Genomic DNA, 133903 nt, shown 5'->3' with positions numbered 1-133903 from the left:
AATTAAAAACCCGTCTTAGATGAAATCTCATAAAGGTCTGTGAATATATATTTAGGGCACTTTTTTTTTAACTTGTTAAACCTCGGAATTTACAAAAATGTCAACTTATTTGCAATAAAAACTAGAGATATCCTATGTTAGGTAATCACCAGCCACCACGCCCTCTATAATCACACTTATAAAAAAAAACTTTTTTATGTTTCGATAACATAGATGCAGTTCAGATAAGGCTCTAAGGATATTGTGTCTAGTAACAACAACAACAGCGAGTCTTTATGACTTGCATCACGCTCACACAGCATACACATTCACTGTCACGCATACATGCCACATAGACCCTCAGTCTGTCTGTCGCTGGCCTGGAAAGCAGACAGATCTGACAGATGATAGAACGAACTGTGTGGAATTATAAATTGACTTCTGTGGTAAGTAAATACAACCTGAGGCAGACGGCTGTAGAGGGAGGCAGACGACAGGACTAGACATCCAGACTTCACAGAAATGAAAGGTAAAAAGACGAGTTCCCGTTTGGTATATTGCTGATAATTGTTCCTGCGTCTGCTATCAGAACCAGGTGAGCTGGTCTTTAATTCAGGGGTTAATATATTAATGGATATTGAAAAGAATGGTAAGAAACGCGTTTGAAGTTTTTCTTAGGTAACGTAATTTGTAGATTAAGGAGGGGGGGGGGGTAATTGTGTAGGTCTGTGGCTGCGTGCGTTAGTGACGTCCTGGCTTTCTCTGTTTCTTTCTCTCGGTCTCTCTGTCCCTCTCTTTCTCTCTCTGTCTCTAGCTGCTCTCTTTTTTCTGTTCTCTACGTTCGTCTGTAAATTTCGAAGGTAAGCGTCGCCTTTTCTGTGGAGGCTTGAGGTATGAAGAAACACGGTTGAAATAAAAAAAAGGGGGGGGGGGGCTAGATGAATGTAATGTTTAAAAAACAGGATTGGAGTTGTGTGTGTGTGTGTGTGTGTGTGTGTGTGTGTGTGTGGAGTTTGGAGGGAGGCGGACGGCGAGCCGAGACCCCCCTCTCTCTATCTCAGGCCCCTTCAGCTTGGCGTCTGAATTTCTTGTCCCCCGGCGACGCGTGGTCCGCCAGCCATGTTTGCTTTTTGTGATTGTAACGATTTACGACTCCGCGAAAGTGGAAGAGGGGCCATAACTGCACTGCCGCGCCGTTGCACGAGCGACAACTCTCTACTTGAGCTGCCTTTGGTTACCTCCCCGGACTGGCAATTTTTATTTCCTTCTTCTTTGTTCAACACAATTAGCTTGTATTTGTATAGCTCAATGAGCTTAAAAATGTAAAATAATTGGTGTACCGAAACAGTCATTAAGGGAATGACACTTCATAAAAGTAACAATAAAATTTAACTTATATTGTTTTCATACATCAATTGCGTATGTATGAACGAAAAGGTCAAATGATGTATAAAATAAATCAACTCTTGAATGAGTACGCCTACATAACAACTACATTCCAGTGATTCATCTCTAAACAGGGTCGGCCCTAAGCCACTGCAACCTTTGCGGCCGCAGTGTGCCCACACTTTCATAGGCCCCGCGCTAATTCTATGTGTAAATTTAAAAATTAAACAATTATTACTTATATATATATAAACAGGGTTTCCGCCGCCATATGAAATTACAAAATATCCGAAAACGTCTTGAAAATCTTCTGAAATTATTAGAATCTCCTGAAAAATTGACAAAATAGTCATTTTGGGGTGCCAATCCCACGCGAGATAAAAAAAAACCCAGCATTGTCAGCTTTCCTTTAATAAAACTTATTGACATTACGCTTATCTCAGTTCAGACTGGGACCATAGGGCCGCAATAGTTAGGACCTGCCCTGTATCAAAAATATTTGCAATGCTGCGCCTAAAGAATTACGATCAGAGGGTCCCTGCAATACGAGGACTAAAGGTTTGGAACTCGCTTACCATTGTAAAAACGGACATAAACCTGACAAGTCACACAATTAGAAGCTTTAATAGTTTACCTGGGAGAACTAAATGAAATTTACACCTCAAAAGATTATTTTTTTTTTTAATTCTTAATTTTATGACAAATTCTTTCCACAGTTGGTCAAAAAAAAGCAAAGGACGTACATTTGCTCCTAGGTCAAGAATTGGGAAGAGAGAGAGAGAGAGAGAGAGAGAGAGAGAGAGAGAGAGAACACAGAAAACATTTGTAATTGTAACATATCACTGCTAAATATTTAATAAACCACAAAACGGTACAGAATGTATATTTAAATGGTCATTGGGATCAAGGCCGGTTAGCTCAGTTGGTTAGAGCGTCGTGCTAATAACGCGAATGTCGTGGGTTCGATCCCCATACTGGCCATATTTTTTTTTTTTTTTTTGGTTATCGATTCTGGAATCTGATGGACAGGCTTTGTTTCATGTTTGAATTAGGGTTTATTTCTGAGTTTATTATAACCGGAATATTCCCCCCTTTTCTGCCCTTTTTTTAATTCAATAAATGGGACATATTTTAACGACCCCCTAACATACGTTATAACACATAAACTAGTGTATCTGTTATAAAAAAAAACAAACTTAACGGCCCGTTTGATAGAAAGCTTGTGGTTTTTCACGCCTATTGCGATGGTCAAGTTGCGAATCTGTCAAAACCGGTTTATAGTGAGCGACTAAGAGGTTAAAGGAACCTGTGTACAAAATTTCCTGCGAATCCGAACTACAGTTGATGAGATTTTTTGTTTATCAATCCGTCAGTCAGTCAGTCAGTCAGTGGTATTTCGCACTTCTAGATTTGGCTAAAATTAAGTTGAAATTATACAATATCTCTATTTTTCGAAGTCCTAAGTTCTGCTACAATCTTTCGAGTGATTTTTATGCCATTAAAAAAAAACAAAAAACTGCGTACTTTAAACAAAAAAAAATGTGCCTTTTTCTTTACTGTTATTATCCTGCAAAGTATCATACTAAAATTACTCCCAATTGTGGTATTAGCAGAAATGGTGGTGACTAATGATCCTCAACGTTTCTTGGAATATTTTCATGACTTGTCCAAGGGCAGACTACTGCAGACCTGCCACAACATCAGAACATGTATCAGTTGACACTTTAATGAATCACTATCTTGACAGCGCAAAAGAATCTGAAACTCATTTAATAATGATAATAATAACAATAACAATACCGGTAATAACAAGGATAATGATAATAATACAATGTATTGACACCTACATGATATTGACAGGCTCACTAGAAAACGTTTAACGAAATTTCGCTGCCTCCAGCCCAGGTCTTCCACCAAACGGCTATATCTTCGTATGACGATTTGGCAGCCACAAGAGCTACAACTATGTTTAGAAAGCTTCTATCAACTCAAATTTGACTGTAGGGTAAAAAGTTTGAACATTTTTGTTTCCAATTTCTAATTCTCGGATCAAGATCAAACTTTTTCATTAAGCCTGACAAAACATGAACCAATAAAAAAAAATTTAACAATGAGTTAACTAAGTGTTGGTGATTTTTTTTTTAATTATTTTGTTTGATTTCGAAATAAGAGGAATAAATGCTACTTAATGAAAGATGTGGATATTTCTATAGATTTAGTCTCCTTATCACGTTTTGACACGTTTTTTTTTCACGTTTTTTTTTCACATTTCCCATTCTCGGATCAAGTTGAAATTTTGCACAATTATTCATACTCGATATCAATACACGAATCAATCCAAAAATTAATCAAATAGTTAATCATTTAGTACTAACTAATTAATTAATTATGTTTTATAATAGCAAACAGGGGATAAACCCTGTAATTTTTCAGATAAATGGCGGTAATTAACGTTTTTTTCCCTTAGAAAAGCTTTTTTTTTTTTTTTCTATTGCTTGTTAGTTCTCCACTATCTTAAGACATATCTAACTGGCAGCCTCGTCTGGGAATATACGCTTCGGAATGTGTCCAGGATGGCCCCGAGTTCGAACCCTTGCCTTCCTCTTTGGAATAAGACGAAATAATCTTCATGACTGAAGCAACGTCCGACAATAGTTTTTTTTTTCCAAATCTAACAAGAAAATATTTAAAAATACTTGTAAAAAAAAAAGCTTACATTAAGTGTATCAGTTAGTTTGGATCAGTCATGTGATTAAATTCGTATTAGATCTAGAATAAAAATTAAAAAAAAAAACATTTATAAAAATAATTTAAAAAGGTTGAACAACATGAATTCGAACTCATGGCTCAAGCCTCCTCAGGTTTTTCAAGCCAACATTGTAACCACCCTGCTAGTGGAGAGCTTATGAACATGAAAGATTTTATAGTTAACAATTTTTTTCTATAGTCTCATCCTATTTTTCAGGTTTGTGTTCACTAAGACTCAGGATACGACCTATAGACGGGACTACTACAGCTTATACCATTTCTTCAGTCAATTACAATTTCTTTCCCTTGTTTGAGACACCAAACAAAATAATTTATTACCAATAGCTAATTAACTAATTTTTTGTTATTCTTTTGTTTTCAGATAAAAGAAATAATTGTGCAAATATTCTACTTGATCCGAGATTGGGTGTCGGAGAAATAACGAGTACAATTTTTGGCCAGACAGACAGAGTTGATATAAGCTTTGTAAAAATACGCCCCTTCCCCAAAAGATCAAATGTAGAGTGCCTCTCTTGTGCCAAAACAAAAATGTCACCAGCTTAATAAAAAAGACAAAAACGCCCTTCTAAAATACTCACCAAATGCAATGATTCACATTACTGCCCATAAGTATATCTTCTTCTTTGACTTTTGTACACGGTCACTACCTTTGAGACAGAGAAAAAGTAGTTAGATCTAAATTCAATTTCATGGAATGTTTAAACATAATTTAATATATGCATCCCTATTAGTCCCTTTAAGTTGGCTCTAAGTAGGTCATACTAGATCTTACTTTTCTGCCAAACCAGTGTCTATGTTTCTGTAATCTGCATACCTTGTCCCAAACCCCTGTCACCGCATTGTCTAGCAGACGTCATGTCTACCGGATCCACTTGACACTTGGATCTCCATGTAATCATTTCGTTTTTTTCCCTCTTAAGTATTATTATTTTATTAGTTTGGAGAAACACCCAGGGTCGACCCTATATATCACAGAGATATCAAGCATGCACAGATAACTAGAACCACAAGGGCAAATCTATTTATAAAGGCAGATAACTTCAGCTTTTATTTCATTAAACAAGGAAAGGGATTAAAGAAGAACCAATGCCGCAGTATCTCAGTACAGTATTGCAACAATGCCTAATTATGAGCGGGCTGAAAACGAAAAGGAACATTTGGACAGGCCACAATAATTGGGCAGGACGTGGTTGTAATTAAAAAAAAAATCTAAACTACTATAACTATAATGTAGACTTTATTACCCTTATTCGATATCAAACAAAATACTTAATAATCAATAATTAACTAACTAATTGATTATTTTTTAGCCGCCCCCGAAAGGGGAAAAGATGCTATTAGTTTTGTGTGAAATGTCTGTCCGTCTGTCCGTCCGTCCCGTTTAGATTTCGTAAACTAGAAAAGATAGTGAAAATCCAACATCTTAATATTTTAGTCCATTCAAAGTTCTGATACAACGCCTACTTTTTTATTTTCTAAAAGAGAAAAATCTAATTTTTTAAATCACTTATGCAAGCAGTTTTTCATAAAAATACACCACTTTTACAACTATTCACTATTAATAGTAACAAACAAGGGAGGCTCTTTAGTATTCTTTACCATTCAAAACATGAGCTTCACACGACCAGCAATACGACGGCAGGCATCGACTAAATCGTGGTGAATAAGACTTGTGACTTGAACTTAATTCATCTAGTCGACCAGCCAGATTTATATCCCTCGGCCACCTGGTCCCATGACACAAAGAAAACCGAACCGGTCAAAGATTCCCAGTGCATTCTTCTATCGCCAAACTTTTTAAAAAGATACTTCCCCTTTGTCCCCCCCCCCCTGTTTATATGTCAAATTCCAAGTAAAAACTCGGGTTGATTAAGCCATTGACTGCCTCCACTTATCCCCCAGTCGGCGAGAACAAGTGCTTTGACGGATACATTCCCGCGACTCGGAGGTCGCTGCTTGTCTTGTTAGATTGTACCCGCACGAAAATTATGGAGTGGGACCCACCAGTTGCTTTACCACGCCCATGACAGACCCTCCACAATAACCTATCGCCCCTCTTCCCTCCCACGAATAAAGCCTGAGCTGTGGATCAACTTAGCAGGGGGAACAATGACAATTCTTTAAGCGCAGGGGGGATGCTACATCAGACACAGCAGGTCGACCTCATCAGGCCGTAATTAGGAGTTTGGCTTGGTATTCTTAGAGCGTTGGGTTTCACCATTTGTTCCAATCTATTATAGCCAGCAACGCTGTGATGAACCCCTACGAAGGGCGATAAATCAATCTGCTAAGGAACGTCACACGCCTGGGCCATGGATAAACAATAACAAGCAGGCAGCTTATTTCCCGTCATTCTTCGCATAAAAAAAAAGTTACCCTATCATTTTGTTTTCATGAAACTATATATTGATATGATGTTTATATCTGTAGGCTACACTATTATTTCTGAAAAATTGAATACTGTTATCTTATCTTATAAAATACAGACGTTACTTCAAAAAAGAAGATGGTTACGATCATCACGACCTTCGCGTGTTTCTATGTCAATCTAGTCATGCATGTTAATTAATGACCTAAATTCTGCCAAGTCACTGGTTTTCCTGGCTGACTCAGGCAACCCATTCCATGCTCTAATAGCACTACGGAAGAAAATATTGTACAAATTTGCTCTAGAATATGGAACACAGAATGTGTCTTTATCTTTGTGTCTTTCTGAGTATTTCATTAGATTTTGTATTTGAAGATTAGGGTTCTATGTTTTATGTATAACTGCTATTTTATTCTAGAGTCTTCTCTCCTGAAGGCTTTCTAAATTTATTGATTTTAATAAAGGTGTTACTCTAGTCAACTGTGAATAATTGTTTGTCTGTTCCAGCTTCTTAATGTTTTCTTGAGTTGTGAGATCCCAAACAGGGGACGCATATTCTATTTTAGATTTATGTCCTTATTTGATTTGTAGAAATTTCTTTTAATAAATCCTAATGCATAGACTTATATATTATATCATAGACTGGAAACCGGAAACAAATTCTTATCCGCGATTGATCGATTCACAGACCTAAATATATATATATATGTATAGATTTTTATGTACGTAAACTCTTTTATAAGCTCTAAGGGGAGTCGCCCCAATCAATCTTTTCTGTCTTAGAAAAGTATTGATCTTTAGCTTTCAAAGTTGAGAAATAATGCAAAATCCTTTCTCGGATATTCACGCAAATATATGAAACAAAACCATTTCCTGTTTGTTTCCATTGAGATAATGTTTCAAAAATCCTAGATCGAAATAATTCATGTTGATTTAAATCATCTTATGTACATTTAAATAGCTTGATTACCTAGATCTTTCTACATTATGTATCTAAAAATTGCAAAATAATAATTATGAGACGAGAGTACTCTTATTTTTGATGTTCAATTACTAGATCTAGATCTAAAAATTCAAAAATTCAATTATATGTTACATAGGTTAGAGTTTTAAAAAAAACAAAAAAACTTTACTTCTTTTAACTACTTTACAAAACAACGCCTTGATCCAACTTTCTAAAAAAAAAAAATTCACGACATTTTTTGTAGTGTTAAAAAATCTCCATGTCCAGTCTAGAGTAGTATATATAAGTCTATGTCCTAATGCTTTGTTTGATTTTTTAATAGCTTCATCAATATGGGGATTCCATGACAGTTTTTTTCATTTATTATTATGAGTTTTTAGTCTGTGTTACTAGTCAACTATGAATAAGGTAAGAGGTGGGCCTATTTTTCTGAGTGGAAAGACATGCTCCAATTTGATTCACATTTCTGTAATTCATCTAATTCTCTTTGTACAGTTTATCTTATTTGTTTTTATTGTTCAATATATTAAGCAATCGTCTGCAAATAATCTGACATTTGTTCCTGAACTAATGCAATTTGGTAAATAATTTATGAAAATTAAAAATAGTAGTGGACCCAAGACTGTTCCTTGAGGTACAACTAGGTTTACTGTAATAGGTGTTGATTTAGAGCCATTTATTATTACAGTTTGTTCTCTCCATATCAGAAAATTCGAAATCCATTGATGTAATGATGTATAACAGAATAGACATTTACTGCTTTTGGGGTGTACAATTTGTATGGAGGGCAAAATTAAAAAAAAAATACATTCTGTAAACCAGTGTTTCCCAAACTTTTACCTTAAAGGGAACACTTCGCACATTCTGAGAATTTAGCGGAAAAAAATTGCTTATTTTTACAGAGACTAGTTAATTATTGCAGTATTCGTGGAACACATATTCAGGCCTCGCGGAACACAGTTTTGGAAACACATCTGTTAACAATACTTAAAAATTGTCCAGCAATATTTTCTCTATTTTTTTTTCTTTCACTGTCATTCCGTCATTCCCTCTCAGTTTGATCGTACGTTTGTTTGAAAACGAGTGTGTACTACTGTGTACAAACTCTTAAGGATTCGTACCAACGCCAAGAAACTTGTAGATACTACTACAGATTACTCGGCTATGAAAACTATGAACTAGTAAACAAAAACTACAAATTATATATATCATGGGCGTAGCCAGCCACAGAGCAAAATATAAAAATATACCCCTCCCCCCTGAAATGAACCCCCCCCCCCACAGCGGGGGGTCGGAGTTTAGTGACTGATCTTTTGCTTTAATTTTGTTTATTTTATGTGAAATTTTAATACTAAACCATCACTTACCCTAGCACAACCAAGGGGGGTTTTGAGTTTTAAAACCCCCCTACCAAAGGGTTATGAGTTGGAACCCCCCTACCAGGGGGGTCTTGAGGGGTTTTGAGTTTGAAACCCCCTACCAAGGGGTTTTGAGTTTGAAACCCCATACCAGGGGGGGGTTGAGTTTAAACCCCCTTACCAGGGGTTTTGAGTTTAAAACCCCCTACCAGGGATTTTGAGTTCTAAACTCCCTACCAGTGGGTTTTGAGTTTGAAAACCCCTACCAGGGGGGTTTTACAGGGGGGTTTTAAGTTTAAAACCCCTACCAGGGGGTTTTGAGTTTGAAACCCACTACCAAGGGGTTTAGAGTTTAAACCCCCCTACCAGGGGGGTTTGCATTTATATCCCCCTCTTCTATAAAACAAAAAAATGCAAACGACAATCCCGTAATTCCAAGAGCACATCTAAGGAAGGTTTTGATTTTAAAACCCTCTTCAAAATTTACGATAAACCCCTCTTCAATATAAAAAAGCAAATTACACAGTCAAAATTGTATGAGCGTAGCCAAAGGGGTTTTGAGTTTAAAACCCTCTTCAGCTGGGTTTGAAGCCTAAAATACATCTTCAATATAAAAAAAAAAAGCAAATTACGCACTCAAAATGCTATGAGCATAGCCAAAGGGGTTTTTAGTTTAAACCCCCCACTAGCGTGGTTTGAAGCTAAAAAATAAATCTTCAAAATAAAAAAAAAAAACAAATTTCGCAATCAAAATGCTATTAGCTTAGCCAAGCCAATGGGGGGTTTTGAGTTTCAACCCCTCTTCCAGATGGCTTTTTTAAAACCCCTCAAGATAGTTTTGAGTTTAAAATCCCCCTCCAGTGCGTTTTAATCTTGAAAGCCTCTCTCTTCAATATTATTTCTACAGTCACCAAATTCTATGACAGAAGCTAAATGTGGTTTTGAATTTAAAAAAAAACAACAACTCCAGATATATTTTAGTTTAAAAACCCCCAACAGATGATTTTGACGATAAAACTTCCATTTTCGATATAACATCTAAAGCAATATAGTCATCTAATTCCAAGATCGTAGTCAAGAGAAGTTACACATGTCTACCAGTGGCTGGGCTCCATTAATTAAGTGCAATGAAATTGAAAGCACTAAATGTGGCTCTACTAAGATGGCTAAGACGGATCTTAGAATTCAGTTATAGAGATAGGGCTTAAATCAAGGAAATCCTAGGCCGAAGTGGGAGTCGACCCCTTAGTAAGGTTGTAAAAGAGCGTCACATGAGTTTTGAGGGACATGTTCTCCGACAAAATGAATTACGCATAATAAGAATTGCGATGACATCCTCGTACAACTTGTCGCCACACTTTCATGGAGGTCCTCAGAGCAGGTGGGAAGAGGCTTCAAACATTGCCAGTGACAGATTTTTGTTGAAACAGCTTGACGGCAAATGCGTCGAACGGCGCGGGAGGGTCTAAGTCAGTAAGAATAGCACATTAGGTTTTTGAAATAAAACTTTTTAATAGCAAAATAATGCACTGTAGGTACCTCATCGATCAGGATATGCATTTAGTTGGCTTTCAATACCAGAAATAGTGCTTGGCGGCGGGGCTTCGCCCCCCACTGGGGGAACTCTCAGCGCTCCTCAAGACCCCTTGATGACAAGGCCTAGGAATCTATAATTTTTTCACTAACTCCAGGAACCTATTCTCGGGCACAATAAACGTGTTTCAAAAGAATGAAGGGTCAGAATGTAATAGAGATTAATTAAGTGCACACACACACACACACACGTCCATCCATACAAACATATATATATATATAATTCCCCCCCCCCCCCCCCAAAAAAAAAAAAACAACATTGTCGATAATCCTGATTGGTTTGAAAGCACAAACTCACAGCCCGACCTACCAACGAACCCTTTAGGTGGAGCAATAAATGTCCACTATCAATCTCGTGAAAGCCATAATCTTGGTGAAGTCCATTGTTTGTATTCATCACTGCATTATATAGAGGCAGAGGTGTAGCAAGCATAGCATTCAATAACATGTTAGCTTTTTGTTCTTATTTAATTTGTAGAAATTTCTTTTAATACATCCTAATGCTTTGTTTGATTTTTTAAAAAATAAGTTCATCAATATGAAATATGGTACTGTAGTTTTTTATTTATTATAACACCTAGGTATTTCGAGTATTTTTTAGTCTGTGTAACTGGTTTGCCATGAATAAGATAAGTGGTATTTATTTAGTTTAGTATGTGCCATTTTTCTGGGTGGAAAAAACATGCTACAATTTGATTCCCATTTCTGTAATTGATCTAATTCTCTTTGTAAAATATCTGTATCTTGTGTTGTTTTGATTGTTCTATATTTTATGCAATCATCTGCAAATAGTCTGACTTTTGTTCTTTCTTTTGCTCTGTACATGCTAAATACAGTATTTCTGTTTTAAAGCAAAAGTAAACGCTTTAAATAAAAAGGTAAATACTTAATTTAGTAATACAAATATTGTTTTTATAACATTATTTTTATTTTAGATCACAAAAACCAGAAAGGATATTGAAACATCAATATTATGATATTTTAGATGTTACAAAGTTCTCATGCACCCTTTCTACAACTATTCACTGCTAATAGTAAGAAAACACAGGAGGCTAATATTCACAGGGAAGACAACCCACGTGCATAATATTTCAACATTAAAGTGGAAGGTGTTTGTTTCCTTGTTTCTAAACTAATGTTAAAAGAGAAACTAGGCATTTAGTATGTATATAAGTAGAATTTAATTTAAAAATGTATAAGCAGTGTTTCATACTATACGCGTGGAGTTCGGTTGCTCCGACAGAACATTCACAATTAAACAATCAATAAAATGTTTGCTCGAGAATATTCTTTGGCCTTGTAACTGTGTATCCAAGGTCATTACATACAAAACAAGGGAGATGATACAAGTTCTATGCATTCCTTAACAGAGTAAGTAAACTCATGCGTTGACTGCCATATTTAAATAGAGTTTTTGCTATTAACTGTTGTATATTTTAAATATCATTTTTTCAATTTAATTACTGATGTGCAAAAGTAAATAACAGATGGTAACATATTTTAAAACAAGGATTAAAAAGCTTTTCATAAAGCAATTTGTATGTAGCCGTAAAAAAACGCATTAAAGTCGAAATGTTTTGTATTCAAATACCACAGAGACGCACCTTTTATTTAATACTGGCCACCAATATGTCACAATTTATGGACCACCATTTCTGGTGTCTGAGAAAATCAATATCTAGGGAGATTTTACTTTGCGACAATTTCTCTGTTGGTAAAAAAAAAATTAATATTCTTGACAAACCTGGATTTCTGAAATATATTGAGCTTATGATAGTATATGTGTCTGTAGACCACACATGCATGGACAGTAGCAAAAATGATGGTGGAGAAATAAATTGTTGCAAAATTCGTATATGTTAAAAAAAAAATAATTATGCACATAAATTTTACATTTTAAAAGTGAATCATTATACAAAGGTTTGTTGAAATATCATAAGTTTATGTTTGATGTTCAATATTAGAACAACAGAAGTAAACAATATTTAAATAAAATGGTCAAAGTCTGACCTTGTATTTATTTGTTAGAGTTATTCTTCGTTTCGATGACTTGAGTTCTTACATATTGGCTTATTGATCTCTTATTTTGACTTGCTGGCCTAATGCTTCATATCGATTTGGTTTTCTGTTGAATCAAATAAGATTTTTCATTTCTTCCTTCCAACCTAGCTGGTCCTTGTAGATCAAATCTTTGGTTTTACTCTCTTCACACTCACAAGGTGTGGCCCACGTGGGTGCGTACATGTCTTCAAAAGTAATATCTAAATAAAAAAGCTTTTTTTTTCATTATTTGTATTCACCCAGTATAGCTAGGAAATATATATAGTATAGCTAGGAAATATATATAGTATAGCTAGGAAATATATATAGTATAGCTAGGAAATATATATAGTAAAGCTAGGAAATATATATAGTATAGCTAGGAAATATAAGTAAGGGCCATAAATTACCACAGGACAAACTTGTGGCACTTTGAGTGGGGACTCAAAACCGTAGCAAAAAGTATGATTTTTTCCCACCTTGTCATATTTCAAAGACTTGCCATCACATTGCACTGAAAAATGGCTTCTTTTGAAAGATTATTATAAGTCCTTTAATTATATCATCATCATGTTCCCTTTGCGTGCCTTGCCACTCTCCACTGTCTCTTGCTAGTTTTTAATGACTTCCCGGCTCTTTCCTCTCTGCTTCTCCTTTGTGGGCTCCCATCTCGCCTCTTGACTGTTTAGTGTTTTAGCAATGGTTTCCTAAACAGAATTTTTTTTCCATGGACATGTTGTTAGCATATGGAAAAAAAAACAACTTATGTCCAGTGAAGGGTGATACACATCCAAATACATGAATATGGGATGAGAAATAAATATTTAGTGTTCATATAATTATTTTTTTAAAGAAAAATACAATTCGAAAATGTCTGTATTAGAGATTGACAATGGTTACACACAAAGTTGTATAGATGATAATTAAAAAAAATATATTTCGGAATAGACAAGCACAAAGCTAGGGGTCTATCGAGCTGTCCCCCCCCCCCCTACATTGCTCTATGCCTCAGAAACGTGGACAGTATAAAGAAAACATGCAAAAAAGTTAGCCACTTCCACAAGATCTGTCTCAGAAAAAATACTGAATGTTAATTAAATAGCAAGAAAAAAAACCCTGATACTGAAGTCCTTCGAAGAGCGGTCCAGCAAAGCATCCTCACAATCCTGATGGAGTCCCAGATGCGATGGGCAGGACACATTTGCAGAATGGAAGACCGCAGCATCCCTAAACGACTTCTGTTTGGCCAATTTAGGGAAGGAAAGCGATCATAAGGTGGACCAAGAAAACGCTTCAAGGACACTCAAAGCTTCTCTGAAAGCGTTCAGCATTAACCTTGCCACCTGGGAGACAGAAGCACATAGCGTCGCGCTGTGAAAACTGGCGCATAAATTGCAGAGGACAAGAGAACAGCGCTGGCAGAAGAAAAGCGTCAGAGAAAATAAGCAAGGCCAATGACACTAGCTCCAGAGAAATTACCTGCCCAGAGTGCAGCCGAACAATTCGGTCTCACAAAGGTCTCACCAGCCACATGAGGAGGCACAAAACCCCAATGCAGTGCCATCAGCCCCCTGAATAACAAAAATGGTCATCATCGAACCACGATGGATATAGATAATATAACTTAACATACATAATTCCTTCTTTTAGCAGGGCCGGCCTAAGGCATAGGCAAACTAGGTAGCCACCAAGGGCCTCCTTTGGCTAGGGGCCTTGGACAGGTTTCGAAACAATTTTTTTTTTTGATAATAAAAATAGCGAAACTGTTGTCCAATGTTATTTGTTGAGTTTTCAATCAATTGTGGAATTTATTTTTTCGCTCTTTTCTCTTTAATTTTTCTATTTCATTTGGGGGCCTCCAAATTTACTTCGCTTAGTGCTCCCAATTATCTCAGGCCGGCCCTGCTATCAGCTCAAACTTCCATCTCTAAGTCAGAAAAAGTCAAAAAAATTTTATTATGACAACTTTTCTTTATCCAAATCGAACTGAAAATTCGCACATAAACTTGAGCTGCTTGACAACACATTTATACAATTTTAAAAAGATCACTTTACTGTCATTGATTGCTGCTTATTTTACATTATGTGGATATAAGTTCACTTCAATTAGATCATTGATTCGATCCCCATACTAGCCAATTTTTTTCTCTATTTTTCATTGACAATATTACCATATTATTTAAACATATAGTAGAAGTTGTTTTAAAATAGAAATGTTAGGATGCATGAATTCCAATTGAATATGAGTAACTCTTTAGCAGTTCGTGTCCTTTTTCTCTAAGCCAAGTGGTTGGTCTTTCTCATATTTTCTTGGATCTTTAAGGAAACACATGAATCCTTTTCCCTAGTGCCATTAGATTATAAAATAGGTTGCCTGAAAACTGAAGACATTGCAGAGCCTAAGTCTCTAATTAACGTGTAGGCATTATGACTAGAACAACATATGGGTACCCGTAGGAAGTAGGACATCTTCTCTTTTCAAGTAACGTCTGTAATTTATAAGATAAGAATGGTTGTCTCAACACTCTCACACTGTCACCAGAATAGAGGCCATTCTTAATCAGTCATTATAGAAATCACATTGTTTTAAAGTATTTAGAAAGATTAGATTTATCTTGCTTCATTTTTCTTTTTATTTAATTGAAAAGAAACAAATTTTGTTTCATTTATTTCTTCGTTGACTTTTTACGTCATATTTTTTAAAAACTTGCACTGTTACCTTTCTTTTAAATCACTATTTCCTATAATACGTTAAACATGGTTAAAGTTAAGTAATCAAGTTCCCCATTCATCCCTTGCGATCTATGGGGCAGATGATGTAAAGGTCATCTGTTACAGTGGTCCACGGTGAACGAGGGAGTCATGTGGGCAGCACAACGAACAACCGCCTTTACTTTCCCTAACTACTCATGAGACTGGGTGGACTAAGAGGCGCCGTAAGATCCCGAAAGTAAAAAATCCCAGTCTTCACCAGGATTCGAACTCGGGACCCAGGTTCGGAAGCCATCTCGCATCCTAAACATGGTTAAACTATGTGATTGCTAACTCTAAACTTTGAATAGAGTTCACTTAATGGATCGACAAGTCGAAAAACTAAACAAAACTTTCTAGAATTATGAATTTATTTCATGTTTACATATTGATTTCCTAACCGTGACCCATATCTCTACATTAGCATTAGTGAACTCTCACAGTCAGGACCGGATTGATGGAACGGCAGGCGGGGCTGCTACATCCCCGCGGGGTATCCACAAAAAGATAAAAATATATCCAAATTTTGACGGGCCAGAAACTGTTAAGTTGTTTTTTTCTTCTATCATTTTTTTTTTTTCATTTTACGGCTGGCAAAAATGTCGTGATTAAGAAGTATGTTTGTAGCTTGGTCGGAATAAGTAAATACAGCTCCGTATTTACGACAGTGCGGTCAGTGCGTCTACCAAGGGCCTTACTCTCCACAAATACAAAAATAGGACTGAAAACTTCATATTAAATACTGAGATTAAATTTACAAGAACTCTATTTCTTTACTATCCAGGCTCTCTGCAAACTGCACCATACACCACCAACGTAAAGAACTTGACAACTCAGGGCTCCAAAATAACGTAAAGGTTTAATGTCCATAAATAACAGCCAATACTGTACAATTGGCAGCACGTAGAACAGATAACAAATATCTAGCCGTACCGACGTACCAACTCTTGCACTGGCCTCTCCGTCTCGTTCCGGGCTTGCACTGTGTTCAACAGTTCAGGACTGACTTCACACACTGGGCTCGTTGTGTCGGACTCGATCACAGACCAAGATCAAGACGCCAGTCGTCTCAAATGTAATTTACAGTACTCCGCACTGAACCGACGTAATGCTCCGTACAGAACCACATCGATGAACTGTGCTGTAGTCGACCGTGTTCTGAACCCCTGCCGTGAACCTTCTCTCGTGAACCGTCTTGACTGCGACACCTCCGCTCTTTATATAGGGTCCCTGCTGGCCTTCTAGAACCATCGCTCGACGTTTCTAGCTTCGTCACATGACTACATCCCTCGTGACGCCCCTGAGCTCTGTTCACGACGGCGATCCTTCCCGAACCGTCCTGTTGACACTCGACTTGGCTGACCGTCGTAACTCGTCACGGTTGACCGCTCGTCTAGCGCTGGCCTGGGGCGATTTGCGTCGGCTGACTACACTCACACCACTACCCCCATCTGTGCCACCACCAGGTTTATAACAATACTAAAATATAGCCAGCTTTTAGATAGAAGTATTTGAATAAGTAAATGAATCTTTAATCAAGATTTCCAAACAGTGTAGGCAGGGCCGGTCTTAGGCCACTGCAACCTATGCGGTCGCAGTGGGCCCCGCGCTTTCATAGGCCCCTTAACAGCAAAATATATACGAAAAATTCCTGGAAATAACCTGGACTTATTAAAATTTCCTGAAAACTCATAAAAAATAGACAAAATTATCATTTGTGTGTGTCATTCATTATGGAAAACGCCATTCCTACGCGCGATTAAAAAAAAAAGACAGTGTCAGATTTCATGCAATAAAATGTAATAATCGGACGAATTTTTCCCATAACCGGAAGTTCCAATACCGTATTTACTTTTATAATCACTGGCATATAAATATGCCATAGGTTGCAAGATTGGTAAAGTAAAATTAACTTGATCGCAATTTTGTACTTAGAAAAGAATAAATAAAATGCAAAGCCGAATTTATTTTCTAATACAAAATCTTAATTTTCACTTATTATCCTTATTCCCACCCAGACTAGGCCCCGCGCAATTAGCTTCGCATAGGGCCCCGCAATCGCTAGGACCGGCCCTGAGTGTAGGGGCCTCTACAAAAATCCTGCCCCGGGGCTTCCAAATACTTAAATCCGGCCCTGCTCACATTTGTTCACTGTCATGTCTTTCTCTCATTCTCTCTCATCTGCTCATAATTTTCGTTTTCCCTCTCTCTCTCTCACACACACATAAACAAACACATCTTCTCACTCTTTCTTTTAAGCCTATTTCTCTCTTCCTATTGAAACTCAACTTTAGCATTTCTCACTATGGCTATCACTTTAAGAAACTTTGATTTGACTTTTTTTTTTAAATTCACTTTGCAACACGTCATACGTACACCTGTTCACCGTGTTCATAATTCATGTGTGTGTTTTCTCCCTTTACTTTAATGCTAATTTTCTCACAGCCTCGTCTTTGTTCAAATTTAAACGTGGTTAAGGTTCTTGACACTACTTTTTAGGCGCGTAGGATTCAAAGGGACGTAATGCTTTAAAAAACAAACAAACATAAATCCAAGTAGATCTTCGTCTGCTGAATATATTAATTCTTAAGAGAGTAACAAAAAAAATTGAGAAGGCTTTTTAAATATGTTACATTTAATATTAATCAGGTTACATACAAAAATAATAATGAAAGAAGATAAAAATATGAAATTACCGGAAAAGTTTATTAGCAGAAACCAATAACTCCTTTTGTCTTTTCTTTGTTTCTTTGTGCCATCAAATGCTAAATGTTCCACAAAGAAACTCATTATTGTGTGACAGTGTAAAATATCTAATATGCGTGGAAATTACGGTTTGACGAGAAGGCGCTTTTTAAACTATGCCTTTAAGATCGATATGGCAGCCCCATCTAAAACAGAATAGTTTCCGAGAAAAACTCAATTTTACATTTATTAAAATTACTTTTTTTTTTCTATTTCGAATTTTATCAACAAGTATTAAAAATTACTGTTTCCGGCTATTCCAATTTTCGCCCGTATTCTATGAATAAAGAACTATCATTTAGTGACTCACAAAATGGTTGTGTGTTTTAAGGAGAAAGATTTGATTCTCCTATTATTTTTTTTCCACATCCACCCTGCCATGTCATTGAAATTCATTATGGCGAGACTCCTGATGAGCTAACGAGTAACTGTTTCACATCGGTTGTCGCACTGTGTATAAGTTAGAGAGTAGCCCTCTATATCCTATTTAGTGTCGCCCTCTAAATCACAGAGAGTGTAGCACAGGACTCTAACTTTTTTTTTTCAGAAAAAGAAATGCAGAAACTTGTGTTCAATATTATTGTTGGAGTCCACTAGGTTTTAAATCTATAATGTCATTTTCTAGATTTAGGGGCCAAAGACCTTAAGTTATTTCTGGCCAGCCCTAATCTAAAACACATTTAGAGGATGCCAACTAGATTGTATTTAGTGGTATCATTTTCATTATTTCCAGTTTGTTTTAAATTTAAAACTTATTTCAAGTACATACATTTTTTTTTTCTCTCTGATAGAGTATGAAATACAATCCTAAAATGAATATTCTAAGGGACACTAACAGGTTTTCTCATATACTGGTATTCAAATTATTATCAGTATTAACATTATATGGCAGTCAACATCAAACATTATAAAGCTTTGGTTCTGGTTAGGGTGTAGTAGTTTGTAATTCTGTCTCACTATGGCTTTAGGTAGACAGTAATGTAAACCTAATGTTGCATGTATGGAACGCCAATTAATTCATGTCTATGGCTTTGATTCAGAAGATTTAGGAAAATAAAAACAACATTCCAAGCAATGAAAGTTATTCACTTCAGTATTTATTTCAAGTTCATGAAAAAATAGTGTTTTATTTTATAACACATTCAGTTATATTACAAGAGAAATCAATATAATATTAGTGCATAGGTATTATTAACATTATGAAACAAAGTACTTGGAATTATGATGTATTTACAATGCAAACAAACCAAATGCCTTCTTCCAACAATGCAATAGCAAACCTGATTGAATAGGAGCTGAATACAAAACAACAATTAGAAACAATGAACAGTCCCCCGTACATAACCACTGTACACCATTTAAAGTTATACATATCTTTGGCTTCTGTGTTATCAATGAAGTATACACTAGAACAAGAACTGAATGGAGTAGCAGGATGGAAGCTTTAAGATGATAAGAGTTTTAGTGGTAATAACAATGATATGTAACAACTGGAATCATACAAAGTACAGACATAATTTCACTTGAAGAAATGACTAAAAATGATGTTTTAGCTGCTAAACCACATAATAGTTATAATAGTTTTAGGAGTCTGAAGTGAAATATTTCAGCGCCCTAAACTTTTCAAACAACATATATATATATAATATATATAATAACAATTATTATATCATTATGAGTGAAAATACAGTAACAATAAGGTAGCTAATAAAATATGATTGGTCAAAATATACATTTTTATTTTCCAGATCTATTTAAAATTACATAATAAATTGAAGATAATTACATTCCAGCATGTAGTCGCTGAATGAACTCTTTGTGTTGTGTCTGTTCTATGTATGTGTATGTTTCTGTTTGTTGTCCATAAGGATCCATAACGCAGTCTTAGTCTTACAGCTAAAACCCCTCAAACAGACAAATCAAATGTTTTAACATTCCACTAAAATTAATACTCAAATACCAAATTTTTTTATAGAGATCTATCTTACAATCTAAAAAAAAAAGTTAAAGATGGGACATAATAATGATAAATTTAGTAATGCCTTAATTATTGTCAATTATTTCCCTTTTACATTTAAACTGGTGTACACTTACAACATGATTTTGAGATCTAAAAATTACATTGGAAAAACATTTATACAACCATCCGTGGGAAGCGATTGCATTTTATTGCAAGCTGCTGGCAGAACTATTCACTAAATCTATTTTTGTATACAATTATTCTATTTGCACCATCTGTAAATTATAAGTTGTTGTTTTTTGTTTGTTTATTATTTAAAATGAATTTAAATTCTAGATGATTACCCTACTACTTAGTGTAAAAGATAGAATTGCTAAGTATGGTGATTTTCAATCTAGTAATTCTTTTCATACATTAATTTCAAAGACCATTTTTGGCAATTGTACTATTGGAATTGGATATAGTGTAAGAATTGTTTAACTTTGTTAATGAATTATCAGGAAAACAGGCCACTGATTCATTTACATTTTCAATTTATATGACAACAAAAATCATGTCTTTTTAGAGAGTTGAGAAAAAGGTGAAACAGATTATTTTCAAAGTAAAACTGTAGACAAAATTGTTGCATCCCGCCTGTTGAACAATCATGAAGAGATCAGGGTGGACTTCTAAAGATTTTTCTTCAAAACTTTGTCAAAGAGATTGTGCATTTCAACGATGCCCTTCATTACAACTCACAATGCCAACTCACAGTTGTTATGGTCAAGTAAATCAAATTTGATATCCCACAATGCCAACTCACAGTTGTTATGGTCAAGGAAATCAAATTTGATATCCCACAATGCCAACTCACAGTTGTTATGGTCAAGGAAATCAAATGTGATAAGGCACTTTCAATCAACAAACTAAAAAGTATATCCATTTTGAATCTAATTAACATATTTCTTTGTTCCACACAGATATTATTATACTGTTAAATGTTACATTTTTAGTAAACATATTGCATCTAACTTTTTACAATATTGCAGCTACATAAAAATAAATTGTAGGCTTCCATTTAGATGAAAAGAACAAACTTGCTTTACAGTCATACATGTTTAAGTAGTTGCATCATTGTATGGCCTGAACATTATAACAAATAGTGTACAGCTAGCTTAAAAACATTGGAACAAAAAAAAAAACTAGTAAAGAAAAAATAAATATAACTTCTTGATGTAAACGTTGAAAGAAATAAAAATAAATAAGTGAATATTATTGACACATTGTTGAAAGGTATTATGATTTCATGATAATTTTATTTGCTAACAAGACAACATGAACTCTGCATTCTTAAGACTTGCAAAATAACTTGTTGTTTTTTCTGTTCAATCTTACCAACTTAAAACATTCTATCCTTTAAATAGCTCTCCCAAATTCAAATATTCTGCTTTGTTTTAATAAAAACTTCTGCATTGAGATGGACCATACATGTTTCATTACATAAACCTTGGAAAAGCTTTTTGTAGCACATACAAATATTAAAAAATTCACTGAAAAATACATATTAGTTGATGCTTGTTTATTGGCCTTTACCCATTTAGAATCATATTGAATAGTCAATTTTGATTCATTATTAACATTTACCAAGAGAAATTTCTTAAAGACAATTACTAGTGGTGCAAAGGCTTAACATTTTGAACATAAATAGAGGCTATAATGGATTAAGTGTGATGATTCAACTGATTACATTCAAATCACCTTAAAATCAAAATACTTTATATAGGATAAAAATTGTAATGCATAGACTATTATTAAAAATACATTAAAAGGAGTAAAATTTATATTATACTTAGTAAATACACAATATCGTAGAAATATATCAAAGATATTAGTATTTAAAATTAGATCTAGCTGTTACACATATATTAGAATGAGTATTTGCTTTCACTATTTAATTACTACACATGTAGCTAATAGTATTGTATCTTTAAAAAAAAACACTATTTTATTTTAAAATTTCAGCTATGTACAAATAAATTATACTTTAAGTTCTAAGTTTGGGACTTATCGACCAATTATTTTAAATCTTTAACTTATAGCTATTAAACCTAGTCATCCGTTTATCAACCTTTCATTTAATTAAAGTTTTTTTGTTTTTTTATTAAAACTAGGTGCATTTAATCTAAAATTTCATCACATTTAATATGTTTCACAGTAGCAAGATACACACTGGCATAAATAGTGAAAAGATCAGAATTGTGAAAACAAGAAAACAATCATTTTAAATTTGAACAATGTTTGCCTATATTTCTTCTGTCTCACATTTTGTACCTTTCTGTTAATTGAACCATATTAGTTCTGAATGAATGCAGCATTTGAAATGTTAGCGCTAGCTTTTTTTTTTACAATTCCTCCATTCAGCTTGCACATTCATGGGCAAAACCTAGGTGGAACCTGGACACAGATCTTGAAATGACTAATGATTTTCCTAGAAATTTGGTTTGGTGTATATCTTTGGGGGAAAAAAAATACTAGCTATCTGTACATACTTGGAAAACTCTAGTTTTTTTAATTTTTCAAAGTATAAAAAAAAAATTTTAATTTGGCTAGAAGGCTAGAAAATCTTTATCTTGAACAGACTACATCTTTCACTATTTCCGCTAAAGAGTTTTATAAATAAATAGATGCAATTATTGTTAATCTTTGGAATGGGAGATATAATGTTTTAATTATATAACATATTATATTGTATTTATGGTTCAACCTTTAATTGATAATGCCTAAATCAAGTTTTTACTTAATAGAAATATTTTCTTACAATGAAATTGTTTGTTCAAAACTGAAGTATTTGTATGCAACCTTTACATTCATAATCTTATAAAAATAGAAACAGACAACTACAATTGAATAAAAAATTATGTATAAAAAGTTACATTAATAAATCTAAGTTATAAGATGAAATGGGGCTGTGGATTCTAAAGCTATTTCTAAAAGTCCAACCAGTGCTGCTAAAACTAATGCACCAATTGCTTTCAAATAGTGAACACATTAAACAATCATTGAAATCTAATCCTTGGAATACATTGAGTAATAGAAGCTCAGAGGAAATTGCAGAATAAGTGAAAAATAATTTAGTAGCACCTGATCAACATATTCTGAACAAGATTTACATCTAATTCACTTGTTGTTTATGGAGTTGTTTTTTTTTTAGGTGTGAGAGAAGATTTGTATATTGTCACACACCCAATTGCTCTCAATAGTAGAATTAATTTCCTTTGTTGGAATGCTTAAGATGAGTTGCTTCTTTTGTAGGGTGGTCCAAAATCTAGAGGATGGGGGGCTCTTTTATTTAACAAGTCTATGAATCACCATCCTCTAACATATCAGGGAATTCATTGTCATTCACAGAAGAGCCATCAATCATTTTACGCTCCCAAAATGCTGTCCTTGCAGAAATGCATCCACTTTTGATCCTGGGCGTGCTTTTCTTCACTGTATCAGCATCTTTGGATGCAGGAGTGTGTATGAGGAGTTTAGGCTGTGAGCCCTGATTGTTCACTGGAGGCTGTGGAGCCTTCACTGCCTTCATGGAAGTCAGAAGGTGAGGGTGGTGCTGCTGAGAGGCAGTGATGTCAGTCTCTGGGTAAATTAGCACAGGCTCTTTGTCAGCTTTCACATCAATGTAGGTTAATGTGTGTGGTTGTTGCTTGCCAGTGTCAAGAGTGGATGGAGCCAGTGGGACAGGAAATGAGATGGAAGTGGATGAGCTGCCCAATTTCAGTGTGGCAGTTGAGGAAACTTTGGGCGTCTCTCCAGGTACACAGAGCAAGTTTGGAGTTGAAGATGAAAGCTCTGTCTTTTGATTTGATGCTCGCAGCTTCTCCAGTTTTTCTTTGGGTACACTTCTAGCTGTAATACTATGCACCTGAAACAAGTGAACAAAAGTCAATACTTTATTTTTTATAATGATAAGTAATCAGTAAAATTTTAAAGTTTCTATTGAAATCACATACTGTATTAATTAATTAATTAATAATAGTACTGTAAAATGTTTCCCCAACCAAATAAACAAAACAAATAATTAAGGCACAATTAAACATGAAAATAGGAACAGTCAAAGATGTGTGTGAGAAACTAAAATAAATTATAAGTAGAAATGTAAATTTTGACAAACGGAGGAATAAAAAAAGTGATATTACACATTAATCTCTTTATTATCAATTGTTTTATCTACTGAAGGTTATATTTTTACACTAATCATTTTATTTAATTAAATATATTTTTGATGCAGATAAAAAAAATGCCAAAATGTAATGAGTTAAAAGCAATTGATGAAAATGACAAAATAGAGAATCACAATAAACAACAATGAAACAAACTAGAGTAGAAAAGAAAAATATAAGGACGAAAATCTAAAAGAAATTGACAAAAGCTGAAAAGACCTAGTAATGTCTAAAAATAGAAAACGAACATGCAGTAGCAGCCTAAATAGCTGACGATCAGTTAAAATTAGTTACAAATGTCTTATAATATATCAAAGAAAATATATCAATACTTTTATTAAGCATCATATAGAACTAGCTATTTATTATCAAAGTGCATGTATATATATATTTGTATATATATTGATATTCTTATGAATATGTAATGATATGTAAATGTTAAGCATCATATTATTAATCTTTTTAAGCCTTTTCTAAAATGTATAGGCAATATTAGCAACTATAGAAAACCGATAATACCTTAAAAAATCACAGTTTAATTTTTTTTTTGAAGATTTAAGAAACACACACACACACACACATGCATGCCAAGTGTATGTCAAAGACTAGGAATCAATCATTTGTTATATACATTGAAATGTGCATGCAGAGTTGTGTACCTTGTTAACTATACATGAGGCAAGGAAATGACTTACTTGATGAGCTGACTCGCCCTGAAAGTTGTATTAACCATATAATGAGATGAAGGAATAACAAAAACAAACTAAATCAATGAAAAGAACTCAATGAAATGAAAAGCAGTGAGATATATGTCAAGAGTAAATATGGGAGCAGTTCACAGCAAAGCAAAACTAAGGGAAAAATAATAAAGATCTGTATGATGTGATCTACAAAATTAAAATTCTATAAAAAGAAAATGGCATTTGCAATATATATTTTTTAAATGTATTATAATTTGAAAACAGAAATAAAAAAAAAAAAAGACTTATTAAATATAATAGGAAACACTTATAATAAAATAGCCAGGGTTAATTTATGGACAAAAAAAAATTAAACTTTGATTCTTGATTTTGAGAGAAATAATTATCAATCTGTGATGCCATGGAATTCTTAATTTAATTTTCAGATTTAAAGTGAGAAAAACAAATGCCTACAAAATTTTCTTCAAATAATAAACTTGGGAGTAGGCTGCTGACATTGCCAGTGACAGACCTTGCCACCCAAGGCGACGAATGGGGCACGAGGATCTAAGCCTAAGTAAGTAAGACCAGGTCTTAATGTATGAATATCAATTGTGTAATGTTGTGGATAATTATCTTCAATTAATAACTAAAAAAAAGCATAACACAAGTTTAGTCCTATATTGAACCAATGATGATATATTAATTGTTCCCTTAACACTAAAACTCTGTTGGACAAACATTGAAGTATAAATTATCATTTCTATTCTTTAAGGTGAACAATACTGATTAAATAGTAGAAATGATAATCAGGATATTAAAAATAAAGCCAGCCAAGATTGTTTTAAGGTTAAATTTGGCTTGAAAAAAAACACAAATATAATTCTAAAAACTATTAGAAAAAAATCTAGCCCACAAAAAAATGTTTGCAATTTTAATAAGTCAAGTGTCAGTATATGAGAAGTTTTTTTTTTTTTTTTTGTTATAAAAGAAAATTGAGAAAAAAATCTCTACTCTAAAACTCACCAAACATTTATCAAAACTAATTAAATTGCTTTTTTGCTCTGCCGGTTAAAATAATTTTCTGTTTTTGTTGAAATGAAAAAAAAAAAAAGAAAATCAACATTGATGTCAAGTAATATTTTTAAAAAAAATGCAGATATTTCCCCAGTCAATTTTTTTTCAGTAGACAGTTGGCAACAAATATTGTCTAGACTTGAACATCAGCACTTGGACACTGGGAAATGTTTTTAGTTTTTTGTACAAAAGTAAATGCAATACTAACTTTATTTTTTTAACTATTAAAAATGTATTTGTAAATATTGGTAATTGTAGGCCTACACATTTTCAAAAAAATTTTTTTCTAATATTATTTATAGTAAACAGTTTAATATCTAATATTACATTTTAGTTTAATGTATTTACTTTATTCAAATCAAATGTAAATTATTATTAAAAGTTGACAAATTATCAGGTAGCCTAACAGAGACTCTGTAGATTTTCATAACAAATAGTAGTAGCCAAACCAGTGGTACTTTGATGATTATATGACATGCTTATATTTTGTGTACCATTTGTGGGATACCAATTCTGTTGAGAACCAACACCCCCATCACATGCTATTTGACTAATTCATAATACCATTTATAGAGTGTACTAATGTGATGATGGCCTTTCAAACAGCAGTCAGACAAATAATATATAAAAGCTATGTTTCTGTTTCTGAGCAATTGCAATCATCGCTAAAGTGGTAATCAAAAAGTTTTTGAAATCAAATAGTTTGGTAGCAAATTAAGCATGTTAGGATAGGTCATAGCAATCATGTCTAAGAAATAGAAGGAAAAGTATTCCCATATTTATCTTTAGTGGGTAAAAAGACACTAAAGTAATTTTTTAACTATTTTATGTTGAACATTATATGGATAAAAGTTTTCCACATAAATTGTTCTCACAAAATAAGTTTTAGGTTGAAATATTAGCTTTGCTACTGTTCTGTGGCCCAACATCACAAATATTCCATTATAAAAACATTCAGTAGTTATGCCTTACCCTTTTGAAATTGCCATCACCCAGATCTTCTTCTTTGACATTGGAAAACATGGCTCGCAGTTTATTGACAGATGGAAGCTCAATACTTCCATCAGTGTTGAACTCTGTCCTACTTTCTGGCACTTCATCTTCACTGGTGTGGCCAACCATGTGAACAGGAGCTGGTCGCTCCAACTTGGAGCTGACAGACACACCAGAATCAATTGACTGGCGAGGAGAAGATGCTTGACTGTCCCCTTTGATGCTAGTGAGATTGATATCCACATTGTTGACCTCAATTGTAGGCTGTTTGTTGAAGAAACACAGTTGTGTTGTTTTTTAATATTAGTTTAAAAATGTATATAAATAAAGAAATAATCAAAGTTGATATTAACATTTATTTTGTTACAATTACTTTATCCAAAGTGAGCATATTTTTTGTTGCAATTTTTGTTGTATTTCTATCCCAAGTGAGCATATTTTTTGTGAAACACATTATAATTCAATTTATATTAACAAACATAACATAGGCTCAAGGCACAATGAGAAAATGACAGACATAATAAGAGTTTAAATGACAAACTAATCTAAATACGTTTTAAACAGGCAGGTCTTAATGTTCTTCTGTTCTTCTTAAATGTAGTGAGACATGGTTTGTCTGAGCTCAAAGGGGAGCAAGTTCCAAACGTTTGGTCCATGTACCGAAAAAGCCCTAAAACTGTAACATTTGAGGGGAAAACACAGCACAACTAGCAGCCTTGAGTACAGGGACATATAGAAAGATCAGCTCACTAAGGTACAAGGGCATTTCTCAAGTCAACATAAATAGATAATATATGTATTTATACCTTATTAATAGAATTGGGTAAGTTGACAATTTCAGCTTGTGGAGAAAAGGGATCCAAATTCACAGACCACTTTTTCTTCTCAGAGTTCTGTTGAACTTCAAAGTCCCTACTGAAAGAAAGTTTTGTGAAAGGAGCTTTTGCCTGTTCTAGGTCCGACTCTATGTTGTCCCTAGAGCTAGAGTTGGAAGAAAATGAACTTGCTAGTGAGGTAGAGATATCCTGGAGCGATGCTCCTTTCCCGCTGTCGAAGGAGGTATTGATTATGTTTATTGTATCATTTTGATTAAAATCTCTTCTTGGGAGATTATTGGGTACCAACTTGGTCAAATGGTCTCCATTGCTGACTAATAATTTGGTAAAATGTTCAGATTTTGGCCGATTGATTTCCTTGGGTGATAAGGATGCCACAGCATCAACTGGTTTCGTTTTTCGAATAGAGAACTCTAAAGTTGATTTGACTGGTGCATCCTGTATTGGTGCATGACTAGAAAGTGGGAAATCATCCAGAGTGTCTGGAAGTCCTAAATCATCTACTACTGCCTGTAAATGATCTGTGATGTGTCCTGAAAAAGATTCATACTGGTCTGGCAACTTGCCAATCGTAATGTCAGATGATGATTTCTCTTGTTGAATTATTTCTTCTGCTGCCTCCAGTAGGTTTAATGTACTAGGGGAGAACAATCTGGAATTTTTTGTTGACTGATCCTGGATAATCAGAAAATAATACCATTAAAATATTATTCAATTTCTTGAATTAAAAAAAGACTACAATAAAACACAAGAATTTAACAATACTCCAGTAAATGAACTAAAAAATTTGTCTAACAACATAAGCAATTATAGAAAAATTTTAATCTGTTGTTTTTGTATTTGCAATTCATATAAAAAAAAAAAGAATTCTAAACAAACTATTTTTTTTTTTACTGAAACAACTATATAAATATAAATAATTTTAAAAGTATAATTTTATGCTGTAAAAAAAAAAAAGACATTTCATATTTGTATTAAGGGTTAATAATATTTTCAAGCATTTTGCATCTGATTATTAGCTTTTGGGAACTAAAAGCAAAAAAAAAAAAACAAGAAAAAAGGTTTGAAGTAATAAAAATCATGTTTTTTTAAAATAATTTTAAAATATTTATAAAAGTGTTGTTTTATTAACCTTGAAAATATGAAATAAATCACCAATTTTGACCAATAATTTTTTTTTTCTAAGTTAAAATCACTTCCACCATCACTTTGATATTTCTAACTGAATGTAAGGTACTAATTGGTATAACTTAGATATCATATGAAATACAGACGTTAATTCAAAAAAGAAGAAGATTACATCCTACAAATGTTCCTAGGTCAATCTAGTCATGCATGTTAACCACCTATAACTTAAATTCTACAACCTATTCCATACTCTAATAGCACTAGGGAAGAAGGAGCAGTTGTACAGATTAGTCCTAGCATATGGAACGAGGAACGTGTCTTTCTGAGTATTTTATTAGGTTTTGTTTTTTGTATTTGAAGATTTTGGTTCAATGTTTTATGTATAATTGCTACTTTAGAGTCTTCTATCCTGAAGGATTTCAATAGCAAAGTAAAAATTCTCTGGGAAGATTTAAGCACATAGCTCATAATGTTTCCAGCTGCACATTATGGACTTCATTCCTTTCACTAAGCCAAGAGTAAAACAGCAAGCAGCAGATGAAGCAATGTTCTTCTGTAGCTTTCTACCTACCATGTGACTAGGTTTACACTCGGTCCATTCCCTACCATGGCTGACTAGGGAGGACAAAACTACCTCAAGGCTTTTAACTTTGACCTCCAATGCTAGCACAGCATAATGTAGAGCTGATAGCTGTTAATTTAGTCATCAAGTTTGAGCAGTTACATCTAGCTGATGGCATTGTTAGGCTTTACTAATTTAAATACATTTGTAATATTCTAAGATGGATCCAGCCACTAACAAATGCAATAAAACAACAAGGGAGGAAACATGAAGACGCATTTTCAGTCATTTCAATTGAAGACTATTGGCATATAAAATTAAAGAAATATATATATAAATTGATACTGAATATCATATCATATTTATAAATATATAATTGTAAGAAAAATTAATACCAAAGACCTTTTCTATATATCAATTAAGAAATGTATGACCCATTGATGCTAATAGTTTGTAAAATGATAAGTCTCTAATAATCCAATTGTAAACATCTACTCTCTTTTCACAATTAAAATTGTTACCTAGTTACCATTATATACAGTGCAATGCCTTTGCACTAAGTATCACATTTCATTTCTCCCTATCTTCTATTTGAGTACTGTGTTACTAAGTTATTAGATTTGACACATTTCATAGAATTTCATTAGAAAATTTAACGAGATCAATTAAATTTTAATTTAATATTGAGATTGTACTGTTAAAGCAGTTGTTTTGAATACATTTATAAAACCCAGATTAGAGAATATTATTATGAGGATGAAAATGAAGCTTTAAAAATAATTTACCCTTTTTGCATCCTCCTTCATTTTCTCAGACTCTTCTTCAATATTCCTTTGTGCTAAACTTAGTTTACTGTCTAGGTGGTTGACAGGAAGCAGATTTTCTTGATCAAGACTGAGATTTCTTGAGGCAGCTGTTGAAGTTTTGGGAGCTGATGATAAGTAAGATTTTAAAAGACTTGATCTGGAGGACATTTTGTCAGAATCGGAGTCTGATGCCCCTGAGGTTGTCATTGATGAGTGCCTTTGTTTTTTAACTGGTGCGTCTGAAACAACAAATAATATCAGATAATAGCAAGGAGAAAAATTTCACCAATAAAAATTAATTAAACATTATGATTTTAAATATTTACTGAAAAAGAAATATAAAATAATATTTAAAATTATGAAACAATTAAAAAGAGCTCTAATGAAACAATAATTTAAGTTTAAATATAAGTGTATAATATTCCATTCTGTACAAAATGTTTGTAAAATGTTTTACATGTTTCGGATGTTCCTTCAGAGTTGAAGATAATTACTTCCTAGTCCTAACCTCCCGCAGGACGACGGGGGATGGGAGCGGGCAGGGTTTGAACCCTGGACCATCGATAAATCTGAACGACAGTCCAGCGCGCAAACCGCACGACCAGGCAGCCATCCAATAAACATCAGTATATGCTTTAGAAATCTTTTAATTAAAAATGGTATTTTAAATCACACTTTATAAATGCATAATTTTAAAATATATACAAAATAAATATCTTCAAAAAGAAAAAGCACAAAGAACCAAAAGATTTAAGGACATTTAATTCTAAGATGTATAAATATAAAATTAAGATAAATACTAAATATTTGATCTATACAGTAATTGTGTAACCACAAAGCTCTGTTATTGTAAAACAAAAGTTACCTGTCTGAGGCTCTACAATGACTTGAGCTGAAGCCTTTATCTCCCCAGCTACATTGCGTGCACAGACTGTATACTCAGCATCATCATTCATTGTTGCATAATCAATAGTAAGGATGTAATCCCGATTGCCAAATTTTTCTGGAGAGCAGATGCAACATAAAATGTTAAACTGAAGAGACTTGTAGTAGAGTTTTAATTCTATTTTTATAAAGAGTCTACATTTGCTGTACCCCCATTTTTTCTTTGAAATAAAACTTCTCATGTCTCATAACATTGTTCAAACTCATCAAAATCTTTTTTTTATACTTACCTAGCCTACATGTCTTTGAACTTTTAAGCAATGTTCCATCCTTATACCAGCTTATCCTTGGAGGAGGGTAACCTTTGACCTTGACTCTAAATTTAACACTCTGACCTTCAGTAACTTCCACATCCTTTAACCCTTTGATAAATTCTGGTTTCTTTAAATCATGCTTATTACCTAAGTAAACATAATTAAAGGGGAAAAAAAAGGTATTTACAAAATGTTATACAGATTTGACTAAGAGGCTATATTAAATAGTCATAGCATGCTATTTTAATCAACTTAAATGTTTTATAACTTCAAAACTTCAAGAAAGCCTAATGTTTGACAAAATAGTGGAAACAAAAAGATTAGAAATCAGCCTAGTAAAGGTACAAAAGTATCAAAATGGTGGAATGCTGATCATTTAAACTGAATTCTATTCATTCTTCAGTCTTCTCCTTATGTATCCTTTTATAAATGCTTTTTTTTTCATTACAAAAAAAAAAGTGAATTCAAAGTTGTTAAGCTTTTTTCCTGATAATTTGAATGAAAACATAAAAAATGTGTCATGTACAATACTTTTTTTTATCAGTCCATAACAAGCCAGTGGCAAATCTTTCAACAAGTACTTATCAGTCCATTTCTAGCATAGCACACTAGCATAGCATACTGGCCTAGTCTAGGCATGGGTGTGCCTAGTGAGGGACAAAGACTGGCTCAATTCCAAGCCCTCAGGTTTGAAGACTTCACTAACAAGGGAAGCAACTATCTAGGGCAGGGGTTCTCAACCTGTGGGTCACGACCCCCTTGGGGGTCGATTGACGATTTGCCAGGGGTTGCTTAAGACCATCAAAAATAAGGATTGTTATTGTCTTTTCTTCTATTGCTGTGTGTGTCTGGGGGGGTCACAGCAGAGTGGGAGATTGTAAAAAGGGTCGCCGAGCTTAAAAGGTTGAGAACCGCTGATCTAGGGTATCTGCATTCTTCTTTTATGGCCATTGTTGAAGTTTGATGTAAGCCTCTTTGAATCTGAGTCCACTCCAATGTCTCTTCAAATTAAGTGGACTCCAATATATTTCAGACTACATAAGTAAGGAATTATAAAATATCTTCATTATTTCTAATTAATTTAAAAATAATGAACTTTTGGAATATTATTATTATTATTTATTATTCAATTTAATGATAATAAATGCAACAGATAATTACTTTTAACAGTGACCACTAGATATTGTGTGGCTTTCCCCTTTTCATTCAAAGCAATACACATGTACTGTCCAGCCATTGCTTTACTGATGTTGTAAAGTGTGATATTATATTTATCTCCACTGTTTGAGATTTCCACATCCTCAGACTCTTCAAACTCTTCAACTTCTTCTCCTTCTCTGTACCAGAAAACATCTGAGTTAAAAAGATAGGAAAATAATTAGGCCTATTAATTCCAAAAAAAAAAAAAAACATTAAAGAGTATCATTTAAATAAATTATATTTATATACAAGAATCATTTTATTAGATTTGTTACAAAAGATTAAAATCAAAGATTGATATAATAAATTCTAACAAGTTTTAATGTCTTAAGATTTTATTTTTTTTTCAATTCCAGCCAGACTACATATAGATAAAGAAAGCTAGACCTGCTTGTGATTATTATGAAGTTAAGATATATCAAACTATCAATGTGTTTTAAAGACAAGTAAAAAATTGTTTTATTTTAGAGAGTAAATATAAGAAGTAGTTTACACCATGATGCTTTAGTAAATTAAATTCATTTTGTTTTATAAACAAAGAAGTAATATTTGCTTTAACTGCTGAACTGATCAATAAAGACTACACATGTGTCATACAATTTAAAAAAATGTACATAAAAAAAATTCTTTTAATGAAACACAAATTGAATATATTAAAATTTCTCAGAAACTGTTAAAAAAAATGTGAACTAGAATACTTTCATTTATTAGAAAGCTGTTACAGGAAAACAAACAAAATAATAATGTACCATTAATTAAAATACTACAAACCTTATCAAACTATAAAGCAAATTTATCTATGCCCCCCCAAAAAACAACAGGTAATGACAACATTTCTTAGCTATGAGAATGTACATTAAATGTATACTTACCAACGGGTTGTGTGCCTGTAACTCTACAGGAAAATTTGACAGGTTCTCCTTCTTGAATAGTTACACTTTCAGGGGGCACAACAAATTTTGGATCGTCATTATCTGCAGGTATGAGATCTTGGAGGAACTTCAATTCCTGTTTGGTTGGAGCAATTAGAGGACCATCTACACGAGTTGAAGGGCCATCTAAAAAATCTATTATTAAAAAGAAATAACAATTTTTAAAAATATAAGCACACAAGAAAAAATATTCCATAATTGTTTTTTTCTTTTTTATGAATTAATCAACTCCAATCAAAACACTATAAAGTAGAATATTACATATCTTAACAAAAATAATACAGGAATCAAGACACATTGTAAATTATGAAAGACTACAATACAGATAAGGAGGCAGAGTTGGAATTGAAAGATCATTGAAATACAGATTGAAGAGGAATAGATTAATGACATACACAGAAAACAAATTATTAATTCAAATTCTGTACATTTTTTTTAAAGCTACTTTGCATATCAATATTTGAAAAGCTGTTTGTGCTCTTTTGAGAAAGAAGTCATCTATGTCACATTTCCAAATATGTACTGTCTTGATTCCTAAATCTGCATGACAACCCTTGAATCCCAAATTTTATATAGTGAGCATAAAACTAAATTAAATTTTTTATATCCTTAGATAAAACAGCAAATAATAAGTACATTTGTCTTCTCCATCTCACCAAAATATCACTTTCATTAGATTTATGAACAGAATTAAAGTTATCACTTATCCCCCTTCCTTTTCCAACATTTTCAATAAGAAAAACTCATGATAAAAACCTTGAGCATTGTCATCATACAGCCTCAGAGGTGATCTCAACTTCACACTGAAATCAGAGTCATCACTTGTGTTGCCAGATCTGTACTTGTTTCGTTGGCTGGAGATCCTAGCCAGTTCCTTAGAGGTGTTTGCATAGTATGTATTCTCTTCATCATCAGATCCATCCAGGTCAGAAGGACTGAATAGATCAGGCTCTGACATATACTCAATATTCCTGACAGAAATTAACAGTAGTATTTTTAATTTCCTCATTTAAGTACTAATATTTACAATGGCATTACAATACCAAAAAAATGTGTTCATTCATATCTTTGTGTTAACATGTAGTTTGATAATATAAATATATATCTATATATGGAAGTGTGGTGGCCAATTATAAAATCTGTGGCTTCTGAACAGAGGGGCTTTGAGTTCAAATCCTGGTGAAAACTAGAATTGTCAAATTTGGGATTTTTAGGATGCCTTTGAATCCCCACCATCCAATAACCTGGCATATGTTGGGGAAGTAAAGGTGGTTGGTCATTGTGCTAGAAACATGACACCCTGTTAACCATCAGCCCTGAAAACAGATAAGCTTTACAGATGACAAAATCTAGAAAGAGTATTATTAGTATTAAAGTTTTATCTAAGTAATCTATTTAGAAATGTCTAGAGTCTAGAACATATATATTTTTTTCTTTTTTTTTTGTCTAACCTGCTAGCAATCTTGGGCATGTAACTGATCTCTGGCCTTGGGATGGTTTTGTTGACTTGTCTTCCCATGCTGTCATTTTGATTGCTTCCCTAATAGGATATCAGAAAGAATTAATGCCTTTTAGGTCAAAACCAATAGTTTTAAAAAAGCATCACCAATAAATAAATGTGATCAATTTGAACTACAGAATGATTCTTATTGTACACTATCAAGTAATTATTACCTATTCTGTAAAGTTCTTAAGAAAATGTGTTTTTTTTGTAATGAAGTATTGAGAAGTACTGAGAAGTGTACTGATGTTGCTTTCTACGGTGCCTTTTTCATGTAATTTACTGTCATGCTTATTTTTCAGTGGACAATATTATAACTATATTTTTTGTTGTTGTATTACTGAGTAATTTGTTAAAAAATTGATTGGATTTTTGTTATGTAAACATCAGTATTTAGCTCAGTTATGTACACAGGCTAGCAAACTACAGCCAGTGGACCATTTCTAGCTCCTTGTGTCATGTTATCTGTAACGTCAGGTTTAATTGTTTTATTTAGGTTAAAAAAATTTTTTGGAGCGGGGAGGGGTGTTTAGCATGAGTTTCTTTATTGCATTCATACAAGCAAAAAACAAAATAACTGACTTCCTGATCAAATACTGTAAAAAAAAAAAATCTATTTCAAACATAGGAAATATTGATGGCAACATTGCACTGTTTTTGATAGACATTTTTTGTTCTCAGATTAGCATCCTGTTTTACCTTAAATATCCAATTAGATCTCCATTTCTTTTCCTCATCTTCCTCCTGCTCTAGCTCCTCTTCAGTTTCCTCTGGAATAATTTCAAGATTCATTGACAAGAGATCTGGATCAATTTCATTGGAGAAGAAGTCAATGTTCTCAAACTGGGAGAAGTCTGTCTCTGTATTGTGGACTTTATCAAAAACAGAGTACCTGGTCAGGAACTCTTCCCTGGTTTCATTGTGGTCAATCTTTGACTGGGCAAGTGGCTCCTCTCTCACCTCACAGAGCTGTGAGTCATCAAACTCAACAGCTTCTACCTTGGGCCGGACAGCAGTTTGGGTTTTACGCACAAACTCTTTCAGCTCCTCAAAATCTTTCTCGATGTCAACTTCATCGTGTTGATTATTATTGTCTGTCTCATCCAAAGCATCATTTTCATCAGGTTTGTCAACAGAATGAAAGTTATCTTGTGAACTGTTTTTATTGTTTAGTAACTGGACATTGTCATGGACAGTTTGTGAATCATTTGTAAGATCTGTTTTATGTACAAGGGAGTTTCTCACTGGCAGGATTGCCTTCTCAGAGTTGTGGTAGCCATTCACAAGACTGTCAGTGATGAGGCTGCCAGTGCCACTGATGCTATTATGTTCAAGGTGTTCATGACTATTTATATGATTTGAATTTCCAATTATTTTCCAATGAGAGCTTACTTCATCGGCTAGGCCACTAACCTCCCGGCGATGATTTTCCAATAGCTGAAACAACAATAACATGTTTTACTTATGAGATTTTTAAAAATAATAACCAAATATAAAACATAAAGATTCCAAAAAACAAACAAAGTTTTCCTCTAAACATTCTGCAATAATATGAAGATATGACACTTTAAATATCAATGACTATTTCATAATAAACGTTTTCTACTTAAATGTATAGTGTTCAAGTATATTAGACCTTAACTGTTTATTGACTTTCGGAAATACTAGCACTATAATGAAACTATATCAATGTTTCTGTTGTTTAGAAAAAAGAATTGTGTTCTTGGTAGAGCCTTGAAATGACATATTTTCAATTTAACAAAAACATGTCTGCCCTGAATTAAACATTGCTACTTGAAAAGTCAGGGGAAACAATTCTACCTAGAAAATAGTGGGTAAATGTAACTCTCCTAGTTTCCTACCTTGGTAACAACAGCCTGAGCTTTGAGATCTTCAAATGAGTTTGTGTCGTTAATTGCTTCATCAGAGAGAGAGGATAGATCAGAAACAGCCTCCTCTGATGTCTAGAGAAATAAAACAATGTTTACATATAAATTATCAAATTCTATACTCTAAGCCATTCTTATATAAATAAATATATAAATATATATATAAAATATATGAACTGAGATGCCATTATTTAAGCAAGCTACATTTTCACAAGAGAGTAAATACTGTAGATAATTTTGAATTATATCAAGGGAAAACACAAGCGACATTGTTGTGTTACAAATCTAAGTATGAGCAGACAGTCAGGAAACAGTGAAGCAACTGAAACTGTCTGAACACACTGTGAGACATGATTTCCATGACTATAATTCTACTCAAAGGTACCATGAACTGAGCACACAGAAAAGGTCTTCAGAAGCAAGGAGTTCCACAGTCTTTTACTAAGGTGGCTCTGACAAAAACATAGATTAGCACATGAACCCTGAAGTGTAAAAGACTTACCAGATCTAAAGTTTCACCAATCAGATCTTCTATAAACTTAGAAACATCTTGCTTGACTCGCTGCACAGTTGTTTCTAATGCTGCATTGGGATCAAAACCTGAACAGTATTTTAAAAAGTGGCACCATAAACAATTGTATGGAAAGTATCACAGAATAATTATATCATAATACAAATAACACATAAACACAAAAGAACATACAAACATATTCAGTGACCAGTACAATAATTTAAGGCAATGAGTAGTTTCTAGATGTTTAATGCCTTTGTTTGTTAACTGGACTTTTAAATGTCATCAATAGCATGGATTTTCAAGTGATCTTCAGACCGCCAATGTTCCTCTAAAATCTTGTAGCTTAGCAAGCAAAATATTTAGCTCAGTTCACAATCCATAGCAAGACATACAAAAGCACAATGTCTCAAAAACAATTTTCTTAGGTTTTTATACCAAATTAAAATTTTGATAATGATATATCAAAATACATAAACTATTTCTTTTGTCTTGACCTACATTTCCACCTGCTGAAATAAAAATATTCATGCTATTTCTGCACCTATGCTTTTATTAAACCACTGGGAACCCTACCAAAAAACAGGTAAGTAATTGCAGATCTAGTTTTCAATGCCTTCTAGACTGGTCTTACACTGAAAGACTGATAGTGATAATAGTGTAATTTATAGGACAAATATTTGTATATGGAGAGGTAAAACCTAAGACAAACAAAGAGTAGATATTTTCAATGGATAATGGTAAAATCATAAGAAACTATCTTGTGGCCAGGAAGTCTTTGTATTAACTCTTCATCTCTGTTATCTATCCTATTTTTTGAAACATAGCAAAATGTACGAAATGTACAAAATCCTTTTTAAAAAAGTAAAGCATATCTAAAGGGGAAGACCTTGTAAACTATATCTGTCAATAATGTACAAGTTATTTCCCTTATTTGACATCAAAATAAATAATTAATTGACTAATTGTTTTTTGTTTTTTTATTGATACATTTTTAGTTAGCTACAATAAATAATTGTTTAAGGTATCAACTTGATCAGAGGATACATGAGGGAAAAATAGTGTAAAAAATTATTTAATGGGTCTAAACCCAACAAATTTAGTTATTTCTGTGAATACTGCAGGATTAGTTTTCTTGTTGGTATCAAACAAAATAATAAATTACCAGTTAATAATTGACTAATTGTTACTTTTAAAAAATTCATTCATGTCTTGTCTATGCCAATGTATAATTGTGTGAAGTATATATATACATAACAATTTTAACTTTTTGTGGTGCTTATGAATGTAGAACCAAACATGTGACAAGTGAGTTAAGAAATTCAACCATCTTTATGTTTCTGATATGTCATTTCAATTTCATGTTGAGTGCCCTTAGTTAATATAATTATTAGTAAGGTAACACTACTTTCTTTAGCAAAGACTTGATTTACTGCTTGCAACATTTAGTGTACATAAATGTACATTTGTTTTGAAAATAAATACATGATAAAAAATGAAAACTTACTTTCATGAGCAAGAGTTAGTCTTTGTGTAAAACTTTTCAGTAGTTCTTTGACTTTGTCTCTAAATATCAGCATCACCTCCCCATCTGGTGGGAACACAAGATAACAAGATGCTAAACAATTACACTTTGAGAACTTGTCCACAAAGACTAAAATAGAAATGCTACTATATAGAACATAAATATAATCTGCTAAATCAAAACTCAAATGTGACTAAAATGTTGCATGCTTTCGTATTGAGCTAAATATTTTGTAAATGAGTTATAAAAAAAACACATCATAATCAAGCAAATATCAGTGATAACAATGCAGTTATTTTTTTAAAACCTCTATATAAGAACACAGCAAAGTATTCGATCAAGGCATCAAAATGAATTTGAAAAAAAAAAAATTGCCGCTCATTGGCAAGTAAAAACATTTTAAGAGTATCTTCTTATCTTATATAATACAGACGTTACTTCAAAAAAGAAGATGATTACGTCCTACGCGTCATGCATTTAGTCATGCATATTAACCAATGACTTAAATTTTAATATTACTTTTAGATCTAACTGATTTCTGAAATGAATCTCTAATAGCCAGAAATTGTAATGAACATAGGCTAAACTAAAATAATCCAAGCTAGTTCCATGATGTCAGATAGTTTGATTTTATGAAAACAATACAAACTGCAATACCAACTGTAAGCTTATTTGGTACAATGCAGTTCTATCACTACTTGACTGTACAATTGGCAAATATGCAAGAATGATGATCTATTATGGATTCTATTTCTAGTGTGCTCAGCTATCAGTTTATTATCAAACATTATCAATGAACCAAATCAAATGAACCCAATGCAAGTGGACTCTAAATGAATAAAACAATGACCTTATTTTGAAGGCTCTTTTTGTATTGTACTAAAGTTGTTGTTTGCATTATTTACAAAAATTAAATAGATGTAGGGAAAGGAATGGGAAAAAAAAAAGGGGGGGGGGGATTGACAGTTAAAAAACTATAAAACAATAATGGAAATGAATTTAGTCCAAATTTTAACTATGAATAGTCTTCTCACTTTGAGTGATGGATACAGAGAATTAAAATGGAATTCATTTCAAACTGCTGTAGCCAAAGAGAAAGATCATTGATTGTGTTTGAATGAACTAAGCAGCATGCCTTGAAGACCTAGTGACTTACAGGCAGGTGATGTGAAGCAGGAAGCTAATCCATCCTTGTCATGGATTGTCTGATGGAGCTCTACCAGAAGATGGTCAAATTTGACCCTGAACTTGAACTCTTCTGCCCTCTTGGCACTTTCAAGAGCTTCTCTGTAGAGAACTGAAATACAAATACAAGGACATGAATAACAAACAGAAAGTACATAGTTATTTAAACATTTATTTCAATGGTAAAATCACAGGACAGTTATAGTAATAGAGGTCCAGGGAACTTGCAAAGACAATCCTACAGGGCTTGGAAGTTTATGAGCTGTAAAAGAAAGTGAAGAGGATATGCATATGAGATACAAGATTGGAAGGAGTGTATTCTTTGCAGTTTCGCTGCCATCCTACATACAGAGAGTTGCAATAAAAAAAAAACAAGTGTGATTTGAGAAATAAGGAAGCTAAGTAAAAAAAAAAAAAAAAAAAGTAAGGTTATCTCTCTTTTATAGTTTACTATATAAGCTCCTCCTTCTTTGTCCAAATACAATCTCAAAGTCCGATCTTCACTTTGTAATACCCATTACATTCAATGCAAAGGTAGGCTAGGCCTAGGTCTAAGTTGTCTGCTCTTGTTTCCTAAGTTTTATTTATTTATTGGTTAGTATTGTGGAAATCTTTGCCCCCATGGCCTGAACTATCCACACTGACGGCTCTGCACCATGAGAAGCGATCATGAGTTAGTTTCTCCCAGTCATGGGTGTCGATTTCACATTTCTTGAGAATATCTCTATTTCTTGTGTTGACACCCTTGAGATACCTTCCATTGCACAACTTTTTTTTCTTTATGTGAAGCTATGTAATAGTTTACAATACTAAATACTTCGAGGGGAAAAGAAAGAGAAATATACTCTAACTTGGTTCATGTATAAATCAAGTTAATTAGATAATTAACTTGTATTATTTTAGTGGAGTTCCTTGATAATTCATGCCGCGCCCCCCGCTCTTTGTTCAGATTGCATTTGGAAAGAAAGAACATTAAAATAGTATGTGTCTGAATAAGCCACTGGAATAAGAAGTGTGCTTTTGTCTAAGTCACCTTCTGAGAATGTGATCACATTATAAAGACATCCAGTATAACAGTTTGACATTTTGAGGTTAAGAGGTCCTCTTGTGCTTATTAAAATAGGCCCATAACACTTAGCTGGTGATAACAACAACAAAAAACTATTTATCTGCCATGATATTGATTTTGTGTATATCGGGTTGTGATAAGTATGTCTCCACTATTGACATGTGTATCTCCACTTATCCAATACACTTCTTATCACTATACACTCGATGTGTGTCATCTTAGTGTACACAGTGGCTGTGAAAAGTTTGTCCCATAAATGTCTAGATCTGCACTTCTGGTCTAACCAGAAAAAGAAACTATAATAGGCCTAGTTCATGGAAGATCCGCCTCTGATACTTGCTTCCAAAATGGCAGAGCATCCGCGACGTTAGTTCCCCCCCCCCCCGGCTCCAAAAGGAGACGACAATTCAGATTTTTTAAAAATTAAAACCTCCGCTTTTTACACAAGACAACTGTCAACAAGTTCGACAAAAGTTTCTTGGACTGACTTGGAGCTCCGGATCAAATAAAAGATGACTTGATTGTCAATGAGTGCAAACTTGTCTTGTGTTTTTTATTTTTATTTTGAGACGCCAGTGAAGCAATCAAACATGCCCTGCCAAGACTATGGCCTAGCTAAGAACTGATTACTAGGAATACCGACGTTTTGTCGCTTCAATCGAGTTAATTACGCTTTGTGCCCAGAGTAAAAATCCTAAGTTATTTAAAGCTGAAACATTGAAAGATGTAGGTACGTAATAAGTAATATTAAAATTTTAGATCCAGACTAATGTAACTTTGATGAGTTAAATTGTTTTTTCTTTGGAAATGAAAAACAACAAGACGAGCAACTAACTCACTTTGACACGTAATTTACTAATGATAACATTCAAAATTGAGTTGAATCACGATACATTTCAGAACTATTCATCTGCAATACTTTGTGATCATTTTTTTAATTTTAATATTAGTTTATTTTTAGCAATCACAACTCTAATCTTGTATAAAGTTTGTTTTCAGACTGATGTTCTACTTAATTGAGGACTTAAATAATAAATGTACTGACTAAAAAAACTAATTGAAAGTAATGACAAAAAAAATTGTTATTTGTTACAGAATCATTCTTATGATGAGACTTCCTATCTACTACAATACTTTTGAACTTTCAACTGTCCTCAAAAGTCTCCATCATGTAATGTATTCATAGTTAAACCTCTCACTTTGATTATACCCCCCCCCTCCCCAATTTTTAGTCTAAATTCATTCGAGGTAAAGAGCAATGAGCAATACAATTATTCAACGTTGCAGTGGGCAAACAAACCGGAAGGACGGAGAAGGGCGGTAAAAACCTTAAGTGCACTGCACACGTTTTTTGCTTTGAGACTTACGGTGCAATCATCAAAGCATGTTTTACATTTCTTACAAGGAGAAAAACAACGAATCAGTTGACAAGTGTAACAAAAAAAAAAAAGTAAAAGACTACGAAAAAAAAAAAGGAGGGGAGGTGAATGGTTGTAATGCAACAAGGAGCAGACGACGAGGACAATTATTTGGCGAGTGTTGCCAGGATTTTGTTGGATTTCCAGGGCAAATAAGAGATGACTGGACTAGCAGTGAGTGCACAAGTCTGCTCGTGTTAGTTAGACGTGTGGAAAGTTAAGGTGCAACACTCCCTCCTCCCGCCCAACCTGCCCAATGATCTTTGAGGAAATCCAACAGCTGGTTGTAATGCTTTGGTCAGCTGTTAGCGGATACAAGTGAAAAAGTTCTAAGCTTAAGGTTCTCAACTTTCTGTGAGGCATCCAGCATTTTTTTTTCTAAGCAACCCTTGACAAGACCCCCCCCCCCCTAATTCTTTGAAACAGAGCGACAGAAGCCGTGCAGGGTAGTGACACGATGGTTTGCAATAACTGCTTTAAAATGGTGTACATTGTTTTATGTCACATCTTCCCCTCTCTCCCCAACTTAGTGGCACTCCGAGTTATGTTTCTCCCTCCATTATATGTCTCTAGTAGTCTCTACCAATTTCTGTTCTTTCTCTGTCTGTTCTTAACAGGTTCTTTGTCAGTTCCAGTATCGTTCTATTTTTTATCCTTCTCTCTCTCTCTCTCTCTCTCACACACACACACACACACGAGATTAATCTCTTCCAGACATCGGACCAAATACAAAATACGCAGAAGTCAATGTCTCTCATTATAATAGAATCAAACTTTTTTCCCAGTACGAGGCTAAAATCAAATTTGCATACAACCTCCAATTTTTAAATATTGTACTTAATAAGCTAACACTAATCAATTTAAATATGTCTACCTAGTCGACAGGAACTACGGGTACGAAAAAAAAATTAAGCTATTCTCAGTAAAAACTGCAAAAGGATTCTAACATAGCGAGTGTGTCGTCATGTCTTCCTATCCCCCCCCCCCCCTTTTCAATTCTAGCACATATCCTCAATCTGAGTAAATTTTGGCTCATGTTATTTGGTGCTGCTGGCGACTGACTTTACACTATGTTCTGTTTTTTTTTTAATACTGAAGCGAAAAGTATTATGTTTTTATACCATTGCAATTTACGTTGTCATTGTTTGTTTGTATGTATATTCGGGGTGAAGAGTGGAAAACTGGTTAGCCTACTAGAGCAGCACCTAATGCCTACTGTAAGCTAGGCTTTAAATAATACTGCTGAAGAATGTAGGACGAAATAACAATCTCTGTTCTAATGTAGAGTGACAAACCAATCAAGACGCGTTAGGCGTAGTATCTGTTCACGCTATTTAGAAAAAATCTATTTCATGGACCAATACTTATTTAATATATGGCCTAAAGAAGCTTAGATATGAAGACGAGGGGAAGTCAATGAAGTAGATTTCTGAATTCATTTATATAACCAGAGTACTTCAACTCTACCATACGACTTGACCAAATAATTTAAGATTTAACTAAAGTACTAGGTATTATGTACATTAACACTTGTTTTTTAAACTACAGCCTTGCCAGGTAAAGAACATACACACGAGCAAACGTGTATAGATTTTCTACAAACAAATGATTAAGGTTTATAGACGCTATGCACTACAGTTCCTTATATTTCTCGCTTGGTTGTTCTATAGTGAAGGGTCTAAACAATGTTTGTGTATTTATTTTTGTTTAGAAGTCGTGTGGTGGCACCTAGATCTAGATGACTAGTGCGACTTCGAGAGACTCAGGCGAACGGAACACGATCCTGGGGAGTTTGTCGCATAACATTTGATCACTGGATTGCACTGATGGGTTTTTAGGATTTTCTTACAAACGACTATCCAAGATAACTCTGTAAAGTGCTACTTATTCCAACGTGATAAGTTTGGAAAAAATAGCGCCCAATTCCTTTTGTATCGGAGGCCTCCAGACATTGAGACAACAGTCTATCCGGCATTCAATCATTCACTGATACACGCCGCCTGTGTTGGTGGCATTGAAAATGCAGATATATCAGAGTTATGACCAGATTTAAACTCGTTTTATTTTTTGTTTTTACAATACCTCTATTCAAGTCAGAACTTGAATCAGGAGGGTGGACACGGGTCTCAAAAACGGCTCAAGCAATTTTTCTAGAAATTTAACAGTTGATGTTAATGGTTGCTGAGAAAAGAATTACTAGCTCGTTGGCCACATGGGGAAAAGTCTAGTTTGACCGTTATAATTTTTCAAAGTAAAAAAGAAATAAATTTAAATTTGGCTAGAGAACTAGGTCTAGATCTAGATCCAACAGCAGTTTGAAAGGACTATCGCGTTCTTGAAACGACTATCGCGTACGGGAGTTTCCGAATGTAAGGCATTATTATTAGTTTAATCAATTATGTGCATCGTCTTCTAAGTCTAGATCTAAAGGTCTATCATTGGAATATTATAATGTGTAGTAGATTGTAGATGTTTACATTCGATTAACCAGCATTTTATTGAGGGGGGAAGTGGGATGGGGCTGGTTAAAAAATGTTCCATTGATTTTTCAACTAACATTCATTAGCTATAAAGAGAAAAACAATCCTTCTTAAAGTCGTATAAAGGAGGTATTGTCTTTAAAAAAAAACAACTGGATCTATAGGCTTATCATTAAAATGAGTAAATTTAGATCTTCGCTTAACCAGGATTTTATTCGTGAGGAGAGGGAATTGATGCGGAGTAAAAATGTTTAATATTTTAAAATCTATCATTCAAAATGTTATCGGATTCGTAAAGGAGGAATTGTCTTTAACAAAATATTTTTTTAAATGTTACTTGTTGATGCTCACATTTGCTATAAGACCTTCCTACTAAGTACAACGCCAGGATGATAAATACGAGAAGCAGACCTACACAATTCTACTGGTCGAAGCCCCGAAGACGGTAAACAATTGAGTGGACTAGAAGGAACTGTGCGACCCGTAGTAGTTGTCAAACTTCAAAGTGGTTTGGTTACAATACACCTAGAAATAATATTTAATATATCCACTCGTTTTGGACACATATTTCATCCCTTTAGCTCTTACCTTCTGTGTCTTTGTCCTTGCGTCTGTTACGCTCAGCGCCCAATTCTGGAGTCTTATGTCTTGGTTCTCTTCCGGCAGATGAGCTCCGATGCCTCCTCCGGACGTCGCCGTTCTGTTCGGTACCAACTGCGGCAGACACCCGGGACTCGCGCGCTACGTCTGTGCCGGTGGCGCTATCCAAGTAGGTCGGCTTCCCTAGGTCTGTGGTTTGAGTGGCAACAGGGGTCACGGACCGGGTTTGCTGGCCTTGGCCCACAAGGCTCTCAAGAGAGACAGCTCTTGAGACGGGCTGATCTTGTCTAGCTTGCCGATGGTCAAGTTCTGATGGTGGAAACCAATAAAAACATGTTATTCCAATCTTTAAACTGATAGTTTCAATTATATTAGTCCGAAGCGTATTTAAGACTAGAAAAATGTGTGACATTAATAGGGTCCAATGGACTAGACATATAATCAAAAGTAAAACCAGAGCGAACGAAGGACAGAGTGTTATACAAAACTATTGAAGTGTTTTTGTTATTTCCTTGCAACTTTAAACATTGACTTTGCCGTATTGCTGGTTATTTGCCAAAAAAGATAAGAATTCTGATTGAAAAAAAAATTCATCCTAAAAAAAACAAATTGACGAAATAAAAGATCAGGAGCGTTATCCTCTGAAGGGTTTCAGAAAGATCAGACATTTTCCCTTCTCAACCCGTAGCATTAAAATGTCATTAAATTGCGTTTTTATTTACAGAGCTAATTCAGTAAATATAAAAATCCAAAACAAATATTGAAAACTAGCCCACATCCATTTCCCGCTTGCCTTTCCCTCTTACATGTAGAAAAAAAGGTAATCGCTAATGAAAAAAATATGTTAATATTAGAAGACTGTTCACATTACGTAAAAGGAAATTGTATTTCAACCTGGTTTTGAATGCTGTGTGTAAGATAAAATATCCGGTATTTGAACAAGTATCTTATACTGAGAAAAAATCATAAGAGAAGTCTTTACAACGTGTTGCCCCTCTGCTTTGTGACATCTTTATGTTTGGGCGGAGATGGAGGAAGAGAAAACTTTTCATTTCATTTCATTCTGACCCTACAAGCTTTTGTATAGTGATCATACATTTCTAACTACAATCTCAGACTATACAAAATTTAAACTACATATAATAGTAAATAGCACATATAATTAAATACAAGTGGTAAAACGAACAGTTGAGTGTCTGAAGTTCGAATCTAGTTCGGGATATTACAGCGTCTTCAAGTCCACCCAGCTCTGACTACCTTAGAAAGAGTCCATTAAGGAATCGGAGTACATTGCATCCATTTGACCACTGAGTGGGTGCGTTGACCGGAAGCTCCTAAACCTTAGTCCTTTCTGAAGGTTCCTGTATGGCATCGACCATTACTGGGTAGGGTCATGCCATGATAGGAGAGTATCTTCCCTTCAGGCATACGTCAGTCACCTGACAACCAGACGTTAGAGAAAGTAAAGCGGTCGTTATTGCTGAGTGCACGACATCATTGTAAACTGTTGGCTAAAGAACGAGTTGGGCTCTACATTTATTATCCGTCTGCGCCATAAACAGTCAAGTCTCAAATGGAAGTGTTGTATAGACATTAAAGGAAATAAGAAAAGTAAATAGACAAATGCAAGGATTTTGACTGATAGAGAAACATTCCGACCAACAAATCAAAGCGTGAGCAGCTAGACAAATGTTGTTATAAAATTTAGGCAATTGTCAATTTAAATAGCTTACAGGCTCTGACGCTTGCAATCACATTTACAAGCACAAAACAAAATCATTCTCTGTCGCCAAAAAATCTACCCACGTCAATCTAAGATACTCCCCGGCGATACATGATCTTACAGCGCGCAAGACAAAGACAGGGAAGAGAGAGAGAGAGAGAGAGAGAGAGAGAGACTAAGACCTAATAACCTAAGCAGGCTGCTTATAGTTATTATCACATCAACGGACGTCACAAGTCATTGTATCAGGGTAAATAAGCAATTCGTCCAGATACCTAATACACAGCCCTTTGACATGAAGATAATTGCGACTCAAGAACAAAAATGGGACAACGGATGAAATTGACATGACCGCTTTGTTTATAAACACTCGCTACTTTTTTTTAAAGCAACACTAATTAGTTATTTTTTATTCTTTGTTTCATAAAAATGTGCAAACAAACAAAATGATAATTTTAAATATAATATAATGGGAACACTATTATTAAAAATAAAAAATATAGCTCTTTTTGTCTCGAAAGGCACTATTATTAATTATATTGCTAAATAAGTATTATAATTTAAAAAAAAAAAAGAAAATGATGATCCATTACAAAAAAAAAAAAAGTGAGATTGTAGAAACATTCCAGATAGTGGTTATATCTCTGAATTTCGCACATAAGATCGTGCTTCACGACTACACATTTTTTTTATTTCAGAAAGATCATTTCACTACTTATTGAATTAATAAAATATTTTTATTAACAGTTAGACAGTGTTCTCTCTGTGGGACTCGGGAAAAATAACAATTATATTTTATTTTTTACAAAGCTTATATCAACTCGGTCTGTATGGCCAAAAGTTTGTACACGTTATTTCTCTAACACCCAATCTCGGATCAAGCTGAAATTTTGCAAAATTATTTATTTTACCTGACAACACAAGAATTAATTTAAAAAAAAATATATAACCAATCAGATAATTAAGAATTTGTAATAATTTAAACAAAAGAAAGAATATGTACTTGACTGAGGTGGTATAAGACGAATTAGTCTCCTTTATTTATCGTCATCTGAGTCTTAGTGAACACAACACGATAAATAGGACAAGACAATAGAAACAATAGATAACTATACAATCTTTCATTTTAAATTTTCCCACTTTTTTATTTTCTTTATTGTTTGCCTACATCTGTTACAAATTTAATTACACGACTGATCCAAACTATTTGATACAAAAGATTTGATGTTGTTTTTTTTTTTGTTTTGTTTTTTAAGTATTTTTTATGTTTTTTCTTGTTTTTATTACTGAGTATCAGTAATTCCTCTTTTGCATATGGCCTCCCCCATGCAAAGATAAGAATTTTTTGTTCACTATATTTTTTCAACATAAAGTAGGAATTGATATTCAGATTTTTATACCACTTGTTTTCTTGTTCATTTTCAAAAATGTGCCATTGTATTCAAACGGGGCACAAGAGGGGGGGGGGGGGCAAAAATCGTTCTCCTAAATATTAAAAATTAAAGTTGAGTACAATTACACTTTCCCTTTCCGCCCAACGTATTTCCCATTATTTACTTCTCGACACTGACCAGTGACATTGCATAAGTGCTAGCATACCTGGCCAGGAACAATGCCGGTAATGTCCTGAAACAAAAAAAATCTTTTATTGACTTGGACCTGATGAAACAACATCCAAACTGGCATGTGGTTATTGAAAAGCCGTGGATGTTATTTGCACTTTTCGGCCTGACTTTTAACTCAACAAAAGTCAACAAAAATTTGCGGACGTTTCTTTCCTCAAAACTCATAAAGTGGCATTTCAGGTTTGGGTTCGAAACAGACATTTTAAACGATATAGAACAAACTCTAGGGTAAAGTGAAAAAAGTTAACAGATGCCAACTGAACATAAAGGCTCAATTTGTGAAGAGTTTGGAGGCACTTAAGCCGTGACTTATAGAACTAGTTTATTTTTCTGTGGAAAGGTGGTTATAAGCGTGAATAGTCAATTATGGTTTGTTTATAGAGCCATTTTACAGAGCGTGCTTTATTGTGTGACATTGTGTAGGGTCAAAGAAAGAAAGTCGGGGGGAAAAAATCACATTTTATACCACTGACCTATGTATGTAGCAGAAAGTTCACTTTCAAGAACTGTTTTCAAACTTAAACCTTAACTATTTATCTGTTTCTTGACGATGAAACCAATATATATACATAGAAACACAGGCTTTTGAATTGCAGAAAACAAAAAGTCATTTATCACCACGTAGGGTTTTTTATTTTATTAAATATTAATAATAAGGCTTGTCTTCGAGTCCGAAGATTAATGAGGAATGCAGTATTTCCCGTGGCTAGCAGTCGTAGCTGTGACCGACATATTTTGCCACATCTAGTGGGGCATAACCATTGTCCGCCGGTGGTCAATTTAGAACGTCCTGTGCAGTCATTACGTTAATCAATTGAGTTCGCATTGATACCGACGCACAAGTCACAGTTCGAGTAATAAAGACCTTGGCAAAAAAAAACAATTATTTAATTATTGCTATTAGGCCTACATAATTATCCTCTCTTTTGAAGTAACGTCTGTAGTTTATAAGATAAAAAGACCGGAATTCCGGGCTATCGGTTATAGACTAGTGACTGTTAAAAAAACTAAACTTTTTAACAAATCGGGTAAACCCATTTTCACAGCGCCTATATTAACATACACCTAAACAGACGGTCAACTAACGGAAAAGGGGGGGGGGAGAAATGTGCATCTCCAAGTTCCTGGATTTGGTTGTCTCGAATAGTTCTGGGGCGAAATGAATTATTTACACCAGAGTTCCCCCCTGTGTGTAAAGAAGTTAATTGAACTATGCTGATTGGAGCACTGCGCTTCTCTGCCACGCTGGCTATGCTCACGCTGCTAACAAGATGGCCGTGGTCACGTTCCTAGCAGGTCGCAGTGTACAGGACAGACAGTGGGTCGAGAAGATCATCCGTGGAATTGTCAATTTAACGAGTCCAGAGGGTGAAACGAGACTCTTATTCACACACACGCCATTCCCAGACCCGAGTATCAATATAAATCTGGGCCTTGGAAGACTGGAAGTAACTTGAGGTATGAGGGGAGAATATTCCAGCTGGTATGAAGTGATTTCCCCTTAACCCCCCCCCCTTTTTTTTTTCTTTTAAATAAATAATTCAAATAGTCAAGAACCGAAGGCAATATTTTCGTATTTGAGCTCCTTTATTTGAATGTATAGACTACGGAGTATGCAGTGAGAAAGACTACTTGGCTTATAGACTACTTGGCTTATATGTGCTCGAAATAAAGAAATAACATTTGAGGCAGTGCCGACGCCTTCATCACTTCACCAGGAAGTCAGTGTGGTGTTACCTATCTTGATGATATAATTACTTGCTATCCATAATTTGATAAACACCCCCCCCCCATACTTAGCTAAAGGCGCCCACTTGGCGCCACTGATATGACCGCTTCAAGTCACCTTCTAAACTACGTAATGAAGATAACTGACTCAAGTGATATCGCAAGAACAACAGACAACGAGTTATTAGATATTCCGGACTATTTATTTAAATATTTCGACCAGGGAAAAGAGATAGGCGCAATAACACAAAAGTGATAGTGTTTGCTTTACATGCTACGGATGTCCCTTCAGATTTAACGATTATTACATCCTAACCCAAACCTCCCTCAGGACGACGGGGGATGGCAGCGGTCAGGGTTAGAGCGCATAACACATGACCAGGCAGCCCATCCATTAGAGCTAATGTTCCTATTGGAATACATAGGTAAAGATGCGGTACTTAAGTTACAAATGAAGTGTGGAAAAAGAAATGTCACCACTATTAAGACAAGCCTCGTTTAGGACAACAACCATTGACCTTCGACTCAACAGCACCGCCTAACAGCAAACATAGGGACCAGGCTGACTCTCACCCGACCCTTCCTCCTCCCTCCCTCCAACCCCCCTCCTTTTCCAAAAAAAAAATATTTCTGATCGGTTTGACCTTGCATTGGCCACTCGTTACGATCGGAAGAGGACAACATATCATTCGTTATGTTATTCTAAGTCAATTTGTTTTGTTTCTTGTACAACTTTCTCATTTTCCTGTAGAAATAAAGATGATTACGTCCTTACCCGAAAGTGTGTGTGGGGGGGGGGGGGGATGGCGGTGGGCATGGTTCGAGCCTGGCACCAATGTGAGGATAGTCCGAAGAGCACAGAACACGAGACCAGGATCCAAAGACTCATACAGCAAACAGTATAATACCGTTTACAAAATTACAAGATATATATATATATATATATAATATGTAGGCTATGTCCCGAATAATAATCAAAACCGTTTGACCAATCTTGATAAATTTTGGCACAATAGTAGTGTATGTCAAATGTTCCTCCAACAGCCGGAGGGCACTAAAAATAGTCAAAAAAGTACCTAATTGTAGCTCCAATTAAAAAACAAAACCCGTTTTCACAGTATTTTATATTAGCTATGAGTATGTCTCCTGAACGGGTAAATCCATTTTCACACTCCAGTTTTAATTTCGTGGCAAAATTTTTAAATGTGAAGGGAGCATTCTCCATGTTTGCCATAGATCTAAATTCAATCCGGTATATCAGTAATACCCAAACACAGGCCTGCAGACCGCGGGGCATATACGGCTAAATGTCTTAAAGTGAGAGTTTTAAAGAAAGTCTTTTTTTTTTAATAGTAAGTCGTATATCAATCAGCAAGTAAGAACACCATATCAGCCTCATCCTTTATTTGTGATTTGACCTCGGCGACTTCTACCCTGCATCTCCTGCAACATCTATAGCCACAGAAAGTTACACAAACTATAGGCCTAGTTGATTTGTTCTATAAGTCCTAACAATAAAGGAGATATGAATTAACAATAGATGTTTAAATAAGAAAAAAAAAAGACATATAAAATACCTTTGTTTGGGGGGGGGGGTGAGAGGTGGGAACAGAAACTATGAATTGGTTTTAGGCGCCCAGGTGAGACGTAAAAATCCGCGTGTCGCAAAGGTTTGAGCGATGATGTCACTGCATCCTATTAAGACATGACCCCGACACACACACAATCTTATCCAATAATTGTTCTCTAGTCATGTATTAGAGGCAAAGGTGACGATCTGTAGCAAATAAATACATAGATACATGACGAGGTGGTTAGTCTTCTGTCTACATTCTGATTAGTCTAGATCCGTAAAGTTTTCACTAAGTTTCAGTAGATACGGGTAACATACAGGTGAAAAAGTTTTACAACTTTTGAAGTGACAACCAACTGACACACCTACCTATATAGACTACAGGTAAACTATTGCAAAGTTAAATCAAAGCCAACTTCATAATCGAAATCAAAAGTTTGAACAATTTACCTGATCTAGAGCGTCACTGTGACTGTATCCACACAAGACCCTTAAGTGTCCAGAAGGATAATTACCATGTCACTAACACATCTGTACAACACATGTAAACAAATGTCTCTCGAACACAGAAGGCCATTACCTAGTGGGGCGCGTCGCTGTCACGGCGTTCGAAAAAAAATCCACTTCAACGGAAGGGTGGAGGGAGGGAAGAAAATGAATTATTTGGTCTACTTTTTTTTCTTTCGGTTCCCTCTCTCTCTCTCTTTCTCACGTTAAAGTCTCGTTCATCCACCTGGCCCCTCCCATCCCACACTAGGACCAGTCAATACGAGATGCGACGGGTGAGTGTTGCAGTGTGTCGCACTGTCTTTTCGAGAAGTCCGTTAACGAACAACATTGTGCTATGTTTGTATCCGTATACCAACTAGATCAGGTCTAGAGTCTTATACATTTGTCAAACTAGGGGCTGAAACAATCAATGATGCATACCAGGCAGCACTAGGGATCAATTTTTTTTTATGAGAGAAAAGGATGAAGTTGACAGTCCTGAATAGGGCACGAACTATGGGACATCCGATTGGACAACACCGTGGCAGTTTAGCCTCTAAACATCAGAATTGCGTCCACATTCGATATGCACTCATTCTAAAACAGCTCAGCACTTTAAGGGTTAAATCAATTGATTCACGTTTTGTTAGGTACAATAAATAATTGTGTAAGGTTTCAAATAACGTGCACAAAGAATGAATCAGACAAATAATTGTGTAAGGTTTCAAATAACGTGCACAAAGAATGAATCAGACAGAGAAACTGAGTGCGTTGATATAAGCTTTGTAAATGAATCAGACAGAGAAACAGAGTGCGTTGATATAAGCTTTGTAAATGAATCAGACAGAGAACAGAGTGCGTTGATATAAGCTTTGTAAATGAATCAGACAGAGAAACAGAGTGCGTTGATATAAGCTTTGTAATTGAATCAGACAGAGAAACAGAGTGCGTTGATATAAGCTTTGTAAATGAATCAGACAGAGAAACAGAGTGCGTTGATATAAGCTTTGTAAATGAATCAGACAGAGAAACAGAGTGCGTTGATATAAGCTTTGTAAAAAAATATGCCAGTTCTAAATACGTCAAAAGTAAGGACAGGGGAAGATTACGCCAAGAAGACTACAATTTTTCTTTGTTTCACATGAATGCATTTATTAGCGATAGAAGAGATCCCTTTGATAACGCATCGAAATTATTTTTTTTTTTAAATTGCAAAACAAAAAATGCTGAATCAGTTCTAATTTGATCTGATATTAAATAAATGTGTTTTTATGGCTTGGATTATGAACACGTCAGAGACAGAAGCACAAAGCCTAAGTTTCAAGAAAGTGGGTGACAGGTACAGAACAGTGCTACGCTTTATTCGTCTCTCAGTAGATCAAGCGTTTCTCAAACTGTGGAGCACACCCAGACAGCCTGACAATTTATGTGACAAGACGGAAAAATGTTATTGTATTTTGTTGTTGTTATTTTTGGAAATGTTCCACATGTTTCAGATGTTCCTTTAGATTTGAAGATAAGTTCATACTAGATCAAACCTTCCGCAGGTCGACGGGGGATAGCAGCGGGCAGGGTTCGAACTCGGATTTTCGAGACCCCAAACGACAGTTCAGAGGGCATACCGCGCGACCAGGAAGCACGACCAGGCAGCCACCCTTGTACAGTTATCAATCATGATTGAATGTTAACCAAGTAAAGTGACATTATTACAAATATTTCAAAAGAGTAAAGTATTTTAAGAAAGGCATGTCGTTTCATTGTATAAGGAGCTTCAAAAATGTATACCGTCAGCGACAATATCGACTTAAAACGTTTGGAAGAAAGCATTAACGTGATTCTTCTCAGATTTCTTGTGTCAGAATGGGTCGAAATTCTCCTCGTCTATGCTCACTACTTGTATGCGAAACAAAAATAAAAAGGTTCGCGGTAAGACTTCTCTGACTTGACACGAAGTTGATCTTACAATGATCACAGACGTACGTGCGTTAAATGTACCTCTAATTTCATTCGTATTATAGTATTGCCCAAGGCTGCCTCCTTTTTTTTTTTTTTATTAGGCTTAATTTGACCTGCGACTGTTTTTTTTTCTAGGATGAATAGTATGCTCTGATTGTAAGAGAATATTTGGCGCCGAGGCTCTGCTCGCTGCGGGAGATTACAGCGCTCACCACAGAGGCACATACCCCCTGCCCCCCCCCCCAGCTGGGAGGAGGGGGAAACCTGCTGCATCTCCAATATTATCACAATTATCTAGGAAACAAAAGACTAGATACAAAATGTTGGTTACGTCAATCTGGACTCCCCAACATAGTTTAAATATGGAGGCATAATAAAATAAAAAATTGTGTTATAACTTATTGATGTTTACGTTTATTTTTTTTTAAATTACATTCTTTAGTAGGTCGCCATTGGTGAAATGGGCGGAGCGGGGGGGGGCGCGAAGGAATTTGTTATTCATTTAGGAAAGGGGAAAGGGGGACCACGTGAACATTTTGAGAAACACTGCACTTGATATTTTAAACTTTTTTTTTTTCAAAATCATAGCAGCTTTTTCATTTGGGAGTTTAAAAAAAAGAGCTTAAAGTTACTGACCCGTCGAAATATGGATTTTTTCTCTATTGTGGGAGCCCCTTTCTTGTGGAGGGGCCTGGGCTGTAGCCCTGATCTGAGCGATAATAAAGTGTAAGAGTCCCGGAATCATGTAGGCACTACTTCATCTAGCTAAACTTCTACCCAAATCGTCAAAGCACTTTTACAAAGTTGGGGAATTTCCTACCAGGCTGTATGAAAGTAGATATCATTCAATGACCAAGCCCATGTTACGACAGTGTCTGGAATGTCTTACGATGAAATTTTAAACACAAACTACGCACACAGGGAACTTGTTTAGCATATTTACCTAAATGAGCGTATGTGTGTGTAGGTGTGCATGTGTAGGAGAGGGAACGATTGTTCAAGTTGAAATGACGGAGGAGGAACTGTACAGCTGAATATGAATGGATGTCACTTGAAAAAATGTCTTCCCACACCGCTGTTCGGCCGCTTGGTTTTGAATGAGATTTTCCTTGTCTTATTATATCAATATGATCGTCTGGTTTCTGAACTATTTGTAAAAAAGTTAAAATGTTGATAACAGGCTTGCCTTTTTTTTTACCATTTCTGCCAGTGAACCGAAGTGCTGCTAACAGCAGCTATTTGTATATTTCCTTACGCTGTATTTTGAAAAGCCGAACTATGTAGACTATTTGTAGATTTTCACCGATCAAAAAAAAAAAAAAAAATCGACAAACTTACAAGCTTTGTAGACAAAACTGGGTTCAACAAATATTTTCAAGGAAAGTCTAGACCAATTGTTCTCAAACTATGGGGGCCCGTCGAGCTGACAGGAGGTGTTTGCATGCTAAGGTGATCTTTTCTTTTTTTTTCAAGGAGAACATCTGTTTTGTATATATTGTTTAATAGATTCCTATTTCAGTATTAATTTTTAAAAAACGCTATAATAAACAAAGTTTAAGAAATTAAATTATTAAATAAAGTAACAAATATAATAATAAAGATATTTTTGACATATAGAATTTTGGCTGTATGCCTGGTCGAGTGACTTGGCTATCTGTCTAGGGGGCTCGAGGTTGAATATGTGCACTCTTAATGCTAGGAGAAATAGTGTTTTGTGCAGGGGGAATTAATTTCTGAAGCTCCGGCACGCAGGAAAACGCTTAGCTCCAGCGTTACACCCCAGACCTTGCTTTGGGTTGGGGGGGGGGGGTAGCTAACAGACAACGTCAAAACCTTAACTGGCCAGAAGGGGCAAATGTAATTTACTTGTGAATTGCATTAGTTGGTAAAGTTTGAGAAACACTGGTCTAGACGAATTGCTGCTTATTTTTAATTGTTTTTTTTCTTGTTGGTGTCCCATTGAGAGCGTTAAACAAGAGATCTAGACTAGAGTTAATAATATTTTGCAGATGTTTGCAAGGGTTCAGCTCCATTTAAAATGCGAGTATTGTACAAAACAACACGTAGACACTATACACGACATTTGTAAATTGTATCTTTGAAAGCAGAGGATACCGTGTTTTTCTGTTTTCACAGCTATATTCATTTTCTTTCAAAATAGATGTTTATTGAATTCAATCAGTTGCAATACCGAATGGATGATTTAAAGTGCTGTTGGGGAAAAACGATTCAAGAATCACTACCTAAAGTTACTGACTTTATTTATGAGTAGTAGCAGGAGGAGGTGGTGGAGTGAAGTCTAGCAAGATTAAAAATGCATAGTTCAGTTTTTATTTTTATGTCTTTGAAAGCAATGTCAAGTTGTGGAGGTTAATCCTAAATGTCACAAGAATTTCTCTCGAAAAATAAGTTGGAAAGTGAAAAAAAAAATATGTTACGTAGTTTGTGCAATGATCTGGCCGAACCAGAATGTCGAGTGTTGAAACCAGAGAGAGGTTCAGGTTTATGGGATGGAAATATGAGATGAAAGAATGTTGTACGAGGACTGTTCATGTGTACATCTACGTCTCCTGGTAAGACACTGCAAGTAGCTGGATAGTACTAGAGTTACAGTCACTGTTTGAAGTACAGTGACAGATGTAAGTCACAGGAGTGTGGTACTGATGACCAGGGGGGAAAGAGGGAGAGAGAGATGTTGTGTCACTATTTGATCTGTGAACGAGACAGGGAGGGGGAAACTGTTAGGTCATAGGTAAATGTGTTTGCAAGTGTGTTGGAGTAGTTTTGGGGAAATAGAAGAAATTAAAAAAAAAAAAAGGATTAAATATTTGAATCCCATTGTGACGTATGTTACAATCTGTCTTATATTTTTTTTTAAATATATAAAGAGGAGGAAGACATGGTGGTGTTGTAGTGCACTACAAGAGTATGTCCAGTGTGATGTTGTATGCACTAAATACTTCTCTATAAGTATTAGTCTGATGTATGTTGATGTTTTATATATCACTGTGTCAACTGTCTGATGAGGTGTTTACTTGAGGGGTGCACATATACGCTTTATTTAAGATGTATTATAGTTCAATGTGAGTATGTCTAATGAACTCTAAGATGCTCAGAAAGACACAAAGATAAAGGCACATTCCTTGTTCCATATGCTAGGACAAATTTGTACAAATACTCATTCTTCCCTAGTGCTACTAGAGCATGGAATGGGTTGCCTGAGCTAGCCCGGAAAACCAGTGACTTGGCAGAATTGGGGTCATTGGTTAACATGCATGACTAGATGCATGACGCACAGGACGTAATCATCTTCTTTTTGAGGTAACGTCTGTATTTTTAAGATAATGTCGTAAAACAAGTGTCAGTATATGTCTAAAGTGTAATGTATTATATAATAGTAAATGCTAGCCAGTGCCCAATGCATGGTGATGTTTTGTTTAATGCATGGTGATGTTTTATACTTCTGATCCTCTGTAATGTCCTCTGTATAATGCTGAATTATGGTTCACTACAAGTACATTTTAAAGGTATGATGAAGTATTATAATTCACAGCTACTTTATGTCTAACATATGCTGTTTTTATTTTAATTCAGTTTAAGCATATGTCTAATGTATTGTATAACACTTCAGTAATAGTATATGTCTAATGAATTGTATAACACTTCAGTGAAAGTATATGTTTAATGGATGAACATTAAGACATTCAAAATTCAAAGGAAAGGTTGGGCATTCGTAATGATTACTAGGAAGGACGACACACCGACATATACCTAAAAAAGATACATGCATATTCCTACAATGAAAGCACAGCCTGTGGCCTAGACCTAAATACACACCAGAAAGCAACAAACTAAAATCGATCTATCTATCAAAACTATTCCCTTCGCATGTCCAGGTGTAAGCAAGCCCCATCGTTTAAATGTCACCACAACATGAAGATCTACCTCTTCTTCACCCTCACCTATTTCTTCCGCAGATGTCCTCATAAACTCAGGTGACGCAGAAAGGCTTAGGGACAAGGCGCTCTTTTTCTACTATAAACACTCAAGCTTTATTATATATTAAACCCGAACTCATTCACCTCATAACATGACAAAAAGTTGTCTATTATAAGATTCAATACTGATGGACTCATCTATTAAGTAACAAAAACTCTTTTGTTATTAGCTTTTGAATACATATTAATTATTACCCATAGTTCAACATTTTGAGCTTTATTTTATTATCAGCTACATAATTTTAGCCCCGCTGAAGTAGGCCTATATATCCTTTAGACAATAGCATGTATCGATTGTAATAATTATATTGTATGGTAACAGATGCTGTCAACGAATAGCAGTGAATAGCCATTAAATAAATTATAAAAGGAGTTTAGATAAATAAACTTATATTGATGATGTAGTCTGCAGGACACAAAAAAATTAAATAGTCTACTGTCACAAAGACTGCGGCACATCACTTGAGACCTCATAGAAAAGTTACCACCGAAAATAGAACTTCAATAGATAAAGGCCAAGAGGACAATAGATTTGTCACGAGTTATTTGTGACAAGCTATGTAGGTCAAAGCTGGGTCTGTGTATCTATGTAAACTACTGCAAAGTAAGTAACGCAGAAGAATCATTAAGAACAAGGTAATTGTTTATTCTACAGTTAGTAGGCTACTAGGCTAGAACTAGAAACTACAACCATGCAACTAAAATACAAATCACCATAATATAGGCCACTGGAGGCTGAGCCACCACCAAGTTGTCATAGCGTGTTCTATCACTTCTATCACGAAACAAGATCCATGAAATACATCCAACATTCAAATCATTCACATTTTAAGATACAATATACACAAAAAGACTGGTGCAAATGTTTACATTGTTCAAATATTTCTTTAATCGGTTGAATGAGGGAAGTAAAATTGTACATCTGGATATTTCAAGACTGCATTCAGATCTCTGACGTAGCACACCTGAATACAACACGTCCACTTGGGACGTCCACTTCTACATTAAATGGTGTAATGGTTTTATTTTATTTGACCAATAATTTCAAATCCGCTTGGCGATAACTCGAATATTTTAAATAAAATTGATAATTTTTCTGATTAGAGCTGACATTGATAGCCCCCCCCCCCCCCAATTTCCTGTCCATCTAGAGACCCTCAAGTCAACACAAAATGAAATTCTACTATCTACAACATCGAACAGAAATAACTTACCAGGAAAAGGAGTCAGGCCAAATGTATCAGCTGGTGTATGAAATGAAATCAGATAGAAATGAGTACAACTGGCAACATTGACCAAAAACAAACTCACAACATGTAAGTCACAAAAAAACATAAGCAGGTCACATACGAATATAATCAAGTCACATACAAACATAATCACGTCACATAGAAATATAATTAGGTCCCATACAAATACATCTAGGATGAATGCATGTATAATAATGGTCGTTTGTCCATATAAGCACAATATACATGTGCATCTATTGAAGGTACAGCCTTTTGAACTTAAGTGGTAAACTTGTTTTGTTTTTTGCACACGTCGTAATCTGATTGTGTCTGAGTGTTGGTTTATGATCTTTTTTAAGAAAAAAATTATAAACCAGTAAAGCTGTTTACAAATCAATTTAAATTTCTCTTAGTTGATCAAAGGCTTGAAAATGTTATGATAAAATGAAATGAGTTTATTAGATGTTAAAATGGGTGCCAAACTTTGTCATACTTATACATATTTTTCATTCAATTCCTCCTATTAATCACACTTTCGTCATAGTACAAAATTAGAATAATTTATTTTGACAATTTTTCATTATCCTATCGAGCTGAAATTTTATACATAAACTCGTGCTGGGTGACAACACATTTTATTACTAATTTCAGAAAGATCACTTTATTAATTATTAAATTAATCATTTTTGTTTTATCTACCTATAAAGCCTAGTATTTTATGTCTGGAATCAAAGGGAACTAACAATTATATTAATGTTTTTTTTTCTTATTACTGTAAGGGTAAGACACAATCTTTCTTTTATTTTATTTGAAAATAAAGTAGGAAACTATTTATATATTTTTATGTGTTTTTTTTTTTAAATGATTCTTTTTTAGGGCAATCATGACTCCTTGAGTTCGCCTCACTCGAGGAAAAAAGAGAGATTGGTTAACACTGTGTTGTAGTTCTTTCCTTCTCATTTAGAGAAAAAAAGATAGGGAACATATCAGGATTCCGTCCCAGCTCTCAAGATGATTGGCTTCGACTCCTTATGGCGTTATCATCTTCCAGTACACTGAGAATAGATCTTGCTCCTCTACCACCACACGGTATATCTAAAAATGAATTATTTATATTTTTAAAAATATAACTTTTTTTTTCAATCCAATATTGCGTCTTTTGCACTGGGTCGCAATGACATTCATGGCACAAACATTAGTCGCTGTGTATGTGTTAAAGTCAGTTGATGTAATATTACCTGGATGTAACACGACACGACCAAGTAAATATCTATTACACAAGCTAATAATAGGGTAAATCAGGTCATATCGTTTGCTGTTAAATGTCTGAATGTATACGAATCTGTATTTTATTGAAAGGTAATAGTCGACCTCCATTCCACAATAAATGCTTTCTTAAATGTTATGCAGAAGTGATACTTTTCAAATACTTCATCTGCACTACTCTGTTCCCCATCATTATCCGAAAGCACAAAAGAAAGTTTGGGTAGCTGTCTTTGCAAATTTGATCTATCTTGAATTGCTTTTCAGCTGACTGTGCCCTTGTCAATTAGTGGCGTCTTTTTATGATCATTTTACTTGAAGTGTGCAACTTAGCACTTGTGAAGTTCCCGAGTCTTTGGAATCGTGCGTACTTGGTCAGCCCTCAATCTTCTGTCTTGACTAACCCTCTCTTGCTTGGCTTCAGCACTAAGACGCGACAGTAACCTTACTTAATATGTACAAAGACATAACATAGACACTGTTCCAATAATTTTGTTGATTTATTTTTTAAGCGAGATCTAGTGCATCGTAAATAGTAAGACATAAACTTCTTTTTTTTAAATCGAGTTATCTTCTGATAAATCCTTAACTGTTTGCGTTTCAATTGTACATTCATTACTAGAAAAAAAAATAGCTTTAAATGAATACAGACGTTGATTATCATTTATTTGTCTAGTTAACTTTTTTTTATTGAGTCCTTATGTTTATTTAATTCCAAGTCTTGATCTGCCGCTAAATTACTATTCATGTTTTACGTTTTATAATTTAACTATCAAGGTGTATCTAAAAATTGTTCGCTTATTTATCTATATCTATATGTGTGTAGGTGGTTTATACAAGATTATATTAAAATATTGTTTGACTGACGCTAGACAGAACTAAAATATTTTTTATCTAAACCTGAAAAAAAAAATTAATGGAACAATATACAGTATTATTCAAATGATTAGTTATAAATATAGTCTACCTATCAACATGCACCAATATGTTACCTATATATTACCAGGTAATTAAATGTTGACATGTTAGTGAATTAGCCTGGAAATTATTTAGTGTTTATTATTTACTTGAATATATATTTTTTTTTAGATCAACAGTTCAAGATTGTTCAACTGCACTGCTTCTGACACCAAAATTGTCATACTATGGTACTGTTTGAAATTCTCTTTCTTTCTGTAAATCAATTAAAGTAAAATCGCTAATATGGTTATTAACACAAAACTTACCGTGATCAAAGCCGATGAACCAAGTGGCGTAATTGGCCCCCTCTTTGCGCCCTCGAATCATTTCCACGCTTGGCTAAATAAGATCATTGCTAGCGATGAGCATTCTCGCCGTTAAAACAGTTGCACGAGATATTGTTAGACTCCAGTGGACCACATCAGAATCGTTCAATCCGTTCGACTGTCACAATGTCACCAAAAAAAACAAATATTGGCGATCGATAATCCACTTTTGAACAAGAGTTGTTTTGTTTTTTTTTACAATGTTAACGACAAAAAGTCTCCATTGTACTAGTCATTATGACATTTTGAGAACCTTTAGTTGACACTATTTATAAGTGTTCATGGCATCTGTGCCACACGTGAAATCCGTTGTTTAATGCAAACGTCCTTTTATAGTACTGCTTTATAAAATGATAAATAAATTTTAAAATATATATATATATATATACTGATGCTACGTGTGTGTAAAAAGGCCAAAACATGAACAGGACTATCTAACAGAATGGAGAAACCTGATCAAGCAATATTTCAAGTCTTGCCATTCTCCTGTATAGATCTAGAATCCAGCAGTAAAAGAGAGAAAGCATATGTAAAGAAACAAAGACTCGCATTTATGGGAAAATCCCGTCTAAAAATACACTTCACAAAGAAAGACTACTCAAACGTGCACCGTTTACTAGAGTGAAATCATTCAATTATCCAAAGAATTAAGCCCCTTGCTTCCAGCAGATCAAACAACATTAGCATCTGGCATTCACAAAAGGTTAAAAGAGCTAAGCATATCAGGGCGAGGTAAGAGATGAATAGGGGAGGGGGCGGGGAAACGCATTCATGGCGCATATTTGGAACATCAAGATAAAAAAAAAAAAAAAGCAAATCGAGCAGGTTCAATGTCTATCCCCAGGCAATGGCGTGTTTGGAAAATGTTCAGTACTTTTTTTTTAAGATAGACTACCTCTCACACAAATTTACCTGTAACCTGTAATATGCTGAACATTTTACAATATCGTAGAGAATGTATGTTATAAATAAGATCGCTCATTGTTATACACAGAACGTTGGCATGAGTTTTAAAATGCACGCAAAGTGTTACAACCTACACTAAATATTATACAAGATATTCCAAATGATGCTAGTAAGACTCATCGGACAACAAACAAACCGCACTTGGACATTGCTAAGAAAGCTATGCAGATTTTAAGCATAAAACAACACCCTCTGGATCATGATTTTAATTATTTTACCATCACAAAGAAGACATAAGACATCGATCACAATAACACATAGACACAAGAGCTCTTTTGCTCCTTTGACAATTGAATCATTGAACAAAATGTAACTTACAGTTGTAAATTTCATCAAATGTAATGTTAAAGAGAAACTGGGGTATGAAAATGTAAACTTATTGTTGTAAATTTCACGTGTAATGTTAAAAAGAAACTGGGGTTATGAACGTATGTTTGCGTGATATCATACACAATGTTTGCTCTAATAATGTAGTTATTTCTAATGCACAATCGTAAAACACTTTTCCTCACAGATAATAAAGACTACTATTAATAATATATAGCTCATCCTTCGCGATCGAAGATGAGCACATTTCTCATTTCCTATAGACTAGAAGATGACTGTATTATGACAACAAGATTTCCTTTAAAGCTTGAAATTGGACAATCAGTAATTATATGGGTCCACGTGTGTATCTCTCCATGGCTGAGTGACATACACTTCAAGGTTACCTAATTTAAGGGGCGGGGGTGGGGGTGGGGGGGGCTCGTAAAAAAATATAACCCAATGTAGATCATGAATTTTTATCTTAAGATTTGACTTAAGATCAGTTGTCTGTTCAGTTATATGTTCTAACGTAGCATGCTATATGAGCATATTATGAGAAAATAGAAGTTAAGAAGTTTTTGTTTGTTTTCAAATATTTCTTCTAAACTGTTATTGCAAGAATAAATATTGCTGTTTTTATATTAAAATTACCTTCATTATGGTCTAGCTCCCTTCAATATTGATGCAACTCAAACACTTTGTACATAGACAATATGGCTGCTTACTTAACATCATCTGCCCTATAGACCGCATGGTCTGGATAGGGAATTTACTTTCTTTTTCTTACTACTTTTACGAAAGAGCTTTCCATATTTATAACAGTATTTAAACCAGTACTACCCAATGTAATAAAGGAGGATGAGATGCAAGTATCAAATGTCGCAGTACATTGAAATGATAGAATTATAATGTATAAAATACAGGTACATAAAATTATTTTTTAAAAAAGGTGTTAAAACATAGTATTGTCATGAACTCACTCTGATACAAATTTAGTACACGTTATTTCTCCCACTTCCCATTCTCGGAACAAGTTGAAACTTAGCACAATTATTCATTGTCGCTAACAACACACGAATTAATTAAAAAAAAACAATTAATTAATTTTTTTATTTAGAAAAAAAGGTAAATAAATCTTACTGTATTGAGACATATGGCTGTAAATGTGCCATTCTTTCCCTTAATTTATCATTTTTGTTTTATTATGATTGTTTTTAAATATAATGTAAGGCGAATGACACTTAGGCCTATATTGTAAAAATGAAACATTTTCCAAAAAAGTTTTTAAAGTATCACGAGAGTCGGAGAATGCTATGCGACTCAGAAAGTGAAAGAAAAACATCGAAGTACAAAGCCGCTATGATAGCTCGGGCCATAAAAAAAAAGTATAATAATATAATGTTACATTATTTGACAAAAATTTGGTTAAAAATTAAGGCCTCTGAACATGTCTTCATAGAGCAGGCTCATGCAAAGTGAAAATACTTCGGCGAGAATAAATGTCCAGACATCTGAGCACTACTGTCCACCAGGGAAAGAGTTAAACAAATACACAATTTACATATAGGCACGGCCGAGATGGGTGGCAGGGCGACTGATAATGGCAAAGTCAAGGGTAAGATTCCCGATCAAACAAACCCTGATTTCAACCAGAGTTTCGGAGGTATCTACTCTTAACTCGAGTTCACCCAGCAATAAATCTCACAAGATGGCGAAGTGAAAAGCTGACCACATTTTATTATTTTATGACCGGAATCAAAGTAATTAACTCTTTCTCTCCGTCAATATTTTCCATGTTCCGATGGAATTATTCATTTTGCTCATTTGTGTTTCACTACTAAACTTCAATAATTTTTTTGTATGCAATCAGGAAATTTTATATAAGGTATGTAATTATAGAAGAATGTATGCTCTTTTTATATAACACAAATTAAAGTTTATAAAACCAAAAATTAATTTACTTTGATGGGGTCAAATCAACGTTGTGATCGTCAGTTAGGAGTGAAAGAGTTAAAGAATTTCTCTGCTGTCTCTCTTAACAGGTACATTTCTGATGCAGTTATTTTGGATTTATCTTTAAAAATGTGGGGTGCTGGTCAAATAGCCACTTTTAGGCTCACAGCAATCTACCAGGGTTATGAGACACTAATAGCGAGGCATATATAATAGCAAACATATAAAATAATTACAAGTATAAACATCTCCTTAAATCTAACTCGTCTATAAGGAGTGGACGAGGATGTTTATTCACACAATGGAAACATACTCATAGTGTTCCGACTCCAGTCTGAGTCTTCTCTACTTTTTCACACATAGGCGGAACTCTTCAACACTCCAAATATTGTGTTCTACAGTGCTTTTGTTGTAAACAAAAAAATTTAAAAAAAATAGGTGCCTGTACTAAGTGATTAGGTGTCGGTACTCAGTAGTTGATTGTCTAACTTTTATCAACTAACAATTAATAATATACGTTAAAATACAAGAAAAGTAACAATTTTTTTTCAAAAAGGTGCCGGCCCGCCGTACCGGTAAGTACCATCACAAAAAAAGCCCTGGTGTTCTAGTTACAGTCTAATAGAGTTCATAAGATGGTGCGCACCTTCTGCATTTTGAATGCGGCCCGGAGTCAAAACAGTAGAAATAGAGTGCCGCGTAGTATCGTTACACATGCTTAAAAAAAAAAAGATTGTATTTTTTAAAGTTTTGACCTTCCATTCCACCTTTTTAACCACGGTACAGGCCGCGTGTCAACTGCTGTCACACCGCCAGTCTGCTCGTAAAGTCAAGTGGAGTATTCTCTTATCTACAAGAAATAGTTCAACATGGACTGCCGGGCTTAGAAAGCTGACAACACTAAAGCTTGTCTCATCTTCATGATTGCTATTGGCACTACCTCGTACAAATCACTCATGGATTTGATCGCGATGTACTATTATATTCACGCTCTTCACTAAATATAATGTGATCATTTTTAAACCGAATCACTCCCTGGCGTGAGTTGTTTTTTTATAGAGCCGTGTAGCTGATTATGATCAAAGTAAATACATCAAGACCTAACAGAATCTTATGATAACATAGTTTTATTCCTAACGGCTACTCATTTATTCTTCTTCGTTTTTATTGTTAAGTTGGAGGATTCAGACAACAAGGCCCAGTACTCAGAAATTACTTTCAGATTATGTAATTCTCCAAATAGTTTGTCTTCTTAACTCTTTCTCACCGCAATTATTTTCCACGTTGCGATGAAATTATTCCTTTTTCTCATTTGTGTTATGATTAAAATTCAATAAATTTTGTGTATGAAATCAAAAAATGTTATAATTAGTGTATAATTATAGAATAATGTATGCTCATTTTATGTAACACAAATTAGAGTTTATAAAACCAAAAAAAATAATTTAATTTAATATACTAAAACTTACATTAGTATCGGCAGTTAGGAGAGAAAGACTTAATAGGTGTTCTTGTTCAAGCCTATTGATGGTTTGATAATAAATAAGCAAAGAAAAAAATGTTTATTAGCATTTCATTGTTATCTGAAAAGAAGGAAAACTGAATTTAACCCTCTGCTGCCTGGCGGCTATATACAAACATGGGAAAGGTTGAGGAAAAATCAGTAGCGACGACCTTAGGCAGCTTGCAGCCCAGGTAGAACCGGCGACGCCGCTGATCCCAAACTGTATCAGCTCTGCGTGGAGAGAGCGGGAGAACTGCAGTGTGGGCGACATCGTTCTGACCATAGCTAGTGCCCAGGCATTCATCTCATTTCTATGATCTTTAGCGACAGAAGGAGGCCATAGATAAAGGACACAATGAGACGGCCTGATAGTTTACACTTTTCAAGCATACACGTGTCTGATTAATGCAGTGCTAGTTGAAACGAAGTGGTCACGTGGTAGTATCGTGTGAATAATAAGTATCAATAAAAAAAAAACATTCCGTGTATTCGAATACTGATTTCCCGAAATTTGGGCGATTGCTCACCTCGCAATTCAGAAACGTTTCAGGGTTCAACCTGAATTAGCGGGTAGATGAAATCAGTTGGGGAAAGTCGGAACAGTTTGTTTATTGGGCTTACCACACTACACCCTTGTAAGCCAACGAAACTTTTGAACTGTTTATTTTATCTGCCCCAGAGACATTTAAGGCTCGAAAAAAAAAGGCCAAAAAGTAATCCTTCTGTGTATACTACAGAACTGGAGTTTGACAAATTAAAGTGCGCATCAGGGAAAATAAAGGGGATTCCCCTGATGTCAGGCAAAGTTTGAACATGTCGATGAACAGGTTCAGCTGTTGAGAAACTATAAATAGCTCACTAAGTTTGTTTTACCGAAACAAGAATAAGTATCAATGTTTATCTAGTTTCTAAGTTTGTTTTTCCTTATTCTAGGACATTCTAGGCATTGGTGTTTATTTTTAGATCGGCGTTTCTAAATTTATTTATTTTTTTAATGGTTTGCTATTGACACTATTTCCTAGGATGGTCTGCCGCTGAGTATAAACAATATACGAGTGGTCTGCGAGGAGTAACTCTTCGTTTGGTTGACAGCTAGTACTCTACTTATGTCCCTTTGACTAGCTAGATCCCTGTCTATTCTCCTCCAGAGTGGGTTCAAGATAAAACTTGGTCACAGCTATCTGACAAATCAGCAGGAGGGATTCGATGAAAATAATTGGAAAATGACTGATTGTTCAATCAATATGACAAGATCGTTCCCGGCAGCCTAGTCAGCGTGCACATAGTTAATAGCACCGTTTCCATCTCCGACTATATTTTAACAGAGCAGGAAAAAGTAACAGGAAAATGTAACAATTTGCAGAACTGTCTCAGATATCATATCTATAACAAATCTTATACTTCAAAGATGATAAGTCTTTAGTGTTATATATGTATGTACAAATCCCGCTATTACCACCCTATCCCCTGCCGCAGGTGGTATAAGCAAAGCGTTCTAGAAGCAAATATCCTGCTTAGTTTAGGCAAACATAGTCAAAAGTTGTGGAAATCATGAGAATGTTATACAAACTGGTGCAACTAAATAGAAAAAAAAAAAAAAATTTAAATTTAAAAAATAGTTGGATAGCTACTGGCAATTCAACCTTTTTAGAACCGTAAATAATTTTTTTTTAAATTAGAGCAAACCTTTCAGAGCTTGCTCTCTATAGGGCAGAGCTGTGGGATAGTTTGTCTGCAGAGTCACTTGACCTGTATGGGAGATTAAAGGCACTACGCCTAACAGCAGAGTTCCTCGCCAAGGCTCTACGGGAGGACTAAACCAGTCTTGTTACCAATTGGAGTTCATCTCTATAGGACAGAGGATGTAAAGGTTACCTGCTTTCGTCATCGATTGTTAACAAGGGTGTAATGTGGCAAACACAACAACCAATCACCTTTGCTTTCCCTAACTAATGACATGTACCCATAAGAGTTGTAGAGACTCAGGGGAATCTCTAAAATCCCGAAATTAAAAATCCCAGTCTTCACCAAGGTTCCAACCCAAGACCCTTAGTTTCGGAAGACAAGCACTTTACCACTCAGCCCCTTGACAAACTTCCACTACAGCCCATCATAACCAACACCCTGTACGGCAGTGCTGAACAACTCCAATTGACATAAAAAAATATTCTTAAATCTACTTGGATAGCACTGCCGTGTATATATGCACATGTTTGTATCAAGATGCACTATAAAAAGGAAGTTTGTGAACCACTGAATTCAGTGCACTTTGAAATATAAGATGGGGGATCCAAATCTATCTGCAGCACTGACTACGTTTGCTGAGTAAACAAGGCGCCCAGTGCACCTAGGCCCACAAATTAAGTATTTCTTAATTAACATCTGCATACCACCTACGTCACTGTGTTGACACGCAAACATGGTGACGTGAATCGGAATCACTCGTTAATACCTCGAGATGTTTGGAGGACGAGACACGCGAGGAACATCCTCCTCTGGGATGAAGGGGAAACTCATGGACAGGTCTACCAGGGCTTCTCAAAATTGTGTTATCATGTCACAAAATCAATGCTCGGTAAAAAAAAATGTATATATCAATAAGATTACGTGTTAAGGAAGACAAACACACAGTCAAAAGATGTGTTTGGGAAAGAGATGTAGTAAGATAAACAGACAGACAGACAGACAGACAGACAGACAGACAGACAGACAGATAGATAGATAGATAGATAGATAGATAGATAGATAGATAGATAGATAGATAGATAGATAGATAGATAGATAGATAGATAGATAGATAGATAGATAGATAGATACCGCAGACTGTAGCTGAGTGATTGCAATCAATACAAATTGTCATTTGGTAAATTATTTCTTGCCTAACCAAAAGTCTTACTTCCTAAAATCCTTCCTAAACTCCTTTCTTAACCTAATTGTATCAACAGTTTTTACTTTATTTCCGATTCGAGAGGTTTCTATTTGAAAACCACTTTTTATAAAAAGGAAAACGGCTTTTATCGGGGTCCATCAGTCAATAAGTATCAAGCTTCATCTTAAATACTTTTATAATCTAGTACGGAAATTAGGTTCAATTTCGTGTTAACAGTGTGTGCTCATTCTTCTCGTTATTTCTACTTGGAGAATTAAAGTGTTGTTTTTTTTTGTAATAGTATGTCTTCATCAATAGAAATATCTCCAGCCACACCTGAAACTTGAGACTTCATGTATAGTTTCTGAATATTGTAACAATTACATAAAAAACCCTAAAACCAAACTCCAAATCATTGTAATTAATAAGCACTGTAACTAAACCATTATCCAAGAAAAACTTCTGTAAATCTTGACCTATCTTTACACATTCCATATAGACTAACTTATTTTAGAATATAGCAATACAACTTTATCCAAAGACCTGAATTCCTAAAAAAAAAAAAAAACTAATAAAAACAAGCCAACGGCTAAACTTTACCTTCAAATCTTGCACATCAAATGAAAAAAAAGAAACGATTTTTTTTATCACAATATATTCACCCAAAAAGATTCCATAGGCTTAACGTTTTGTGATTGATAACAATCAAACAAAATAAATTAATACTTTGTAAGTACCATCTATGTCACACTTATGTATAACAACCAATTTTTAAAATCCATTACTTTTATATTATTAATTTTTAATGGGAATGTAAATTTAAAAGGGATAGAAACTAATAATGTATAAGTAGGATTATCTGTATCTGAAAAATGTAAATGCAACATATTCACGTGATACCATGTCTTATTTTTTAGGTAAAAATTTTGTACAATTTATTTTCCATTTATAAGTAAATTAGAGACGAATCTAATCTAATGTTAGTGTGATTCATAGTGTGATCAGCGTTCTGTTCTATACATATCCCATGACATCCTTTCGACGATTTTTCAAGTCCTATAAAAGGGGCACACAATGATAACCTAGTGCTAAAAGTTTGAGAACCACTCGTTTACTTTCAAAACAACCACGTTAATGATTATCGATAGTGTGATTTTCTTGATATGTTTGTCGTGTTTGTTTTGGCCTGCACAATGTCACAGTCAATTTCTATAATGGACATAATGGTTCTAACTGTTGCGACGTCAAGTGATAAAATAAAGCCAAAACTATTTTGACTTGATAGGTTGGAAAATAAAACGAAATGGACGGGTGAGAGAGAGAGAGAGAGAGAGAGAGAGGAGAGAGAGAGAGAGAGAGACAGAGAGACAGAGAGACAGAGAAAGAGAGAGAGAAAGAGAGAGACATAAAGAGAGAGATAAGATCACTCTTGACTTTCGTTATTGTGGTTGGGCTAAACTCTGAACGTGAAAAAGAATGATGGATTGATAGATGAAGACATACATGTCTAATAGTCTGTACATAGCCAGTAGTCAGGGCCGGTTCTAACAGTTGCGGGGGCCTAGTCTGGGTGGGAATAAGGATAATAAGTTAAAATTAAGATTTTGTATTATAAAAAAAAAATCGACTTTCAATTTTATTCATTCTTTACTAAGTACAAAATTGCAATCAAATTAACTTTACTTTACGAACCTTGCAACCTATGACATATTTTTATGCCAGTGACTATAAAAGTAAATAAAAGTATTGGAACTTCCGATTAAATGAAAACTCACCCCATTATTACATTTTATTACATGAAAGCTGACACTGATTTTTTTCTTTTATCGCGCATAGGATTGGCGTATTCCGCAATGAATGAAACCCACAAATGACAATTTAGTATATTTTTCAGGAGATTTGTATGAGTTTTCCGGAGATTTTAATAAATTCAGGAGATTTCCAGGAATTTTTCGCATATATTTTGCAATATAATGATTTCACCAAGAATTAGCGCGGGGCCTATGAAAGCGCGGGGCCCACTGCGACCGCATATGTTGCAGTGGCCTAAGACCGGCCCTGCCAGTAGTGTAGAGTTCGCTTAAATATATAGGTGCTTATGGATTCGAACAGTTTTATTAGATCCTTCATAGAACAAAGAAAAGAAAAAGAGGGCAAGACAGACAGATACAGAGAGAGGGGGAGACACAGAGAATGAGAAAGAGCGTAAATAGAGAGTACAAAAATACATAGAGATAGAGATAGAGAAAAAGAAAGAGAGAGTTTGGTTGAGCGTGAGAGAGCGAGAAAGAAAGAAAAAAAAAGAAAGAAGAAAAGGGAATTGAGAAAGAGAGAAAAAGAGCGTGAGAAAAAAAAGAGAAATAATGCGAGCTGGAGAAAAAGAGAAAAAAGAAATACAGAGTGAAAGAGAGTCTAAAGACTCTTGCCATTGTAGAGGAGGGGCACGGAAATAAAGGAAAACAAATGGGTTACCAATGGGTTACAAATGGGTTACAAATGGGTCACAAATGTTATACCTTATTAAACATGAATCCACCACACATCCACACACACATACACACCTACTCAAAAAACTCACTACGCGAAACTATCGTTTCAATCAGTTAGTACCTCAGATTGAATATAAAAAAAAAACGATTTAACAAATGATAAAGGTAAAAATGATGGGCGAGAAGGGAGAACAAAAAGGAGGTTAAAAAAAAAGGTGTATCTGATACCACATTTTTTTTAACATCCTTATTTCTTTTGTATCAAGGGTATTAGGTTTCTATAATTGTAACGCTTGAGCGGACAGAATGGAAAGATTTTTTTTTTCAATAAAAACACTATACAGCTTTTGAAATGAGATACTATCCAAAGCTCTTACAAACTTCATTCAGATAAAAGTATGCTTAGTAATAAGCGGTTATTGAAAATTGTATTATGAAGCTGAAAGTTGTCAAAAAATGGAATACACGGGGGTAGGAAAGGGTTACGCTGTCTGGTTGGGGATAAGTTGAGGAAGCACCACGTTCAGGTCGCAATAATGGGTGAATACACCGGTACCTAGGCTTTCGACCATTATTCGTTCCAGGCCCGATGTTGGTCCGATTGCCTTCTGTGCCAATTTCCGAAGATCAGTTTCAGAGACATTTTGAACTCAAATATTTTGTTCGATAACCAAGGTGCCACAGAAGGCTATATTAATGCCGTTCTCTCTCTCTCTAAATGACGAAACCTGTGTTAACAAACATAACTGCATTACATAAATAAATAAAATATCCATTAATGTACTTTAGATGGAAACACAATGTAGACTTATTTATTGTATGTTAAAGTGTGCAGTCTACTTTTTTTCGCCCTCTATCACGACCCTGACAGTGAATACGAGTACCTTCTAAAATAATAATAATACCAGGCATTCATTATTAACAGTGTGAACTTAAACTGTCTTTTAGTATTAATTAAAAAAAAAAACACTACATTGTTAAGATTCTATTCCTACGCATTGAACTTGGAAACTACCAACCATTCAGCCACCAGGTCCAGAAACCTGTATTAGGAGAACATCGATACCTTTCAAAGCATTAAAGATTTCTGATTTGTAGCCAACGTCTAAACAAGAAAAACACGAGGTTGTTGTCTGCAAAGATAATAACCAGAAGAAAGATTTTTTTTTCACAAGATAATAACAATACTTGTAGTGCAAACCACGCCGTAGCCAGGATTTTTTTCGGGGGTGGGGGGGGGGTCCCCTTAGGTATACTCTTGGAATTAGGGGATTGTCATTTGCGTTATTTTATTTTATTTTTTTTTTGTTTTGTTTTATAGAAGAGGGAGATTCAACTGCAAAACCACCTTATAGAGGGTTTTAACCTCAAAACCCCATTGGCTGCGCTGGGACAAGTGACGGTTTAGTGTTAACATCTCACCCAAAATAAACAAAATCAAAGCAAAAAATCAGTCACTTAACTCCGACCCCCCCCCCGGGGGTACGCCCATGGTGCAAACTGTTATTTTTCTTTAATGACCAGTAATATCAGTGTCATGTTAGACGAAGATAATGAGCAGCCAGCACGACAACCAGTCAATTGAGATCACATTTGGGTCAATGTAACGATCGGTCATAATATTTATAGAACTGGTAAGTTGCTTGTAACTTCGTGATCCACCAATCGACTCGACAGAGCTCGTTACTCAAGCTGGTAGCATCTCATAATTATGTCACTACATCAGCGGTTCTATGCATTTTAAGACATACCTCAGATTGCATCAGCGGTTCTCTATATTTTGAGGCATACTTCACATCAGCGGTTTCCCTTATTCTGAGACGCGGAAGATGCTGTTTTTTTTTTAAATATAATTGTTATAGATGATATGTCCCTAATGCTATTCGGTGCTAAATATTGCGATATAGTTAAATGTAACGAGACATAATGATTAAATTGATAGAGCGTTTGGCTACCAAGCCAAGTCTAGGCCTACTCAGCTCGATTGCTGTCGAAGACATGGATTTCTTTTTGAGGGCGTTCCTGTCTCCATCCAACTCTGCCTAACTAATTCATCACTGACGACATAAATGCGATTAGTCCCTGCGCCGGACACATTCGTGGATTGTTAGTCACAGAAAGCTAGGCCTATTATTAGATCTATTCAGTGATATGCATTTAAACCACTAGGCGGCGTGGTCGTCAACTAGACGTAGCTATTAGACTGAACGTAAAAAATAACTTTTGCTATCAAGTAAAAAAAATATTATTGGGGCACATTTCAAAAACGTCTATAACGACGCCAGTATTTTTTTTTTTACACATCTATTGAGCTTTTCTGTGTCGAACCACAGGATATTTATTTTTCCTAATTGAGTAGCAGAGGAAATAGAAACACACACAGACATCCACACATACACACAGAGACAAACGCTAACATCTTTGTTTTATTAAATAATTAGGTGACGCACGAAAAATAATTCGCAGCCTTGACATATATAACGAAAGTCGACGACTTAACTATTTAGTTTAAGCAGTGCCTCTTTTGGTTTAAAATTTGCTTACGAGGCACGATTTTTATATTCGTAACACGGGAAGACTTTATGAAAAACATGTTAAATATGAATCAGAGAAAAAAAATTATATTAAATAGAATGTCTCCCCACCCCCCTCCAATCCATATGTTGTGACGCCACTGCGCGTTGCCCTATACAGAAAGATGTACAGGAAACTTCCTTGGAGGTGTGCTGTCACATGTCAGTGACAATCCAGGCGATATATATATTTTTTTTTCTAGTTAGGGTCGATGACATCATCATCAGCCACAGAGGGCAAGCCGTGTATCAGTTGGTATGTGCAGTAAGTAGCTGCAGATGTGTGTGTCGGGAAGAAGAGGTGTACGTGTGTCTTGTCTGTGTGTGTGGCAAGAAGTAATAACAATGACTTAACACGGAGCAGTGACGTACTACGAAATAGAACTAGTTGAATTTCTGTCTTATACTCCAGCAGTCAACAGCTTTAAAAAAAAAGTACAATGTTTATTTGATGCAGATACGTTATGTAACAATTTGTTCCGAGCCTTTCAAGTTCACTTTTAATGTAGTGTCTTCCTCGGTAGTGTGACACTAGTGTGTAGCCACCAGCCAAAGTGACCAGCGAGCAACATCTTACTTTAATTAAACTATATTTATATCTAAAATTACATCACTTAATTTCTTTTTACATTTTGTGCGCCATAAAAATAGGCATATTAAAACGTGGATAACTAATATCTCCATCTTGTTTTAAGACATTTAAAAAGAATGGTTTATATCACTGTCAGACATTATCTTCACAAATAATGTCTCCACCAACTGGAGGGTAACGACCCACCTGGTTTGGAATGCGGACACTGAGCACTATAAGAATGAATCAGACCGTTATACGTAATAGAGTTGATATATTGCGTATCTGTCTTTGTTATAATCAACTGCAAGCCGGTTGAGGTAAGACAACCGTTCCTTAAAAGAAAAAGACATTTGAACACATACTAAATGTCTACATAAGCAGAAAAAAAATTGCTTTGATCAAACCCTGACATGCCAAAGTTCTTACATTCTTCTTTAATTGAGACTCGAGTGTCTGCACACATTATATGCTTCTTTTCTTATCTAAATGGTTGTGTGGTATGCGCTATGGACTGCTGCTCAATGGTCTCGATGGTCTCGGATTCGAAGTCTGTCCGCTTCCACCCCGGCAGTCCGGAGGGAGGTTTGGGCTATGATATAATAATCCTCAAATCTAAAGGAACATCCGAAACTTGTAAAACATAAATGAATATATGTTAAGACAAATTGAAATTAGGTTTAGAAATGTCAAAAAAATCATTCAAATCCAACAGAGGTACGTAATTTCTAATTAAACCCTCACAGACAACTGAGATTCAACTGGCGTCATACTAAATTGAAGGTGATTGATTGAAGAACAACCAAGAATACCAAAAGTACAAATAATTTAAAACAATCGTTAGGTAGCACAGACTAAACGCTATTACAATGATATTTGGTGACAGCAATCATAGCCTTTCTGTGACTTTCTGGGCGGCTTCAGAAATCTTTAGCAAGTGACACTGTTGATGAGTGAATGATTCATATTTGTTTAAAAAAACACATAGATCAGTGATCAAAGTAAATTGCATTGATAGCTTTGGGAAGTAATCTGCACGATAGTCAATATTTACTTTCGTTACATTAGTCATGTTTAAAGGATCTCAGCCCAGCAGTTCTAGCAATGTGTTCAACTGATGAGACAAGACACCAACACTTGGCAAATGTGATCCCGGGAGCTACCATCACTTGAGAACACCCTCCATATATTTTATTGTTCTCTAATACTGGTTCCGTCAACTGATAGCAGTAAGGAAGGGGGATGATAGCAGGCAGGATGGGGGGTGATAGCAGGCAGGATGGGAGATAATAGCATTCAGGATGGGGGATGATAGCAGGCAGGATGGGAAATGATAGCAGGCAGGATGGGAGATGACAGCAGGCAGGAAGGGAGATGATAGCAGGCAGAATGGGGGATGATAGCAGGCAGGATGGGAGATGATAGCAGACAGGAAGGGAGATGATAGCAGGCAGAATGGGGGATGATAGCAGGCAAGATGGGAGATGATAGCAGGCAGGATGGGGGATGATAGCAGGCAGGATGGGGGATGATAGCAGGCAGGATGGGAGATGATAGCAGGCAGGATGGGGGATGATAGCAGGCAGGATGGGGGATGATAGCAGGCAGGATGGGGGATGATAGCAAACAGGATGGGTGTGATAGCAGACAGGAAGAGGTTGATAGCAGACAGGAAGAGGTTGATAGCAGACAGGAAGAGGTTGATAGCAGACAGGAAGAGGTTGATAGCAGGCAGGAAGAGGTTGATAGCAGACAAGAAGAGGTTGATAGCAGGCAGGAAGAGGTTGATAGCAGACATGATGGGGATGATAGCAGACAGGAAGAGGTTGATAGCAGACAGGAAGAGGTTGATAGCAGGCAGGATGGGGGATGATAGCAGACAGGATGGTTGTGATAGCAGACAGGAAGAGGTTGATAGCAGGCAGGATGGGGGATGATAGCAGACAGGAAGAGGTTGATAGCAGACAGGAAGAGGTTGATAGCAGACAGGAAGAGGTTGATAGCAGACAGGATGGGGATGATAGCAGACAGGAAGAAGTTGATAGCAGACAGGAAGAGGTTGATAGCAGGCAAGGTATGAATCCGGGACTATCGAGACGACCGAACGACAGTCCAGCGCATAAACCGCACGAAGCACATAGACTTTAACGCTGGACGGGAAAAGGTTAGAATTCTGAACGAAGACAACACTAACTATCTAGTGAAATCGAAAGCATTATCTGAAGTAAACCACCAATCATAGTTTTTTTTTTAAAGATATAGGATTAGAATTTTTTTTTTATTTTGTAAATTATACTTTCTCTATTAAAAAAAATAATCGTTATATTTGTGAAATTCCAACACCCATCGTTCTAGGCTTCAGTCATCAAGTAATTGCATCACTCTTTTTGGGCTTAAAAATACAAAAAGGATTGTCCATTAAAAAAAAAATTCTTGAACACCCAGAGACCACGAGATCCTCTAAAAAATCAGTTAAACAGATACAAAGTACACGTCTTAGAGTAAAGTTCAAACCGACCAGCGACGCCGCGATTGTGCTTTAACTTATTCTGTTTACACCAGGTAAACGCGTGCCCCGACATCGGCGATACATATCTAAGATAGGTGCAGGTGTTAACAACTGATTGATTGTTATCGCCGGCGAGTTTAAACCGAGTGAGGGGGGGGGGGGGGAGATATAGTTTGGCCCCGGGACAAAAAGTAATTTGATGTCAATGCCAATCAAATTTTTTTTTAAACAAGAGACTGGGGAAATAGAAAGAAAGAAAATTCCATTTAGGTCGTAAAACTGAGGAAAATAAAAGGTAGTGACACCTAGATGTACAGAAGAAAAGAAAACAAAAGGACATCCATCTCAAAAAGGCATAACTGTTTGTTTTTTTAAATAAATCCCGACATTTAGTTTTGTGGGCCTATATTGCGTGTTCACTCAATCAAACTCTAGTCTAGGACATTACGATCTTAGGAAAAGAGGAAGACGGCTCGTTGTTGACACATTCATCTGTGTCTACACATATACTCGAAAAAGAGGGACATTATCTGTGTCTACCCATATGCTTGAGAAAGAGGGACGTTTAATTGTGTCTACACATATACTTGAGAAAGAGGGACATTTATCTGTGTCTAGATATATACTTGAGAAAGAGGGACATTTATCTGCGTCTACTGTCTACACAATTACTTAATTATAGACAACTACAGACTGTAGTGGATATTCACCACTGACTTATTTAAAAAAAAACTCTAGATAAAAATTATTGATTAGATAAATTATTCATAAGAGGATGTAGTATATTGACAATAATGGCTTTGTCTTCGATTCCCAAGATTTTGAAGATTAAGGATGAGTGCCTGTCTTTCACATTATTATGCAAACCCCGTTGCGACCTGCATATTTTCCACATCTGATGCAGACAAAGCCGTGGTCCGCTGGGGGTCCAATTAAGTTTGTTTTGACAATAATGAATCTTTGCAACAAATTATTATCAAGATTAAATACGACCTTGAACTTCCAGGAGGCGCGGTGGCTGAGTGGTAATGCGCTTGGCTACCAAACCGAGAGTCTCGGGTTCAAAACCTGGTGAAGACAGAATTATTTTTCAAATATTTTTTTTTTAATTTCTGGATCTTTGGGGCGCCTCTGAGTAAACCTAGCTCTAATGGGTACCAAACAACTACATTAGGCGATTGATCATTGTGCTGGCTGCATGACACACTCGTTAAGCGTGGTCCACAGAAACATGTGCCCCATACTTTAACTTGAAATTGCAATGCTAAAATATATTTTTGTTTAATTACGATTAATTATAATATAAATATCGAAGATTTAAGTTCAAGTGAACTGAAGTCTAGGTGCCACTGACCAAATGGTACTGCGATAATAAATTCTAAATTGCGCTACTATACAGGAAGTCCCATCAAAATAAAGATACAAAAGTCAACACACATGCGCGCACACACACAAACACGCAGTGCCTTCATTGTAGAACTTACATTGTCCTGAATAACAAGAAAAGTTGAACACAAAGTAACAGCTTTTTAACGTAAGGTTGATAAGTTACGTCAACTTTTATGGTTAAATAAATCTACAAACTTGAAAGTCCATTAAAAAAACAACAGTGTTCTAGTGTTCCTAGACGTAATGGGGCCGAGCCCTATGACCCATTTCTCCTTCCATCTTCCCAACCCCATCCCACGTAGCTACCACTGGATGAGTCACAGCCTGTTAAATACTTACGCAACCAGTCCTTAATAAAAAAAACAACACTTTCTTTAAAAAAAAATCGAAACCAGTGTTATCATAGCTTGGTATTTTCCAATAGAATTGTGTTATTTTTTCGAAACGCTTTATTATCGTGGACGCAGCGGCAGTTGTTTTTTTTTTTTAACTCTTTCAGGTTTAAAAAATTTCGTTATGGTTGCATACGTTTTGCAAATGATAATACGTACAGTGTATATGTATTATATATTATTTTTATATTCTTGTTGAATTTCAAACAAAATTAATAGTAATAAGAATTTTAAAAAAAAACAACAGGAAAACGTGTTCGGGGATTTTTGTCCTGCTGCTGTCATTTTTTTTTTTTTTTTATAAGTTGTCTGCATTGAATTTTTTTTTTCTTTGGTCACGACAAGACCGGCCCATTTGATACCGGCCCACCGGGCATTTGCCCGTTTGCCCATATAGCCAGTCCGCCCCTGTTGTCAACTTTCATGTTGTAATAATTGGGCGAATTGTAACCAAAACAGCAAGTCCCAGTACTTTATTTACTTTAACAGTCACTTTTTTAAATTTAAATTGAAACAATTAATATTTGTACAAATTGAGTTGATTGTACTTTATGAAGCTAATGGTCGTCTATCGTTTATCATTTTATTCATTTCTTGTCATGCTTCATAAAAGAAGAATTTCCAGTAAGCTTTGCACAATCAAGTTTGTCTGTTAACATTGACGCCAAGGATTTTACAAAGGAATGTGAAAGTAGAAATAAGTCGGTGCGCAAAATGTTCGTGTACGCCTATTTATTGCTTTAATTATTGACTGAATATAAAGAAACATCTGAGCTGAGTGCGGCAATTCCCGATAACGCCGTGTTCAAACAAGAAAACAAAAGACGTAAGCCAAAATTAATTTGAAGATGATTACAAATATAACAATTTGCAAGTATTTTTGTCACTAACGGTGTATATAAACAGTCAAACTTCTAGGAAAAAAGAACCATTTCGAATTACCCTATCAAATTCCACTTTTCACCCGTTACCCATGAAGAGTTAGCAATAGTAGGAATTGTAAAAACCAAAAAAGTTAAATAGGAATAAATCAATGTATTGATTACATCCAAGCATGGTTCAGTAGTTTGATAGAAACATAAGTGGGACTTTCTCTTTAAAATAAATGTTAACATTAATATGAGAAGGATTTGTTTAAGGGTAATGCAGATAGTCGGAGCATTAAAAAAAATAAAGATTGTGTCAGAGTTTCGCCAACACATAACATGCCACCATGTCTCCAAGTTAGAAAGTCAGAGTGGCATTTAAATAATGACAGAACGTCAATACAAGTCATGACCGGATACGCTTACTGAAACATCAGAGAGACAGAGAGAGAGATAGAGAGAGAGAGATGCACTATGAGAATGCCAACTGCAATGTGCAGTCTGCTATGTTCAGTGTATCAATCAGATGGTCCTTGACATATGCAGTGCACGAATTTCTCAAATTACACGCTCATTCAGAAAAACGTGCGTATAAATATAAAAAAAAACTAACGCGGCTAATTAGCATAATAGGCTGCATGGGACTGATTCTGTAATTCGATTAATTATTTTTTTTTACAAAGCTTATATCAAGTCTGTCTGTCTGGGACAAATGTTAGAAATTTATTTCTCCCACTTCTTATTCTTGGATCAAGTTGAAACATTGCACAATTATTCATTGTGGATGACAAAACATGAATAATTAGTTAATTTTGTTTACATATAAAAAGACAGATAAATATTGCTATACATGTTGTGTGTGCGGTTCTTCCCCTATATGAACTTCTTTTTTTTTTTAAAGTTTTTTTAATAGTTTGATTTTTTTTTATTCTTATAACTGTTATAATACTGAAATAGCAGTGCATTAAATGAAAATATAATTGAATTCAATATTAACAAAGAACACACAAACGACTTACAGTCGCACTACAGTGGTCAACCAAAGAGCAGTTTTAAAAATGTATTAAAAATAATAATTTATTGATTAATCTAATGTAAGGCTATCGAGATCATCTGTAGCTAGGTTAGGCTACAAAACGTCCTATTGTATCCAAATGACAGCAAAGTAAATAAGCGGATCACACGGTGCTTTTATTGATTATTGTTTGATTGTAAATAATGTATATATATTTTGTACAAATCTGGTTACGTGATGTGACAGCAATAACAACAACAATGGAATGACAGGTTACAAAACCTTGACACGTCGAAGCAACGGAAGTAATAAACTGACATGAAGACATTGCTGTGTCAGTTTTTCGCCTGCTCTTATTCCAAAACGATTGAAAAGATCCCTGTAAGCAAATGGGGGCCATAGGCTATAGCGTATGTTGCCTGGAGGGACATTCAGTACTGACCGGTAGTTAGAATGAATAGCGGTGCAGGCCTTAAAATAAAACTTTCATGGTGTGTGCGTGTGTGTGTATCGACTGATGTAATATATATGTCCCGTGACGGAGATGCTATTTTTAGAAGAATGGACTCTATGTGCGGTGTATGTAAAAGGGGGGGGGAGCTGCTAATAAAAGATGAGACTTGTGTTTTCTGAATGGCGCTAACGAGTTAAGTTGGGAGAGATATGGACAAATCTTGAACATATTATTTCATTTATATTTTGTATATTTCCACGTTGAGACCTAAAGCCAGTACATATTTGTTGTTAATAAAATTAAGTTCATTTTGTTCATAAAAGAGGATTTCAAACTTCTATTCAAGTTTGAGTGTCAAATTTATATAAAATATAATACTTGATTAATAAATTTGTGTATTTATTAATTTATTAAGATAGATTAGATAGAGTGATTAGATTAGATTAGATTAGATTAGAATAGATTAGATAGATAGATAGAGAGAGAGAGAGAGAGTAAAAGCGCGTATTTTTTTTTTTTTTTTGTTTGTTTGTTATTGGTTGTTTTGTTGTTTGTTTGTTTTGTTTTTTTTGTTTGTTTGTTTGTTTTTTTTTTGGGGGGGTGTTCATTGTGTTTTTTTTTTCTTGAAATAAGGGGGCAGGAAAATACATGCTTCTAAAATCATAATAATAATTACTTACAACAATATTGGGACAGATCATTCTTTCAATTTTAGAAAGACTGTTTACTCCCCCATCCAATACGCTAGCCTATTAATAATATCAATCGGTGGTTTAAACAAAACTTAAACTACTTTTATGTCAAGAACGTCCCACAATCTTCAAGTTTTCCACTAACCACAATTCATGGCTTGGTAACAAATATACAATGCACATCCGTTTACATAATGTTCAAAGTTTAAATAAACATTCAACTGTCATGAATAGGCAACAAGAAACGTTGTTCCGTCCAAACAAAGCACACCCCAGATGCTTCTGAAACTCTTCAATAGGAAGAATCGTGTCGTATGCACGGACCACTTCATTGTGCCAATCCTTAATTCTATAAACCCAATTGAACCTTTGAACTAAATACAAAAGTCGCTTATTGACTTGGGGTTAGTTCTCTTGACAAGCGCACGAAAAGCCAGTGGCATGGTGGCTCAAAGCTGACCGACTTTTGTCAAGAGATTTTGACGAACTGGAGGGACTTACGAAGCCTACAGGTAAGAATGGACTATTAAGTGGGGGGAAAGATACAAGTACCGAAGAGGTAATGTAGGTTGAAACACTAGTCTTTTAATATATAAAGGGTTGAAAATATTCTTTGGAGGTCTGACAGTATTATGCTAGGCTATTGATTTGCACCAGCAGGATTTAATAAAAATATTTTTTTCTTGTAAAGTTATGTCATGAATTAAAACTGTGTCACGTTCATTTTATATTAATATAAATCACGTGACTGTGTTGGTGGTTCTTTGGCTATTTAATTAGTCAGCTAAATATTACGTTTAAGTGGCACTGGTTGATAAGAGATTAAATGTATTGGTGAAATGTATTGATAAAATTAATTGGTAAAATGTAAAGTGTATTGGTAAAATGTAAAGTGTATTGGTAAAATGTATGAAGTGAAATTACAGACATTGTAAGGTATTAGCTTTCATAAATTAATATCCTGTTTTTGTATGTGTGCATTACATAACATTATAAGCAAATGACGATTATTGTATATTTTGCATTATAAAACATAATAGACATAAGAGTTATCGTAAAGTATGCTTCATATAACATGAAAAACAAATTAAAACTAATGATGCTTATTGTACATGGGAGAGAGAATGACTGTTTACTTTTGGTATCAACAAAATATAATTAATGCCAAAAAAGAGTAGCTGTTAATTCCAATATATATATATATATATATATATATATATATATATATATATATATATATATATATATATATATATATATATATATTGGTAAAAAGAAAGAAACAGTAGCATCTGAAAATAGGTTCATTGTATGTATGAAGATGTGTTCGTATGTGTTCGATGTTTTCCAGGTGTTGCTTAAATGCCATCCTGTTCACATTCCACCAACAGAAAGGCTATTTCAGTTGTGACCTCACAAGTGACCAAAGGCCGGTTTATCAAAGACCAACATCCATATCTAGGATCAACAGTGTGGTGGTCAGTGGTCGACTTACACTTCTTTGTCCCCCCCCCCTTTTTTCCGTTACCGTGTCACGTCCACGGTTCAGCAAACACTATTTCACACATGTGACGAAACCAAGTGACCAGCGAATAAAATGTCAGGGGGAAAAAAACGAACAACGAAGGGGACACGGGAGTTGGACATTGAAAAGAAAATGAAAGAAGGACGAGATTCTAATCAGTGTTGCGCGACCATGGTTTGTGGATCAGGTACTTCTTTTCAAGATCTTATACCCTCGGGGTCCGTTCCGGTGGGTGTATTTCTCAACGTTGTGGAACGCTTGAATTCTATGACCCGAGAATAGATTAAATGTGTCCCCCTTTCAACAATACGTCTTTCAAAAAAAAAAAAAAAAAAAAACTGCACGCGAAAGCCCTCCCTATATTTTTGACGGCTTTCAAATGAACAGTTATACCAACAACAACAAAAAAAAAGGCGGGGAAGGAGGGGGGTGTTGGACCTCCTAATTAATAAAAATCGCCCACCAAGGTCAAATGTAAGAATAGGATCTCTATTTAACTGAGACCGAAGTATGTTCCGAAGTCGTTAGATATATCAGTGCGTCAAAATGACTAAAATCTTGTCAAGAGAGCCAAATAGGTCACGTGGCACGTCTCGTCAGGCTTTTTTTTTTTAAACTGTCAGTGACTAGAACGAACAAGATACTCAATGAAGTCTGGGATGAAACATTACGTCAACACCGGTTAGGCAACATTCTCAAGTTTCATAGCGACACATTTTTTTTTTCAAACTTAACACTACAACTAACATTAAGGGACAAAGAGTGGAAAAAGTGCTTTCATTTAGTCCTGCGTTTCTAAATCTGGGGGCACTACATCCTGACAAGGGGAGGCTAATCAATTCACTTTTTAAAGGGCAAATTTAAAATTAAATTTTCCTTTTAGTTATAAATCCAGATTTCAATATTAATTTCATTTAATATCAATTTAAAATGTTTTAATTAAGAGACGTTTCATCTACTAAGTAGGACATTTAAAAGTGTTTAAAATTTTTACGCGATGTTCTGCAACAATATCGACTCAAAACTTTTACAAGACATTTCAAAACGAGATTTTTCTGACTTTCTTATGTATGGACGGTCGAATTTCCTATAAGTTCAGAACGCAGGAAACGATTGACTCCGGGGCTCCATCTGGACCCCGCTAAGGGTAAGTATACTAGCTTTATTGAGCATTCGCTACGTAATTTGGATTATAAACATATTGTTATAACTGTGGTAGAAGTATCCATGTGTGTAATTAGTCAAAATACATAGGCCAGCGTACTGTGAAGAGTGGGGAGGGGCGGCTCTTCCAGAAAGTACAGAGGTATTAACACTCCAACTGCAAATTACTCGTGATGTGATCTTGTAGAAAGAACTATCGACAAGTCTGAGGCGTTCGATCGCATTTAGTAAGGTTTTCAGGGATCCTTGATGATGAGCGAGAGTCTCAAAATTAAGTCCAATTCAGTTAAGTACAGAAAGAGAGGCCTGTTCAGTTAAGTACAGTATAAGAGGCCTGTTCAAGTAAGTACAGTATGAAAGGCCTGTTCAGTTAAGTACAGTATAAGAGGCCTGTTCAGTTAAGTACAGTATAAGAGGCCTGTTCAGTTAAGTACAGTATGAGAGGCCTGTTCAGTTAAGTAGAGTATGAGAGGCCTGTTCAGTTAAGTACAGTATAAGAGGCCTGTTCAGTTAAGTACAGTATGAGAGGCCTGTTCAGTTAAGTACAGTATAAGAGGCCTGTTCAGTTAAGTACAGAAAGAGAGGCCTGTTCAGTTAAGTACAGAAAGAGAGGCCAGTTCAATTAAGTACAGTATGAGAGGCCAGTTCAGTCAAGAACAGTATTAGAGGCTCGTTCAGTTAAGCACAGTATGAGAGGCCAGTTCAGTCAAGAACAGTATTAGAGGCTCGTTCAGTTAAGCACAGTATGAGAGGCTCGTTCAGTTAAGTACAGTATGAGACGCCTGTTCAGTTAGGTACGGTATGAGAGGCCTGTTCATTTAAGTACAGTATGAGAGGCCTGTTCAGTTAAGTACAGTATGAGAGGCCAGTTCAGTCAAGAACAGTATGAGAGGCTCGTTCAGTTAAGTACAGTATGAGAGGCCTGTTCAGTTAGGTACGGTATGAGAGGCCTGTTCAATTAAGTACAGTATGAGAGGCCTGTTCAGTTAATTAAAGTAAGAGAGGCCGGTTCAGTGAGCCCTGAGTGAAGTCGGTCCGGTACAATATAGTCCAATGCGAGTCCAAGGCGAGACAGAGAGACCAGTGGAGTTAAGTACAGCAGTACAGTTATCTGCGGTGCAGCATTAGTATAGTCAGTGTATCGTGATGCTAATTGTACAATTATTGACTATTAATTGGCGAAACAATCAAGAATCATGTTATTTTGGAGCGTGAGCTGTCAAGCTCATCAATTGATTGTGACATGTTATGCAGTGTTTGCAGAGTCTGATAGAGCCGTAACAATAATGTAAACAGATCTCTATATGCAAAAAAAAAAAGCTGGAAACTTGTGTTATAACTATGTGTCTATAAGTTTCTTATCTTTTTCATTACATTCTTAAAAAGCTTCCAGACCCCAATAGAAGGAGTTCGTTAGCCTTGGCTGACTACCCACCTAGGAGAAGAAAAAAAATTGAATCCAAACCCCCTCTGCCTTGAGGCTATACCCAAACATGAGAAAAGCTTCAGGAGTTAACCCAGAGGAAAATGAGCTGGTGACCCTTAAGCAGCTTGCAGCACGTGGTGTTACAGCTTGATAGAATCTACTGGTGTTGCAGCTTGATAGAATCTACTGATCCAAAACTGTATTGGAAATTGGCCGTTCCTTTCGACCCAAACAGGTGCATGAAAACGGTAACTGATATGTGGGCAACATCGTTCGATCGTATCCAATGTACAGGCTTTCATTTCATCTCAATCAATCCAGATCGATGAAACATAGACAACGAAATAGTATAGCTATGGGGAAAACATTGGCATAGTGTTGAGAACATGAAAATATGAATTTCGATACAGAGAATATAACGGCAGTGCACTAAATATTTTAAGGTATTTGATAAAAGGTGTTCGCTTGTTTATACTTGCTTCACGAGACAAAATATCTTTGTGTAGTTAAGCACATTTAAATGATGTCTATGGTAGCCACGATACTGTAAATACAAATGTGTGGAGTGTCAGAAACCATTGCTAGTACAAGTAAAATAAGGCGATGTATCGGGTATTACTCAAGAACCAAAGTGTGACATTGAAGGCTGAAACTGATGACGACAGTTTTAGAGACCAAATAGAATGATGTTAGTTAAAAGACTATAAGACCATATTTCCATATATAGAGAGAATAAATATTATTATATTTGTAAAAATGGATAGGGGTTGCTGTCCCATCGAGCACCTACCCAGGTAGCGGATAGGAGAATGCCCTCCAGATATGGTGGGTATCGGGGAAATAAAATACCCGGGGTGGACCAAAATCAAACCTGCTGCCTTGCAGGAAGTGGAAGGATCCACGGAGGCTAGGGCACCTTACCCAAAAGTAAAAGCAGAGAGCTGCAAGGGGCACTCCCCCAATTGGTTGTGCGCAGGGATAGCAACCCTGTCATATAAAAAAAAATACTGCTACAATAGCTTCTACACACACACATACACAAACACAAGACAGATCTCAATGGAAACCGACCTAGTCACGGAAAAGGACATCTTGGGGGTTTGGGCATGGAGACAAAAGGCTCAGAAAAGATCTGAATGGAAGGATGAAATGCAGACAAGAGCCCTCCATATGCTGTAGCGCCACTGGGATGGGTGGATATTTGTAAAAGGAACGCTTTGGAGAATTATTTATGTTTAGTGTTTACCTAAAAAGGGAAAGCTGGTCAAACTTTATTTTGGGCGGATTAGATTCAGGTGATTCCCCAGAAATCCTGACACAGGAGACATATGGACATATAGAATTTAGTGCGTGACATTTAGTAGTCATAATTTAAAATTAAGATTTTTAAAAAAAAAGGTCACTTGTTGTGTGTGCTAGAAACACATCACTCTACACATTAACCTATATACTACACACGAACACAGTGTTTTGTCTGAGCCGATATCGTATTGCAGAGCCAAGGTCGAGAAAGAAATAAAGCCCGAGTAACAGATGGTCTATGTCCCAGGGCAAGTCAATGGCTGATTTAGACACTGTTCATGTGTGTGTGTGTGTGCTGCGGAGAGAGCCTACAAGAGGTGATTCACAAAAAAAGTCAACACTGCGTTTGTTTTACTAGATCTATACCCCTGAGACATGAACTGAATAGCATTCAGACTTCCCCCCCCCATTTATTTTTTTAATGTGTCCTTTCTAACATTGGCTGATTAAAAACAAACAATGAAGGAGATGTATCGCTGTCAGGCTGGAGCTGTGAAAGAATGTATGCTGATTATAACGAGGTGGAACTTGACGGATTGTCGTTTTGAACTGCATTGTACCCATTATTATCTGAGATATGAAGGCTTATACCTTTGTATGAAGGCTTATACCTTTGTGTATGAAGTGATGTCATAGCTGTACTTTTGAGTACGATGTGATGTCATGTCTGCAAGTTGCATACGATGTGATGTCACATCTGTTACTTTCCGACTGGCGAATGATGTGATGTTTTATCTGTAATATGTGTTATATGATGTCCTTTCTGTACAATGTGAGGCCATATCCGTAGATTTATGAATGCTGGCATGTCATAGATATAATTTTGTACAATTTGACGCTAAGGACATACTTGTAATGACACAGATTTCAATTTTGCATTTTGGTGTCGTATGTTATAGAGAGCTTGTGTCATAACTGGATATCTTACAGTGTGATATGGTGATATATAGATTCATCTACATAATGGTGACAAAAATTTCCCTTGTCAAAAGTCAATAATTGGTACATTTTGTGGTGTGGGGTGATACTTTGTTATGTACCGATATTTATACATGGTCACTTTATAATAATAAGGCTTGTCTTCGAGTCCGAAGATTAATGAGGAATGCAGTATTTCCCGTGGCTACTCAGCTCCAGCAGTGACCTACATATTTAATATATAATAATATCATAACAAAATTTTTTCTCAACATATTATTCTTTTGAAAAATGATCCCTGGTCGTGATGTCATGGCAAAAATCTCAAATACCAAAGCGTGACGTAGCATCATTAAAATAGCCAATAATTACGAATAGGGAAAACCCGGATCAAATTCCGCCAACGGACAAACCATCGTTACTAACATTAAGGTGGAGCGAGGGTTTATGTAGGCGATGTATCGATATATCGAACTGTGTATTGATTGGCCACGATAAGAAACACGAACACTGGGATTTCGGTTGTAAGAGTAGTTTAGAATGTGTACAAAAAAGAAATAACACTGGGCCGGCATGGTTGCCTGCTTGACTTAAAAACATAGCCTAAATTATTCCCCACCCCTCAATCCCTAAACCCAGTCACCCCTAAAGTGCCGAAGTAGATTTGGAGATACACTTCTGTTCCGTCTTGGGATCTATTGTCAAGTGGAATGCCATTCGCCACGATATCATCTTCACTGGCGACGCCTTTTATGGGGTTCACTTAAAAGAGAAGTAGAATGTGGAAGATGGTAGATTACTGTCATACACACACACAAATAGTTCATTGACAAATCTCATTTCTTCATTCTCATCGAAGGAACAATTCAGACTGATCAAAGACAGACCCATCCCATATCCACATTTTAATTACAATAAGGCTAATCTGGCTTGACGATGTATCAATTACAGTCTCAGCACAAAGTCTATGTTACAAAGTAAATTACTAGGGGGGGGTGAGTTACAACAATCACGATTGGGATAGTTATAGGCTATAGTTAATAATGAAACAGGCAAAAGTCTAGATCTAATAACATCAATAGAAAGTACTGACACTATGTTCATTCGACTACTGAACCAAACCAAAATAGAATGGTCTCTCAGCAGAACTAGATCTACAGATAAGACAGAACTTTTTTATCTTAGAGGCTTGGTATTATTAATTAGCAAGATATCTAGATCTAGTATTACAAACTTTGTAAGAGCCAGGCAAGTAGATCTAGATTCTAGTCCTAAATCTAAATAAGTCGACAAAATTATGACAATTTTCTTAAGTATAGATCTAAATCTATCTATGAAATGATAGGACTTCTTTACACCTTGATCAGAATCTGAGCTTACAAAAAAAAGTAGATTTAGACAATTTAGAGAATGTAGATCATATTTAATAAATTTATATAGTCAACAACTAGATCTAAATGTATAATTCATATCAATATCTATTAGCCTATTTTAGTCTAGATCTATATAGACTCCACTATGTAGAAGATCTAGATCTTAATCTATATATATTTAGACATACCAAGGTCAATTCAGAAGAGAATGAATGTTGTTATTTAGCAATGGATACTGGCAAATATTGCTTCAAGCTAAGACTAAGACTGCTTCATTGATCCTTAATGGAAATTTTGTTGTGATTACAAGGACTCCTTTCTCATATAAAGACAACACAACAGAAACATTCACATAAAATAGAACAGACTACAGCTAGAACAATAGGTCTAGATCTACTCTACACTAGATCTAATTTAAAATCTAGATCGGCTCAGATCTATCTTACTAATCTAGATCTAATTTAGATCGATCATCTATGATCTAGACTAGATTAAACTGCTAAGAGAAATTTCGGAACAACGCTATAAAAAAAAATATAAACAACAACATTGGATTAGCGTTCCTAGCATTGTGAGTACGAGAGCAACAAAGAAGTAACACGAACGCCTTTCCTTTTGGTGGGAGCTTTAGTCCTTTACCTGAACGTGAATCCTCGTGGCGAAATAGTGAACCACCGTAATCACAAAATAAAATCAACACAACAATCCAATTATAAAACAGATCTAATCTAGATCTAGAAGCCTCCTTGTTTAATTTGAACACGATAATCCAAAGCGAAACTAGAATAGACGACGAAGTAAGAATCCTGTGACACGGTCTGGTGGGACAGGTATTTTTTTTCGCTACCTGCGCGATGTGTCACATAGAATGCGTGCGCGCGTGTGTGTGTGGTCGTCTGCTGTGTGGCTTGGTTCGCGATAAATTCAAATCAGCGGCAGCCCGCTATCACAAAGGTTTTGCTTGACACCAAAATACCGCTCCCACCTACGATTATGAATAATCGATACTTCCCAAACGTAGCCAATATGCATAGCAAAACAAGGTTGTGGGAGTTTTCTAATAAATCTTGAGACATCATAGATCATAGATATATATAACAATAATATAGATCTACAGTGGATTTAGTTGCTATTGCAATGATGTATTTAAACAAGTATCATTGTCATAAAAAGAATGCAAACATGCTAGTTCATTCAGTTTAAAACAAGCCTACATGGAAATATCGAATTTAAGTTTTCCTTTTGTATTGCAGGGGAGATTAAATGACACAGATATTCTTCAATCAAGAAGTTCATTTTTTTTAAGGCCACTGTGTTCAGTCCATGAGACAGCTGATTAAAATCTATTTTTAGCTTCCTTAAACATAAACATAGAATTGCCTTCCCGTGTTCAATGTCTGAGTGTCTGAAAAATGTTTTGGGAGTTCAATTTAAGAAAAAAAAAGTGGGTCATGAGCAGGGACATCCAATGACCTGGGTCACGATTTTATTTTCCGCTAGCCAAACTATATAGATTACATTGTAATAAAATAAAAATAAAAAGATGGGCTAATAGCCTCCTTGAGCCCCCTTTTTTTTCCAACTTAAAAACTAGCTGGTCACTTGTGACCCCGAAATGGTCGGAGTTGAAGGAAACTGGACACAATGTTTCTTTCACGACCCACATAAAAAAGCACATTAAGGAAAAACCTTCCACCATTCAAATGTCCAACATTTCTTGTACGGCTTCCAAAAGTGATACCGACGAATGAAAAGAAGAAAAAGAAAAAGGGGGGGGGGAGGCGATTTGGGGAAAAAAAAAAGGGAAAGCTGGTAAAACTTTTTTTGCACAATGGTCGTCTAGTAGGCTCCACGCCGCGAGGTAGGCACTTTCATGAGTCTACAGTCAGTGTCCGCCACACCACCCCTACCCCCAAACGTCAAATTTTCATTTAGCGTGTACACCATAGCGCTATATTACATTAAACGTATTGGCCGTAGCAGGACATTTCAAAGGAGGGTACATACTATTGTCCTTACAACGGAGACCTTTCGCTCTCCTAAGATACATATATATATTCGATATTTAATATCTTGATTTATTTTTGATATTTAATATCTTGATTTTATTCTATATCTAATATCATGTATATTCTTTTGTCTAGCAGCTCCACTTAGATCAAGGGTTTTCAACCTGTGGGTCGCGGCGCCTTTGGGAGTCGAATGACGATTTTGCAGGGGTTACCTAAGACCAAAAGAAATATGGATTTTTTTTTAAAAGTGTAAAAACTAGACATTTTCACATACTGTTGTTGTTCAAGGATTGCTCTGATAGCTGTTGCAGAGAAGAGAATCTGAATGATTTCGAGCATTTTTATTGTCATAGAATACATAATTTGACAGTTTAAATCATAGATATTATTTCTATGGTGAAGTTCGCGCATGTTGTGAGGTATTTGAAAAACATTTTCGTTTATGTTCAACTGTTTCGCCATTTTTTATAGTCCATGTCATTGGAAGTTATATTTTCATTATTTTTCATTACGAACAACTCATAAAAGTGATCTCGAAAAAACTTTTTAAAATTTAATTATAAGCAGAAATATGTTTTATAGGCCTATAATATTATTTTGTAATTAAACATAAAGCAGGTTCAATGCTTATCAGATATAACATTATGATTACTATTTTTATAACATTATCCAAAGCGCAGTTACTTTAGAATAATATTTTATGGTTGGGGGTCGCCGCATGGTGGGAAGCGTGGTCGAGAGGCCAAGTGCGCTTGAACTTGGCTTGGCTTGACTACCTAGAAGGGGGCTCGAGGTTCGACACCCGACTCGGGCAGAGTTGTGTTTACTGAGCGCCTAAAGGCAGCACGGAAAACCAACTCCTAGATACCCCCTCCCCCCCACCGGTCCACAAATGAGATTGGACCAAAAGCGCTCTGAGCATGCTATAAGCATGAAAGTGGCGCTATATAAAAGCTATAATAATAATAATAATAATAATGGTGAGGAATAGTAAAAAGGGGTCGCCGATCTAAAAAGGTTGAGAACCGCTGACTTAGATCGACCATTTTCAAAGTTGCGATTGATACAAAATTACGCAAGAGGTTCTAAAACACAGAGCAGGTGGGCTTCACTTGTTCTTTTCAGTTAGCGACTTGCTACTCGAACGGTCACGAAAAAAAAGCAGTTTTAGTAGTTGGCCTACTTATCAGAAGTTGTAACTGAATTGAGTGTCATGACACTATTAGGCCCACTTGTTAGAAGTTGTAACTGAATGGAGTGTCATGACACTATTAGGCCCACTTGTAAGAAGTTGTATCTGAATGAAGTGTCATGACACTATAATGGCCCACTTGTAAGAAGTTGTAACTGAATTGAGTGTCATGACACTATTAGGCCCACTTGTAAGAAGTTGTAACCGAATTGAGTGTCATGACACTATTAGGCCCACTTGTAAGAAGTTGTAACTGTATAGAGTGTCATGAGACTATTAGGCCTACTTGTAAGAAATTGTAAATGAATTGAGTTCTATCCAAGGCAAAAGACAGAGATATGGAGAAAGACGGTTGACAAGTCTTGTGTGGTGCCTCAATGGTCCAACAGGGGTAGGTAAAGTTGAAGGTATAGGTGTTAAGGGAGTAACTTGAAATGGGTTGCTGAGTATGTAAATTAGAGTAACTTTCTAGGACTCTTGTGAGCAGGTGCCTTTTGTTAATTGAACGAGTAAATATGCTTATAAACTGGTAAACCTAAAATGTATTTAAAGTATTGTATCTAAGAGATTGGACGAGAATGTCGGAGACTGGAGAAAGATCTGTAATATAGAAATGTACCTGTATTAATAAAAGTAAAGTTCTCCTTTCAGTTCTCCTTTCAGACCTGTCATCTATAGGGCAGATTATGTAAAGATCTTCTGTTTCTATGGCCACGGTTAACGAAAGTGTCATGTTGCCAGCACAACGACCAAGCGCATTTACTTTCCCCAACTAATGACAGGTATCCATTAGAGCTGGGTGGCGCCCAAAGATCCTGGAATTAAAAATACCAGTCTTCACCATGATTCGAACCCGTGACCTAGGTTCCAAAGCCAAGCCGTTTACCGCTCAGTCACGGCGCATCCATAATAAAAGTGAAACTGTTAAAAGAGTTTGACTTGTCTGCGCTGTTGTTCAAGATTCAATCACTACAATTCAAGAAGTCAATCACCACAAATAAAGAAGTCACACACCACATATATGTCTGTTTCTTAAAGGGATAACGGCTTATTACGTATCACATTAGCATCCTTAAAACATCATCTCCATTTCTCAAGTGCGAATAAAAGACTCAGATTGGATCTCCTTATCAGTCAGGTTCTAGCCAAGCTCTCGAGTCGCTTGCATCTCCATGATGCTCAGGTGAGTCTTATCAGGCGAGTTAATGATGTCATTGCAAGGTGCTTATCAGGTGTATTAATGATGTCCTTGTCCTGTGTAGTTGTGACCACTTCTATAAATAGACCTCGATATCGTTGCGCTCTGAGTTGCTAAGTATCGTCACGAGCATCGCTGGCAAGCAAATTAAAATGTGGGGGAGTGATGGAAGGAACTCGCCGAAATCTTCCTTATAGCTAAGTCCAAGAATTTGCAATGTAATTAGATTCCTAATATCATTATGTCTTAAAATAAGTAACTGAATGATAGATTTAAAGATATTTATACCTGCCCTCCCCCCCCCTCTTTTCCCCGAAATAAAAAAAAAATCTTGGTTTAACGAATGTTTAAATCTACACAGAGTGAATACAATTCTAATGATAGGTCTATAGATCCAGACTTACAAGACGGTCTACATAATGTTTCTGGCGTCTGTTTAACTCTCTAATGAATCCATGCGGGAATACCGTCTGACCTACGTGTGTTCAAGGTATAAACTGTCTAGACCTCCAGACCAAATTCAATTTTAAAGAAGATTATAGTTTGAAAAATATATAACGTTAAAACCAGAGTTTTCCTAATGTGGCCAATAAGCTAGTAGTTTTTCCCCAAAAGATATACATAAACTGTCAAATTTCTAGGAAAATTGTTAGAGGTCCGTGTCCACTCAGCTTCCAGGTTTCGCCAGTGAAGAATTTGTAAGCTGAAAAGAGGAATTGTAACACGTTCTTGATTTTGTTAAACTAATCAGTTATTGAATTAGTTACAATACTCTCTGTCTCTCTCTCTTTCTCGCTCTCGTTCTGTCTCTCTCTCCTTCCATTGTCCACCTGTGACAGCTCGCCCTGGTGGAGAACGTGTGAAATGTCAACTGACCAGCCAATGTCCGCAAAGTTTTGTTTTGTTTTTTCCTGTTTTTCTTTTCAATAATGCAGCCAAATTATTCGTATAAGGAAAAAGGGAAGTCGGCTCGTCCAACAGGGACGTCTGTTGCTGGTGTTGTTAGGGTCAGACGTAAATTGTGAGAAGAATGTAAAAAAAAAAAAAAAAAAAGGTGAAGGTTGTTGCTGTAAAAAAAAAAAAAAAAACGGAATGTCATCATGCATTTTATCTAGGGCGTTCTAAGGGAGGATCTAAACATCTCAGACTCGATCTCAAATACAAGTTGATGATGCTTGCAGTCAAACACTATTTTGACATCTTTGTTTCTAATCGGTAATTCCAGACTGTCATGTCATCATACGCGTTGCTATTAACAACAGAAGTTGTTTGGTGTCATAATAGTATAAGCAAGCCAATCTGGCAAGCACCTGTTATGACATTATTCTAGTACAGGGGTGGGCAAATTACGACCCGCGGGCCACATGCGGCCCGCTGAAGTGTTTTATGCGGCCCGCGAATACCTACAGAAATCATGTGTACCCACAGTATATACATATAAAAATGCTAATCTATTAAAAAGAATTCTAAATTCCCCTACAAATTATCGAAACTCTCTCATTATATAAAGTCAAAGACACAATCTCAGGCCAGTATTTCTTCAATGCTTTGAAGAACTGTTTAATGTTGGGTATGATTGGAACAAGATGGCAAGTGTAACAACTGATGGAGCTCGATCTTTGACTGAGAAAAACTTTTTTTTTAAAGAATATCCCAACCATAAACTCTAAACAGAAAAGTTTGCACAAAGCTGCATGAATTCTCATTATATTATGCCAAAGAAAAATCATTAATTAAAACATCAGACTTATGGTCATAACCACAGGTAGTATAGAAAAGTACTTGTAGATATATAAACTAAATATTCCGATGCATCCGCTGGCTTAGCATGGACAAGGTAATGAGAAGAATATAAATTCTCAAAGTAGAAATGTCTATATTCTTAGAATGATATTGGCTGTGACTTTGAAACTAATATTTCTAATGAAGAGTGGAAGATATTTTATGTTTTTCATGGTAGCTATTGCAATGGGCTGCTTGCTTATGTAATGCATTTTAAATTTTTCAAACAAGGCTTTCCAGCAGGGGAAAATAGGTTTTGTCATTTTCCTTTGTTGAAAGGTGAAAATATTTCTAGTGAAATGGTTAATATTACCAGACTTATTTGGATTCCTTAATTATGAAATGTATGAAGGCAAATTTTAAGACGTCAAGAACCAGTTTTCAATACCATCAGCTCACCATTTAGTGCAGAAGCTGATTCAGCTCCAGAGAACATAACGCCATGCAAATTATAACCTGTAAGAGAAGTTCAAGTCAGTACTTCCACGGTAGCTTAATGGGTGCCAGAAGCTGTATTTCCACACTTTAAAAAAACTTTGCAAACTAAGTTTTAACATTATTTTGGTACACATACATATGTGAACAAGTATTTTTCTTGTGGAAAATAAACAAGTGTAATCACAGGTCGATGGTGAATGACTATATTTTGAGAGCAGTCACAAGTATAACAACTAGAAAGCTAGCTCCACAATTCAGGAACATTACGCACGAGCATAAATAGTTAAATTCCTCACATTAAGTACAACTGTACATTTGTGGTGAAATGTAATATGAAAAGACAATAGCAAATTTAAAAAAAAAAATTTAAATTGGTTTCAGAAATTATTAACTCTAGTAATTCCTCAATTTGGAATGTGAAAAAAAGGAAAAGTGAATGTATGATACAGTATAAATATGAATTAAAAGACATTATACAGTTAACTAGCGTATTTTTCTAAGTTGTAAGTATATATATATATATATATATATATATATATATACACACACACACACGCACGCACGCACGCACGCACGCACACACACACACACACACATATATATATATACATATATATATATATATATACATATATATATATATATATATATATATATATATATATATATATATATATATATATATATATATATACACATACATATATATATATATATATATATATATATATATATATATATATATATATGCGGCCCCCCATTCCCAAAATTTTGTTAATGCGGCCCTCGATACAAAAAGGTTGCCCACCCCTGTTCTAGTACATACTTGGGGCGAGACCAATCGTTATGACGATGTGTCTCACATGGTGGCCCCTATTAATGAAACTAAGGGGAGATTATTAAATAATGAAGTTAAATCCAATTTTTATTTTTGGATGGTACAGAAAATGTGTTCGAGAACAAGTAACTATTTTTGAAATAAACAAAAATCACATATTAAGTGTGTTGTATCCATTAGTTTGGATCTGTTACTGTAATTAAATTTGTAATAAATCTAGACAAACGGTAGGCCTAATAATAAATCTCTGTGATTACAAATATGTGTACCAATCGTTTCTTTTTTTTTTTGTTTTTCACCATTACATATAACCAGCATTGTCATTGCACTACAGCCATGCGACTTACCCGAACCAGTTGGAAAGTGATAGGGAAAGAAAGACGCGTGTATCTGGTCGCTTTTTAAATGCATTTATAAAAAAAAAAAAAAAAAGGTGAATGATCGGAATTCAAACTCGAGAGCCCAAACCTCCTTAACTTCCTCAAGACAATACATGAATACACTAACCATTGTGCCAGGGAAGTGCTTATGAAAGTAGCAGGCCTTATAGTTATCTAGTGTTAGTTTCAAACTTTTCTCTCTACAAAGTCTAAAGGGGACTAATTCAACTTATACCACCACATCAGTCAAGTGCAATTTCTTTACCTTGTTAGAGATACCAAACAAAATACTATTTTTTTATGGACTCTTGTGTTGTCAGGTACAAGAAATAATTGTGCAGAATTTCAGCTTGATCCGAGATTGTGTGGGAGAAATAATTTTTACACATTTTTTACCAGGCAGACAGACAGACAGACAGAGTTAATATAAGCTTTGTAAAAATGATAAATAGGGGAGACCAGATGTATAAACTAGTACATATACTTGATCTCAATAGTTTCAACTGTGGATTTATTAGTTTAATTCATTTCTGTTGCGCTAGTGTATCTGAAGTATTCAGATTGCTAATGTATTCTACCCTTCAAGTTTGTTCCATTGTAGTATGTCTCTACCCTAAATAGATTTATATGAATTCTTTTGAACTGATTCCCAGCACTCTTGAATATTGTGTAGCTAGATCTTCATCTAGAATTACATTAATGTATTAACCCTAGGTCAGATGCGACGAATAGATCTATTAACCATGCTAACATCGCAATCATGGCCCCAGACACATTTTGTCCGCCATTCCGTTATTAGCTATCACAATTTTGTTTGAATATAAGACTAATATATACGACTAATTGGGTAAACCACTTTCCATGAGCAGGTGGGGCTAGAGTTTGAATCCCTATGTAAACAAGGAATTTCGACTCCTGCCAGTGGCATAACAAAGCTATATGTCATGCCTAAAACCCTGTATGAAATAAAAATCGCTAAAGAAACTTTTTTTCCACCCTAGCGAAATGCCTTATCAAGTTATTTTAATTAACATTTAATATTTTATATTTGAACATAATAGTTTTATTAAAATATATGTTGTCTATAAAGATTGTAGTCTTAGGAACATAGTAAGAAAGATAAATTATATATGATAGAAATACTAACACTTTACATTGTATCAATGTGATTTCGTTTTAAATCGTCAAGGGAATTTTTTAATGTCTTCAATATTTCGGATGTACCTTCAGAATTGAAGATTACTTTATCTAGCCCAAATCTCCCGCAGGACACGCGAGGGAACGAGACTACCGAGACAACAGTCCAGGGCGCAAACCCCCCGACCAGGCAGAAAGTAAAGACAAAAAAATGTCAAGGCATATATATATATGGGGACTCGACTAGCGGTCAAGGTCGTTTTTTAACTCTTTCTCTCCGTAATTATTTTGCCACGTTTCGGCGGAATTCTTCAATTTGCTCATTACTATTTCATTCCCCTGTTGTGATTAAGCTTCAATAACTTTATTGTTTGCAATCAGAAACTATATTTAATTTGGTCTAGAATGAAAGGGGAATGCATGCTCTTTTTATATAACACAAAGTAAACTTTATAAAATCAGACATTAATTTAATTTAATGAGGTCAATTCAACGATGGTATTGTCAATTAGGAGAAAAAGAGTTAATTCTCTTTCCTATTCACCGGCTCTGGTGTGCCCATCAATGTTACTTCCGCTCTACGTCAACATTTTTGAACCTTCATCGTACACAGACTTCTGCCATGGCTTTAAAAAGAATGAGTGTAACAGTGAGAGAGAAAGACATAGAAAAAGAGAAAAAAAAAGGCAAAGAAAGAGAGAGAGAGAGATTGGAATAGAGAAAAGAGACAAAGGTAGAGGAAAGAGTGAGGAAAAGAGAGAGAGAAAATGAAAGACAGAGGGAAAGAGAAAAGCTAGCAGACGTGAGCATCAACAGTCACGTGATGTTTCACAGTACTTTGAGTCAATATTGTCAAGTCCACAGCGTCATGACTTGAGAGAAATGCAAATTCTTTCACCTCCTCTCAGCTCGAACTTGAGACACTGAGCACCCAATGACACAACCACTTTGTGCCCAGGACAACAAACTTGTCAAACAGCTCGTAGGGGTGCAAGAATAAACCCAAAACATACATCGGCAAGTAAAGGTTAAATACTTCATTACCCAATGTGGGATGTGCGGCTGAGAGAAGTAAGAACCGCTAACTAGTTCTTGAGCCCAAGGTCTTTACTTCCACAGCTTTATGTGCCGACAGTTTTCAACAAAATTTTTTTTAACAAAGCTTATATCAATTCATTCTGTCTATCTGTCTGTCTGATAAAAATGTTGAACTCGTTTTATTTTCCCAAAATTATTCATTTGCGAAGACAATACATGATACAATTTAAAAAATTAACCAATCAATGACCAATTTATTACTGGTAATAAATTATTTTGTTTGATATCGACAAGGGAAATTAATCCTTCAGTATTCATAGATATGGCTAAATATGTATGTTTTCGTCTCTTAGATGATTTTACACGTTATTTCTCCCACAACCATTCTCGGATCGGATTAAGTTCAAACTTAGACAATTGTACCTAAGAAAACAAGAGTCAAAAAAAAAATTAAACGGTTTGTCAATTAATTATTGGTAATTAATTATTTTGTTTGATATCGAAAAGGGAAATTGCTTCTACATTATTGAGGGATATAGTTATAAGTGTGGAGTTCTTCTCATTAGATAAGTGTTGTTTTGTTTTAAAAGTATTTTAAAAAGTACTATTATGTTTTGCTTGTTTAAATTTTAGTTCAAATCAACGCGGTATTTATTATTACGTATTTTATCGCCGCCTTAAAAATATTATTCTGACACCGCTCCTGCTTTACCTTACATAACGTAACATAATAACATACTGTAATTCCTACATTCCAAGACCTTATAGGGCTTAACGATAAAAGTTTCAATTTAAAAAAAACAACATACAAAGTCATTTGCATTGACGTTTACGTAGCTGGTATTCATGGCATTGCAGTTAACTCTACAGGGTGTCACCCTGCCCCCTTTTTTTTTTTTTAAAGTCGGTTAAAATATACTGGATCTAGTCAATACACTAAATGGGCTTTGCTTTCCCCTGTGTAGGCAGCAAAAAAGACTTGAATCTATGAAGCTATTTTGAAACGCATTCAACCATTCAATTCAGAAGCGCAAGTAAGAAATACGGCGCCTGTTGTATCATGGGTAATCTGCTAACTCACCTTCACCTTTGCCGTCGTTGAGTCTAGTTAGTATATCGCCGAAGTGACAGACGTTTCACTTTAACATACCTTAGGCCCTTGTCCCTTTTCTAAATTGTGACGTGTAAAATAATTTTCTTAAAATTATACAGATTTCCCAAAGTTTTTTTAGCTCGGGAACTTTTTTTTTTATTCCAGTGCCTCTTCTGAAAAGTCTGAAACGCAATTTGAACTGGTCGTACCAATTAAGTTTGTAAACTTGAGACCTTCCTGTTCAAGACGTGAGCTAAATTAAATTTTAAGATAATTATATTTAAAAAAAAATTATAATGGTCAAACTAATGTTTTCACAATTAATCAATTTGGTATTTATTTTTTCCAAAAGATATACATAAACTGTCAATTTTCTAGGAAAATCGTTAGAACTGTTTTCGAAATACCAGTTAGGTGTCAAGTAATTTTCCACCCAGTTTGAAATTGAATCCATGAAAAATGTGCAAGCTAATAGATTATATGTAAAAAAAAAAAAAAGATCTTAAGTCCTATCCTATCATTCAAGACTATTCATTCAAAAATAATTTCATATTTTTTTTTATGGTCAAGGGAGGTAACACGAGAGCAGCTCTTGATTACTTAATCCTTCGAGGGTTACTTTCTCCTGGAAATTTTTAATTGTTACTTTTACGCTGAGACCATAGTCACTAGGACAGGTCAAGTTGTGGTGCAGGTTGTAGCAACTCGACCTTTAAGAATAAGATTTTGCCTTCCAGTCCGAGGATTAAGGATTAGCGCATTGTTTCATTTGACTATGCGAACCTAGTTGCGACCTACATATCAGATATTGGCTATCTCGGGTGTCCTTAAAGGGATATACTTTAAAAAAAAAGTTTAAAGAAAAATGTAAATTGATATCATAACAGTGGTCTTGTATTAACCAATTTGATCATTGCTATTCCACGCTGGACTTGTGTTCCGAATTAAGAAAATCAGACCACTGGCTTATAACAACTTATATTAACCAATTAGTTAATTAACTATTGGTAATTAATTATTTTGTTTGGTATCTTGAACAATAGAAAGTAATTGTACTTGACAGATGAGGTGGTATAAGTTGAATTAGTTCCATTGAGGACTCTTGAGCCCTGAGTGAACTTTTTTTTCATTTAAAAAAAAGATCATGTAAACAATCATCAAGATCCGCACCCCCCCCCACACACACACACACTTTTTTACACAACGGGCCAAGGCAAGTGATAGGATCGTAGCGTATTGAAAAAGCTAAAAGCTAAATAAAAACAATTGGTTAAAATATTTCTAATCGCACAGATTTAATATATCAATCCACAATGGCAGACTAATCCATGAACCTAATTACATGACTGATCCAAACTAGTTGACATAGTTACACTTAATATAAGTTTTTTTTTTTTTTTTAAAGTATCGTTTATCTTTTTCTTGTTTTAGTTATCATACTCTTCACTGACTTCAGGCATTGTACCACAGCAATTTAAGCATGCACTTGTCAGGCCCTTATTAAAAAAATCCAGTCTTGACCCGGAATGTCTAAAAAAACTATCGCCCAGTATCAAATCTTCCCTTCCTGTCAAAGCTTCTGGAGCGCATCGTGTTAGCGCAAATTCTTTCTCATCTTGAACAGTACTGTCTCTTGGAAGAATTTCAATCTGCATATAGGAAATGCCGAAGCACAGAAACAGCAGTGGCCAGAGTACTAAACGACTTACTTCACAATTCCGACATAGGCCACATCTCAATTCTTTCAATGCTGGACTTGTCCGCAGCCTTTGATACGCTAGATCATGAAATTATGATGGCCAGGTTCTCTGCCACTTTTGGTTTAACAGGAATCGTCCTAAAATGGCTTGGATCCTACCTGACTGAACGCACCCAAAGTGTCGTTGTTAACGGAACAGAATCAACAAGCTTACTCTTGAAGTACGGAGTACCCCAGGGATCAGTTCTAGGCCCAGTACTGTTCACTATGTATACATATCCACTTAGCGGTGTCATACGGCCAACCGGCATCTTATACCATTTCTTTGCCGATGACTCACAGTTATACGATTCCTCAGTACCATCAGAGGAGAAAATCAGTAGTACCGTTGCAAGGGTGAGCAATTGGATGGTTGAAAATAAGCTCAAGATGAACGAAGATAAGACAGAAATAATTAAGATTGGCACTCGGAACAACGTCTCGAAAGTTCAAAGCACAGATTCTCTTTTTATTACGAACTGCCAGCTTCCTATGTCCATGTAGTGCGGAATCTTGGAGTTTTCTTCGACTAAACACTATCTTTCGACCCACACATAAGTCAGCTCTGCAAGGGTCTTTATCTGCAGCTGCGTAGATTAGGCCAGATCCGACCATATTTAACAACGGAGTCAACAAAAACGCTAGCTGTGGCATTCATACTCTCCCGCCTTGACTACTGTAACGCCGTGCTAGCAGGTATACCTGATGACAAAATAGCCAAACTGCAACGTATACAGAACAACGCCGCACGAATAGTACTTAGAAAAACAAGACGAGATTCTGCTACTACGCTCTTGCGCATGCTCCATTGGCTTCCCGTGAAAGCGAGAATCGATTACAAGGTCGCCACACTTTGTCATCAGTGTATATATAACAATAAGATGCCCCTGTACCTTAGAGAACTGATTACTCCATATGTCCCCCAGAGAGCCCTGCGCTCAATGGACTCAACGCTTTTAGTGCTGCCACGTTTCCCCCTCAAAAGCTACGGTCTGCGGGCTTTTTCAGTGCACTGACCAATGGTTTGGAACTCACTCCCCATTGATCTCAGACAGACAACATGCTATACCACTTTTAAGAAGAACGTTAAGACCTACTTGTTTAAAACTTTTTTAGATTAGTTTTTGATCTGTATTGTCGTGTTTGTGTTTGTAATGTTATTACAACGCCTTGAGCCTACATTTTGTTTGTTAACAGCGCTTTATAAATAAAATTATTATTATTATTATTATTATTATCAATTCAAAAGTTGTAGAGTTAAGCAGGGGTGGACTGCTCAAATAGGCTCCGGCCTTGCATACAATGCGGCCCACCACAAAGTGCTTACTTTCTGATGAGCATCCACCCAAACGTGTTCTCATTATTCAATAGGGTTGTGACAACACATACCTAAGAGGCGCCGACCCATCGGATCACTGCACAAATGTCCTGCTTAGGTGGGGCATCTCACTTATTCGTTTACTTTTAAGTGGAAAGCTGCCTTGACATGTTGAGAAAACTCAGTTATAAGTAGCAATGAAGTCGGAATGTGTTAGCAAAATAAAAACAAAACATATAAGACCATACCAAAGCCACAGACTCTATTCAGGTATGGAAAAACTATATCTGTATTGTATCTCAAAGCTGAAAGTTGCAATGTTAAATCTTGATATACATACTATAAAAACAAAAAGTCAATCTCAATCATTGAGTAATGGGTTGTTCCGGTAGTTTGTGATATGCATTACATCAGGAGTGTATTCGGTAAAATATGGACTAATCCAGGACAATGTCAAGGATTGAGAGAGATTGTGAACTAACCAGACAAACAAAACAATGTCAAGGTTTGAGAAATATCACTGTTGCTAATTAAATAAAACAAGATAACAAAGAGAGTTTTATGTATCACACAGTCTCTGATGAGAGTACCTCCGGAATCACCCATCTCAAATAACACGAATCACTGTGTATTCAACTTAATTTATCATGTTATATGTCTAAAAAATGTACATTTTTAACCTTTAGAAACGAAAATCCATAGTGAGACCTCTGAACCTTGTGACAAAATTAAATGTAATATAACTTTAAAAGAACGATCCCAAAGAAAACTTTGGCGTAATTTTTCGCTTAAAAACCAGTCTAAACATCCTTTTATCGATAATATGATTTCTGACTAGTATTACTTTTTTTATAGCCTTTTCATAGTTATCAATAAAACCAGAATTATCAATAAAATAGCTGTCACCTAATCTCCACACATATCCTCCTTGAAGTCTATTTTTTTTTAAAAGCCGTGTATTTTTATAAAAAACAAAATTGCTTAATTAATTTATTTTGAAAATAAAGCTGATAATTTCTAAAATATAAAAAGTAGTCGTTTTTAATTATCTAGAATTATATGATATCTGATTTTCAATATCTTTTCTAGTTTTGACGAACTAAACGAGACGGACGGACTGACGGACAGACAGACAGACCACACAAAACTAGAAGCTTTTTTTTCCTTTCATGGGCCGAAAAAAAAAAATAAAATAGCTAAAAACGAAATAGCTTAAAAATCTGATTTTACAGTGTTTAAAAAGTGCAATACTGTAGACCGGACCGGATACACGCAAAAAGCTATTTATAGGTATCCAACATAAATGAATATTATTATAAAAAAAGTTTTCTTTTTTTATTTCTTTCGGAGTTTTTGTTGTTGTTGTTTTCAAATTGTCGTCTAATTTGCCACTCGCGTGACCTAATAAAACATATTACCTGAATGTGACAAAGCATAAATTAGATCACCATTGTGTTCCGAATGACGTGTCTAGTGTAGTACTTTATGGTTATATGGCGTCATAGGCTATAATGATGGCTGCCTTTTTTTTAAATTCATTATTCATGATCACATTCGAGATAAGGCTATAGTATTTTGAATCTGTCGAGTCTACTAACTTTCACAAATAGTTTTCACCTACAAAATTATTCATCTCCTAACAGTAGCCTGGCATTGTAATCTCTCAAGTTCATGAAGAAGACAGGGTAAGAAGGTTCCAAATAGAGTCCTCAGAGGGTTGCCCTATGGATCCGAGATCATAGCACTTGGAAGTAAATGTGCCCGTCCATGTTGGAAGGTTTTCTTATCGGCGGTCATTTCACGAAGGTGGCGGTACTTCATAGGAGAACGAGAGACTCACGCGAAAAGCGCGTGTTTTAGGTGAAAAAGTTAATCGTAACAATCAAAATATTTTTTAAAAATCCTTTTAAAAAAAAAAGCTTATCTAAAGTGGAAGAACTCCGCCCTTAAATCTATATCTATCAATGTATAAGTTATTTCCCTTATTCGATATCAACAAAAAATAGTTACCAGTAATTAATTGACTAATTGGGTATTTTTAAAATTGAATCATGTTTTGTTAGGTACAATAAATAATTGTTTAAGTATCAATTTGATACGAGAATAGGTGTGGTATCAAAGAAATTATTAATTATCAGTAATTATTCGACTAATTGTTACTTTTTTAAAAATTGATTCATGTCTTGTCAATGCCAAAGAATAATTGTGCGAAGTTTCCGCTTGATCCAAGGATGGGTGTGTGAGAAATAACGTCTATACAGTTTTTACCAGACAGACAGATAGACAGACAGAGTGAGTTGATAGAAGCTTTGTAGTGAATATGTGTTACCAGTAGTAGAAGTCACTCAAGGGGTGTAAATGTCTTTTCTCATACCTGGTCTTTTGGGAGAAAGTTTTTCTATTAGTCAAGAACTTTAATGGTCAGTGCATCAACTCTTTAAAGGATATAAAAAGAGTTGTACATTTAAGATGTTTCTCTTCCTAACAGTTGACTGGCATACCTAGTGGCCAGCTCAACGACTAACCAACTTAGGCCTAACGAAAGGTCATTCAGAAGTGGCCAAAAGTAAGTGTACTAGTACCAGAGAATGATATAAAAATGGTCACATAGCCAGGCTGTCATCAGTTTTTATTTTCCCTTTTTTTTTAAAATAATTGTTCAGTCAGGGAGATGTTCATACATTCTACAGTCTATAAAGTTTTCTCCCTTCACGCATTGGTTACTGCCCGTGGCTTACGTCAATCAAATATGGTACTTAACATACCCAACATTTAGTATTGTAATACAAAAGTTCAACATGTGTGACAGTCTAATGAGGTGAGGTCTTTTTAACATCCTTTCCACATTGTACCATTTGGTGTGTTTGGCAAATGTTCCTTTTTTTATAGAAGTTTGTAAGTAATAATATCATTACTTATTTAGGTGATGACACTTAGGAAAGTAAGAATCAGGTACATTCTTCAGGCACACCCTTGTCTTGGTCTGGTTCTAATAAGAAAGTGAGAACCAAACACAAACCGTGTGAGAATCACTGGTGATCTCGAGTAATCACTTACCTGTCGATGAGTCATCTGTCATTCGTATGTCAAATACTTCATCCAATCGTGGGCGATGTTTTCTGTGGGCACTGGTTGAGTTGGAGGCTGACGGGAGGTAACCGCTGTCTGCGTCAGTGTCCGCTGGGAAACATCAGAGAATGAGTAACAGAAGTAACAAATACGTAAATAGGCACCAAAAGATAGACTAGTTGAATCACAAACTGATAGACAGATGTGAACCTAAAACAAGATTTTTGTAAAAAAAAAATATTGAACAAAAATAAAAGACAGACAGATAGACAGACGGATAGATAGATAGATAGATAGATAGATAGATAGATAGATAGATAGATAGATTGATTTGAATATCACTTAATAAAATGTATGCTCACACAGACACACACATGAATTGAGAGACACACACAGCCACACAAAAAGACCAAAGGAAGATACATGGACAGAGATACATAGAGAGAAGAAGACACACTCACACACTCACATTCATGTCACGGGCGACACAGCCGTGTGTGCACTCAGATACACCTAAGAACACATGGAGAAAGTGACACACAGAGTCAGAGTAACCATCAGAAAGAAGGAGAGAAAGCGAGAAAAAGAAAGAAAGAGAGATAGAGAAATACACTGAGCGCTACAGAGATACACGGAAATACACATATACACACAGACATTAACACATACTCACAAACACAAGACTGATGCGTGTACACACGCACACACTCTGAAACACGCACACCCACAATAACAGACACACACTCATTAACACGCACACACACACACAGACATTTCTTCTCCGAAACAGAGGAGGCAGTTTAAAAGAGAACAAGAACCCTGAACCTCGCTACCCTCAGAGGTACACTAGCTAAAAGTTGAGAAACATTGGTCTAAACTTAGTCTAAACTGTTGTCAAAGTGAATAAATAAACGAGACTCACAAGTACTGAAGGAATTTTTCTTATACAGATATCTGACGACTTGAGAACTTCCAAAATGTTTGTCAGAGACAGTGTGGCTGTCATACAGCCATTGGTTGGACAAGATCTGGAAGTTTCTGTGAAGAAAACACAAGGTTTATATCATCATAATTTCTTTAGGTCACTGTCATTTACCTCGGCTTGTCTGCATTAGTCAACTATTATGAGCCAAATTTTACAATTTCTAACCAGTATACTTTAATTGCATTTTTTTTTAAAGTATCGCGGGCAAAAATGCCTATATTTTTATTTCAAATAAAAAGTCCTAAATAGGCCAAAATAGTTCTACATTCTCTGATTATCCTTCGACTCATCAATTTCGATATAGATCTTATTGCTTTATAACAATGTTGTTGTAGTTGGTATTAAAAAAAAAAGGAAATTCTTTTCGATCTATTTAAACATTTGTAATTCATCAAATCATTTTGTTGAATTATAACAAAAAAAAACAACAACACATTGATTTGTGAGCATGGACAGATTTCAAAAGAATCAGAGATGTGTCAGTCAGTTAGAACTTTTTTTTAATATTGGAGATTTGTATCAACTAAAAAAAAAAGCAATATTTTTTTTAAAGATGCTCGAGTCAGACCATTCACTGTAATAAAAGAAAGCCAACGTGCTTGCAAGTACTTATAAAGTAGAAAGTTTAATAAACTAGTAGCTGGCTATTACCCGCGGGTCTTAATTTGCGTAGGCCTATCACTGATCTATCACTGATCTATCACTGATCTATCACTGATCTATCACTGATCTAGTGCATTAGAAATAATAAAACCCTAACACTTACCAGTGAGTGAATGCGTGAATCTAAATTGTTTAGGTTTATTTTATCTACATGTAGATTGTAATGGATATTCATGCCATAGTCACCAATACCTAACATTTTGTCAGTATGTTCCATAGCTTCTAAAACCTTTTTTGGCTTAGTCAAAGCGACATCGCGTTTGCTTGTACACGTAAACAATGAAATACACTGTAGATGTGTATACAAATAGCACTTCTTAAAGGGAATTAAATTAAATTCAACTTCTGTTTTCAACTCTATAGATGTAGAAAGTAAGAAAGATGTATGCCATTGTAGTCGACGCAAACTAAAACTCTATGGCCCTATTACATAGTCTTCGAGGATAGCAAAGACCTTCCTTAAGGGAACAGTACCAGAAAAAGAAGAAAAAGCAGACAGAGAAAGCGATGGGAAGACAGCATAAAAGAATTGACCGGCATGCCAAGGAAAGAGGTCCGATCCAAGGCAAAAGACAGAGAGGAATGGAGAAAGACGGTCGACGAATCTTGCATGGTGTCCCAACGGTCCAACAGACTAAGGGATAGGTCAAAGTAAAGTTGAAAAAGTCGAGAATTAAAAGTTGTATAGACTATTGGTAGTGTTAATTTAAAAGTATTAACGAACTCTATACAAGGATTATCTCTACTTAGCTTTGTACAATTTATATAAAAAAACAAAATTAATTGATTAATTTTTTTTTTAATTTGATTCATGTGTTGTCGTCGACAACGAATAATTGTTCAAAATATCAACTTGATCCGAGAATGGGGAGTGGGAGAAATAACGTGTACAAGATTCCACCCGGACAGAGAAACAAAGTGAGCTGATATTATTATTATTATAGCTTTTATATAGCGCTACTTTCATGCTTTTACTTAGCATACTCAGAGCGCTTTTGGTCCAATCTCATTTGTGGACCAGTGGGGAGAGGGGGTATCAAGGAGTTGGTTTTCCGTGCTGCCTTTAGGCGCTCTGTAAACACAACTCTGCCCGAGTCGGATGTCAAACCTCGAGCCCCCTTCTAGGTAGCCAAGTCAAGCCAAGTCAAGCCAAGTTCAAGCGCACTTGGCCTCTCGACCACGCTTCTTTTTTGTAAAAAAAAAAATGTTAGTAATCGAAACATAATAAACATAATAGGTTAAATATATTTCGGGTGGACAATCCAATACACTAAATATTGATAGAGCTTCATTAAATAATAATCAGACGATAAAGGGGGAAAACCCTGTACTTTTCTTTAATGCAGACTGGACAAACAAACTGGCCAGACTTTTTGGGCCTGGGAACAGAGCACTTGGAGCAGACCTTGACCTTGCACTTATAACAGGAGCGCTTCCTGCGGACTAAAAGCCCAAATGTCTCCAGACAAATTATGCAGTGCGTGGAATTGAACTCCGGCCTTTCCTTGAGCACTTGGATCTTGGTTTGTTCTTTGACCAGTTCAGTCTGCAGTTCGCTGCAATGTATACATAGAGATTACGTTTAGAGACGGATGTACATAATAAATGTAGGACTATATAATAAATATATATATATATACCCACTCCAGTTGGGTGAACAGTGGACTTATGATGGGCGTCTTATAAAATCATGAAATACATTTTAAAAAATACATAAATGATTCGCCGAGATTTGAACCCGAGAGTCCTCGGTCCGGTAGCCAACGCTTTACCATCGAGACCCCACGCCCAAGGAGGATATATGGGCTATAGCCAGTGATGACCAGCCTTATTCGGCCTACGGGCCATTTTAATTTCCGACACTCGTGTCGCGGGCCACATCGCCAAAAGGATAAGAAAAGGAAATAAACAACCCATTTTATTAGATGCCCGTGACTCTAGTCCTTACAATAATGAATGAGAAGTTTGTCCGAAACCAATTTCTTATCGTCTGGCAGCAGTTTCAACCATCACAAAGGCTGCACTAACTTGCTAACTTATTTCTGTAGCCAGAGAAATGAGTTAGCAAGTTAGAGCAGCCTTTATGATGGTTGAAACTTCTTTAAAAAAGTCTTTGCCAGTGGGGTCTAATGCATGTTCATAAAAGCTTCTAACTTGTCTATGATTTCAAAGTTGCAGTTTGTGCGCGAATAAATACTAAAAGTTTGATCAGTATCAGATAATGTCGGAGGGCTCTTTAGCTGCAATAGAAAACATTTCAAACTCTTAATTTTTAATTGGAGATTTGACACGTGATTCTCTACACTTTGTGCCATGTATTGGCGGGCCGGATGAAACCACGTCGCGGGCCGGATCTGGCCCACAGGCCGTATTTTGGGCATCACTGAGCTATACGTATAAAAAAAAGCATAATATAAAAAAAAAATTTTTAAAATTATTTAAGGGAAAGAACCGCAAAAATCCTATATCTCAATATTGCAAAAGTAAGCTCCCTCATTTTATATATAAAACAAAATTAATTAGCATTAATTGATTAACAATTGGTTATTTCTTCTATTCTCATTGACAAGAATAATTTTACAAAATTTCAACTTTATCCGAGAATGGGAAGTATGAGAAAAAAAAACGTTTACAAAATGTAATTAGGGAAATAATTCACATATACAGCTACCTCTCTCAATAAGTATTATTTATTTCCCATTTTCGATACCAAACAAAATAATCAATTACGATTTACGAGTAATAAAAAAAAACTGTTTTGTTCCTTTATTTTTGTTGATTCATGTTTTGTTCGGTGCAAGAAATAATTGTGTAAAGGTTTAACTTGATTCTAGAATGTGAGAAAATTAACGTGAGCAACAAGCGTACCAGACAAACAGTTGACATAAGCTTTATTCATGGACATAAATATGGCTTTATTACCTCCATAAAGGAGATAATAAAAAGAATATAGAAAGTAGTCTACGATTTTTTTTACCACTTACGTAAATAAATAATTTGGCCTGTTCCTATTACGAATCAAGCTCAACGAACTAAATGTCCAAGTTACTGCTTGTTTACCAGTGCAATAGGCCTATTTAAAATATTTACTGATTCGCTGTGGCTGAGCGGTATTTGAGGGATCGAATCCTGGTGAAGACTAGGATTTTGAATTTCGGGATATTTAGGAGCCTCTGCGTCCGCCCATAGGTACCTTACAATAGTTGGGGAAAAGTAAAGGCAATTGGTCGTTGTGCTGGCAACATGACACCCTCGTTAACCGTGGGTCACAGTAACAGATGACCTTTTCATCACCTGCCCTATATATCGCAAGGTAAAAAGTAGAATTTTACTTGTACTGATTCGAACATGAATGGGAAGCGAAAAGACGTTAGGCGTATCACATTTCCCATCCAGTGTGACAGTGTGGCAGTGTGACAGTGACTGCATATGTGATGGGAGGGTATTCTTGAAATGAAAGTAGTCTGTTAACATTATCCCATCCAGTGTGACAGTGTGACAGTGTGACAGTGACTGCATATGTGATGGGAGGGTATTCTTGAAATGAAAGTAGTCTGTTAACATTATCCCATCCAGTGTGACAGTGTGGCAGTGTGACAGTGACTGCATATGTGATGGGAGGGTATTCTTGAAATGAAAGTAGTCTGTTAACATTATCCCATCCAGTGTGACAGTGTGGCAGTGTGACAGTGACTGTATATGTGATGGGAGGGTATTCTTGAAATGAAAGTAGTCTGTTAACATTATCCCATCCAGTGTGACAGTGTGACAGTGACTGCATATGTGATGGGAGGGTATTCTTGAAATGAAAGTAGTCTGTTAACATTATCCCATCCAGTGTGACAGTGTGGCAGTGTGACAGTGACTGCATATGTGATGGGAGGGTATTCTTGAAATGAAAGTAGTCTGTTAACATTATCCCATCCAGTGTGACAGTGTGACAGTGTGACAGTGACTGCATATGTGATGGGAGGGTATTCTTGAAATGAAAGTAGTCTGTTAACATTATCCCAGAAAAAAATGCCAACACAATGTTGGATAAAATCAAAACATGTGAAATAAAAAATACTTTCTTATTGGATCAGTTACATAATTAAATTTGTAAGAAAGCTAGACCATGGCTAGACTAACAATAATACATCTGTGCGATTAAAAATATTTTTTTTACGAATTTAGCTCTAGCGCAATTTCGTCCTTTAGGAGCTTTCTCAGTGCCACTATGATGCTATCACTTGTCTGGACACTAGCTGATCCAGAACTTTGGGGTGGGGGTGCGATTTTTTTCCAAACCCTAACCCTATCGCCCAGTAAACCCACACCCTATGCATAAACTATATATATGACAATAAAAAAAAGCAGTATTTCTCAAGCTTCGGCGAAAAAAAACAAAAAAAAAAACAGTCATGTTGAGGCCTTTCTCTTGCAAGCTTGGGGGCCTTAAGCGTTTTCTTGCATTCTTCACTGAAGAAACGCATTCTCCTGACCTAAAGCTCACTATTCATCCTATTTAAAAATGACCTTTTGAATAATGTTGTACTCATGCATTTAGTCATGCATATTAACCAATGACTTAAATTCTGCCAAGTCACTGGTTTTCCTGGCTAGCTCAGGCAACCCATTCCATGCTCTGTGAGTTAAGGTCCCAAATTTATTTAACTAGGAAAATATCAGATTGAGTAAAGGTTAGAAAAAGGCGACTAGGAGATTATCATCTGGATTTAGAACTCATCTCAATCGTGACTCTTATACTGAAAAATTTCGTTTGAATTTTTAACTTTTCCAAAGCAAAGTCTTTCTTAAAATAATTATGATAAATTCATGTGAAATTACATAAACTCTGTCTGGAAAGGGGAGGGGAGGTAGATTTAAAACGATTATTCCTCGCTCCTTTTTATAATTTCTGCTAATGATTACATTTGGGATTAAAGAATAGGGGTGGGACGACTCGATATAAGAATGTAATTTATAGCATATATAAATTATATTAGTGACAGATTTTTTTATTTATTTTGTAATTTCTTAACTATAATACAAAAGAAAAGAGTATTGGTTTGTCCGTTGGGGGGAAGGCGATTGCATGTATCACCCCTCACACCTGGTGCAACCTTTTTCATTTGATATTTACTAATCATAAATTTTGAGATTAGAGTGTTGTACGACATAATATACGATAGTTTCACATATCAATACGTAGTTTATATTATAAAGATATTCAACTAATTTTGTTCACAAACTATGATTTCTCCATAAAAGTAGAACCGCCCCCCCCCACTCACAGGGTTTAGGTGGGAAGGGCAGTAGAGGTATTCGCCCCCCCCCCCAATCGGGCAACAGTAACGACATAATATAAAGATCGGTTAAAATATCAATAACAAGTTTTAATCATGTAGATATTTAATTGATTCTGTTAGCAAGCTGTGAAATCTACAAATAAATTGGACCGCCCCCCCCTAACTCGAAAGTTTATAGGGGGGGGGGGGAGGGATTGATGCCATCGCCTCCTCCCGACCCCACCAAATTGGCCAACGTACTAGAGGGAAGGGGGGTGAAATAATCTAAAAATAGGTTGAAATATAAATAATTAGTATATATTATTAACATAAGTAATAAATTCGTATACAAATTGTGTGAATTCTATACTAAAATTCGTCCGCCCCCACCCTTCGGAAGCGGGGGGTCGGCCGAGTGGGGGGGTCGCCCCTACCGCCCCCCCCCCCCCGGATCCGCCAGTGTGTCTGGACCAGTTGTGAAGGGGGGAGGAGAAAAGAAGTTTTTGTGTGTGTGTGAAGGTTACCGCGCTAGCTTTTTAAATGTATTTTATAAAAAAAAAAAAAAAGAAAAGCATGGTTCAATTTTTTTATTGTTTCTTGTTTTTTTCAGGTACAAGAAATAATTGTGCAAAATTTGAACTTGATCCGAGATTGGGTGTGGGAAAAATAATATGTACAAAAATTGTACCAGACAGACAGACGGACTGGGGATATAAGCTTTTTAAAAATAGCTGACAACAGTGAACAGTCAATACGGCGTCTTTTATATTGTTTAGTTCATCTAGATATTTTAAATTCTCCTCAATCTCCCTCTTTTATTTATTTTTTCTTCTTATACCTTTAGGTTTCCTTATAGCACCTACATATTTATCCATATTGTTTTCTTTTCTTTTTTTGGTATATGACTGTATTAGATTATGTAATGTATACCGGATCTTAAAAATGGAAAACTAGAGAAAGATGATAATACTGTGTTAGAAATGTAATGTGATCCCCCTTACTTTTAAAAAGCTTATATCAACTCACTCTGTCTGTCTATCTGGCCAAAAGATGGTGCACGTTATTTCTTCGACATTCAATCTCGGATCAAGCTGAAATTTTGCACAATTATTTCTTTCACCTGACTACACAAGAATCAATTTTTTTAAATGAACTAAGTATCTTATCTTATATAATACAGAGGTTACTTCAAAAAGAAGATGATTGCGTCCTACGCGTAATGCATTTAGTCATGCATATTAACCAATGACCTAAATTCTGCTAAGTCACTGGTTTCCCTGGCTAGCTCAGGCAAACAAATCTTAGCTCTAATAGCACTAGGGAAGAAGCATTTGTACAAATTTGTCCTAGCTTATGGAACGAGGAATGTGTCTTCATCTTTGTGTTTTTCTGAGTATTTTATTAAGTTTTGTCTTTGTATTTGAAGATTATGGTTCAGTGTTTTTGTACAATTGCTACTTTACTTTTGAGTCTTCTATCCTGAAGGCTTTCTAAATTTAGTGATTTATTGATTATAATAATTATTTTGTTTGGTATCTCAAGCAAGAGAAAGAAATAGTACTTGACTGAAATGGTGGTATACACTAAATTAGTCCCTGTATATTAGGCTGCTTTGTGAACACAAATATGAGACAGAAACAACAGTCTTCCAAACTAAGTGATACACTCAATACAAGTTGTTGTTTTTATTTTTTTTTATTTTGCTTGTTATTTATTGGACTTGTATAACACTTTAATTTCAAAATCATTCATGTTTCAAGGGGAATTTAGAAGTTAAGCCAAACAAATGGTTGTTTTGAATTTTGGTTGTTTTAAAAAAATAAAACTTATTGGATAATACATTATATATTGATTTGCTTCATTTCTATTAATAAAGTAGAAAATGCCCAATTTGTGAAAAAAATGTCTACTTCAAAAGAAAACAGAAAATGTCAAAGTTTTAATCCCAATTCATTGCAAGAAGTACATTTGTGATTAAAGTTCAAAGGATATCATAAGATAATGGAATATTAGAGAGACAAAATATTATTTTAATAACTGTTACAAAAAAAAACGATCTTTAAGAAAACATTGGCGTTATTTTTTTAAACAAACTGAACAGCCTATTATCGATAACGTGTTTAGTGACTAACATTACATTTATTTTTTTTTTAAGAAGAAATCAGCTTTTTCATAGCTTTTTTCTTTTTTTTTCCAATCTACACGTGACAGACAGACGACACAAACTAATAATGACTTTTCAACTTCCGGGGCCATTAATATTTTTGTGATTGTGAGTTTAGATGCTAATTTTTTCTGCACTAATACGCGAATCTATCAATAAAACCAGAGTTATCAATGGAAATATCTGTGACCTAATCGACAGACCTACCTCCCCTTAAGTCTTTCATTTAAAAAAAAAGTGGTGCATTTTTTTGAAAAAAGTGATTGATTAATTAATTTTAAAACTAAGCTGTGTGAGTAATAATATAATAATATAATATAATAAAAATATATATAGTATTTTAACCATGGGCGTAGCCAGGATTTTTTTTCGGGGGGGGGGGTTTGGGGGGGTGGTTTCTCTCTCTCCCCCCCCCCCGCGAAATTTTTTTTATATGTATTTATGTGTGTGTGTGTGTACATAATCTTTATTGCATTCTGACCCTTCATTCTTTCGGAAGACGTTTATTGTGCCCTAGAATAGGTTCTTCCATGAGTTAGTGGAAAAATTGTAGATTCCCCGCCAATACTAGCAAGGGGGTCTGGGGGAGCGCTAGGAGCTCCCCCAGCGCGGGGCGAAGCCCCGCCGTCAAGCACTATTTCTGATATTGAAAGCCAACAAAATGCATATTCCGAGGTATCTACAGTGCATTTTCCTGCTATTAAAAAGTTTTATTTCAAAAACCTAATGTGCTATTCTTACTGACTTAGACCCTCCCGCGCCGTTCGGAGCATTTGCCGTCAAGCTGTTTCCATAAAATTGTAGATTTCCTGCCATTACTAGCAATGGGGTCTGGGGAGCGCTAGCGCGGGGCGAAGCCCCGCCGCCAAGCACTATTTCTGGTATTGAAAGCCAACAAAATGCATATTCTGAGGTATCTTCAGTGCATTTTCCTGCTATTAAAAAGTTTTATTTCAAAAACCTAATGTGCTATTCTTACTGACTTAGACCCTACCGCGCCGTTCGGAGCATTTGACGTCAAGCTGTTTCCATAAAAATCTGTCACTGGTAATGTCTGAACCCTCTTCCCACTTGCCTTGATGACCTCAATGAATGAGTGGCGTCAAGTTGTACTAGGATATCATTGCAACTCTTCTTATGCGTAATTCATTTTGTCGGAGAACATGTCCCGCAAACCTCATGCGTCGCTCTCTCACAAGCTTACTAAGGGGTCGACTCCCAGTTCCTTGATTTAAACCCGATCTCTATAACTGACTCCTAAAATCTGTCTTAGCCATCTTTGTTGAGCCACATTTAGTGTTTTTCAATTTCGGCAGATGACTATTCACTGCAGTTTATTAAAGGAGCCCTGCCACTGGTAAAAATGTGTAACCACTATTGAATACGCTCTTGGAATTAAGTGACAGTAGTTTGCTTTAGATTTTATATCGAAAAGAGAAGTTTTATCGTCAAAATCATCTGTTGGGGGTTTTCCACCTTAAAATGCTCTGTAGCGATCTTAAACTCAAAACCATCTGGAGGGGTTTTAAACTTTAAACAAACGCCATCTGTAGAAGAGGGGTTTAAACTCAAAACCCCCGATTGGATTGGCTACGCTCAAATAATTTTAGTGTGTAATTTGCTTTTTTTTTTATATTGAAGAGGTATTTTTAGCATTAAACCCTTCTGAATGGGGGTTTAAAATCAAAACCCCTTTTGGCAACGCTCATAGCATTTTGATTGCGTAATTTGCTTTTTTTCTTAAACTGAAGTTGTATTTTTTAGCCTCAAACCCCCCTGGCGGGGGTTTAAACTCAAAACCCCTTTGGGTGCGTTCATAGATTTTAGTGTGAGTAATTTGCTTTTATTTATATTGAAGAGGTACTTTTTAGCTTCAAACTCCACTGGAGGGGAGTTTAAACTCAAAACCCCTTTAACTACACTCAAAACATTTTGAGTGTATAATTTGCTTTGTTTTTATTATTAAAGCGGTATTTTTTACCTTCAAACCCCGCTGAAGTGGGGTTTAAACTAAAAACTAAGTCAAAACCCATTTAGCTACGCTCATAACATTTTGAGTGCGTAATTAACTTTTTTTTATATTGAAGAGGGGGTTTATCGTAAATTTTGGAGGGGGTTTTAAAATCAAAATCTTCCTTAACTGTGCTCTTGGAATTAGGGGATTTTCGTTTGCATTTTTGTTTTGTTTTGTTTTATAGAAGAGGGGGGGTTAACTGCAAAACCCCCAAGTAGGGGGGTTTAAAACTCAAAACCCCTAGTAGGGGTTTTTAAACTCGAACCCCCTGGTAGGGGGTTTTAAACTCAAAACCCCCTGGTAAGGGGTTTTAAACTCAAAACCCCATTGGTTGTGCTGGGGCAATTGATGGTTTAGTATTAAAATCTCACCTAAAATAAACAAAATCAATGCAAAAAATCATTCACTAAATTCCGATCCCTCCCCCAAGGGGGGGGGGATTTCATTTCGGGGGGGTGGGGTTTGAACCCCAAACCCCCCCCCCCTGGCTACGCCCATGATTTTAACACCTGTTATCAAAATAATTTTCTAGAAACAACAAGATATGTAAGCATAAACAACGGCATGATGATGTATGGCACTGTGTGTATGACGAGGGTCTCCATGACAACAGAGTTGTCTATGACACCCTCACTGACCTTAACATCTTACCTAACTTTCTTTTTCTCTTCTCGTCGCACTTGAAAATCTTTCTGAATCACTCCCATGATTTGATTGACTTCCTCCTCACTCAAGTGAGTCAGATTGAGCTTCTTGCCCATGTCTCTGGTTGAAATCACTCTGTCCTCAAATGTGCAGGTATCATATCCAAACACAACATTGGCCGACTCAAGCTCACTTTTGATTTGTTCTCTCAATTATTATTTTTTAAAAATGTAAATTAGATTCCTTCAATAGAAATATAAAGACTAAAAAACAAAATATCAAGAACAATGGAAAATATAACCAACAAATGCACTATCACAAGTATTGATTTTTCAAGGTAAAATTGAGGCCATCAATATAGACTGTAGACTATTAACCTTTAAGCCGCCATTATGATAGCCATCGTTTTTTTTTTTACATAACATATCGTTAGGTAACTAGTCCAGGGACGGCTTAAAGAAAAGAGATCCGATTTCCCACATTTCAGTATCGATTTATATTCCGATTCTTGCAGCTTATTTTACATTAGTTTTAATCAGTTCAATATAAGAAAAAGTAGCGTGCTCCATCTTCACTTTAATTTTCAGTCAAACACATGCAATTAACAAAATACAATAAATTTACAATAAGAATTCCTATTTAATTGTAGGCAGCCTCCGTGAGCTCGTTTATTGTACTCACACGTAACGTTAAACACAGATGATAAATTAACGCCTAAATTACATTCACAAGAATAACATTTTAATAACCAATAAGCCATACACTGTACAGTAGTCCCGTTCAAATGAAATGGACGCTATAAATCTTTTTTTTAATGTTGTTTTAAAATTGGTTTCTATAAACATGCATACATTGTGAGATAATGTCTCTAAGTGCAACTTTTGTAATTTCTCTTCGACAAATCTCCTGCCTTACACAGGGGATATAATGTATCAAAAATCCAGTAAAATATTTTTGTTTACAAAGAATCGATTCATAAGGAATTAGTCGGATTCGTCGCCAACGATTCCAAGAATTAAAATCTTCTTTGTAAGTCCAGTGACTTGTGGAATTTTTTTTTCCCAAATCAGTTTTGAATCTTCGACCATGAAATCACGGAATTACAAGTTCGTCAGGATGTATTAAATATGTTTTTTAATTCAGCGTTTCTAAAACTGCGCTCAGTGGGCCGCTCAGGGATGGGTGGCGCAATGTAATTTACCTTAGGGGACTTGGACCTCACGATTTAAAAAAAAATGGAAATATTGTGGGAATAGAGAACCACTTTACTTGGACAGGGGAAGAAACAAAGATTGAGAAATACTATATTACTTGTGCACGCAAGCGTTGTTTCAGAGCATCTCTCATGTCGTCTGCAACACGAGACAGTTGCGATCAAGCTCAGATCTTTGCATTTTTCCTAATTTATAGAACTATTTTTCTAAAATAAGATTCCCTAACCCTAAAAAAAAGCCTACTAAAAAAACAAAAAACAAGCAAAATGAAAAAATTTAAAATATAATCCTTTAAAAAAAGTCTATTAAAGGGGAAGAGCTCCGTCGTTAAAACAATACCTACCAATAATGTACAAGTTATTTCCCTTATTCAATATGAACACACACAAAATTACCAATAAGTAATTGACTATTTGAGTATTTTTGTTTATTGATTCATGTTTTGTTTAATAAATAATTGTTCAAAGTATCAACTTGATCGGAGAATGCGTGTGGGAGAAATAGCGTTAATAAGGTTTTTTTAAAGGGACCAAACCCAACAAATGCAGCCATATATGTGAATACTGAACCATTAGTATCCTTTGTTGCTATTAAACAAAATAATAAATTACTAGTCGTTAATTGTCTTACTTGTCTTTTTTTTTTATTGATTCATGTCTTGTCTATGTCTATGTGCGAAGTTTCAAATTGATCTGAGAATGGGTATGGGATAAATAAAGTGTACATACTTTTACCACACAGACAGACAGACAGACAGACAGACAGAGTGAGTGGATATCAACTTTGTAAAAAAGAACAGGTTTACGTCCAAGGTGCTTCTCATTTCCCCTTCCTTTTTTTTTTCTTTTTTGAAAGGCGTTGTTAATCATACCATTAAATAATTCAGGAGTGGAAACTCAACAGTGACCACTTGCTCAGTCCGGACAAAACACCACGCCACTCCACATGGGGCCATCTGGACTGGCGGTTCTTTCACGGAATATGACAAAATTTCCCAGGTTGCACTTTCTTTGGCTAATTAGATCCAGGACACCTCGATATATAGCTGCTACTATATAATCTATGATTACTAGCTGTGACCCAAGCCTAGAAGATAAGAGAATCTTCAGGCAGAAGTAGTAGCAAAGTGTCACTACTTCAGATCGCTGGGGAAAATCCTTCTCAGAGGCAACATTATATTATATATTATTATTAGTATCTATACTATAAAGTAGAAAGCAAGGCGTATGTATGTATGTATGCATGTATGTATGTATGTATGTATGTATGTATGTATGTATGTATGTATGTATGCATGTATGTATGTATGTATATATATGTATGTATGTATGTATGCATGTATGTATGTATGTATGTATGTATGTATGTATGTATGTATGTATGTATGTATGTATGTATGTATGTATGTATGTATGTATGTATGTATGGTATGGTATGGTATGGTATGGTATGGTATGGTATGGTATGTATGTATGTTATGTTATGTTATGTATGTATGTATGTATGTATGTTATGTTATGTTATGTTATGTATGTATGTATGTTTATGTATGTATGTATGTATGTATGTTATGGTATGGTATGTATGTATGTATGTATGTATGTATGTATGTATGTATGTTATGTTATGTTATGTTATGTTATGTATGTTATGTATTCTATGTATATATGTATGCATGTATTCTATGTATGTATGTATGTTATGTTATGTTATGTATGTATGTATGTATGAATTGATATAAGCGTTGTAAAAACGGAAGCTACTTTCCTTTCAGCTTGTTGGTGTGCCTACTTTTCAATATACAGCAAAGTTAAGAACGAAATAAAAAGCAAAGTTTCCCCTTTCAGACCTTGCGATCTACAGGGCAGATGATGTTGAGGTCATCTGTTTCTTTGGCCAACGCTTAACAAGCAGCTTATCATGTGGCCAGCACAACGACCAACCGCCTTCACTTTCCCCCAACTTTAGTAAGGTACCCATTAGAGTTTGGTGGACTCAAGGCACCATAAAATACCGAAATTCAAAATCCCAGTCTTTACCGAGATTCGAACCCAGGACCTCAGGAAGCCAAGCGCTTAACCACTCAGCCACCGAAGATCGAAATACTGATGTTCAAACATCAAAAATTATATTGACTGAATAAAACGCAAATAATGATGGGGGGAAAAAGGAATGTCAAACCTCTAAGCTATTAGATCTAGTACGTTGATTGCATTTAAAACACACGCACACACATCACATTTTAAACATTTGAATGCCAATAAATGATGCATAACACTAGTATTCTCACCAAAAGTTTGAACGCTTCAGATTATCCTCAATCGCTTGGGGCGATTAGAGCCCCTTTTCACCATTGCCACTGGTTTTCAGTGTCTCTGTACGGCCACTGAAACCTATGCAGCCTATAATATCATCCTTACTCTCTAATATCAGAGTTAGGTGGGTTATAGGAAGTTCTCTCAAACACCTGGATACGAACCCTTGAAATACAGCTTTGTCAACTTAATGCTTAACCATTGGTCCCGAAGCTTACAACTTTTTTAAACAACCAGAGCAATAGCTTTTTACAATTCTTTAATCATCTCACTCTGGTACAAATCTTGTACACGTTATTTCTCCCACTTCCCATTCTCAGATGAACTTGAAACTATGAAAACACACGAATCAATAAAAAAATTATTAAACTATTAGTTTATTAATTAGTAGTAAATAATTATGTTTTGTATAGAAAACGGAACAAAAAATCTTGTAGTTTTGTTTGGTAGTAATTGTGTGTGTCTCCTTTAGAAAAGCTTTGTGTCTATATTTGACTTGTTTCCTATTGACTAACACGCTGTACGACAAAGTAACACACTCGGTATGGGAGATACAAGTAACTCGGAATAGAAATCAAAAACGTATCCGACTTGTGCACCTGCAGCTATAGACTCCCACCTTCCCCTGTTCTAACATTTTCCTCGCAAACATGAGTACATACAATACACTATGTTATTTAGTATCTGATTCGGTCGTATACTTTGGTCAGATCAATATGTAACAGCTGTGTGTGAGTCCTATTACACCTGTGATAGTGGCGTAGTTGGAACAGGGAGCAATTAAAAGCTAAACCATTGTTGAGAAAAATTGCCAAAGGATCAGTTTTTGAGCTCCCAAAAAAACCCAGATCGTCTGCTCTGGGTTATATATTATGTAACATTCCATGTAATAACTCATGCCAGACAATCTAAAAAAAAAAACCACACAAACTCGTGGGCTGCCCCTGTGGGTTATATACGATTTTTAAATCTTATTAAAAAAATTAATGTATGTTGATTTATTCAATTCATGACAATGAATCATAATTACTTTTCTTGTCCATTTTTAAACGGTTGATATTTAATTGAAACAAGAGTTATCTATGCAGTCGTTCTTCACCTTCAGACTTATAAACAATATTTTTTCCTCAATAAAACCAATAGCAAACAGCAGTTCACCAACTCAGATGACCCAAATGTAGGCCTACTAAAGCTCCATATAAAGGACTACTAATCTAGTAGTGTGAGAACTTGACCATATGATGCACTTTGGTCTGATAACTTCATTATATGATCTATTTTTTTAGAACTTCTACACACTTCATTCTCTTGTTTTGACTACAGATTTACACACACAAAATTAAAACTCACAGTTCATAAAAGTTATTTTATGTATTGATGTCTGGTTCTTTTACATTACAATCCCTCCTATTGCCTTCAAATTCTACATTGCTTCAAAAAGTACAGTGGCTGGAAACGGACGTGTATTAGAAAACGTCTCCAGCGATTTTCCGAAAAATTCGAAAGTTAATGTTTATTTTTAAGCAAGCATAATAAAATTTTAAAAAAAAATGCTTATTTGAGGAAGAACGCCTCCATTACAACTATATCTATCAATAATGTAGACGCTATTTCCCCAATTCGATATCAAACGAAATAAATTATCTACCACTAACTAATAAAAAACAAGGTTACAAAGACAGTTTGTTTGGAAACACAAACTTAAAATCGGCCCCCGAAGTGGTCCACCCAGGCAGGCTTCAATATTTTCAGAAAGAAAATCCGAATGAAATTATATCAAAGACAAATGAGAGATAAGAATGGAGAAAGAAGGTTAACAGATCTTGTGTAGTGCCCCAACCGTCCCGCAGATCAAAGGATACGTGAAAGTGAATGTAAAGTTAGATGTGAACCTGGCCTAACTAATTTGTGGTCTATAGGGCAGATGATGTAAAGTTCATCTGTTTTTGTGGCCTACGGTTAACGAGGGTGTCATGTAGCCAGCACAACGACCAACCGCCTTTGCTTTTCCCCAACTAATGTCAGGTACCCATTAGAGCTGGGTAGACTCAGAAGTTGAAAATCCCAGTCTTCACCAGGATTCGAACCCGGGACCCTCGGTTCGAACTAAATAAGTTAATTGTTTTGAAAAAGCTCAATCTCATATTCGAATCCTCAAAAAAAAAAAAAAAAAAAAAAAAAAATTCCGCTACATAGAAAAAATGTTAAGAAAAATGATGTTTATAAGATTACTATTCGTCTTAAATTAGGTCTAACATATAATGCATACTAATTAGCTTTTTCTTATAAAAAATTGCTTGCATAATTGATTTTAAAAATTAGAATTTTCGCTTTCAGGAAAAAAAAAGTAGCCGTTGCATCAGAACTTTGAATGGTCTAAAATATTGTGAAGTCGGATTTTCAATATCTCTTCTAGTTTACGAGATCTAAACGGGACGGACGGACAGACGGACAGACATTTCGCACAAAACTAATAGCGTCTTTTCCCCTTTCGGGGGCCGCTAAAAATGGTAATATTTTTATTGATTTATGACTTCATGTTTTGTTAGGTACAATAAATAAATTTTTAAAGTGTCAACTTGATCGGAGAATGCGTGAGGGAGAAATATCATTTAACAATTATTTAAGGGGACTAAACCATACTAACTTAGCCATATATGTGAATACTGAAGGATTAATCTCCCTTGTTGGTATCACCCAAAATAATATTAATTTATTGTCTAATGGGTTAATGTTTTGTATTGATTCATGTCTCGTCTACGCCAATGAACAATTGTGCAAAGTTTCTATTTGATCTTTTAATATTTAATACTGCATAAGTCTTTATATTTTTCATATTTTGAATACGATTTAAGCGGGAATTCCCGTACTCGACTCGAATGTTTTATGTATTCTATAACGAGTTGAATAATTTAAAATTCGTAGTTTGAATGTAAACAGAAGATTTTGGTTATGAAAAATTCAATGAAAAGATTCCTTGCAATCAGTGAAGCATTACAAGAAATAAATAGAATGAAAAATTATAGACCATCATCGGCTTCCTATAAAACAGGAATTAATTTTTGTTACTTTTTTCTTTTTCAATAAGGAAACAGAAAGAGGGAAAGTTTGATAGCGGATACTTGATAGTGAATACTTGATAGTGGATACTTGTTTGTGGATAGTTGTTTGTGGATACACACTGAAATAGTGAAGTACGGACTTATTTTGGTCTAAAATGCTTTTAGATTTCGGAAAATATGAATGAAAAAAAACGTTCAATTTTTAGGCCGAACATTGAATGATTAGACTCCTCAGTTCTGACCAATGAACAAGACCTTTAAGTCATAATTCATATAAGAATGAATTTACAAAATTAAATTAAAAAAAAATGCATAGCTTGATGTACATGTATCTCGGTCACTAGCTCGAAAATAAATTAAAAAAAATTGATTTTATGAAGACAATGACGATTTTCAATATTAGGACTATAGTAATCAGATTTAGCTGCATTTTGTTTACATGTTCTTTCTTAATACATCTTTTTTACAAGCAATTTAATACAGTAGGGGAGAAAAGGAAAACTTTGGAAAGACGTTGGGCCAGTATAGCGAAACATTTTTTTTTTAAAGTAATAAAGGTCAATTTGGAGAAATTTTGAAATAAAAAAACAAACAAGCTAAATTTTCAAAAAATACTTTCAAGAAACAAAAAAAAGCTGATATACCGGTAAGTAAAAGAACTGCACATCTACAGCCTTATATCTCAATACTGTAAGATTTATTTTCCTGTTTCTAAATCTAAAACAAAATATTTATTACTACTAATTGATTTACCAAGTTTGTTTTTCTCATTTCATTGATGTGTTGTCATTGACAATGAATAATTGTGCAAAGATGTAACTTAATCCGAGAATGGGAAGTGGGAGAAATAATAAGTGCAAAATTTGTAGCAGAAAGTCAGACAAATGCAGTGAGTTAATTAATATAAGCTTCGCAAAAACTGGTTCTATCTTATTGACACGAGTAGTGTCTCTAGTAGGCCTATTACACATTATATGTACCACCAGATTATAGGTAGCCACCAGATTAAAGGTAGCCATGCCAATCTGTACAGCCAAAGTTGTTTTTTTTTCTAGAAAAACTAGTACACAAAAAATTCCATGAGATAAAGCAACTTCAATCATGAATTTTTCCAACACTACACATAAAATCCCACTTTTTTTTTTCCTAATTCAAACAACAATAATGCAATACTTATCAAAACAAAAGTAAAGTCCAGTCGAATTTTCAAAGTAACTACACATGTGTTGCACACCTAAAAACAATGAGTTCTGTTTCCGGGGAGAGATCGATGGAAGGAAAGAAAAAAAAATATGTATGTCATTTGTCTGTGGCTTTAATTACCATCAAGATAAGGGTTTGGTGACGTCACAGCGTGTGCACTGCTCGCGCAGGCCCAAATCGTACGCTCTTATAAATATATGTTACCAAAGTGGTGATATCCGGGGATATACAAGAATAGGTTTATGTATGGAGCTAAAGAAAAATCCTATTGGATTTTTAGGCTACATGGGCGTCTGATGTGGATAAGAAGCAGGTGCAGATTGGCTAAGTGAGCATTCTGACAAACGCCCGGTGGGCCAGCACCCAATGGACCTGTGGGCCCGCATTCGAATGAGCGAAGTTGAATATCCAAAAACGACTTTACAATATTCCCTAATATGTTGATAGCTGTTAATTAAGACTTGATTTGGTCACAATCATCAAACGATTAGTTTCTTGGTGGTAGAAAGAACTTTTCATGTTGCTCCCTTTTCTAGTGTTATGCTTTGTTCTTTTAGTTATCTACTATATATTTGCAAGTTAGCACTGACTCATTGATCAAGAGATCTCTTACACAAGTTTCTTTTACCTCCAATGTGCTTGCTAAAACCGGTTTTGACAGATTCGCAACCTGACCACCGCTTTGCACGAAAAATCGCAATCTTTTTATCAAACCTTTGTATTTTGTTTTCGCTATTTCTCCAAAAAGGCCGCAGTCTTTATATAAAGCATTTAAAAAGTATTGTTATAAACCTGGTGGCGGCACAGATGGGGGTAGTGGTGTGAGTGTAGTCAGCCGACGCAAATTGCCCAAGGCCAGCGCTAGACGAGCGGTCAACCGTGACGAGTTACGACGGTCAGCCGAGTCGAGTGTCAACAGGAAGGTTCGGGAAGGATTGCCGTCGTGAACAGAGCTCAGGGGCGTCACGAGGGATGTAGTCATGCTAGAAACGTCGAGCGATGTTCCGTCCGGTTCTAGAATACCAGTAGGGACCCAATATAAAGAGCGGAGGTGTCCATTCAAGACAGTTCACGAGAGAAGGTTCACGACAGGGGCTCAGAACACGGTCAACTACAGCACAATTCAACGGTGTGGTTCTGTACGGAGCATTACGACGGTTCAGTGCGGAGTACTTTCAAGTACAGTTGAGACGACTGGCGTCTTGATCTTGGTCTGCGATCGAGTCCGACACAACGAGCCTAGTGTGTGAAGTCAGTCCTGAACTGTTGAACCCAGTGCAATCCCGGAACGAGACGGAGAGGCCAGTGCAAGAGTTGATACGGCGGTACGGTGTTATCGGAGAGATATTTGTACAGTGTACGTGTTGCCAATTGTACAGTATTGGCTCAGATTTATTAAAGCATTAAAGTGTTACGTTATTTTGAAGCCCTGAGTTGTCAAGTTCTTTAAGTTGGTGGTGTAAGGTGCAGTTTGCAGAGAGCCTGCATAGTGAGATTCGTAACAGTATTACTATAATTCCGTTTTTTAAAGCATTTTTTTGTTTCTTTTTACCTACGTCTACTTATTTTTAATATGCCTTACGTCATTTACACTTCCTTTACACGCGGTCTAAATAAAATAAAAAAAAACAACGTAATAATAGCCTAGCCTTAAATAAGGTAGATCTAGAGACTTTTTCTTTTTTCCACAGAAAGAGAGAGAGCAAGGAATGGTAGGCCTACTGTGTAACACTGTCAACAGAAAAATCCTTGTAGTAGTAAGAAATAAATCTAGAACTAATGTCATTTCGCTACAGTTAAAAGGAGTGAGATAAACGATTAGGCCTACAGTTCATAAAATTTCTTTTTATTTCGAGAACAAAATACCAAAATAAATGTAGAAATGGGATGTGGCATTAAATTGGGGCCTTCGGAAAATGCATTTTTTGCTCTATGCCTGAAACTGATGGTATCTAATACCGTAAATTGATTGCATTCAGATTGAAAAAAAAAAAGTAAAACTAACCCCCCCCCCCCCAAAAAAAAAGGGGGGGGGGAGTCACGGTCTAATTATAAATAGATTGAATTCAACTGAGAAGCGGAAGAAAAGTCATAGATGGTTTGTTTTTGGCTTGGTGGTGGTGGGGGGGGGGGGGGCGAATTTATTTTCTAACAAAAAATCTTAATTTTCACTTATTATCTTTATCCCTACGTCCCGCGCAATTCGTTTCGCATAGGCCCCGCAATCTGTAGGGACCTAGTAGCTCCATTGTAAGTTAAAATAAAGTTGTGTGACAATAAAAATAACATATAGCTTCCAACGTAGCAAAGCAACAGGCAATGACCAACTCAATCACTTAAAAATAAAATATGATAGTGTCGACGTCACTTATAAAGGGGAAATCAACATTGTCCTTATATCTAGGCAACGCGTTATTTTACAAACTGCCAATTAAGAATGCACAAAATTATTTTTTTAACATCTAAAACATCATAACGTAGCATTTCTAAAACATATACAGCTATCATTAATTGATTTAAAAATATAGAATTAGATCTAATCTAATGAGTAAAGTAAGGAGAATATAATTATTGATAGTAAAAATAAACTTTACAATGTATTTTAATAATTTCTTTTAACCTCTTGTTTGCATGATTTGTTTACATTAATATCTGGCAAATTTCGTTTTCAAAATAATAACACGTGCTGTGTAAATGTCTTTAGTGTTAACTTTATAGTCTTTATTGTGTCGTAGATCAGATCTAGAATATAGATTATCTAGGACCAGATAATCTGGCTTAGCTCTAGTTCTAACTTTTAGGTAGAGGAAATTACCTAACTTTAATTATAGATCTAATAAACTTATAAGCAAAAAAAGAAATAGACTATTTGAAATAGATCTAGTAGATCTAGATCTAGATTCTAGACCTAGATCTAGAATCTAGATCGTAGATTTAGTTAAAAAATAAATTTAGTAATTTAGTAAATAAAAATGATTTCAGAGTCAGAGTATAGACTATAGACGTATACTACGGTAGAATAACGGTATAGATACTATTTTTACATAATTACATACTGTATATATGTATAGAATAGATAGATCTAGATTTTGATTAATCATTAATTAATCTAGAAAAATCCTAGATCTACTATAAAAACTTTATTAGTTTATAATTAACTTACGTCTTATAATAAGTGTACCGGTAATAATAAGTTTATATCAAATTAAGTAACCTTTTACCTAGATCTAAGATTAATCATTTACAAAAAATAATCTAGATATAGATAGATCTATATATGTAGTAATATAGTTAATGTAGTATTTAATATTTTAGACACTCTACTCTCTAGAGACTCTAGTGTCTCTAGACTCGAGTCTAGATTACAGACTAGATGTAGATCTAGATTATTCTAGGAATAATCTAGTTCTATATAATATATAGAGTCTTATTATAGATTATAAAATAGATATCTTAACTAGTAGTCTAGAATGTGAGAATAAAATTAAATTTAAATAATGAATCATTTGGTGTTAGGTTAGTGTGAGAGTTTATCTTTAGTGACTTTAGAAGAAAATCTAAACTAGATATTATTATTATACAATCAAATTAAATTATAATGAATCATTAGGTACAAGTGTTTATCGGTTTATCACGTCTCGATTTAGTTCTTGTCAACAATCAATAGACATCTTGATTTTTTGTTTAAAAAATGCTTTTTTATTTCTCCAGCTGATGTTAATTAGTTAACAGAGTCTGACAGAGTGTATCCTGGATCTAGAATCTAAAAGTAACATTTATTTTTCACTTTTGGAAATGAATATTCCAGACATTTTGTACAGTTGCCAACAAATCATTGATGAATTTGAATAGCTGTGGACCAACGTCTTTCCAACTTCTGTGTGTATTCATATTTATATCTATATCTTAGATTAAAGCCTACTAGAAGACAATGAAACTATCTGGTTGTAGATCTAAATCAACCGAAACAACCCAAGAAGAGATTAGTGTTGCAGAGCATGTGAGCACAGATGTTTCCCAAGAAATTGGAAGTGAAAAAGAAAATGCCAGTTTCTGTAAACCCTTCTTCAAATGTCCATTGTGTGGATACACAGGTAAACACGAATGCTGGTTGAAACGCCACATGAGAATCCATTCTGGCGAAAAGCCTTTTAAATGTGATCTATGCAGTTATGCTACCACTCAACTGGGTTTTCTGAACAGACACAAGAAAAATCACTCCAACAACAAACCATATGAGTGTTGTCATTGTAATTACAGAGCCAAACAACTTTCAGACCTGACGTATCATATTAGGATACACACCGGGGAGCGTCCTTACACCTGCTCATTTTGTGATTACACTTCAAGGACTAGTGGGCTAATGAGGAAGCACACCAAAATTCACCTGAATGATAGAAACTTTGCTTGTGATATGTGCGACTTTAGAACAGTGACAGGATATTTGCTGAAATACCATTACAGGAAAGTTCATATGGATGAAAAAAGCTTTAAGTGTGACCTATGCAGTAAAATGTTTAAATATAAATTGTCATTTAACAGACATATGAAAAAACAACATTAAGTCCATGCAATCCTGTTAGAGACTTGTTAATCAGAATTAGAAAACTCAAAAACCTTTACCAGTCAGCTACCTCTGCCAAAATAAAAATACCAGTATCAAAATTCTTGTGATATGGTAGTAGTCATTGGTGCCTTAGTCTCGATTTATAATAGCAATTTTATTTATTTATTTATTTGGAATGATGAAATGACTGATTAACACTATTTTCTCTTTCAAACGAAAACAATTTTTTTTCTTTGTATATAATTTGTAAAAAAAAAAAAAAAAGTAACGTTTCCCTTTTAGACCTCGTGGTCTATAGGGCAGATGATGTAAAGGTCTTCCAATTCTGTGGCCTACGGTTTACGAGGGTGTCATGTGGCCAGCACAACAAGCAAAAGCCGTTACTTTTCCCCAACTAATGTCAGGTACCCATTAGAGCTGGGTGGACTTAGAGGCGCCCATAGATCCCGAAATAAAAAATCCCAGGATTCGAACCAGGGACCCCCGGTTCAGAAGCCAAGCGCTTTACCACAGCACCTTCATATAATTTGTAGTGATGCAAAATTTCTCCACCCTGAACAGCATCCTATTAAAATATCAATACTAATGACAGCTCTAAACTGAAAGTATTTAAATAAACTGTTGAAAGTGTATAAGCAATAAAATATGTTTCATACTACTAATACTGATAAGATACTTACGTTCTAGTCACTGTTATTCTATACATTAATGGTGATAAAAATGAATACATCATTAGTGTTCAATGTGTGTACAAAGTGTTAATTCATATGGCTCATATGTGTGGTATTCTGCCTTGTGTGTGTGCTTTTAATATTTGAAGCTCATGAACAAAAATAAGTAATTACCTATACCTGTCTTAGTCTTCTAATCATCATCATTGGAAAGAATATAAAAGAATAGCATAAAAACCAGAATAAAAAGTGCACCTGGATTTATTTATTATTTAAAAAAAAAAAAAAAAAGGACAATGTTATTTTCATTCTGAAAACAAATGCAGTGGATTTAATAAAATAAAAAAAAGAGGATTCAGTTTATTTTCAATGATATTTTTCCCCTACTCTATTAAACATCATGAAAATATGGAAAACCTGCCATTCATGAAAATAAAATTACAATCACCAATTTCTGAAAATTCATGCAAACTGGACAAGCAGACGCAGTGTTTGTTTGTTTTTCTGCTAGAGCATTTCAATATGAACTAATTTATTCACTTTGATCAATTTCCTTCCGTATTAAAAAAACAATTCAAAGAAAAGGAAGGAACTATGTTCTATTAACCCATTCTAACATGATAAATAAATACATGGAACTAAATAGAAATTAATTAGTTTTACAATCAAAATGCATCATTGGCGGCTGAGACATCTTATTTTTAAAAACTTCAATTTAAAAAAAAACACAAACTTTCCATGAAGACAATTCTTCTGCATTAATTTTACATATTGCATCTTTACCAGGAAATCACTTTCCTCAATGTAAAAAAAATAATAATAAAATCATAAACATGACATGAAATGGGAATCTTCTTTGTATAAAGCAGAAGTTTGTCCACTTTCACAGCTTGCCGATGAGACAAAAATGTCACATAAATTGAACCATTTACAAAGTACGAAACATTTTGTTTAATGTAAAAAAAAAAACACTGAATGCACACAGCAAAATTGAAATGAAAACATGTAGCAATGTTGTACATTCAAGAGCAAAATTTTGTATCCACATGGCTGATCTTTAAA

The 133903-nt window shown here is 35.2% G+C and overlaps 1 protein-coding gene, 1 long non-coding RNA gene and 1 other non-coding gene across 13 annotated transcripts; 2 read left to right on the top strand and 1 right to left on the bottom strand.

Annotated features, from left to right (window-relative positions):
• Window positions 1-2272: 2272 nt before the first annotated feature.
• On the top strand, window positions 2273-2346 carry Trnai-aau (transfer RNA isoleucine (anticodon AAU)). The gene has a single exon. It is a non-coding gene; the product is annotated as a tRNA-Ile (tRNA).
• Window positions 2347-19028: 16682 nt separating this feature from the next.
• On the bottom strand, window positions 19029-120193 carry LOC106070904 (uncharacterized). Of its 9 annotated transcripts, XM_056013558.1 has the most exons (22): window positions 119816-120192; window positions 111048-111272; window positions 108991-109106; window positions 108057-108179; window positions 45695-46015; window positions 40111-40251; window positions 38937-39020; window positions 37421-37518; window positions 36892-36993; window positions 35729-36466; window positions 34980-35068; window positions 34285-34499; window positions 33469-33663; window positions 32558-32749; window positions 31373-31543; window positions 31063-31200; window positions 30177-30436; window positions 27672-28376; window positions 26845-27129; window positions 25822-25879; window positions 24811-24828; window positions 23726-23817 (listed from the first exon to the last, which is right to left on the bottom strand). In XM_056013558.1, the coding sequence occupies exons 1-20, from the start codon at window positions 119923-119925 to the stop codon at window positions 25838-25840; spliced, it is 4350 nt and encodes a 1449-aa protein (XP_055869533.1). In that variant the 5' UTR covers window positions 119926-120192; the 3' UTR covers window positions 23726-23817; window positions 24811-24828; window positions 25822-25837. The 9 variants fall into 9 exon arrangements, with proteins under 9 accessions (XP_055869526.1, XP_055869527.1, XP_055869528.1 ...); XM_056013551.1 differs by lacking the exon at window positions 25822-25879 and having other exon boundaries at window positions 19029-23817; window positions 24775-24828; window positions 119816-120193; XM_056013552.1 differs by lacking the exon at window positions 25822-25879 and having other exon boundaries at window positions 19029-23817; window positions 119816-120191.
• Window positions 120194-129251: 9058 nt separating this feature from the next.
• Window positions 129252-132291, top strand: LOC129923294 (uncharacterized). 3 transcript variants are annotated; one of them, XR_008775242.1, is made up of 2 exons: window positions 129252-129315; window positions 131315-132291. It is a non-coding gene; the product is annotated as an uncharacterized LOC129923294 (long non-coding RNA). The 3 variants fall into 3 exon arrangements; XR_008775241.1 differs by having other exon boundaries at window positions 129293-129360; XR_008775240.1 differs by lacking the exon at window positions 129252-129315 and adding an exon at window positions 130279-130404.
• The last annotated feature ends 1612 nt before the right edge of the window (window positions 132292-133903 follow it).

The sequence above is a fragment of the Biomphalaria glabrata genome, chromosome 16, assembly GCF_947242115.1.
Source record: "Biomphalaria glabrata chromosome 16, xgBioGlab47.1, whole genome shotgun sequence".
Taxonomy (NCBI): Eukaryota; Metazoa; Mollusca; class Gastropoda; family Planorbidae; genus Biomphalaria; species Biomphalaria glabrata.
This window is presented reverse-complemented; position numbering and strand designations above follow the sequence as displayed.

Excerpts from the sequence above, each read along its gene's own strand:
- LOC106070904 (XM_056013551.1), bottom strand. The coding sequence starts at position 119,925 with ATGGGCAAGAAGCTCAATCTGACTCACTTGAGTGAGGAGGAAGTCAAT. Across the intron at positions 111,273-119,815 it reads GAAGAGAAAAAGAAAGTTAG|CGAACTGCAGACTGAACTGG; the intron begins GTAAGATGTTAA and ends TATACATTGCAG. Across the intron at positions 36,994-37,420 it reads TTGGTGAAACTTTAGATCTG|ACATCAGAGGAGGCTGTTTC; the intron begins GTAAGTCTTTTA and ends TTATTTCTCTAG.